Genomic DNA, 124,442 nt, shown 5'->3' on the forward strand with positions numbered 1-124,442 from the left:
CAGCTCCGGGGGTCTCTTCCGACTTGGGGGATCTCTTCCGACTTCTCCGCTCTCTCCGGCCTCTTCTCCTGGTCTCTGGTTCTTTTCCCGCTCTCCGTTGTCTTCTGCCGGGCTCCTCCACTATCTTCTGCTCTTTTGCCCGCTCTTTTGCTAGTGTTGGCCCGGTCTTCTACGTAGTCTTCTTCCCTCTGGTCTTCTTCCGATGTTGACGCGCCGCTCTCTCCCGCTGTAATGCCGCGTGCGCGTTGCGCAACGACTTATATAGGCATGAGGCGTGGTCACTGGGTGATGTCATCCTGTGACCCCGCCCGTTATGATGTCACCGCCCCATCATGCCCCGGGCGGTATACAGTATACAGTAAATATCTCCTAAATGGTGCACGTTGAGGAGATATTTACAGTACCTATAGGTAAGCCTTATTATTGGATTACCTATAGGTACAATAAATATATTAAGGTAAACAACCACTTTAAGAGAATTTTTTCATCTACATATAGATAAGGTGTGAGATACTTGTTCGGCCAAATGCTAGTTTTACCATACTCATCCTATAAGTGGGCTCTTAACAAGAGTCTTCCTGTAGAGAACAGAGTGATAGTGAGAGTGTGACAGGAGACAAAACAACGTGTCAATATGTACATACCATTAACTTTATCAAAATCTCCCTCTGAGCCCTTGATGCCCTGGGAAAGGCAGTATGCCAGTCTTGACTTTGCTCTAAACTGGACCTCAGGATTAGGTTCTGCAACTTATATTGCAATACATCTCAGTGACCTAATGAGCCGTTTATACACTGCATTATTGGCTGGGGAGGCTGATTTGTGACTTGGAGCAAAGTCAAGATCTGCATGGGTGGAACTTCCCCATGTGCAGAGCCACCTATGTAGTGCAGAGGAAGAATAATGAAAAGTAATGCTTTATTATACCTTTATTATACCTTTTACCCACTTATACCAGTTTCATTATTATGTTTAATAAGACAACGCAGAGATCAGTAAAGAAATAAAAATAATCTACGACACCCAGATTTCACCTTTAACTAATTTAGGAAATGGCGAAGGTATTGAATTTATTCTTCTCCTCAGTCTTCACGAGGGAATCGGGGGGCTTCAGTAATCAAAACTGCAATGTTTATCCTCAAGGCATGTCACAGGAAGCACCCTCATGGCTAACAGAGGATAGAATTAGAAATAGTCTTGAAAAACTTAACATTAATAACTCACTGGGACCAGATGGCTTGCACCCGAGGGTCCTTAAGGATCTCAGTCAAGTAATTGCCAGACCATTGTTCATAATTTTTACTGACAGTCTACTGACTGGAATGGTACCAACTGATTGGAGAAAAGCCAATGTAGCACCAATATTTAAAAAAGGACCAAAATACATCCCTGGGAATTACAGACCAGTTAGCCTAACATCAATAGTATGCAAGCTCTTGAAGGGGATGAAAAGGGATTATATACAAGATTTTAGTAATGAAAACAGTATCATTAGCAGTAATCAGCATGGATTCATGAAGAATCGTTCTTGCCAAACCAATCTATTAACCTTCTATGAGGAGGTGAGCTGCCATCTAAATAAAGGAAGGCCCGTAGACATGGTGTATCTGGATTTTGCAAAAGCATTTGATACAGTTCCCCATAAATGTTTAATCTACAAAATAAGATCTGTTGGCATGGACCATAGGGTGAGTACATGGATTGAAAACTGGCTACAAGGGCGAGTTCAGAGGGTGGTGATAAACGGGGAGTACTTGGAATGGTCAGGGATGGAAAGTGGGGCCCCCCCCAGGGTTCTGTCCTGGGCCAATCCTGTTTAATTTATTCATAAACGACCTGGAGGATGGGGTAAACAGCTCAATCTCTGTATTTGCGGATGATACTAAGCTAAGCAGGGCAATAGCTTCTCCGCAGGATGTGGAAACTTTGCAAGAAGATCTGAACAAATTAATGGGTGGGCAACTACATGGAAAATGAGGTTTAATGTAGAAAAATATAAAATAATGCATTGGGGTGGCAAAAATATGAATGCAATCTATACACTGGAGGGAGAACCTCTGGGGGAATCTAGGATGTAAAAGGACCTGGGGGTCCTAGTAGATGATAGGCTCAGCAATGGCATGCAATGCCAAGCTGCTGCAAGCAAAGCAAACAGAATATTGGCATGCATTAAAAAGAGGATTAACTTCAGAGATAAAACAATCATTCTCCCGCTCTACAAGACTCTGGTCCGGCCGCACCTGGAGTATGCTGTCCAGTTCTGGGCACCAGTCCTCAGGAAGGATGTACTGGAACTGGAGAGAGTCCAGAGAAGGGCAACAAAACTAATAAAGGGACTGGGGGACGTTAGTTATGAGGAAAACAAGCACTGAACTTATTCTCTCTGGAGAAGAGACACTTGAGAGGGGATATGATTTCAATGTACAAATACTATACTGGTGACCCCACAATAGGGATAAAGCTTTTCTGCTAAAGGGAATTTAATAAGACACGCGGCCCTTCACTAAAATTAGAAGAAAAGCGGTGTAACCTTAAACTGCGTAGAGGGTTCTTTACTGTAAGAGCGGTTAGAATGTGGAATTCTTTTCCATAGGCGGTGGTCTCAGCGGGGGGCATCGATAATTTAAAAAAACGATTACATAGGCACCTGAACAACCGCAACACAGGGATATACAATGTAATACTGACTTATAATCACACACATAGGTTGGACTTGATGGACTTGGGTCTTTTTTCAACCTCACCTACTATGTAACTATGAAATCTGCACACTGCCAGGTATTGCTGTCCTTGGAACAAAAGCACCGGTGTTCTGCCGAGAAAGTTCCCCTCGGCAGATAAAGACCCCCCTCTACTGCGCAGGCGCATCGCTTGCGCAGTAGGAACAACAAGGGAGCTGCCGAAAAGAGCCGAAACTGAACACCTGAGTCAGCTGTACACGGCGCCTGCGTGCCAAGACTATTTTAATAAAAAAGTATTTGCAACAGGCCCCTCGTGGGCTCGCTACGCTCGCCACGCTTCGGGCACGGCCTCGCTCGCCACGCTTCGGGCACGGCCTCGCTGTGCTCGGCATATTATTATTCTACCTCTATGTCCACTTGGATGGTGGGGCTTTAATGTGGACATAGGGTAGAATGTAGTGTGCAGGTGCCGTGTACGATCAGCTGTTCATCTTCGTCTATTTTCGGCGGCCCTGTAGTCGTTCGTACTGTTCAAGCGCAGTGCATGCGCAGTACAGGGGGGGTCCTTATCCGCCAGGGGAACTTACTCGGCAAGACACCGGCAATACTCAGCTGCACTCTCTCCATACCTTTCTGAAAGCCGAAGAAGCCTTTCAAACTCTCCACAGTGTTCTGTAACAGAAACAAGAGCACGGACTCCTTCCTAGACAAAAACAAAATATTCAAGTGATAAAAGTATCATTATTGTATATTTGACTCCTGACATCAAATCATGGCCCCGCTTACCTTCCTTGATCTTTCTAGCATATCCTTTGTGTCCTTGAAAAGGAAATAGCAACTGTTAGTTTTAGATTTTTTATAAATACACAATAAAGACGCACAGCGGGGCTCTGTTCTTTGTTTTTCGTGTTTATTTGGTCAATTGTTGACTTAGAACAAACATTTGTGGCTAATTTGGAAAACTTCTGAATGACAAGTAGATCAATGGAAAGGAAATATCCCAGATCATGGCACAAGAGAGGAATGTAGATGACCTTGGATGACCTCGTACACCTTTTTTCTCCTCTACATCTTGTACAATCAGAGAACTGCTTGTCAAAACTGCCAAGCAAAGCATTACGGCCACACCATGTGAACACCCTCATCCGCTGCCTTTGCGGCTTAGGAGCAGGGGGGGGGGGGGAGGCAATAAAAACGTGGCTCATCTGCCCAGCGGGGGGACACAGACAGCAATAAATACTTAAAAAATTTTATTTTTTTTTCATTCTTATTTGAACGATCCCCTATCACTGTACAACAACATATAGACAGATTACTGTCGTGTGAATAGGTGAGGTCACTGTTACTGAGGGGGAATTAACCACTTAAAGTGGTGTTCCGGCCGAAATTATACTTTTTAAATAAAAATACCCCTATAATGTACAAGCTTAATGTATTCTAGTAAAGTTAGTCTGTAAACTAAGGTCTGTTTTGTTAGTTTATAGCAGTAGTTTGTTATTTTATAAACTTACAGCAGGCCGTGGCCATCTTAAGTGTGGGCATCTGAAGCCAGACTGTATTTCTTCCTGGATCTCATCCTTGCAGATCTCGCACATGCTCAGTGCAGCACAAGCAGTGTAATAGGTTTCAGGTCAGGTTTCCATAGCAACGGCAGTTTCGGAGGAAGTTGCCGCCCCACATGCTTAGTGCAGCACAAGCAGTGTAATAGGTTTCAGGTCAGGTTTCCATAGCAACGGCAGTTTCGGAGGAAGTTGCCGCCCCACATGCTCAGTGCAGCACAAGCAGTGTAATAGGTTTCAGGTCAGGTTTCCATAGCAATGGCAGTTTCAGAGGAAGTTGCCGCCCCTTCCCAGCAGGCATTGCAAACAGGAAATGATGCGATGGGCCGCGGCCAGGGAGGAGGAAGTGAAAAATGAACACAGCAGATATACAGTAGGTGCTGAGAAAAAAAATTTAAAAATATCCAATTTGTTTACAGTGCACAGTTTAGTGAGTGATGCTGAAGAGTTGTAAAAGTAGGTGGAACTCCACTTTAAGCCCCGGACCATTTGGCTGGCAAAAGACCAGAGACCAGAGCGTTTTTTGCGATTCGGCACTGCGTCGCTTTAACTGACAATTGTGCGGTCGTGCGACGTGGCTCCCAAAAAAAAAAATTGACGTCCTTTTTTTCCCCCACAAATAGAGCTTTCTTTTGGTGGTATTTGATCACCTCTGCGGTTTTTATTTTTTGCGCTATAAACAAAACAATAGCGACAATTTTGAAAAAAAATTCATTATTTTTTACTTTTTTGCTATAATAAATATCCCCAAAAAATATATAAAAAAACATTTTTTTTCCTCAGTTTAGGCCGATACGTATTGTTCTACATATTTTTGGTAAAAAAAAAAAAAAAAATCACAATAAGCATTTATTGATTGGTTTGTGCAAAAGTTATAGCATCCACAAAATAGGGGATAGTTCTATGGCATTTTTATTAATATTTTTTTTTTTTTACTAGTAATGGCGGCGATCAGCGATTTTTATCATAACTGCGACCTTATGGCGGACAGATGGGACCATTCACATTTATACAGCGATCAGTGCGATTAAAAATGGATTGATTACTGTCTAAATGTGACTGGCAGGGAAGGGGTTAACCATTAGGGGCCGGTGAAGGGGTTAAGTGTGTCCTAGGGAGTGATTCTAACTGTGGGGGGGAGGGGCTATGTGTGACACGACACTGATCACCGCTCCCGATTACAGGGTGCTGTGATCAGTGTCCTGCCACTATGCAGAACGGGGAAATGCTTGTTTACATCAGCATTTCCCCGTTCTTCCTCTTCGTGAGATGATAGCGGGTATCCCCGCGGACATCGAGTCCGCAGGACCTGCAATCACACTCACGAAGGTAGCGCCCGGTGTTCTGCCGAGGATAAGGACCCCCCCCGCCTGCGCAGTAGGAGCCGGCGGAAATAGCCGAATAGTTTGAAATCAGCTGTACACGGCGCCTGTAAGAGGGCTCCTCGCGGGCTCGCCACGCTTCGGGCACGGCCTCGCTTCGCTCGGCACTTTTTTATTCTCCCTCTAGGTCCACTTGGATGGTGGGGCTTCAACCTGGACCCAGGCGCCGTGTACAGCTGATTGAAGATTTTCAGCTTCAGCTATCTTCGGCGGCTCCTAGTAGTTCGTACTGCACAAGCGCTGCGCCTGCGCAGTACGGGGGGGGGGTCCTTATCCGCCGGGGGGAACTTTCTTGGCAAGACACCGGCGCGCGCGCCCGCAAACTGCTTCCTAAAGGGCAACGTCCAGGTACAATAATCTGCCTGTACGTGCCCTTCTGCCAACGTAACAACATTCTAATAATTGTCAAATAAGAATTTGCCAATCAGTTACTATGCCCTGTAGTCACAAAGTTATATCACGCTCACTGACAAGAACCTGTCTCCACTAATGGGGACATCTTGGTGGAGTCACCTGCCTAAGTTCCTAGGCATTTTCGTCGTCAGAAAAATGGCCGCCGCTCTGATCTCCGTTTGCTTTATTAGAGACAAGATTATAAACCGTGGTAGCTCAGAGCTGTCAGCGGACTGGTGACTACTTTCCCTTTTCGGATAGTTTATATAGTTACAAAATTGGCATGGTTACCTGCAGAAACTCATCAGCGGTCACATGACAATGACAGTCAATAAAACCCACAGCCATTCCTCTCCACGTCTCTCTCAGACACCGGGGCCGGCCTTGGCAGCGGTAACGCCCATGGGAGGCGTGGTTGGTCGGCAGGCGGGATTTCTATTGTGCCTAGCTAAATCGAGAGGGGCGGAGACATTTTGAGCACGTGTTTACAGCTGCCTAATGATTTGCGGTGGTAGATGGTCTTGCATGTGTCTCTGCTGAGCACACACGGGACGATCTGATTGGTTGTATGGAGGTTGAAGTCTCATGCACGCTGTCAGGGTTGATGCTCCTAATTTAGAGGAACTATCCATCTTTTGGAACCAGAGCCCTCTGTACCACTTTCCTTCTCAGTCATCATTCTTTTGATTCTGACCTTTCCCATAAAAAAAGTTATAATAATAAGCAAAAAGTACTATTTAGGTACTAAAAGTGTTTTTGAAACCTAAAATCTTGTATAAAAAAAAATTAAAAAAGGCCCCATTGACACCTGTGCATCGCATTGCTGCACGGTTTTTATTTTTTTTTGCACAACACAAAAAGTTCCCGCACCTTTATTGGGTGCAGAGATTGGCACTTTTTTTTTTTTTTTTTTTACAGGGTGTTTCAGCTCTTTTGTTTTGCAACAAAACACGTATTTGCTGGCTGCTTTTGTACTTACCACCGTGGGTGATGAGCTATCAGTGCCCAAAAAGCTGGTGTAGGTGTCCACAGGTTTAAAATCCCCCCTCTTCTTACTGCAGTGCTTCTAGGACAGGTCAGAGTTATTCTGATTGGTCAGCGCCAGCAAAGAGCAACGCTCTACTCCATCCTGGAAGTACTGCAAAAAGAAGTGGGAGAAGAGCATGAATATCAATTCATCACTTCCCGGGATCGCCACGCCATGCGTGGGCACTGACAGCTCTGCATCCACAGAGGCAAGTACAATGGGGACGGGGGCGGGGGCATAGGAACAAAGGAATAACCCCCTCAATCGGGACTTTGACAGACCACCCACTCAGAAATAGATAAAATATCATCTTTAACCGCTTGATATCCGCGCTATAGCCGAATGACGGCTACAGCGTGGACCTTAATTCCCGGGAGGCCGTCATATGACGGCCTCCCCTGTGCACGCGCCCTGCAGGGCGAGCACCGAGCGCGATGTGATCACCGAGTCACTGAGACTCGGCTGATCACCGATCCAAGTAAGGGGCCGGTCCCGGCCCCTTACCATGTGATCAACTGTCAGCCAATGACAGCTGATCACATGATCAAAACAAAAGCTCTGTGATCGTTTTTTTTTCCTCCTCGCGCTGACAGTGCGAGGAGAAAAAAAAGCCGATCACCGGCTCGTTAGCAAGAGACATCGGTCCCGAAGAGGAGGAGGCAATAATGCCTCGATTGTGCCACAAGTACCCCCTGCCAGTGCCACCTGACACATTGCCACCTGACAGTGCCCACAGTGCCCACCCATGCCATGTATCAATGCCCATGAGTGCCAACTATCAATGCCTACAAGTGCCACCTATCAATGCCCACAAGTGTCACCTATCAATGCCCACCAGTGGTGCCAATCAGTGACACCTAGCAGCAGTGCCGGGACAAGGTCACCCAGTGCGAACATACCAAATTGCGCCCTCCCCCCCCCCCATTTACAGTGCAAGGGTTCAGTAGCAAGTGATGCAGAGCTCAGGAATGGAAAAAAAAACATATTAAGGATTGTGGAAATAGGGTTCAGAAGACTGGTATAAAACCCAATATGTTATATATTGCAGTTTAACAGTCATTAGATGTGGTGGCTGCATTAGTTTTATTTTAGGCTTTTCCCCTCTGTTTTCACCTGGCGATCTGGCCAGTGGCATATGTCCTGTATTAGAGTGCCCCCAATCTGGATAAAGGAGCACAGAAGGCACAGCTGATAGCAGCATAGTCAGTCTGGGAAGGAGGGTAGTGTTAGATGTACTAGCAGATTTAGCCAAACTCAATAGCCTATGAAAAACAGGATCACACATTCTCCACACTTCAGCACACTGGACTCCTCTACTTTCTGCTCTGCTGTCTAAAGTCAACATGGGAAAGAGAATGAGGAGGACACGCTCTGACACACAGGGGGCTCTGACACACAGGGGGGCTCTGACACACAGGGGGCTCTGACACACAGGGGGGCTCTGACACACAGGGGGGCTCTGACACACAGGGGGCTCTGACACACAGGGGGGCTCTGACACACAGGGGGCTCTGACACACAGGGGGGCTCTGACACACAGGGGGCTCTGACACACAGGGGGGCTCTGACACACAGGGGGCTCTGACACACAGGGGGCTCTGACACACAGAGGGGCTCTGACACACAGGGGGCTCTGACACACAGGGGGGCTCTGACACACAGGGGGGCTCTGACACACAGGGGGCTCTGACACACAGGGGGGCTCTGACACACAGGGGGCTCTGACACACAGGGGGGCTCTGACACACAGGGGGCTCTGACACACAGGGGGGCTCTGACACACAGGGGGCTCTGACACACAGGGGGGCTCTGACACACAGGGGGCTCTGACACACAGGGGGGCTCTGACACACAGAGGGGCTCTGACACACAGGGGGCTCTAACACACAGGGGGGCTCTGACACACAGGGGGGCTCTGACACACAGGGGGCTCTGACACACAGGGGGGCTCTGACACACAGGGGGCTCTGACACACAGGGGGGCTCTGACACACAGGGGGCTCTGACACACAGGGGGCTCTGACACACAGGGGGGCTCACACAGGGGGCTCTGACACACAGGGGGCTCTGACACACAGGGGGGCTCTGATTCCCAACAACATCGATGGCATTTGCAGCTTGCTGAAATAATGTTTCCCCAGCCTTTATCCCCAGTCTGCACATGTACAGAGCTCTATGCTAACACCTCAGCTCTTTTCTGGGAATGTGGGGCTGACAGAGCAGGGGAGGGCTCAATAGACTGACAGGAGACTGAGCTAATAGGGACAGGTATTTATTTTTTCATTGCACCCAGCTTATATCAGGCAAATAATATAGTAAGTACACTGCTGTTAGTGAGACATATCCTGTGTTTAGGATGGGAGACAGCTGGGGGGAGTTAGTTAAGCACTGGATCCCCTCCCTATACACAAGTACTAGATGGATCAGCAGAGAACATTAACAAATGAAAAGTCCCAGTATATTCCCAACATATATAAGAATTGTTCTTCACTTTTTGTAAACCTGCTCTGCAAAGTACAGGGCGAGTTTACAGCACAGCCAGGTAGAGTTTGGAAGGCAGAGCAGTGGGGACTCACATGGAAGAAAACTAACATCCATCCTGTGAGATCTTCATGTTGGGAGAGCTGTATGATGTATGCAGGGGGCGGAAAGCAATGATCGGAACTGCACTGTTGTATCATCTTGCTCCGCCCACCTGTAGAGGAGCTCTCAGTGTCACAGCCCGATCCAGCCAGCCAGACTGATGAGAAATCAAGGCCAGTAGAATGAATTCTTCTCCCTCTGTGCCAGAATGTGGTTGCCGCTGTAGAGAGGAGGCAAGCAATATGTATGGGTGCATCCTCAGCCCACTTTTTGGGCAGACTGTACAATTGAGTGGAGCCATAACCTAAATATTCTCTGCATGCTCATGCTGCTGTCGGCGACCTAGAGCCCCCTCCCACACTCCTCCCACACCCTGCCCAGGGCAGCCGATCCTCCCGCCCACCCCTTGTACCGGCCCTGCTGCCTATAGATGGCAGTGCTGAGCCGATGACGTCACTGAGAATCCAGCTTCAAGATAAAGAGAGCACTGCTATAACCTCGCCGGACGGGGTGAGGAAAGGAAGCAAAACAAAGAGAACAGGAGACTTTCTCATACAAGTACATGGTACAGCAGGCACATATCAGGAATAGGAAATGTTGGGGTAACAAACACCTTCCATTCTGGGCCAATTCTGACATCTCTCTCATACACGGAACAATTCGTTTTTTTTTTTCTTGGAACCCACAAATATTATATATTTTATAATCAGAGACCTTGGAGATTAAAAATGGTGGGTGTTGCAGTTTTTTATGTCACAAGATATTTGCATAGTGGATTATCAATTATCAAACTTTTTAGGAAAAAAATACACTGAGTTTTAGTACATAGAAATGCAGTCTAATACTCAGTTGTTTGGTAAAAAAAAAAAAAAAGTTCCGCCGAGTATATAGACACCTAACACGCCATGCTTTAAAATTGTGTATGCCCGTGGAACAGCGCTAAACTATATTACCTAAAAATTTTCATAGGAGACACTTTAAAAGCCTTGACAGGTTACCAATTCAGAGTTACACAGGAGGTTTAAATTTTTTTTGGATTAACTTTATTGCTATCACAAGGGATGAACAACATCCCTTGTGACCGCATGAGCCTTGACAGGTCCTCTTTATGGTAAGATCTGGGGTCTTTCAGACCCCATATCTCTCCTATGCCCTCCAAAGCATCCGATCTGAGTTTGGTTTGATCGCCTGTAGAATTAAGATGCTGTTGCTCCCAACGTAGAACTCAACATTTTATCTGGCATAATGCAATGTCCGATAAAAGCAGGAATGTGTATTAAGCCAATTTGTCTCCATACACCTTCTTGGACTGGGTGTTTGCTAGGCGCTGACAGTATGGGGGAGATTTACTACAACTGGAAAGTGTAAAATCTGGTGCAGCTCTACATAGAAACCAATCCGCCTCCAGGTTTTATTGTCAAAGCTTCATTGAACGAGCTGAAGTTAGAAGCTGATTGGCTACCATGCACAGCCGCTCCACATTCTGAGTGCTCCAGTTTTAGTAAATCTCCCCCATTGTACATGGCACCTTTTCTGTAACCCGTGTGAATGTAACATTACAGGACTATATATATACAATTATTTTGCCATGTGTCTTTGTATATTTAACTTGCTCTCCAACAATTGTTTTTCTTTGTCGCAGTCCTAATTGGCTGTTTTACTTTTGATTGACAGGCCAGAATCTAAAGCCGTAGTTCTGGTGGAATCCGGGATCAGAATTCACACCACGGAGTTTGAATGGCCCAAGAATATGATGCCATCTGGGTTTGCAATGAAGGTTTGAAGGAAATCAATTACAGTCTCACTCAAAACATTAGTCATGTCATGGTCTTCTGAAGCTAGTCATAGTCATTACATTCTTAGTGCACAAACTCCTTTTGGAATAGTTATGTAGTATATGGTAGGCCCTCAGACTACATGGTAGGCCCTCAGACTACATGGTATTCCCTCCGACTACATGGTATGCCCTCCGACTACATGGTATTCCCTCCGACTACATGGTAGGCCCTCAGACTACATGGTAGGTCCTATGGTAGGCCTCAGACTACATGGTAGGCCCTCAGACTACATGGTAGGCCCTCAGACTACATGGTATTCCCTCCGACTACATGGTATTCCCTACGACTACATGGTAGGCCCTCAGACTACATGGTAGGCCCTCAGACTACATGGAATTCCCTCCGACTACATGGTATTCCCTCCGACTACATGGTATTCCCTCCGACTACATGGTAGGCCCTCAGACTACATGGTAGGCCCTCAGACTACATGGTAGGCCCTCAGACTACATGGTAGGCCCTCAGACTACGTGGTATTTCCTCAGACTACATGGTAGGCCCTCAGACTACATGGTAGGCCCTCAGACAACATGGTAGGCCCTCAGACAACATGGTAGGCCCTCAGACAACATGGTAGGCCCTCAGACTACATGGTAGGCCCTCAGACTACATTGATGGCCTTTTTCTGGCACCATCCTTCTATGTTTCTCACGAGCTTCCCAAGTATTATTTGATTGGTATGGTTGTCTGTTGAGCAGTTGGATCTTTTTTGAGATGGCCTTGGGCCAACCTTGTTTAAGAAAAGCCTTTTGGCATTCCAGCTGTGTAGGGTTTAACCACCTCCTGCCTGGTCTATTGTAAAATTACAGCCGCCCCGGAGCCTCTGTCTTCTGGGTGGACGTTATATGACACCCTCCCGGTTGCGTGCCTTGTGTGTCCCCTAGGGGTGTTTCGTCACATATGGCGACCCATCACATTTGGCTGCCCGCTGGAGTGGGCATGCGCGACGCCGCCATATGCGTTCCAACACTTATAAAACTTTTGTCACTTTTAACACTTTTTTAAAAGTGTTTAAAAAAATAAAAAGTGTTTTTGTCACTTTTAACACTTTTAAAACGTAAAGTTTTAAAAGTGTTGGAACGCATATGGGGCGCTGTCGCGCATGCGCACTCCAGCGGGAAGCCAAATGTGATGGGTCGCCATATGTGACAAAACAGGGGCCATGCAGTGGCACAATCTGTGACCTGCTGTGTCCACCAGACACAGCGGAAGACAGATCGCTATACCGGGCCGGCCCTGGTACCATGTGATGGCTGTGACCAATCACAGTGACATTGTTGCCAACCATCAGTATTTATACTGGCAGCCAGTAAAAAACAGGCACTTTTCTACTGCCAGTAAATGCCAGTGACAGGAAGAAGTTGCCAGTAAAAAAAGTCTGACGGTTGGCTTGATACTGCACATGTACAATTCTGGTCTGGAGCCGGCCGAGACTATTGAAGTGCCTGCTACAGTGTGTTCGGGCAGCACCGGCAGGGGCGGGTCTACCACAGGTGTGCCTGAGCATGTCGTGTGATGGTGCAAGGGAGCTGAGCAGAGCGGCCGGAGCCTCGTGTGCAGGTCTGTGGGACAGGAGTGGGGCTGTCAGTGCTGTTTGGACTGAAGGGACCACCTGGTGTGGAGAGAGACTGTGATTCAGGAGGAGACGCGTCGTGTCGTTGAGGTGTCCTCATCATCTGTGCTGCTGCACACTGCTGTCAATGTCATTGTGAGAGTCAGTTTCATGTGTGTGCGTGCCTCCCCATTCTTATTTCTTGCCCCGTGAGCTACTTACTATATCAAAAATAAGATAGAAATATATTTTTTTTTAAGTTAATATCTACTTTTGGAAAATTCCAGTAAAAACTTGGCTGTGCCAGTAAATTTTGGATGTTGTGTCAGTAAATTTCAATCTGGTAGGTTGGCAGCACTGCACAGTGATCACATGTCAAATGTACACAATGGCTTATAGTCATAGCCAATCATTGTGTACTGTTGTGATCTCTGTGATTGGTCCCTGTGATCACATGGTACAGACAGGGCTAATCACAGCACACCTGTACCATGTGATAGCCAATCACAGCTATTGCAATAATACATAATGACACATGAATTGATGCCATTCTTAAAAAATAAGCGAGTACACCCCTCACATTTTGTAAATATTTTATTATCTTTTCATGTGACAACACTGAAGAAATGACACATTGCTACAATGTAAAGTAGTGAGTGTACAGCTTGTATAACAGTGTAAATTTGCTGTCCCCTCAAAATAACTCAACACACAGCCATTAATGTCTAAACCGCTGGCAACAAAAGTGAGTACACCCCTGAAAATTGTGAAAAAGTGAAAATGTCCAAATTGGTCCCAAAGTGTCAATATTTTGTGTGGCCACCATTATTTTCCAGCACTGCCTTAACCCTCTTGGGCATGGAGTTCACCAGAGCTTCACAGGTTGCCACTGGAGTTCTCTTCCCCTCCTCCATGACGACATCACAGAGCTGGTGGATGTTGGAGACCTTGAGCTCCTCCACCTTCCGTTTGAGGATGCCCCACAGATGCTCAATAGGGTTTAGGTCTGGAGACATGCTTGGCCAGTCCATCACCTTTACCCTCAGCTTCTTTAGCAAGGCAGTGGTCGTCATGGAGGTGTGTTTGGGGTCGTTATCATGTTGGAATACTGCCCTGCGGCTCAGTCTCTGAAGGGAGGGGATCATGCTCGACTTCAGTATGTGACAGTACATTTTGGCATTCATGGTTCCCTCAATGAACTGTAGCTCCCCAGTGCTGGCAGCACTCATGCAGCCCCAGACCATGACACTCCCACCACCATGCTTGACTGTAGGCAAAAAACACTTGTCTTTGTACTCCTCACCTGGTACCGCCACACAGGCTTGACACCATCTGAACCAAGTAAGTTTATTTTGGTCTCATCCCCAAAAATGGGGATATTTATTACAGCAAAAAGTACAAAATATTGTTTTTTTTTCAAAATTGTCGCTCTTTTTTTGTTTATAGCGCAAAAAATAAAAACCGCAGAGGTGATCAAATACCACCAAAAGAAAGCTCTATTTGTGGGGAAAAAAGGACGTCAATTTTGTTTGGGTGCAACGTCGCACGACCGCGCAATTGTCAATTAAAATGACGCAGTGCCGAATCGCAAAAAATGGCCTGGTCATTCAGCAGCCAAATCTTCCAGGGCTGAAGTGGTTAACCACTTGTTTACTGGGCACTTAAACCCCCCTCCAGACCAATTTTCAGCTTTCAGCGCTGTCGCACTTTGAATGACCATTGCGCGGTCATACAACACTGTACCCAAATTAAATTTTTATCATTTTTTCCCACAAATAGAGGTTTCTTTTGGTGGCATTCGATCACCTCTGCGGTTTTTATTTTTTGTTAAAAAAATTTAAAAAGACTGAATTTAAAAAAATATATATATTTTTTTTATATTTTGTTATAAAATGTTGCAAACAGGTAATTTTTCTCCTTCATTGATGTACGCTGATGAGGCTGCACTGATGGTCACCAATAGGCTACACTGATAGGCACCGATGGGCTGCACTGATGGGCACCGATAGGGCAGCACTGGTGGGCACTGAGAGGTGACACTGAGAGGTGGCACTGAAGGGCATTGATAGGTGGCATTGGTGGGCACTGAGAAGTGGCACTGATAGGTGGCACTGATAACTGGCAGTGATGGGCACTGATAGGTTACGCTGAAAGGCAGCACTGCTAGGTGGCACTGATTGGCACCACTGGTGGGCATTGATAGGTGGCACTTGTGGGAATTGACAGGTGGCACTGTGGCACTGGCAGGTGGCACTGGCAAGCACAGAGGAGGAGGCAGATGTGCCTCCTTCCTCTTCGGGACCGATGTCCCTTGAACATAAGCCGGTGATCAGCTTTTTTTTCTCCTCACACTGTCAGCGTGAGGAGAAAAAAAAACAATTACCGAGCTTTTGTTTACACACGTGATCAGATGTCATTGGCTGACAGCTGATTACGTGGTAAGGGGCCGCGATCGGCCCCTTACTCGGATCGGTGATCACCCGAGTCTCGGTTAATCACGCCGCGCGTGCCCTGCAGGGGGAGCGCTGGGAGCGCGCAAAGGGGAGGACGTCCTATGATGGCCTCCCAGAAATTCAGGTCAACGCTGGGGCCATCATTCGGCTACAGCACGGACCTCAAGTGGTTAAAGTATAACTAAAGGCAAAACTTTTGTTTTTTGTTTTTTTTTTTAGATAGAGGGCAGAGAGATTAGAACACCTGTCAATTTTGATTGCTGTCTCTGCCCCCATTATGGAGATTCTCCCTCTGTTTGTCCTGTTTACCATTATCATTGAAAAGGAAAAAAAAAAGGAGATCCCACATTTTTGGATTGTCCCCTGAAAAGTAATAGAGGGGGAAATCTTCCAATGGGGCATGAGTTCTGCTGACCTGGGGGTCCCCAAGGGATTCCCCTCATTTTCTGGTATTTCCTCTCACTTCCTTTTTTGGCTATGGGACAGGAAGTGAAGGGAAGTCTCCCTGCATTGGGACACAAATGGTGAAAAAAAAAAAAAATCTGACAGGGGTTATTATAGTTGCCAAGATTGTAAAAAAAAAAAAGAAAAGTGGAACACTTTTGTGGCTGTAGGCGGAGCCGTACAATAATTAGGGGGAGAGGGGGAAAGGGGAAGAGGGAAATGACGCGACAGCAGCCCCAGATCCTACACAATAAAAATATGTGTATTCTAGAAAGTTTAACAATCAGCAGATAAAGTCACTCCAAAGACATGCTGGTAGGTTAATTGGATCCTGTCTAAAATTGTCCCTAGTATGTATGAATGTGAGTTAGGGACCTTAGATTGTAAGCTCCTTGAGGGTAGGGACTGATGTGAATGTACAATGTATATGTAAAGCGCTGCGTAAATTGACGGCGCTATATAAGTACCTGAAATAAAATAAATAAATAAATAAATAAAGTTACTCCAAACACCTGGTGTTAGCACTTCAATCATCCCGGCACCATGGTTGTTATGGTGTCAGGATGATTAAAGAGCCCCCACCTCACACCAGGAGTCCCCGGCGGAGCCCCCCCTCACACCAGAAGTCCCCGGCGGAGCCCCCCCTCACACCAGGAGTCCCCGGCGGAGCCCCCCCTCACACCAGGAGTCCCCGGCGGAGTCCCCCCTCACACCAGAAGTCCCCGGCGGAGCCCCCCCTCACACCAGGAGTCCACGGTGGAGCTCCCCCTCGCATCAGGAGTCCTCGGCGGAGCCCCCCCTCGCATCAGGAGTCCCCGGCGGAGCTCCCCCTCGCATCAGGAGTCCCCAGGGAAGCCCCCCCTCGCATCAGGAGTCCCCGGCGGAGCTCCCCCTCACATCAGGAGTCCCCGGCGGAGGCCCCCCCTCGCATCAGGAGTCCCCGGCGGAGCCCCCCCTCGCATCAGGAGTCCCCGGCGGAGCTCCACCTCGCATCAGGAGTCCCCGGCGAAGCCCCCCCTCGCATCAGGAGTCCCCGGCGGAGCCCCCCTCGCATCAGGAGTCCCCGGCGGAGCCCCCCCTCGCATCAGAAGTCTCCGGCGGAGCCCCCCCTCGCATCAGGAGTCCCCGGTGGAGCCCCCCCTCGCATCAGGAGTCCCCGGCGGAGCCCCCCTCGCATCGGGAGTCCCCGGCGGAGCTCCCCCTCGCATCAGGAGTCCCCAGGGAAGCCCCCCCTCGCATCAGGAGTCCCCGGCGGAGCTCCCCCTCGCATCAGGAGTCCCCGGCGGAGGCCCCCCCTCGCATCAGGAGTCCCCGGCGGAGCCCCCCCTCGCATCAGGAGTCCCCGGCGGAGCCCCCCTCGCATCAGGAGTCCCCGGCGGAGCCCCCCCTCGCATCAGAAGTCTCCGGCGGAGCCCCCCCTCGCATCAGGAGTCCCCGGCGGAGCCCCCCCTCGCATCAGGAGTCCCCGGCGGAGCCCCCCCTCGCATCAGGAGTCCCCGGCGGAGCCCCCGCTCGCATCAGGTGTCCCCAGTGGAGCCCCCCTTACGATTCCCAGAGCTTTTCTTCCAATAATAATAATCCAAAAAGTGACAAAAAAAAACAAACAAAACTCCATATTAAGTGTAACTAATGAATCCATAGAACCACTGTGCAAATAGAATATAAAAAAGCAATAAATACGGCACTCTAAAATAAGTAATGGTAGTGCAACTATGTGATCTGTGCAATAATAATATAGAATAAATATATATAAATAATGACAGATAAAAATCCACACAAGTGCAATAAATAATAATTAAGTCCAATGGTATCAAAAAGGTGCTTAGATCAGTGAAGAAACGTGCCCTTGGTAAAAAGGTCCCATAGACGATACAATCAAAATTGATAAAACAGCTCCACGATCCTCCTCAAAATGACTCTCCTAGGGATCTCTCCTCCTAACACCGCATAGGATTTTCCCTATAGAACCTCCATTCACGTGGTTGTTTTACATTTCTATTATATTCATTTTTTTGAGCAATATTTATTATACTTTTTTGAGCGTCACTTAATCATCAGTTTTTTACACCATTTATATTTTAATTTGATTGAGCGCTACATTCATTTAATATTTAGTTACCTACATTTACTAGCGCCTGGGTTGCCCACTATTTGCGCCTGAATTATGCCTACTCTACATGAATGGGTGCCCGGATTGCGCCTACTTGACCCCTATTAGCGGCTCAGTTGCTGCTGCTCTGTACCAGCCGATTTAGATAGCTACAGCTTGTGCGCAAGTGTGGTAGAGCAGAGAGCGCCCCTTCAAGCCCAGCAGCGTGCGGGTGTGATTTCCAATGCTGCCTATCAGTGCCGGGACAAGGTCACCCAGTGCCCAGGGCGAACATACCAGATTGCGCCCCCCCCCCCCCCCCCCATTTACAGTGCAAGGGTTCAGTAGCAAGTGATGCAGAGCTCAGGAATGGAAAAAAAAACATATTAAGGATTGTGGAAATAGGGTTCAGAAGACTGGTATAAAACCCAATATGTTATATATTGCAGTTTAACAATCATTAGATGTGGTGGCTGCATTAGTTTTATTTTAGGCTTTTCCCCTCTGTTTTCACCTGGCGATCTGGCCAGTGGCATATGTCCTGTATTAGAGTGCCCCCAATCTGGATAAAGGAGCACAGAAGGCACAGCTGATAGCAGCATAGTCAGTCTGGGAAGGAGGGTAGTGTTAGATGTACTAGCAGATTTAGCCAAACTCAATAGCCTATGAAAAACAGGATCACACATTCTCCACACTTCAGCACACTGGACTCCTCTACTTTCTGCTCTGCTGTCTAAAGTCAACATGGGAAAGAGAATGAGGAGGACACGCTCTGACACACAGGGGGCTCTGACACACAGGGGGGCTCTGACACACAGGGGGCTCTGACACACAGGGGGCTCTGACACACAGGGGGGCTCTGACACACAGGGGGCTCTGACACACAGAGGGGCTCTGACACACAGGGGGCTCTGACACACAGGGGGCTCTGACACACAGGGGGGCTCTGACACACAGGGGGCTCTGACACACAGGGGGCTCTGACACACAGGGGGCTCTGACACACAGGGGGGCTCTGACACACAGGGGGCTCTGACACACAGAGGGGCTCTGACACACAGGGGGCTCTGACACACAGGGGGCTCTGACACACAGGGGGGCTCTGACACACAGGGGGCTCTGACACACAGGGGGCTCTGACACACAGGGGGGCTCTGACACACAGGGGGCTCTGACACACAGGGGGGCTCTGACACACGGGGGGCTCTGACACACAGGGGGGCTCTGACACACGGGGGGCTCTGACACACAGGGGGGCTCTGACACACAGGGGGCTCTGACACACAGGGGGGCTCTGACACACAGGGGGGCTCTGACACACAGGGGGCTCTGACACACAGGGGGGCTCTGACACACAGGGGGCTCTGACACACAGGGGGCTCTGACACACAGGGGGGCTCTGGCACACAGGGGGGCTCTGACACACAGGGGGCTCTGACACACAGGGGGGCTCTGACACACAGGGGGGCTCTGACACACAGGGGGCTCTGACACACAGGGGGGCTCTGACACACAGGGGGCTCTGACACACAGGGGGGCTCTGACACACAGGGGGCTCTGACACACAGGGGGCTCTGACACACAGGGGGGCTCTGACACACAGGGGGGCTCTGACACACAGGGGGCTCTGACACACAGGGGGGCTCTGACACACAGGGGGCTCTGACACACAGGGGGGCTCTGACACACAGGGGGCTCTGACACACAGGGGGGCTCTGACACACAGGGGGCTCTGACACACAGGGGGGCTCTGACACACAGGGGGCTCTGACACACAGGGGGCTCTGACACACAGGGGGCTCTGACTAACACCTCAGCTCTTTTCTGGGAATGTGGGGCTGACAGAGCAGGGGAGGGCTCAATAGACTGACAGGAGACTGAGCTAATAGGGACAGGTATTTATTTTTTCATTGCACCCAGCTTATATCAGGCAAATAATATAGTAAGTACACTGCTGTTAGTGAGACATATCCTGTGTTTAGGATGGGAGACAGCTGGGGGGAGTTAGTTAAGCACTGGATCCCCTCCCTATACACAAGTACTAGATGGATCAGCAGAGAACATTAACAAATGAAAAGTCCCAGTATATTCCCAACATATATAAGAATTGTTCTTCACTTTTTGTAAACCTGCTCTGCAAAGTACAGGGCGAGTTTACAGCACAGCCAGGTAGAGTTTGGAAGGCAGAGCAGTGGGGACTCACATGGAAGAAAACTAACATCCATCCTGTGAGATCTTCATGTTGGGAGAGCTGTATGATGTATGCAGGGGGCGGAAAGCAATGATCGGAACTGCACTGTTGTATCATCTTGCTCCGCCCACCTGTAGAGGAGCTCTCAGTGTCACAGCCCGATCCAGCCAGCCAGACTGATGAGAAATCAAGGCCAGTAGAATGAATTCTTCTCCCTCTGTGCCAGAATGTGGTTGCCGCTGTAGAGAGGAGGCAAGCAATATGTATGGGTGCATCCTCAGCCCACTTTTTGGGCAGACTGTAGCATTGAGTGGAGCCATAACCTAAATATTCTCTGCATGCTGCTGCTGGCGACCTAGAGCCCCCTCCCACACTCCTCCCACACCCTGCCCAGGGCAGCCGATCCTCCCGCCCACCCCTTGTACCGGCACTGCCTAGCAGTGTTGCCTATCAATGTACCAGATCAGTGCCCATCACTGCCACCCATCAGTGCCGCCTCATCAGCGTACATCAATGAAGGAGATAAATTACCCTTTTTAAAATTTTATAACAAAATATAAAAAAAAAAAAAAAAAAATTTTTTTAAATTCGGTCTTTTTACATTTTTTTTAACAAAAAATAAAAACTTCAGAGGTGATCAAATACCACCAAAAGAAAGCTCTATTTGTGGGGAAAAAAATGATAAAAATTTCATTTGAGTACAGTGTTGTATGATCGCGCAATTGTCATACAAAGTGCGTCAGCGCTGAAAGCTGAAAATTGGTCTGGATAGGAGGGGGGTTTAAGTGCCCTGTAAGCAAGTGGTTAATAAAGTAGCGTAAAAAACATATAAAATCCACATGAGACAAAAATGCACGAAATATGTTACATGGAAAATCAAATAAATGTTGTACACATAATCGGGGGCATAAGGTGTACGGTGTGATTTTTTTCTGAAAAGGTGAACTAACACTCAACGGTGACACTAAAGAATATCCTTAAATAGATTCTTCACCGTGAAAACAAAAATGTAAAAGTCAGAATTAGGTGTGGGTGTGTTCGGGATCCCACCTGCCCAATCCCGCCAGGAAGCCGACACTGCACACCGCTAATCACAGGCAGGGAGACATTTCCCGGTCCGCAGCTGCATAGATTGAGAACTGTTTCACTGCCTGTGATTAGCGGTGTGCAGTTTCGGCTTCCTGGCGGGATCGGGCAGGTGGGATCCCGAACACACCCGAGCCCATCTCTAGTCAGCAGCTACAAATACTGTAGCTGCTAAGTTTGAAAGAACACACAGGATCCAGTGATGTGGTCACCCGACCCGGCTCTTTACCGGTGTTTGGGTTTCCAGCAATTTAAAGTGCAGAAAATCTGTAAGGTGACCTTATACTGGACCCCCTTCCCCATCCCACCCGGTCCTGCTGTACCAGATTGCCACAATCCCCTGCTGTCATACACAGACAAGCCAGTTCACCGGTCTGGGGATTGGAAAACCCTACGGCCTAATCTCGTGTCTGTATTAGCCAGTATGGATTACAGGGATTCTAATTGGTCAGCACCGTCACATGGACGGCGCTGACCAATCAGAAGCCCTTTAGCCCGTACTGTCACCAAAGTGAGGAGAGAAAGCCGCCGGAATTTCAAATCCCCGGACCGGTGAAGCGGCTTGTTGGTGTATGACAGCAGGGGATTGTAGCAATCTGGTACAGCAGGACCGGGTGACATGGGGAGGGGGATCCAGTGTAATGTCACCTTACAGATTTTCTGTAAAGGTGAACCTACACTTTAAGATGCCGGAAACCCAAACACCGGTAAAGAGCCGGGTCGGGTGACCACATCACTGGATTCTGTGTGTTCTTTAAAACCTCAGCAGCTACAGATTTTCTGTAAAGGTGAATTTACACTTTAACTGTGGGCAACTGACTGTGACGCCTTGTGGCTTCACATCTGGCTGCCCACCGCGCATGCGTGAGCCGCGCTGCGTCCGAGTGGTCCCGCAGTCTCTTGAGATCTGTGACGTGTCCAAAAAGTCTGCGGGGGGGGGGAAGAAGTTAAAATCGGGTACACGCTACACCCCCCCCCCCCCCCCCATAAAAAAGCCTTTCCAAATATTAGGGGGATGGGGTTGGGTTGGGAGCAGAACTTTCCCTTTTGGGTGAATCTCCACTTTAAAGGAGTTGTAAATTCTCAAGGTTTTTCACCTAATGCATTCTATGCATTAAGGTGAAGAACCTTCTGTTCTGCAGCAGTGCCCCCCCAGAGTCCCCTTTTTTCTTACCTGAACTCGATCGTTCCAGCAACGGCAGTGCCTCAGGTCCCCATTGGACAGATTGATAGCAGCAAGAGCCATTGGCTCCCACTGCTGTAAATCAAATCCAGTGACACGGGAGCCGGGGGCGGAGCCAAGTCCTGCTGTCTGTGTCAATGGACGCAGCAGCAGGACTCGGGAGCGCACCCGCACGGGTGCCCCCCATGGAAAGCAGCTGTCCAAGGGGGCACTCGAGAAGAGGAGGAGGTAAGTATAACATGTTTGTTATTTAAAAACAAAAAACAAAATGAACCTTTAAAATCACTTTAAGCTGGCCCAACGCTAGTAGATCTTTGAATGAACTTTCGTACAAAAACTGTCATCAGAACATTCGATGACAAATATGTCGTCTGAAAGCACTTCAAAAAATGTTTGCCTTGTGTTTTGCATGCTGCATTTTTGGTGGATATTTGGAGTGGTAAAAGAAATGCATGAAAAACGCACCCCCCCCCTTTGAAATGAATGGAAAACTCACCAAAATCGTGGCAAAATGCATCAAAAACTTTCGGTGCAATTTTTGAGTTACATGTCCTTTTTTCAAGGTGCAAAGTGCACAAGAAACATGGCAAAAACGCATATGCATTTTAACCACATATTTTGCAACGGACCAGTGTGAAAGCAGCCCTAACATATAATTTTGCAATGAAAGACCCAAACAAAAACCTCAAACACTGTTTTGTTTGATAAAAGATTCCCTTCCTGCTCCTTCTTTTTTACTAGTGTATATCTAGCTCTATTCTCCAAAAAGAATCCATGCACATTTCACTACTTAAAGCGGAGTTCCACCCGGTTCTGTGTTTATTAAAAGTCAGCAGCTACAAAAAGTGTATGTAGCTGCTGACCTTTAATATACACACACTCACCTGTCCAGCGGTCCATCGATGCGGGCGTCCGAAGCCTCGTTCCTCTCCCTCCGCCTGTCCGAGGTGCCAGCATTACTACCGGGGGTACCCGACTGTGACAGCTTGCAGCTTCACAGCTGGGTTCTCACTGCACGAGTCGCACTGCACGTCGTGAATTGCCATGCAATCTTCTGGGACCTGTGACATGTCCCAGAAGATTGCAGGGAGGGAGGGGCCATCTGGGGGGGGGGGGGAGTCGCCTAGGCCCGGAGCAGAAGTGGGACCTGGGTACCTGTCAAAACCAGGTAACCGCCCACCCCCCCCAAAAAAATGACATGCCAAATGTGGCATGTCACGGGTAGGAAGTACTTAAAGCAGAAGTTCCACTTTTGGGTGGAACTCTGCTTTAATGGCCATCTAATCTGTTTTTCATGAAATTGTTTCTTGAAGTGGTTGTAAACTCACATAAAAAAAAAAAAAAACCTGCAAGACAAAGACATAATGAGCTAGTATGCATACTAGCTCATTATGTAATACTCACCTGAGATTGAAGCCCCCGCAGCGTTGCCCATACACAGCACCGGATGATGTCACTCCCGCGCATGTGCGCGGGAGCCGCCGGTAACGGCACACTTACTGAAGCAAACAGCACGTACGTGCCATTGCTTCAGTGCACGTGCCGATGACGTCGGCACATGCAGGTACAAGGGATATCTCCTAAACAGTGCAGGTTTAGGAGATATCCAGGGTAGCTACAGGTAAGCCTAATTATAGGCTTACCTGTAGCAAAAAGTGGATTGTAAGGGTTTACAACCACTTTAAAGCTTCATGTACACTGCCCCTGAACTCTCCTCTGTTATCTTATCAGTACATGTACACAGGGTTGTTTATAGTCGATTCTAGGCAGTTGAGTTTAGAAGCATTTTTTGGAAAGCAAAAAAAATGCGTTCAGGACAGATGTTCAGAGGCATTTGAAACGCCAAACCCCTGTAACAGCTTGTAAATGCGGCTAAACGAGGTAACTCGCATTTAGCCGTGTTTCGTTTACAGGTGTTTATCGATTTTTTGACTATTTGAAAAAAAAAAAAAAAAAAAGCTTCTAAAAACGCAAAAGCAGCTAAACACGGCATGTAAATGCGGCAAAACAGACGTTTTTAAATGCCAGTTACTATCTGTCACGTTAAATCGTTCAGGAGAGGTTGTAAAATGTCCCGTGTACATTAAGCCTTAGGCCTCTTTCACACGGCCGATCCGTTCAGGTCCGCCTGTCAGTTTTTTAGGCGGACCTGAACGGACCCTCCATAGATCTCTATGGAGCGTCGGATGTCAGCGGTGACACGTCCACTGACATCCGACCCGCTCCGATCCGAAAAAGTGTAGCGGAGGAAAAACCTACTTTTCCATCCGTTTTCGGATTGGATCGGGTGACGACGGACTCTACGGTGCGTCGTCATCCGATCCCCCATAGGGGAGAGCGGCGCTCTGACAGGTCCGTCGTTGCACAGTGTGCAGAGACAGACCTGTCATCTTCCTGCTCAGCGGGGATCGGCGTAGCGATCCCCGCTGAGCAAACGGATGTTCACGGGGCCGATCATCATGGACCCGTCCCATGTGAAAGAGTCCTTACTGTGTTTTTCTGCTTCCTTGTAACATTCACAGTGAGCTCCTGAGCCTCTCCTTTTTCCACTCACCTCCATTTGTTTGGAATGAGCAGTGTACAATAGTTGAGATCATGTGCTCTGCTCTATGCACACTACACATCCCATACTCCATAGTTCATCCCAGGAGTGCGCAAGAAAGGGTGACTACACTCCTATATACAGTGGACCATGGAGAATGAGCGTAGCCACCCTCTAACAGGAAGTCAGATCACAGTAGCATAAAAAAAAAAAAAAAAAAGGGAATGTGAAGATTTGGAGGAGGCTAGGAGCAAAAGAAGGGACATTTTTGGGTTAAAAATACATACTTGCCAGAGTTTGGTGTCACTTTAAATGCTGGTGATGTCTAGGGGGGAGAGGGAAAGTCTGTAATACCTTTTGTCTGCTCCCCTGATCACCATCTCCGTCTTCTCTGACATTCTTTGTTACAAAATTATAGAACAGTCTTCAGGGGACCAGATACAGGGTCCGGGAAGCCACCCAGGGCAAGGTATAAAGCAAGTATTACATCTTATTTCTATATCCCCAAACATAACAGGTATTTAACCCATGCAGTGGGATGGGGGAGGTGGAAGGCACTGCAAGGGAATTTTTTTTTTCTGGTCCAAGCCCAACTCCAGACAAAAACAATTGTTTTGAATAAATTACCTCCAATGATGGGGGGTCCCATGTACTGACAATGCTGTGCTAGGTAAAATTCATATTTTAATTCAACATTCTGTGAGTGGGAGAGGGGCTTGTAACCACTTGCCAACCCTTCATGTACCTGGTATGTCATTGGTCTTCAAGTGGTTGTACCGGTACCGTTTTTGGAGTTGGCAGTCGGATCTCCTGTAATAGCAATCGGAACAGCAAACTAGTCGCTCAATTGCTATTACAGGCAGCGGGAAGGAACATCCCCCCCTCCTCCTGCCGAATTCTGCAGCTTGCTCAGGCTCTCCCATCCCACCGGGAAACCTGAGTGCCAGCTGGTCAGACACCCGAAGCCAAGATTGGCTTTGATCGGCTCTCTATGGTACTATGGTAACCTGGAAGCGATGACCCGGGTTAACCAGATGTCATCTGTGCCATTTAAAAAAAGTCAAAAGCATTAAAAAACACAGATCTTGGTGTTTTGAATACAAGCAAAGCTGCTCCAGGTGGGTAATAAGCAGTCCACCTAGTAGCCACACTGGCGGTATGATTATGTCAGATTTTTGCGTCTCAAAGCGGTACATTGTTTTGCATAGAAATTTGGCGTTTTATATTGTAGGTCTGTAATTCTTAGTAATAACTCACTTAAATCTGTCCAAACAAGAGTCTAGTAGACATCCCGGGTATGATAAAGTTTGAAACACGAAATCATAAATTATAATATAATAAATAACTATAAATAATTATAAAAAATAATATAATATAATAAAATTAATTTCCCCACAATTTACTATCGCTCAATTCTGCAAGTGTTCTAATTTACTATCGCTGTTTTCTAGCTGGTCTAAAACCACTTTTGACGTAGAGGGACACTTTTTGATTGCCATGGACAATCTCCAGTTTCCAGGCAGAAAGAACTGTATATATCATATAAAACTGCATGCAGGGCATTGGACAAACCACTAGGAACAAAAGGGATGTGAAATGATTTGATACAGTAATGTAATCTGTAAGATTACAGTGTACTGTGTTATGTTTTGTGTACTTTTTGAATTGTCCGCCGGGCTCCGCCCCCAAGCATCGTGACGCTCGCAGGGAACGGAGCCCGGCACACAGAGCATTGGGTGGAGGACAGAGCCCGCAGACACAGCGGGGGGACATGGTAGGATCCTGGGGACAAGGTAAGTAACCTGGACCAGGGTTCTGCAATGTAATCCCGAGTGTGGCTCGGGGTTACCGCTAATGGTACTGAAATTTAACCCCGACCTACACTAGGGATTACCGCCAGGTAAAAAAATGTTGCTCTACATAAGATGGCCTAGGCTACAAGAAGATTGCCAAGACCCTAAAACTGAGCTGCAGCACGGTGGCCAAGACCATACAGCAGTTTAACAGGACAAGTTCCACTCAGAACAGGCCTCGCCATGGTCGACCAAAGAAGTTGAGTGCACATGCTCAGCGTCATATCTAGAGGTTGTCTTTGGGAAATAGACGTATGAGTGCTGCCAGCATTGCTGCAGAGGTTGAAGGGGTCAGGGGTCAGCCTGTCAGTGCCCAGACCATACGCCACACACTGCATCAAATTGGTCTGCATGGCTGTCATCCCAGAAGGAAGCCTCTTCTAAAGATGATGCACAAGAAAGCCCGCAAACAGTTTGCTGAAGACAAGCAGACTAAGGACATGGATTACTGCAACCATGTTCTGTGGTCTGATGAGACCAAGATAAATTTATTTGGTTCAGATGGTGTCAAGCGTGTGTGGCGGCAACCAGGTGAGGGGTACAAAGACAAGTGTGTCTTGCCTACAGTCAAGCATTGTGGAAATGCCATGGTCTGAGGCTGCATGAGTGCTGCCGGCACTGGGGAGCTACAGTTCATTGAGGGATCTATGAATGCCAACATGTACTGTGACATACTGAAGCAGAGCATGATCCCCTCCCTTCAGAGACTGGGCCACAGGGCAGTATTCCAACATGATAACGACCCCCAACACACCTCCAATACGACAACTGCCTTGCTAAAGAAGCTGGTGATGGACTGGCCAAGCATGTGTTCAGACCTAAACCCTATTGAGCATCTGTGGGGCATCCTCAAATGGAAGGTGGAGGAGCTCAAGGTCTCTAACATCCACCAGCTCTGTGATGTCATCATGGAGGAGTGGAAGAAGACTCCAGTGGCAACCTGTGAAGCTCTGGTGAACTCCATGCCCAAGAGGGTTAAGGCAGTGCTGGAAAATAATTGTGGCCACACAAAATATTGACACTTTGGGCCCAACTTGGACATTTTCACTTAGGGGTGTACTCACTTTTGTTGCCAGCAGTTTAGACATTAATGGCTGTGTGTTGAGTTATTTTGAGAGGACAGCAAATTTACACTGTTATACAAGCTGTACACTCACTACTTTACATTGTACCAAAATGCCATATCTTCAGTGTTGTCACATGAAAAGATATAATAAAATATTTACAAAAATGTGAGGGGTGTACTCACTTTTGTGAGATACTGTAAGTCTCCATATAGTAAAAGTCAGCAGCTACAGTAGCTGCTGACTTTTATTATTTTTTTCCCAGGCTGGAATGCATCTTTAAATTTTCTTTAAAATCATCAATTGATCTGAAAGTTAAAAGCTGAAAGTTAAACACATTTTGCACTACTGTTAGTGCATAACCTATCAAATGGATAGCTTAGTTGTGCAGATTACATGGGAGAGCACTAGTCTCTGTGTAACCAGCAGCACTCTGCTGTCGGTGTGACAGCCTCCTGCTCTATATCAGTATCCCTGCATGCTCCCAGTAAGCAGAGCACAGAGCCTTGCTGTCACAGAGCTGTGATGATTACACAGGGAGATCCATATTTCTCCTGTGTAATCTGTAGAACTGAGCTATCAGTTTGACAGCTCGGGTCCTGCTCTGCATTTATGAATGAAAATTTTCATTGTAGCTTTCATTCATAAATTACGGTTATGTGAAAATAAAAACTTTTTTTATTTTTTTTAAACATTTTTGCCCCTTGTGATCTTTTAAATTTATTAGCTCCTTGTTTCCCCTTACCATTTTATTGTTTTCATTTTTGCAACGGTGCAGAGATAAATGAGCAAATGAGCACTGGCTCGCCCAATCAAGATGGCTGAAGGCTCTGAACCCTGAATAAGGCTGGACAAAGTTGTGCCACAAAGAGCTCAGTGTTTGGGGGGGTGTCACACTTTGGCATCTTCACCTTGGGTGCAAGAAGACCTTATCCTGCCACCCAGGCCTTGTGTGACCATATACATTGGGGTATACACTCAAGTAAATGTGACAAAGATCTACACTTCCTAGGGATTGACACAATTGGCAAGAACATAACAGGGATGAAAAAAAATATGGAATATGGGCAGCTGACACAATAGGGGTTATTTACTAAAACTGGAGGGTGCAAAATCTGGCTCAGCTCTGCATAGAAACCAATCAGCTTCCAGGTTTTATTGTCAAAGCTTAAAAGTGATATTAAAGCCTTGTTTTTATTTTTTTGTTAATTCCAAACATGTTATACTTACCTGCCCTGTCACAGTGACTTTGCACAGAGCAGCCCAGATCCTCCTCTTCTCGGGTCCCTCGCCGGCGCTGCTGGCCCCTCCCTCCTGCCCCCACAACAAGAAGCTTGCTATGGGGGCACCCGAGCTGTGTCTCGACCCGCCCCCTCTCTCTCCTCATTAGCTCACTGACTTTGATTGACAGCAGCGGGAGACAATGGCACCCACTGTGTCTCAGCCAATCAGAAGAGAGTGTCGCACAGCCTAGTCTCTTGTGCAACATTGCTGGATCGAGATAAGGCTCAGGTAAGTATTAGGGAGCCGCTGCACACAGAAGGTTTTTTATCTTAATGCATAGAATGCATTAAGATAAACAACTTTCTGCCTTTACGACCACTTTAATTGAACAAGCTGAAGTTAGAAGCTGATTGGCTATCATGAAAAGCTGCACCAGATTCTGAGTGCTCCAGTTTTATTAAATCTCCCCCAATACATTTATAAAAGTGGATTACTACATCCTTATCCTACTGGAGGAACAGCTACAAGAGCTGGGACAGAGCTCAGAGATTTATCACCGAATATCCATCAATTTCCTTTTATATATCTTCTGTATAAGTAAGCTGTGGCTGCTTCCTTTATAAAATGACTCCTCGATGTCACACACATCTTTTCCTTGTCTGCAGCCTCTAATCAGAAACCATGAACACAAAACATTGTCCAACATCTATAAAACATTTTTTTTATTTGTGAACAGCTTGTTTCAGTTTGGGGAATAGTTTGATGGCGTTCTTTGTAGTTACTTCAATCACTTCTTCCAGAGATATCCCTTTGATTTTAGCAATGTATTCAGCAGAAAATATGATATTTTTGGGCTCATTTCTGACCTGTAAAAAAAAAAACAATTGTTAGTAAACCTTAAATCTATTTTTAGATGTTTTCAATGTTGAATTTTTCTTTGTGAATACGTTAAAGTAGTTATAAAGCCTAAACATTTTGTACCTTGATGCATTCCTTGCATTAGGGTAAAAAATGTTTATGCATCAGCCCCCCTTTTACTTACCTGAGCCCTCATTCGATCCAGGGCTGTGCATGTCTGCAGCTCTTCTCTCTCCTCACTTCCTGGTCTCTTGGGCTTTGCAGAAGCAGGGGGAGCCATTGGCTCCTGCTGCTGTCAATCAGAGCCAGTGATGCAGGAGCGAGGGGTGGTTTTTAATTTTTTACTGGTTACATGTTTTGAGTTACAGAGGAGGTCTATGGCTAGAATTATTTCTCTCGCTCTAACGTTCGTGGCAATACCTCACATGTGTGGTTTGAACACTGTTTGTGGGTGGGACTTACGTAAGCGTTCGCTTCTGCGTGCGAGCTCACGGGGACAGGGGCACGTTAAATTTTTTTTATTTTTTTTTTTATTGTTAATTTGACTTTTTTTTTTTTTTTAGTTTGACACTTTAAAAAAAAAAAATAATTTTGATCACTTTTATTCCTATTACAAGAAATGTAAACATCCCTTGTAATAGGAATATGGCACGATCTGTTCTTTTTACAGTGAGATATGGGGTCAATAAGACCCCACATCTCACCTCTAAGCTGGGAACCCTGAAATTAAAAAAAAACAAAAAAAGATCACGGCTTCCCAGCTGTGGCGGCGCTATTTTTTTGAATGCAGAGGCTGGGCATGATGACATAACATAACATAACAATTCACAGGCTTATTCCTTCTGATAACAGTTCACAGCACTGCACACAAGGGGTTCCATTTCAAAAGACCCCCTTTATCTGAAAGCAAGGCTAAGTCACAGTATGCTACTAAGGTGTTTCTGACTGGTAGGTTCTTAAGGGAAGGAAGTAGTAGAGGAAGTAGTCTTCCTCTTTAATTGTACCTACAGGTAAGCCTATTATAAGGCTTACCTGTAGATACTGTAAGGCCCCTTTCACACTGAGGCGGTTTTCAGGCGCTTTAGCTCTAGAAACAGCCTCTGCAAAACGCCTGAAAACTGCCTCCCATTCATTCCAGTGTGTCTTTTCACAATAGGGCGGGTTGGGAATGCTGTATTTAGCATAGGCAGCTCTTTCAAAGCGCCTTAAGGGGTCATCTACACTTGCTTCGGCTTCAACACACATTAATGGCTAGTTTACACTTGCTCCAAAACAAGGTTTCGGACGGGCTTTGTTAAAGCTCATTTGCTTTGCTTTGGCTTCGCTTCAAAAATGATACCCCATGTAGCTTTAGTGGTGCTTCAAAGCATCTTCAAAGCCTCCATAGAAGTCTGTGGCAAAGCTCCCTTAAAGCCCCACCGAAGTCTCATCAAAGCCCCTGAAGCCTCACCGAAGCTCCACCAAAGCCTCGTCGAAGCACCAAGCAAAAGCAAGTTGTAAACACGACTGTAAGCTAACCATTTTATTTAGTGACAGGAGCTTTGACTGGCATTCAGAGAGCTTAAACAAAGCGTGTCTGAAGCCATGTTTTGAAGCAAGTGCAAACTAGCGCTAAAAGCGAATTGAGAGCACTGCAAAATGGGACTTTTTATACTTTTTTGGGGGGTAAAAAGTGCCCCACTAGCCGCCGAAAAGAGGTGCAAAAGCACCACTTTAACAGCGCTAAATGGTCACTCGTTTTAGTGTCGTTTTAGTGCTGTTAAAGCGGCGCCTTTGCACATCTTTTTGGCTGCTAGTGGGGTGCTTTTTACCCCAAAAAAAGGATTAAAAAGTCCCATTTTGCGGTCGGCGCTTTCAGTTTGAAAGTAGCCTAAATATCTCCTAAACTTTCACCATTTAGGAGATATTTACTATATACGCTGCCGCCGACGTCATCGGTGCATGTGCACTGAAGGGACGGCCCGCTCGTGACGTTTTTTCGGGGCCTGTGCCGTGACCGGCAGCTCCCGTGCATGCGTGGGAGTGATGTCATGGCGGCTCCGGCCAAATACAGCGCCGGAGCCCGCGAACTTGGAAGTAACTCCGGGAAAGATGTTGGCCCTGTCAGCGGTGTGCCGGCGCCGATTCAGGGCATCGTTCTAAGGTATTTCATAATGAGCTAGTATGCAATTTTTTTTTTGAGGTTTACAACCTCTTTAAAGCTGCACTCTGATCAGCAAATATTGTCTAACTACAAGAGTCATGTGTCTTCCTCCTTGAATCTTTGTGTACTTTTTGTATTTTTTTTCTAATCTGTGCAGGAATCCAATGTGAAGCTTTAGCTCTGTGCAGGAGCTTCCTATAATAAAGACCGCTCACCGTTGCTCTCCTTGTGCAGGGTGACTAGTCTGGTCTCGGCCTCCACCGGAAATTTTCTACCGGGGGCATGTACAGGGTGGGGCCTGCTGGGTCCCTTCCACAGCTCTGCTCTCTGCACAGGCTATGTACAGCACAATGATGATGTCACTGTTATATGTTAATATCTGGGTTTGTAAAGGCATTTGATGCGCACAGAGTGGATTTATATCCTCTGTGACTACTAATTCATTTATTACATAAAACTTTGTGTGCACAGCTTTCAACTTCAAAAAATGAATTCTGACCCACATAATTTTATTTTGTTTGGAGAGAGTAGGAAAGGGTTACAAATAAAAACCTGTTGGAAATGTTCTATGTCATTCCACTGACCAGATTTTCCTTTCTGCTTTACTTACTCTCTGAAGCCAACAAAGTCCTATTCATTCTCATATAAGAAAAGTGTCAGGCAGAGGAGTAGTAACGCTTAAAACAGGTCATGTGACAGGCGGAGGAGTAGTAGGCCTCAGGCTGGGTTCACACTGATGCGGTCTGCCGCATCGCATGTCATTTGTACAGGAATCGCACCGGATTCCTGTACAAATGACATGCAAATTCAGTGCGGTGCAAATTGAGCCATACATTATGTATGGCTCAATTTACACAGTGCAGGACCCTTTTCTTTTGTCCACAATGGAATCAGATCGCATGGGTGTTCAGACCCATGCAATCTGATTCTACAGTTCGCACTGCGTTCTGCGAACCGATTTGGGGGTGTCATTAACTTTATATTGACACCCGCAGCGGTTCACAGAGCACAGTGTGAACTGCCTGAGATTGTGATGTGGTGCAGGAACCACTCAAGAATTGCGACGGTTCCCAAACCGCATCAGTGTGAACTGGGCCTTAAAACAAGTCATGTGAAAAGCACTCTTCTATTTTGAGGACAGGCAAGCCGGAGTAATGTGATAGTTATTTCCATATAATGGCAGGGATTCCCCTGGAGGGGTACACAGGGATCAACCAAGAGGACTAACAAAGATAAAAAAAATAAGAGGTTAATATAAAAATGTACCTGCTTTTCTGGTCCGAGAGCTGGGGAGTCAGTTTCTAGACACATGTTTTCCAGAGGTAATTGTTTCACTAGTTTCTGCTTCTTAAACAAAGAAGGACTGAATTACATACAATATCACACATAAAGCTGTCTTTTCTATTACTATACATTCCAGATTGTAGTTATCACATATGCATGTATTATGAGTTGAATTCCAGGCAGGCATACAAAAGCACCAACTAATACACTTATGTGTATCTGCTATCCCCTGAAGACGTTATTGGATGAAACACGTCAGGCAGAGCCTTTGGCAGTGACATCATCACGTGCGGTCACGGACTCGTGTGGCGCGCAGGTCTTTTTTATTCTCATTGTTTTTTCGTTCTACATCATTGTAAGTGTAATATCTTTTAATAATTTATCTGTATATCGGGTAATGCACTATAGAGAATTGTATTTCATGCATATCCGAACATTGGGAATTGTTGCTGCAACTGATCAAGGGGCGAGCAGCCAACACAGAGTCGTTCATTGGCCGGAACAGAGATCATTAAACCCTGAAATTCAATCTGATCTCGGGAAGCATGTATGGGCTGTTTTTGTGAGGCCTTTGGCTCTGGTAAGCAATTTGTGTGCTCACTAGGCGGGTGAAGGTGCACTGAAGTTAGTGTAAAGAGTCAGCGGTGGATTCACAAAGTCACGAATGACACATAGATGGACGTTTTATCATGAAATTTGAGTGAATTTGATCATTATTTACGGATACTTTACAGTTCTGAAAGTAATATTGCAGTAAGCATATTTGAGAACATATACAGTGGGGCAAAAAAGTATTTAGTCAGCCACCAATTGTGAAAGTTCTCCCACTTAAAAAGATGAGAGAGGCCTGTAATTGTCATCATAGGTATACCTCAACTATGAGAGACAAAATGTGGAAACAAATCCAGACAATCACATTGTCTGATTATTGAAAGAATTTAATTGCAAATTATGGTGGAAAATAAGTATTTGGTCAATATCAAAAGTTCATCTCAATACTTTGTTATATATCCTTTGTTGGCAATGACAGAGGTCAAACGTTTTCTGTAAGTCCTCACAAGGTTGTCACACACTGTTTCTGGTATGTTGGCCCATTCCTCCATGCAGATCTCCTCTAGAGCAGTGATGTTTTGGGGCTGTCGCTGGGCAACACGGACTTTCAACTCCCTCCAAAGGTTTTCTATGGGGTTGAGAACTGGAGACTGGCTAGGCCACTCCAGGACCTTGAAATGCTTCTTACGAAGCCACTCCTTTGTTGCCTGGGCGGTGTGTTTGGGATCATTGTCATGCTGAAAGACCCAGCCACGTTTCATCTTCAATGCCCTTGCTGATGAGAGGAGGTTTGCACTCAAAATCTCACGATACATGGCCCCATTCATTCTTTCATGTACACGGATCAGTCGTCCTGTTCCCTTTGCAGAGAAACAGCCCCAAAGCATGATGTTTCCACCCCCATGCTTCACAGTAGGTATGGTGTTCTTTGGTTGCAACTCAGCATTCTCTCTCCTCCAAACACGACAAGTTGTGTTTCTACTAAACAGTTCTACTTTGGTTTCATCTGACCGTATGACATTCTTCCAATCCTCTTCTGGATCATCCAAATGCTCTCAAGAAAACCTCAGACGGGCCCGGACATGTACTGGCTTAAGCAGGGGGACACGTCTGGCACTGCAGGATTTGAGTCCCTGGCGGCGTAGTGTGTTACTGATGGTAGCCTTTGTTACGTTGGTTCCAGCTCTCTGCAGGTCATTGACTAGGTCCCCCGTGTGGTTCTGGGATTTTTGCTCACTGTTCTTGTGATCATTTTGACCCCACGGGGTGACATCTTGCGTGGAGCCCCAGATTGAGAGAGATTATCAGTGGTCTTGTATGTCTTCTATTTTCTAATTATTGCTCCCACAGTTGATTTCTTCACACCAAGCGGCTTGCCTATTGCAGATTCAGTCTTCCCAGCCTGGTGCAGGTCTACAATTTTGTTTCTGGTGTCCTTCGACAGCTCATAGTGGAGTTTGGAGTGTGACTGTTTGAGGTTGTGGACAGGTGTCTTTTATACTGATAACAAGTTCAAACAGGTGCCATTAATACAGGTAATGAGTGGAGGACAGAGGAGCCTCTTAAAGAAGAAGATACAGGTCTGTGAGAGCCAGAAATCTTGCTTGTTTGTAGGTGACCAAATACTTATTTTCCACCATAATCTGCAAATAAATTCTTTCAAAAATCGGACAATGTGATTGTCTGGATTTGTTTCCACATTTTGTCTCTCATAGTTGAGTTATACCTATGATGACAATTACAGGCCTCTCTCATCTTTTTAAGTGGGAGAACTTGCACAATTGGTGGCTGACTAAATACTTTTTTGCCCCACTGTATGTATGTATATAATTTATGCATGAACGTGGTATATTATTTAACTTCTATTTATTCATATTGATTTGCATGTGTTTGGAGTATTTCATAGTTGAAGTACAGTAATTTAAGGGGATAGCACATCTAATTTAATTTTATGGGGGTTGAATTCACTAAAACTGGAGAATGCAAAATCGAGTGCAGCTGTGCGTAGAGACCAGCTTATAACTTCAGCTTGTTCAATTAAGATTTGACAAATAAAAAACTGGAAGCTGATTGCGAGGGACCCCCTAGCAACAGACCTGAAAAGGTGAGTAAAAAAAAATATTTTTTTCCAAAGGTTGTTATTTATATTTAATGCAGCAGAAAAATGTAAAAAAAAAAAATATGACTGGAACTCCGCTTTAAAGTGCATGCTATCTCTTAGGGGTTCCTAAATCACATGACTAGCCTAATGGAATTCAAAATCTTTTGGTAAGTGAGAAATTGCACACATTTTTATTTCACCTTTGTATTTAAATGCATGTTTGCAGTTTGACTTTATTATTCCTACTATCTGACCTGTCTTAAGCCCCGTACACACCGCCAGGCATTTGCCGGTTCAAAAAAAAGGGCCGACATTCTGCTGTGTGTATGTCGGACATGAATGCTGGAAAACCAGCAGCTAACTGACTCCCGATCAGCGCTCTCAGCCAATGGCAGAAAGCGTTGATCGGAGTGTTCTGGGGGGGGGGGGGGGCTTCCCCCTGTCAGAACACAATAGCTCAGCGGAGGAGATCACTGAACTAACTTCCTATGGTTAGTACAGCGGCTCTCAACCGGAGCTGATGGAGCTCACGGTTGCATGGAAAAAAAAAAAAAACTGTAGTGTGTACCCGGCTTTTATCCCTGCACAGACCTTTGTAAAGGTTTAGTTACTCTGTACAGTCCCTGAATCACTAACTGATTTTTTGCTCAGACTCCATGTGATAAACTTGTTTTACCTGTTCACTTCTGATGATGGATGGAGGGATGGAAAAAAAATACCCAGCTTTCACGCCTTCCATTGCCACTGAGGGCTTTCCATCGAATGCATGAAGCAAAACCTTTTCAGCTCCTACAAAAAAAAAAAAAAGAAAATCCTTTACTAGATGTGTGTTGCTGCACTGTAAGATTAGAGGTGATTTGAAGGCAAGAATTCATATACTTTCTCAGCCATTCCCAACCAGGATTCCTCCAGAGGTTACTAGGGGTTAACTGTAGCCGATTGACACCTAAAGTGATTGTAAAGGCCCATTTAAAAAAAAATAAATAATAATAAACATGTTATACTTACCTCCACTATGCAGTTCGTTTTGCACAGAGCAGCTCAGATCCTCCTCTTCTCGGGTCCCTCTTTGCTGCTCCTGGCCCCTCCCTCCTGTCGAGTGCACCCATAGCCAACAGCTTCCTACAGGGGGCACTGGAACCAAGTTACAGCTCTGTGCGTTCATTCAGACAGGGAGCCCAGACCTGGCCCTGCCCCCTCTCTCCCCTAATTGGCTAACTGACTTTGATTGACAGCTGCGGGAGCCAATGGCGCCTCTGCTGTGTCTCAGCCAATCAAGAGGATTGTCCCGGATGGCTTAGACATTCACGGACATCGCTGGAGAGAAATGAGGCTCAGGTAGGTAATAAGCGGGTGCTGGGGGGGGGGGCTGCTACACACAAAAGTTTTTTTTATCTTAATGCATTACCACTATAAGCCTAGTACACATGTCGTTTTTTTTTTTCATTCAACCCAGCGGGCTGATTGACAGCTGTTAGTACAGCGTTCTCCCCTGCTGCGCTATTGTGTTCTGACAAGGGGAAGGCCATCCTGCCAGAACACACCAGTCATTGGCTGAGAGCACTGATCGGGAGCCGATCGGCAGACCTTTTTTGATCATGCTCCTTCAACAGAAGCTGGACGAACGGCTGGCTTCTATCGGACCTCCGGGCTGAATGTCGGCCGGTTTCTATTGAATCGGCCAATGCCACCCAACATTTGGCCCATGTGTACTAGGCCTAAAGCGGAGTTCCACCTGATTTTTAAAGTTCACCCCCACCCCCCGCGTTGCTGATAAAATTGCAATAAATCACAGATCTTTTTTTTTTTTTTTTTGTAGAGCTTCTTACCTATTTTGGCCAATAAACAGGTACACTTCCTTAGTACCTTGCCACGGCGAGGTATGTCACATCTGGCTGCCCATTTGCTCCTGGTATATAAATGTCATCAATCCCAGGAGTCAATAGGCAGCCTCTGCAAAAGGAGTGCACCATGCAATGCACAGGCGCGAGATCGGGAAACCCAGAAGGAGCTACGAGTGGGCTTCAGATGCCCACACTAAAGATGGGAGCGCACTTACTAAGGTGGTGATAGTGAGTACTTTGCACAACATTCTACAAAAAAAAAGAGTTAATTTACTACAAATGCCAGAATTTATTGTGCAAGATGCGACCATCGCAGGGGTGTTTTTTTTTTTTGTTTTTAAAAAGGCTGGAACTCTGCTTTGAATCCGATAGTGTTTTCATAGTGTTAAGGCCAACATCACTAAGCAAAGCTAGTGACATGCCACTAATGATCCTTTTATTTATCTGTAAGGGTGGCATTCTGAGCACCAATGCAAGGGGCATATCTCTCGCTGACCTCAATTAATTGCTTTTAGTAGGGGGTTCCCCGTGACTTGAAATTTATTTTCATGGTTCCTTTCGGATAAAAAGGTTGATAAAGTCTGTGCTATCTAACAGTGTTAATTTTGACATCAAATTTTGATTTAATTTTAGTCATAGGCAATGCCGTTTTAGTTGCATTTTAGTCATCTGAATCATTTTAGTCGTATTTTAGTAGACTAAAATCTCCAGTTCATTTTAATTGACTATAAATCGAATGGGTTTAGCAAATTATAATGCATTATTTAAGCATTTTTTTAGAATTTCCAAACTCATTATTTACTCCTGGAGTAAAAATCGAATAACATGTTATTATTTATGGTATTTTGGTTTGAACATGCACTACAGATACAGATTTAGCTGTTGTGATATATAACCAGTGTTAATTTTAATGTCAAATTTTGATTTCGTTTTGACTAAAATGCCATTTTAGTTTTAGTCGTATTTTAGTCATCTGAATTGTTTTAGTGTTAGTCGTATTTTAGTTGACTAAAATAGCATGAAATATTAAAACCTGAACACATCCTGATATAATCTACCATCCTGAACACCAGGACCAAGACTGGGGAAGGGAGGAACAGACCTCTGAAATAATCAGGGCTTCACTGCTTTACAATGATAAAATATGGAAAGGCTTTTATTTTTCAGTGTCCTTGTTGAAGGGAAGTCCCCTTACATCCTATTTTTTTTTAAATCAAATAGTTGTTTATTCATTTTATAATCAAACAAAGCAAAACACACATACATCCCAAGTACATATTGAAAATCATGATACAAACAATTTAGTAAACAATTATAATAAAAAAAAAAAAAAATAAAAAAAATAATTTTTAATATAATTTTTTATAAGAACACCAAACCCAACCCTCCTTCTCTATATTATCTCCTGAAATTCATCTATCCCATCTCAGCGTACAATCCAAAATATCCAACCATCTCTTCTATATATTCTCAACCTCTATGTAAAGAAAATATATTTTTCTTGAATTATAATTTCCTTTATTCGTGTTCTCCACTCTTATTGTTGGGGGGTACAGTGACATCCACTTTTGTGCTCTTAACTTACGAGCCTGAAACAGACTCATTACTATTGGTGTACAGGTAAGATCTGGGATCCTAGATTCTTCTATCATATTTAGATGGCAAATATCTGGCTCTATCAGCAACTTCGTCCCAAAGAGGGCATTAATAGTAGAGACATCCTATTCGGATGACAATCGTCTCAGGGGCAGAAACTTTTGGTGGTATTTAAGTCACTTTTTTCAAAAAAATTGCCGACAGGCACGTTTTTTTGGGCAGAAGTGACTATCAGTCTCTTCTGTCATAAATGCTTCCTCCTTTCTCTCACCTGTCATTAACACCGTACCACACATGAGCAGCTCAGTGTACATTTACGGCACCTGATCTTGGCTGTTATGATGCGACTCCCCTGCGCATGTGCGGGAGTGTCGTCATCATGGCCTATCAAGCGGCTGAACAGACAAAACCCAGAAGGAGGCCCGGGCACAGATGGAAACCAGCGCCCAAGACCCATTGGATCGGTGACAGTGCAGGGCTGGAGGGCACATTATGAAAGGTAAGTCTGTCATTTCATAATGTGGTGGATACTGGTACATTATGGTATAAACCACCTGGGGGCCCATCTAATTAAAAAAAAAACAAAAAAAAAAAAAAAACACACAACCCAAGGCCAAAAATGTAATATACAGCAGCTTATCAATACCTTAAATGTGGCGGCTGCATTCTTTTTTTTTTTTTTCTTTCAGTCTTCTCTTTATTTTCACTCGGTGATCCTGAGAGTAACACACTTCCTGCTCTAGAGTGACAACACTCCCGTGGTACACTCATCAACTAAAGATTGACGGCGATCCTTAAGGACAAGTGCGACAATTTCCAACGGATTTGTCAGCCCTGGATGGACCACTTCCCTCCCTCTCAAATGACCTTATCGATTTATAGACCTGTAAAGCTTCAATGTCATCCAGCCTAAAAAAAACCTGGGGTACCCTTCCCCCCTTTTTTTTCCCCCTCCCCCCTGCTGCTTTCTCTCTCTATTATCTTTGCAGATTGCCTTTATGTGCTTCCCTCTCTCATTGCTGAGCTCATGTAGTAGGCTCCAGATGAACAGGGTAGGACAGCCTACATTTTTTTTTTGTTAGGGGCCAGGCCCCTTATTCATAACTTTCATATGTGCTATGGAATGGTGGAGACATTGTTGGTTTTGATATTGCCTCAATAGTCTGGATGCTGTTTCTTCTTTGGCATCTTTTTGCCCCTAAAGCCTCAGATGATCATCCCACTCTTACTGATGTTCTGTAGGTTTTTTATTACCTATATCCCATTACAGTATAATGCCCTGTACACACGGTCGGATTTTCTGACGGAAAATGTGTGATAGGACCTTGTTGTCAGAAATTCCGACCGTGTGTAGGCCCCATCACACATTTTCCATCGGATTTTCCGACACAGAAAGTTTGAGAGCAGGATATAAAATTTTCCGACAACAAAATCCGTTGTCGGAAATTCCGATCGTGTGTACACAAATCCGACGGACAAAGTGCCACGCATGCTCAGAATAAATAAAGAGATGAAAGCTATTGGCCACTGCCCCGTTTATAGTCCCGATGTACGTGTTTTACGTCACCGCGTTTAGAACGATCGGATTTTCCGACAACTTTGTGTGACCGCGTGTATGCAAGACAAGTTTGAGCCAACATCCGTCGGAAAAAATCCTAGGATTTTGTTGTCGGAATGTCCGAACAAAGTCCGACCGTGTGTACGGGGCATTAGACTGTTGTTGCTTTTATTTTGCACTCGGGGAACAACATTTCTATAATGTATGCTGCTATTTTCAGTGTACATTTAGTTTTTGTATTGGTTTATTTCTCATTATACTGGAAAACTTAAAAAAAATCTCAGTAAAAGAGTGACAACACTCACTCACTGCACTGTATCTCTGAAGGAGCATTGTGGTAACCTTGGCTGTTCTCCCGACTATTACATAAAGGGGTGTTACTTTGTAGTTCATTGAAGATAACTGGGAAAGCTGATAACATCTTTGCAGAGATCAGTGAATATTAATTCATAATAACAAGATTAACAGGTATTATTTTGTACCTTCTGAAAATGTTCTTAGTCTAAAAGAAAAAAATTAATGCAGCCACCACATCTAAGGGCTGCAAAGCTGCGATATACAGTAATACCTCGGATTGCAAGTAACGCGGTTTACGAGCGCTTCGCAATACGAGCTAATTTTTTTTTTCTTAAATCCTGACTCGCTTTGTGAGTGTTGTCTCGCAAGATGAGCAGGATTCAAGCCGCTGGGGTGTGCACTACCGCATTTGGCCAGAGGTGCCGGGGCGCCGGTGACGCTCGGAGACACCCCGTTCCCGAGTGTCTCCGGCACCCCCACACCTCTAGTCACATTTGGTACTGCATAGAGAAGCAGTGGCTGTGGAACGGATTATCCGAGTTTCCATTGATTCCTATGGGGAAACTCACTTTGATATACGAGTGCTTTGGATTACAAGCATTCTTCTGGAACCAATTTTGCTCGTAATCCAAGGGAATACTGTTATTGCATTTTTAGTTATCACAGGGCTCTGTGATACTGATATGCACACAGGAGCCATGTTATTTTTTAGTAAATCTCCACGTGTTGAAATAATTAAACAAGACACTGTACCTTGTTCCTTCAAAAGATTTATAGTCGGCCTTCCTGCTGATCGGGAGTGAACATTTCTGGTAGTGAGAAAACAAAGTGTGAAAAGATCAGAACAGACTATGGCACAAGCCAACATATCCTCGTCTTCTAATGACACATTACTGTCTCATATTTATACGTATGTATGTTTATGATCAGTTTGCATATATAATGAACAAAAATCTTCTGTACACCAAATGAAAGAACAAACAGTTCTTATTGCCCAGAACAACCAAAGATGTTCTTTTATGCACCCATATTGCACTGTAAACATTAGTTGCAGCCATGCAATGAGAATGAAACATTACTTGTGCCAAGTAAGTAAAAAAGTTTTTTGTACAGAAACATTTCCTTTGGATGAAATTTTGCATTAACTGCTGTATGTTTCCAGATTTGGCAGTCATGCAATGTAAAGCTGGCCATAGGTTTTCTGTCTTTCAGCCCCGCAGGCTGAAGAAGAAAAATCTATTGAATACTCCATGCACACTACACAGTGTCAATGGGGTAAAGGCTGTGAGAACACCCAAACAGGGGTAGACTCTGATTGAATGCAGCCGATGTTCAGCCAACAGTTTTTTCCTTCAATTTACAGATCGAAGGATGTCAGGCGGGAAGGTGCTAACAGGGCCACCCGCAGCTCAAATTTTGGCTGCTTCCGTGGACATTTTAAGCAGTTGCATTCAGTGTTTTAAACTGCCTATTAAATTGCAGTGATACAACATTACAGTATCAGGGCCTCATTTTGACTAATGTAGTGATGAAAGGAAATATATCAATGGCAAAAGGAAGCACATACATAAGGAACTGTGTATTATTTGTAAAAGGGATTAAAAAAAAATGCCAAATAAGGAATATTCCCGACATATAGACCATGTTTGAATGGATGAGAATACTCAGTAAAGGTCTTACAGTGGTAGTCCTAGGTGTTTGGCCAGTTCAATCTGTCTGATGAACACCTGACGCTGCTCTTCCTTCTGATCATCTGTGCTGGCGATCCGGGGAGTGAAATCCAGGCCAACCTGAGAACAGACACAACAGAGCTAATTTATTGAAAACAAACTGTAACCATCTAGAGGGCAGCACGGTGGTTTAAAGGGTAGTACTTCTGCCTTGTAGCACTGGGGTCCTTAATTTAAATTCCGACCAGGACACTATTTGCATGTCCTACCAGTGCTTGCATGGGATTTTTCATGTGCTCTGGTTTCCTCCCACATTCCAAAGACATGGTGATAGGTTAATCTAACTATTTAAATTTGTCCTAGTATGTGTATGTATGAATGCAAGTTAGGGACCTTACATTGTAAGCTCCTTGAGAGCAGAGACTGATGTAAATTTTCATTATATGACATGCTGTGTAAATTGTCAGTGCTGTATAAATGCCTTTAATAAATGCTGTGATGTTTATGTAAAAATGTCATCCCCATGTTAATTCCCTTCAACTGTTTTCAATTTGTATTCAAGAACTGGCCCCTGCCAATCTGTCTGGCTGTAGAGTTGTAATAGAGGCACTGGACTGAGGGAGGGATTCTGGAAAATATACTCCACCCACTACATGGACCAGGGGAGGGATTCAGGAGACGATGCTCCACCCACTACATTGACCGGGGGAGGAATTCAGGAGAAAATGCTCCACCCACTACATTGACCGGGGGAGGGATTCAGGAGAAAATGCTCCACCCACTACATTGACCGAGGAGAGAATCAGGAGAAAATGCTCCACTCACTACACAGACCAGGGGAGGGATTCAGGAGAGAATGCTCCACCCACTACATTGACCGGGGGAGGGATTCAGGAGAAAATGCTCCACCCACTACACAGACCAGGGGAGGGATTCAGGAGAAAATGCTCCACCCACTACATTGACCGGGGGAGGGATTCAGGAGAAAATGCTCCACTCACTACACAGACTACGGAAGGGATTTAGGAAAATATGCTCCACCCACTACATTGACGTGGGGGAGGGATTCAGGAGAAAATGCTCCACCCACTACATTGACCAGGGGAGAGATTCAGGAGAAAATGCTCCACTCACTACACAGACCATGGGAGGGTTTTAGGAAAATATGTTCCACCCACTACATTGACCGGGGGAGGGATTCAGAAAAAAATGCTCCACCCACTACATTGACCGGGGGAGGGATTCAGGAGAAAATGCTCCACCCACTACACAGACCAGGGGAGGGATTCAGGAGAAAATGCTCCACCCACTACACTGACCGGGGGGAGGGAATTAACCAGGGGAGGGATTCGGGAGAAAATGCTCCACCCACTACATTGACCGGGAGAGGGATTCAAGAGAAAATGCTCCATCCACTACATGGAGCGGGGGAGGGGGGGGGGGAATTCAGGAGAAAATGCTCCACCCACTACACAGACCAGGGGAGGGATTCAGGAGAAAATTCTCCACCCACTACACAGACCAGGGGAGGGATTTAGGAAAATATGCTCCACCCACACAGCAACACAATACTGTAAATGTAATGTTGCAGTGGATTAGGGACGGGGGTGTGAACTCTCACAGGCCTCTACATACAATGGTCACAGACCTTCCCCTGTATTCTACAGGTAATAGATAAATTTGCAACACAATTGGTCACCAGAAATATAACTTTATTAAAATTTTTATTACAAATAAACTTCAATTGGTTTAATCACTATTATAATTTAAAGTTTAACCCCTATTAAAAAGGTATAAAAGTTGCTCTCTGCAACACGGTGATAATGTAACTGCTACACTTACAAGATACTATATGGGTTTGCACAGGCAGTTTGGTGCATAAAAAGTATATATTTATTATAATTTGTGGCTAGTGAGAAATAGATTTGAATGGAAATTTGTGTGCCTGGAGTTCAGCTTTAATTTCCATACCTGCAGCAAATAGTTGTAGTTCAATATTCTGATGAAACATGACAGTGTCTAATCTGGGGGTCATTCAGAGGATCCCATCAAGGAATTCTCACACAGCAAAATCTCTGACAATACACAAAACCTAAAATGGTATATTAGATATTCTGTACCTCACCAATTGCAACCAATTCATCCTTGTAGAGCTCAATTAAAGGCAAAGCATCTTCTAAGTCCTAGAGGATAAAATAACGTTCACTATCACATCTAAAAAATCTTTATTTTCCAAGTATTTAAGTATTTTTATTTATGAAAATAATGGCTGACGAAAGCTGCTTAAAGGATCACCCCATTCACTAAACTGGTATTTGGGTTCTAGGTGGGGTCTGGACTGAGTTGCCCGGTTTACTCCTAAACTTATTGTGGATTCCAGTGGTTGGAGGTCCCTGCCATGGTTTCCAGATGTTCCTTTTGCATCTGTTGCTTCTCCATCATAAGAAATAAAAAAAAAATCAATCAGTCAATGGGAAGAGTTGGACATCTTATTAGAAGGTGAGCAGACCTGGGAAGTCAAGCACAGAGATCTTTTCCCTGGAGTCCCAAGAGGTGTAAGAATTTAAGGACTCCCCAGTCATGAAACACAAGTAAAGCGCTCAAATGAACTCCCTAAGGCCCCTTTCACACAGGCGCTTCCATTGGACGGACTCCGCTTGCTCATCGGTGACATGTCCGCTAACATCCGCCGCTATGCGATCCTGTCCGCCAAATCCAGACGGATGTTGGTCCTATTTTCTGCATAGTAAACGGAGATGGACAAAGTCCCGCTCTCCTCTATGGGGAGATCAGGTGAAAATGGACCGCCTGTCTGTTTTCATCCGATCCGTCAGACGGATGGAAAATAGGACCTCCATATGTCTGGATTTGGCAGACAGGATCAGATCATATAGGATAGCAGCAGATGTCAGCGGACATGTCACTGCTGATATCCGCCACTCCACAGAAGTGAATGCAGGATCCGATCAGGTCCGCCTGAAAAACTGACAGACAGATATGTTCGGACAGCCTGTGCGAAAGGGGCCCCAAAAAGTAACGATAAGTAATGGGCTCTGAATATTCTATGTGTGAGGATAGTTCAGGGAGGGTATATCTGTTATACACACAAGGCAGTAGCTTCCAGGGTAAAACAAGTTTATTAAATGAAATAACACCAAGAAAAACATTCCATAATAATAGTATCTTATATGGTGCTTGGTGTCCAACAATGAAGCACAGGGATATGGCAATGTTCCAATGATGACAAAAGGGATAGCAATATGCCAAAACATCAAATGTGCCGATCTCGATGCAGAAGGTGGGGAAACACACTACCATCCCCGCTCCAGGATGGTCGCTGGCAGCGGCAAGGATGCGCATCACCAGAAGTGATGTCACCAGGAATCGGAAGTCATCGGCCGGGATCGGAGAACATGCTTTAGGGCACCAGGAATTGATACTGTCCCCCCTAATTTGGTATAGTAAATCCTCCCCTTTAAGCAAATGGTTTAGAATTACAATATCAATTCCAATATAAATGCTCTAATATGGAATACAGATTAAGAAGTTGGAGTCCCTCCTTAAGTGAGAAAGTAGACCCCTGCATATAAGCTAATCTATATCTTCTGGCCATCAGAACCCTACCATATAAATATACCTCTAACCCTTTAAATGCTGGAGTTTACTCTTGATAGCTAAATAGGAATTAGCCCCATGGTTCATATATTTTTATTCGCTTTATACATTTTATTTGTCTTTTATATGACTGATTGTACTATTATAAGACGTTTATAAGCAAGAGAGTTTATGTATATTGTGTTGAATGCCAGCTTGCTGAAACCTATGCAAGTGTTAACGAAGCCCAGGGTATATTACGGACGGAGTGCACCATCATGGCGCAGCTCCTGATAAAGTCACAGTGACGAAACGCATTGGGCTGGACTTGCTGGTGTCACTTCCGTCTGTCTGGTTCCGGACTGTGGAACGCAAAACGCTTCTTGGATTACATGAGCATGTAGCTTATGTAATGTGAGCATTTTGACTATGTGAGTAGAAAATTGTATGTTTTTTAATACTTTTAATAAACAGAATCACGCTATGGGATGTTGTTTGGCTTCTATTTCCCTCCACATGTATGCAAATGATGGAGTATTGCTTGTAAAGGAGGTGTCCCATTCAATATAAGGGATACATGGGGGCAGTCAAAGGAAAAGCTGTTTGATTTTGCACAAAACTTACCTTTCTGGTGAGTGGGCAACACAAAGGAGGGGGAGCACGCAGTGTTGCAATTTAAAGCACAGACCCTATGAATTTTGAAGCACTGAGCACTTTTTGAAACACATGAACTTTATTAATCTTATTAAATGTATATGAATTCATTTGAAGCATGTAGCACTTTATTATGTGATTTATAGTTTATTGAGTTTTATAATGAGTTTATCTGAGCATTCTGAGCACTTTATCACACATGTGAAAATAGTGCAGCACATATTTGGTGGCATTGATATTCAGATTAACCCTTCACGGTGTAATCATAGTGCAGGCAGCTATAAGGAAATACACATCATAGCGCGGGGTTTATTGTTTTTTAATGTTCCTACACAGTAGAAGTTGGTAATATCTGGTTAATAATAAATTGTAAAGCATCTTACCTGAAGGGTGGCACTGCGTTGTTGCTCTGAGGTTTCCGTTTGCACTGGGTGCACTCCTAAACATGGAAATACCAGTCCCGCATTCCTGTATATAGTCAGGCACTGGATAAACAACATGACCGCCTTATAATTTTACATCTGTGCTACTAAACAAAGCCACTGCCTAAGGCTACTTTCACACTGGGGTGGGGGCAGGAGGGGGGGCAGGGTGGCATTAATCGGTAACAGGGCTTTTCGTGCCGCTAGCGAGGCGCTTTTAACCCACGCTATCGGCTGAATAAAGGGTTAAAAGTGCCTGCAAATCGCCGCTGCCAAAGCGCTTTCCAGGCGCTTCGGTAGTGCTGCCCATGCATGCACTACTTTTTTTCAGTACAGCCAGAGTCACTGCACAGCTGCCAATTGAACTTTATGAAATGTCTGTGCGACATTTCAATAAAGTTTGTTAAAAAAAAAAAAAAAAAAAAAGGGAACAGAGCAGTACAGTGTGGTGATCCCGCTGAACTGCACTGCACACCAGCTGCTGTTACAATGCAGCAGCTGGTGTGAACGGACCATAAAGGTACATCATATATTCATCTTTTGGTGCTTTCAGTTAAAGTGATTGTAAAGTCTCGTTTTTTTTTTTTTAGTTAAAAATAACAAACATGTTATACTTACCTCCTCTGTTACAGTGGTTTTGCACAGAGCAGCCCAGATCCTCCTCTTCTCGCATCCCTCTTGGGTGCTCCTGGTCCCTCCCTCCTGTTTAGTGCTCCTACAGCAAGCAGCTTGCTATGGGGGCACCCAAGCTGAGCTGCAGCTTCCCGTGTCCATTCAGACACGGAGCCATGGCGCAGCCCCACCCCCTTTCTCTCCTTTTTGGCTAACAGCAGCAAGAGCCAATGGCGGTACACTGCTGTCTCAGCCAATGAGGATTGGAGTCCCAGGCAGCCGAGACACTCCTGCAACATCGCTGGATCTAGTAAGTATTAGGGGGACTGAAGGCGGCTGCTGCACACAGAAGGCTTTTTATCTTAACCACTTGCCGACGCACATATACGGCGGCAGAATGGCACGGGCAGGCAGAATCACGTACCCATACGTGATCTGCCTCCCGCGGGCGGGGGGTCCGATCGGACCCCCCCCCCCGGTGCCAGCGGCGGTCGGCATTTGACTGGGAGCGTCGGGAGGCGAGGGGGAGACCATCCGATCGTGGCCCCCCCCTCGCGATCGCTCCCAGCCAATCGGAATCCTCCCCTGCCTGTGTGTAGTTTCACACAGGCAGAGGATGTGATGTCATCTCTCCTCGGCTTGGCAGTTTCCGTCCCAGCGCCGAGGAGAGAAGACATGTGAGTGCACAACACACACACACACACAGTAGAACATGCCAGGCATACTTTACACCCCCGATCGCCCCCCGATCACCCCCCCCCCTGTCACAAACTGACAGCAAGCAGTATTTTTTTTTTTTCTGATTACTGCATGGTGTCAGTTTGTGACAGTTACAGTGTTAGGGCAGTGAGTATTACCCCCCTGTAGGTCTAGGATACCCCCCTAACCAGCCCTAATAAAGTTTTAACCCCTTGATCACCCCCTGTCACCAGTGTCACTAAGCGATCATTTTTCTGATCGCTGTATTAGTGTCGCTGGTGACGCTAGTTAGGGAGCGTTTTATAGCGTCAGGGACCCCCATATACTATCTAATAAATGTTTTAACCCCTTGATTGCCCCCTAGTTAACCCTTTCACCACTGATCACTGTATAACCGTTACGGGTGACGCTGGTTAGTTCGTTTATTTTTTATAGTGTCAGGGCACCCGCCGTTTATTACCGAATAAAGGTTTAGCCCCCTGATCGCCTGGCGGTGATATGCGTCGCCCCAGGCAGCGTCAGATTAGCGCCAGTACCGTTAACACCCACGCACGCGGCATACGCCTCCCTTAGTGGTATAGTATCTGTACGGATCAATATCTGATCTGATCAGATCTATACTAGCGTCCCCAGCAGTTTAGGGTTCCCAAAAACGCAGTGTTAGCGAGATCAGCCCAGATACCTGCTAGCACCTGTGTTTTTCCCCTCTGCCCGGCCCAGCCCACCCAAGTGCAGTATCGATCGATCACTGTCACTTACAAAACACTAAACGCATAACTGCAGCGTTCACAGAGTCAGGCCTGATCCCTGCGATCGCTAACAGTTTTCTTGGTAGCGTTTTGGTGAACTGGCAAGCACCAGCCCCAGGCAGCGTCAGGTTAGCGCCAGTACCGCTAACACCCACGCACCGTACACCTCCCTTAGTGGTATAGTATCTGATCAAATCAATATCTGATCCGATCAGATCTATACTAGCGTCCCCAGCAGTTTAGGGTTCCCACAAACGCAGTGTTAGCAAGATCAGCCCAGATACCTGCTAGCACCTGCGTTTTGCCCCTCTGCCCGGCCCAGCCCAGCCCACCCAAGTGCAGTATCGATCGATCATTGTCACTTACAAAACACTAAACGCATAACTGCAGCGTTCGCAGAGTCAGGCCTGATCCCTGCGATCGCTAACAGTTTTTTTTGTAGCGTTTTGGTGAACTGGCAAGCACCAGCGGCCTAGTACACCCCGGTCGTAGTCAAACCAGCGCTGCAGTAACACTTTGTGACGTGGCGAGTCCCATAAGTGCAGTTCAAGCTGGTGAGGTGGCAAGCACAAGTAGTGTCCCGCTGCCACCAAAAAGACAAACACAGGCCCGTCGTGCCCATAGTGCCCTTCCTGCTGCATTCGCCAATCCTAATTGGGAACCCACCGCTTCTGCAGCGCCCGTACTTCCCCCATTCACATCCCCAACCAAATGCAGTCGGCTGCATGAGAGGCATTTTCTTTATGTCCTCCCGAGTACCCCTACCCAACGAACCCCCCCAAAAAAGATTTCGTGTCTGCAGCAAGCGCGGATATAGGCGTGACACCCACTATTATTGTCCCTCCTGTCCTGACAATCCTGGTCTTTGCATTGGTGAATGTTTTGAACGCTACCATTCACTAGTTGAGTATTAGCGTAGGGTACAGCATTGCACAGACTAGGCACACTTTCACAGGGTCTCCCAAGATGCCATCGCATTTTGAGAGACCCGAACCTGGAACCGGTTACAGTTATAAAAGTTAGTTACAGAAAAAAGTGTAAAAAAAAAAAAAACACATACAAAAATATAAAATAAAAAAAAAATAGTTGTCGTTTTATTGTTCTCTCTCTCTCTATTCTCTCTCTCTTGTTCTGCTCTTTTTTACTGTATTCTATTCTCCAATGTTTTATTGTTATTATGTTTTATCATGTTTGCTTTTCAGATATGCAATTTTTTATACCTTACCGTTTACTGTGTTTTATTGTTAACCATTTTTTTGTCTTCAGGTACGCCATTCACGACTTTGAGTGGTTATACCAGAATGATGCCTGCAGGTTTAGGTATCATCTTGGTATCATTCTTTTCAGCCAGCGATCGGCTTTCATGTAAAAGCAATCCTAGCAGCTAATTAGCCTCTAGACTGCTTTTACAAGCAGTGGGAGGGAATGCCCCCCCCCCCCAACGTCTTCCGTGTTTTTCTCTGGCTCTCCTGTCTCAACAGGGAACCTGAGAATGCAGCCGGTGATTCAGCCAGCTGACCATAGAGCTGATCAGAGACCAGAGTGGCTCCAAACATCTCTATGGCCTAAGAAAGCTACGAGCATTTTATGACTTAGATTTCGCCGGATGTAAACAGCGCCATTGGGAAATTGGGAAAGCATTTTATCACACCGATCTTGGTGTGGTCAGATGCTTTGAGGGCAGAGGAGAAATCTAGGGTCTAATAGACCCCAATTTTTGCAAAAAAGAGTACCTGTCACTACCTATTGCTATGATAGGGGATATTTACATTCCCTGAGATAACAATAAAAATGATTTAAAAAAAAAAAAAAGAATGAAAGGAACAGTTTAAAAATAAGATAAAAAAATAATAATAATAAAGAAAAAAAAAAAAGCACCCCTGTCCCCCCTACTCTCGCGCTAAGGCGAACGCAAGCGTCGGTCTGGCGTCAAATGTAAACAGCAATTGCACCATGCATGTGAGGTATCACCGCGAACGTCAGATCGAGGGCAGTAATTTTAGCAGTAGACCTCCTCTGTAAATCTAAAGTGGTAACCTGTAAAGGCTTTTAAAGGCTTTTAAAAATGTATTTAGTTTGTCGCCACTGCACGTTTGTGCGCAATTTTAAAGCATGTCATGTTTGGTATCCATGTACTCGGCCTAAGATCATCTTTTTTATTTCATCAAACATTTGGGCAATATAGTGTGTTTTAGTGCATTAAAATTTAAAAAAGTGTGTTTTGTCCCCAAAAAATGCGTTTGAAAAATCGCTGCGCAAATACTGTGTGAAAAAAAAAAATGAAACACCCACCATTTTAATCTGTAGGGCATTTGCTTTAAAAAATATATAATGTTTGGGGGTTCAAAGTAATTTTCTTGCAAAAAAAAATTATTTTTTTATGTAATCAAAAAGTGTCAGAAAGGGCTTTGTCTTCAAGTGGTTAGAAGAGTGGGTGATGTGTGACATAAGCTTCTAAATGTTGTGCATAAAATGCCAGGACAGTTCAAAACCCCCCCAAATGACCCCATTTTGGAAAGTAGACACCCCAAGCTATTTGCTGAGAGGCATGTCGAGTCCATGGAATATTTTATATTGTGACACAAGTTGCGGGAAAGAGACAATTTTTTATTTTTTTTTATTTTTTTTTGTGCAAAGTTGTCACTAAATGATATATTGCTCAAACATGCCATGGGAATATGTGAAATTACACCCCAAAATACATTCTGTTGCTTCTCCCGAGCACGGGGATACCACGTGTGAGACTTTTTGGGAGCCTAGCCGCGTACGGGACCCCGAAAACCAAGCACCGCCTTCAGGCTTTCTAAGGCCGTAAATGTTTGATTTCACTCTTCACTGCCTATCACAGTTTCGGAGGCCATGGAATGCCCAGGTGGCAAAAAACCCCCCCAAATGACCCCATTTTGGAAAGTAGACACCCCAAGCTATTTGATGAGAGGTATAGTGAGTATTTTGCAGACCTCACTTTTTGTCACAAAGTTTTGAAAATTGAAAAAAGAAAAAAAAAAATTTTTTTTTCTCGTCTTTCTTTATTTTCAAAAACAAATGAGAGCTACAAAATACTCACCATGCCTCTCAGCAAATAGCTTGGGGTGTCTACTTTCCAAAATGGGGTCATTTGGGGGGGGGTTTGTGCCACCTGGGCATTCCATGGCCTCCGAAACTGTGATAGGTAGTGAGGAGTAAAATCAAAAATGTACGCCCTTAGAAATCCTGAAGGCAGTGATTGGTTTTCGGGGTCCCGTACGCGGCTAGGCTCCCAAAAAGTCCCACACATGTGGTATTCCCGTACTCAGGAGAAGCAGCTAAATGTATTTTGGGGTGCAATTCCACATATGCCCATGGCCTGTGTGAGCAATATATCATTTAGTGACAACTTTTTGTAATTTTTTTTTTTTTTTTTTTGTCATTATTCAATCACTTGGGACAAAAAAAATGAATATTCAATGGGCTCAACATGCCTCTCAGCAATTTCCTTGGGGTGTCTACTATCCAAAATGGGGTTATTTGTGGGGGTTTTGTACTGCCCTGCCATTTTAGCACCTCAAGAAACGACATAGGCAGTCATAAATTAAAGGCTGTGTAAATTCCAGGAAATGTACCCTAGTTTGTAGGCGCTATAACTTTTGCGCAAACCAATAAATATACACTTATTGACATTTTTTCTACCAAAGACATGTGGCCGAATACATTTTGGCCTAAATGTATGACTAAAATTGAGTTTATTGGATTTTTTTTAGAACAAAAAGTAGAAAATATCATTTTTTTTCAAAATTTTCGGTCTTTTTCCGTGTATAGCGCAAAAAATAAAAACGGCAGAGGTGATCAAATACCATCAAAAGAAAGCTCTATTTGTGGAAAGAAAAGGACGCAAATTTCGTTTGGGTACAGCATTGCATGACCGCGCAATTAGCAGTTAAAGCGACGCAGTGCCAAATTGTAAAAAGTGCTCTGGTCAGGAAGGGGGTAAAACCTTCCGGGGCTGAAGTGGTTAATGCCTATAATGCATGAAGATAAAAACCTTCTGCCTTTACAACCACTTTAAATAAATTAAAAATAAGCACAAGGGACAGTACTTACATTGCATGAGAAGTGTCCTTTATAATGGTAGCTGCTCTCCATCCAAAAAAGCGCTGTATGAAATGAGGAGGTGGACCCTTTATTCATCTGCCTGTCCTCCATTAACAAATCGCTTTTTATTACTGGAGGATAGAATACGGCTTCTATGAATTTAGGGAGAGGAGAATGACAATAAAGAGGAGCTCCAGTCATATCTGTGTTTATTAAAAGTCAGCAGCTACAAAAACCTGTAGCTGCCAACCTAATAAACATACACTCACCTGTCCCAGAATCCATCGATGTGCTCACCTGAGCTGTGCTCTGTGTTCTGTCCCTGGCACCTTATCTCAACTGTGCGCACCTGGCTGTGACAGCTTGCGGCTTCACAGCCGGGTGCCCACTGCGCATGCGCGAGCCACGCATTCTGAATGGTCCTGCAGCCTTCTGGGACCTGTAATGTGTCCCAGAAGATTATGGGGGGTTGGGTCGAAGTTCTGGTCACCTATGCTATCTGAGCGGAAGTGGGAGTGGGCACCTGTCAAAACCAGCCCCCCCCCCCAAAAAAGTGCCAATTCGTAAAGAGTTGGGGGGAGGAGGCCTTAAAGCATAATTCCCCTTTTGGGTGAAGCTCCGCTTTAATCCTGTCGCTTTGCCCTGCATGACTACAAGGCAGGTTTACTATAAATACAGACTTTGGGTGGAGTTGGCCTTTAATAGATACATATGATGTACAGATACTTTAGTCTTACCTTCTAGAAAGCTGAATTAATTTTTCGAATTCTGCAGCATGCTCTGCCACCGCCACTAGAGCCCGGACCCCAGCCTGAAAGCCAGAAAAAGGCCCAAAAATATGAAACATGGTAGTCATTTTTAAACAGGGCATAGTGCTGTCAGAGAAGACCATGATACAGGGTCACTGTGTGCCCGGGAGAACATACCAGCTCTATTCACATTGACCCCAATTTACTAAAGGAGTAGACCATTTTAATTTTTAAACTATTAACTTTGCAAAGAATGCCCAATATATACAGTGGGGATGGAAAGTATTCAGACCCCCTTAAATTTTTCGCTCTTTGTTATATTGCAGCCATTTGCTAAAATCATTTAAGTTCATTTTTTTTCCTCATTAATGTACACACAACACCCCATATTGACAGAAAAACACAGAATTGTTGACATTTTTGCAGATTTATTAAAAAAGAAAAACTGAAATAATCACATGGTCTGAAGTATTCAGACCCTTTGCTCAGTATTTAGTAGAAGCACCCTTTTGATCTAATACAGCCATGAGTCTTTTTGGGAAAGATGCAACAAGTTTTTCACACCTGGATTTGGGGATCCTCTGCCATTCCTCCTTGCAGATCCTCTCCAGTTCTGTCAGGTTGGATGGTAAACGTTGGTGGACAGCCATTTTTAGGTCTCTCCAGAGATGCTCAATTGGGTTTAAGTCAGGGCTCTGGCTGGGCCATTTAAGAACGGTCACGGAGTTGTTGTGAAGTCACTCCTTCGTTATTTTAGCTGTGTGCTTAGGGTCATTGTCTTGTTGGAAGGTAAACCTTTGGCCCAGTCTGAGGTCCTGAGCACTCTGGAGAAGGTTTTCATTCAGGATAACCCTGTACTTGGCCGCATTCATCTTTCCCTCGATTGCAACCAGTCGTCCTGTCCCTGCAACTGAAAAACACCCCCACAGCATGATGCTGCCACCACCATGCTTCACTGTTGGGACTGTATTGGACAGGTTATGAGCAGTGCCTGGTTCTCTCCACACATACCACTTAGAATTAAGGCCAAAAAGTTCTATCTTGGTCTCATCAGACCAAAGAATCTTATTTCTCACCATCTTGGAGTCCTTCAGGTGTTTTTTTAGCAAATTCCATGCGGGCTTTCATGTGTCTTGCACTGAGGAGAGGCTTCCGTTGGGCCACTCTGCCATAAAGCCCCGATTGGTGGAGGGCTGCAGTGATCGTTGACTTTCTACAACTTTCTCCCATCTCCCGACTGCATCTCTGGAGCTCAGCCACAGTGATCTTTGGGTTCTTCTTTACCTCTCTCACCAAGGCTCTACTCCCCCAATAGCTCAGTTTGGCCGGACAGCCAGCTCTAGGAAGGGTTCTGGTCGTCCCAAATGTCTTCCATTTAAGGATTATGGAGGCCACTGTGCTCTTAGGAACCTTAAGTGCAGCAGAAATTTTTGTAACCTTGGCCAGATCTGTGCCTTGCCACAATTCTGTCTCTGAGCTCTTCAGGCAGTTCCTTTGACCTCATGATTCTCATTTGCACTGACATGCACCGTGAGCTGTAAGGTCTTATATAGACAGGTGTGTGGCTTTTCTAATCAAGTCCAATCAATATAATCAAACACAGCTGGACTCAAATGAAAGTGTAGAACCATCTCAAGGATGATCAGAAGAAATGGACAGCACCTGAGTTAAATATATGAGTGTCACAGCAAAGGGTCTGAATACTTAGGACCATGTGATATTTCAGTTTTTCTTTTTTAATAAATCTGCAAAAATGTCAACAATTCTGTATTTTTCTGTCAATATAGGGTGCTGTGTGTACATTAACGAGGAAAAAAAGGAACTTAAATGATTTTAGCAAATGGCTGCAACATAACAGAGTGAAAAATTTAAGGGGGTCTGAATACTTTCCGTCCCCACTGTGTGTGTGTGTATGTATATATATATATATATATATATATATATATATATATATATATATATATATATATATATATATATATATATATATATATATATATATATATTTTCTTATGTTAGCATAATTGGATAATGAAAGTCAGTACAGCTTCACCTCATTCACTAAGCTAAGTGAAAATTCCCTTTGCAAAAAGAAAATGTCCCCAGCTTAGCAAACAAGGTGAAGCTGGGCTGATTTGAATCATCCAATCATGTGTCAGCAAAAATCCTTTTACATTCGTATGACTGGGTATTTTTGCTAAGTGAATTTTTATTTTTTCTCACCTCATTCACTTTTTAAAAGACTAAGATAAATGGAAATGCATTATGGAATTGAACATGCTCTACCCCATAGTGAACTGGAAGTAAATTAGCTCATGTCTCCAGTACACCAAGACAGCTTTACTAGCCACTGTATAATCTTTTCCTTTATGGCTTCTCTATACATGCAGCAGCCCTCAGAGGAACGATCCACAGCGGAGGCATTATCTTGCCTCCTCGCCATCTGTTTTAACCCTTTAAAGCCCACAACACAATCCTATGCACTGCACATGGTTGCAGGGTGGCCCCATTAAATGGGCCATGCTCAACAGGAGGTACTGCTCAACGAACCTGCCAGAGGGTTTAATTCTTGCCATCACAACTGCAGCATGTGTAGATCCCTGGCTACTTCTTTTGTTTTTGTTTAAGGGGGAATGGTTGGGAGGGCTGTAAAAATGTGGCTATAATACGTATTTTTACTGCCCTCCCGAACCACAAGTGTAAATAAGACCTTTCTCTGCTGTGATCATTTCTACCAAACTAACAATTAGTCAAATGGCTAAAAATTAAGGGTGCACCGAATGGAAATTTTGGTGCCGAAACAGAAACCGAAAATGCAGGATGCACTTAGCCAAGTCTGAAACCGAAAATGACAGTTTTTAAAAAATATTTATATTTTTATATATAAATTGTATTATATTCGACTTTTTAATTATCATCAATTTAAATTAATAAGAATTTATTGTTGGCCATTATTGGCACCTTTAGTGCAAGAAAAGCTCAAGAAAAATGCAGTCTGCAGTCTCTAAACATCTCTTGTATCGTGTCCTCAGTCTAACCATCTCTTGCATCACATCTGCAATAACTTACTTAAACTTAAACATACTGCTAATAGTATTAGCAAAATTTCCATTTGGTGCACCTCTAGCATACATGATACAGGAGATGGCCAGAGACTGCAGACATGATACAAAAGATCAATGCAGCCTCACCAGTGCCCGCCAGATGCAGCCTCACCAGTGCCCGCCAGATGCAGCCTCACCAGTGCCCGTCAGATGCAGCCCCACCAGTGCCCGTCAGATGCAGCCCCACCAGTGCCCGTCAGATGCAGCCCCACCAGTGCCCGTCAGATGCAGCCCCACCAGTGCCCGTCAGATGCAGCCCCACCAGTGCCCGCCAGATGCAGCCCCACCAGTGACCGTCAGATGCAGCCCCACCAGTGACCGTCAGATGCAGCCCCACCAGTGACCGTCAGACGCAGCCTCACCAGTGCCCGTCAGATGCAGCCTCACCAGTGCCCGAATCGAAGTGGCGATCTCCCTCTGTGTTACGGAGCTGGATTTGAATTTCCCGGTGATACATCACACTGATTCAATCTCCCGGCATTGGATCAGTGTGCCGATTATCACAGGAGACAGGACATTGTTACTGCAGCTGCCCGGACAATTCAGCTCCGTGACAGAGGGAGATCGTCGCTCTGCACGAGGAGAGGAGGAGGGTGGAGAAGACTGACTGAGCAGCCAGACACCCCTACAATGTGTGGCACCCGAGGCAGACCCCGCCCCCTTTTAGGTGCCATTATCAGCACCTTTTCTTCTTTCAGCCGCATGCCGAAAACAACGTTTTTAGCCGATATGTTTCGGCGGGCCGAAGTTTTTTTGTACCACTACTAAAAATGGATAACAGCGGTCCAAAATCTAAGTAAAGTTGCTAAGCAATAGGTTTTAGCAGTTATATGTGTAAAGAAAATAAAACAATACTTACTGTTCTTGCTTCTTGCAAAATGTTATCGATGTCCTGCAATGTAAAGGAGCAATAAATGAATAGATGCACACACAAATTGTAGAAATTTTAAAGACGTTGGTATGTTATGAATTGGCACCAGGAGCAAAAAGCTGAAAGTTCTTACCTGTCAGAATTGCAGAGGGGAAAAAGAGACAAAAATAATCAGGGTAGGGTGCAATATTTCACAATCCACCGTCATGGATATTCAAAGATTTACGAATCTTGAAAAAGCAGTAAAAGCACCTAAAACTGAACCCTGTAGCTGCAGGCACTGAGAAGTAATTATTTCTCAAAGTTTACAGAGGTAAACACTTTCACTTTTATTTAGGCAACTCAGCTCACTCTGTATCTCCCAGCAGTGACTTTTCAGCATGACAGCCTTCTAATCTATAATGTAAACACAGAGCAGGTGCCCAGGAAGAGGGGTAGAGAGCAGAGTGCTGAGACTTAAACTTTGGGCAAATTTCTTTTCCCCATGCAGTGGGCCTGTGCCCGCATTGCATGGGTCCGCTTGTTTTTTCTAGGGGTCAGCAGAAAATTTATACTCACCTGATCTGCCAATCCTCCAAAAAAACGTGCTCCCCCACAGTGCAGCGGTGGACTATTCTAGGAGCCGCAGAGACTGGTCTTGTGCGGGGAGGATCGGCGGGTCAGGGAAGTACAGTATATCTCCGCTGTCCACTCCCCTAGTACAAAACGAGCGGCTAACCCGTGCAGTGCGGGCACAGTCCTACTGCACAGGTAAAAATAAATTGCCTGGAGTTTTCCTTTGACTTCACTGCTTCTATTGTAAACTCTAAGCCCCAACACCGATGTTACTTGTCATGCAATTTGACAGTTCCAAATTCCTTGACAAGTCGCACCCTATTGTCAACAATGGAACCGTTCAAAGCGGTGCGACTCAGACTTTGTGGTGCTGCATTGATTTTGAAAAAAAAAGATTCCTGCACTATTTTTTGCGATTTAAGACTTGTATAGCCATCTCTGTATGAAGTCGCACAGATGTCAGGCAAGACTGAAATTGCACTGACCTGTGGCATTGAAACCGTACTACTTTAAGTGAAGTAGCATCATTTCAAAGTCACATTCAGTGTGAACCAGGGCTAAAGGATTAGTTCACCTTTACTTTTCCCAAAAATTTCCCAATACATCACAGTGTCTTTAAAGGAGAAGTTCAGCCTGGGCTCGTTTGGCTGGGCTTCTCCACTGGGTCACAAGAGTGCAATTCGTTTTGCACTCCTGTGACCCGTTTTCAGCAGAGAACAGTTTGAAGTCCAACATTCTTCCCACTGACCCCCAACGTAGAGGGACATTCTTCCCACTGATCACCAATGTAGGGGGACATTCTTCCCACTGACCCCCAATGTAGGGGGACATTCTTCCCACTGACCCCCAATGTAGGGGGACATTCTTCCCACTGACCCCCAATGTAGGGGGACATTCTTCCCACTGACCCCCAATGTAGGGGGACATTCTTCCCACTGACCCCCAATGTAGGGGGACATTCTTCCCACTGACCATCAATGTAAGGGGACATTCTTCCCCCTGACCATCAATGTAAGGGGACATTCTTTCCACTGACCCCCAATGTAGGGGGACATTCTTCCCACTGACCCCCAATGTAGGGGGATATTCTTCCCACTGACCATCAATGTAAGGGGACATTCTTCCCACTGACCATCAATGTAAGGGGACATTCTTCCCACTGACCCCCAATGTAGGGGACATTCTTCCCACTGACCCCCAATGTAGGGGGACATTCTTCCCACTGACCCCCAATGTAGAGAGACATTCTTCCCACTGACCCCCAATGTAGAGGGACATTCTTCCCACTGACCACCAATGTAAGGGGACATTCTTCCCACTGACCACCAATATAAGGGGACATTCTTCCCACTGACCCCCAATGTAGGGGGACATTCCTCCCGCTGACCATCAATGTAAGGGGACATTCTTCCCACTGACCATCAATGTAAGGGGACATTCTTCCCACTGACCATCAATGTAAGGGGACATTCTTCCCACTGACCATCAATGTAAGGGGACATTCTTCCCACTGACCATCAATGTAAGGGGACATTCTTCCCACTGACCCCCAATGCAGGGGGACATTCCTCCCACTGACCCCTAATGCAGGGGGACATTCTTCCCACTGACCATGAATGTAGGGGGACATTCTTCCCACTGACCATGAATGTAGGGGGGACATTCTACCCACTGACCCCCAATGTAAGGGTACATTCTTCCCACTGACCCCCAATGTAAGGGTACATTCTTCCCACTGACCCCCAATGTAGGGGGACATTCTTCCCACTGACCATCAATGTAGGGGGACATTCTTCCCACTGACCATGAATGTAGGGGGGACATTCTACCCACTGACCCCCAATGTAAGGGTACATTCTTCCCACTGACCCCCAATGTAAGGGTACATTCTTCCCACTGACCCCCAATGTAGGGGGACATTCTTCCCACTGACCATCAATGTAGGGGGACATTCTTCCCACTGACCATGAATGTAGGGGGACATTCTTCCCACTGCCCCCCAACGTATGGGGACATTCTTCACACTGCCCCCCAACGTATGGGGACATTCTTCCCACTGACCATCAATGTAAGGGGACATTCTTCCCACTGACCCCCCATGTAGGGGGACATTCTTCCCACTGACCCCCCATGTAGGGGGACATTCTTCCCACTGACCCCCAATGTAAGGGGATATTCTTCCCACTGACCCCCCATGTAGGGGGATATTCTTCCCACTGACCCCCCCATGTAGGGGGACATTCTTCCCACTGACCCCCAATGTAAGGGCACATTCTTCCCACTGACCCCCAATGTAAGGGGACATTCTTCCCACTGACCCCCAATATAAGGGGACATTCTTCCCACTGACCTCCAATTTAAAGGGACACTACAATTTTCACTGTCGGCGTCTCTTTTCTGGCCATTACTATTATTCTTTTCATCCCATGATTGCTACTAAAAATAATTTGGTTGGATAGATAAGGGTACTCTTTTCTGGGTGTCAAATACTCAAACAGGTGTGTCACAATCCATATTGTTTCCCTTATTATTATCTGTAAAGATCTGATCACACTCATATGCCTTACACTGTAGATATAATAATGTTTAGCGGGGGGTTCCCTGAGACCTGGAGATTATTTCAGGGGTTCCTCTGCGGTAAGGTGGAGAACGTCTACTCCCAGGTTGTAGATAACAAGGAATTTGCCTCCTCCTATTCCTTCTTTATTGAACTGTATTATAATTGTACTGTCCCCCCATCTACATTGTAAATCGCTGCGTAAACTGTTGGCACTATATAAATCCTGCATAATATAATAATGCTCTCATACATACCTGTAATATTCCTGTCCTGGCTGCAATCCATGGCAGGATACATGGGGCAGATCGCTCTGTATGCTGCCATGTTGGCACCAGAAAAACCGCATATTTAAATATTGTCATTGGAAAATAAAAGTCAGCTGATCACATGATTGGCCGGGCCAGCAATGATTCAATCAATTTGGAATTGTCAGCCCCATACACCCCAGGGGAAGAGCTGTGTTACTGTGATAACTGCACATTACAGAAGCATGGAAGGAGAGAGCAATGAATAGGACTCTCACCTGATTAAATTCTGCAGCAGACAGGTGACAGTGACAGTCCACCATCCCCCCATTCAGCTCCATCGCAGTACAGGGGGGATCCTATCCGCCGAAGGAACTTATTCGGCAAGACACCGGCTCCCCGAGCAAGAACTTCCAGACATCTGTCAGTCTCCAGCTCAGCATGGACTCTCACTGCGCATGCGCCTCCCCAGCCACCAGCACCGCCCTCCATCTTTGTACACCCGTTCTTACAGACCTAGCGATATAAACGCCAAAATTGTAACTTTTATTCCGGTAAAACTAATTTTACTCGAGGTAACTGTATTAAAAAATGTCCTCTAAAAAGTGATTTGTGTTTTATTTCAAGTACTGGCAACTGTCCGGTGTAGTAAGATGGCGATTTTTCCGTTTTAGCAGGCAACTGGTTTTGGGATTGGGAGTAGCAAGATGGCGGCTGTCCGACTTCCGGTGCTCATTTGTACAGGGAAAAATACCGAAATATGTTGTGATGTTCGTTTGTAAAGAATGCTTAATAATATTCTAATACGTACAGAGTAATAACGATAGAAAAATATGAAAGCAAGCCGTCCCTTCAACCTACACGGAACGAATGTGTTAGGGACGGTTCCCGGGGGTGCAGATTTGGAAACGGAACTTCCGGCGCGGGGCTTTCCGGTTTTTGAAAATGGCGGCAAATGTTGACAGTCCGAAGCGAAGGAGTCTCCGCTTACAGGATACGAGAGTGGCCGCTGAGAACGGACCAGCTTCTTCCTCCTTCTCAGGGGCCCGGGGCCCCGCAGAGCTCAGGACTTCCGGTAATGCAAAGAGCCTGTCTGCGGAGAAGAGGAGGGCAGGCACAGAGAGACAGGAGGGGTCCCTAGGCAAGAGGAGAAGCGAAGAGCTACTCAGAAGGAAGCAAGACCCCATTAAAGGGACTCCTCAGGGTAAGAATGAAACAGACCAGGAGCCCAATAACAGAGCGCCCTCCACAGGAAGGAAGGAGAAAAGAGACTCAAAGAGCGCGCACCCCGAGGGGCCCAACGCTGCCGAGAGGGTGCACCCCAAAGGGCCCAACGCTGCCGAGAGGGCGCACCCCGAGGGGCCCAACGCTGCCGAGAGGGCGCACCCCGAGGGGCCCAACGCTGCCGAGAGGGCGCACCCCGAAGGGCCCAACGCTGCCGAGAGGGCGCACCCCGAGGGGCCCAACGCTGCCGAGAGGGCGCACCCCGAGGGGCCCAACGCTGCCGAGAGGGCGCACCCCGAGGGGCCCAACGCTGCCGAGAGGGCGCACCCCGAAGGGCCCAACGCTGCCGAGAGGGCGCACCCCGAAGGGCCCAACGCTGCCGAGAGGGCGCACCCCGAAGGGCCCAACGCTGCCGAGAGGGCGCACCCCGAGGGGCCCAACGCTGCCGAGAGGGCGCACCCCGAGGGGCCCAACGCTGCCGAGAGGGCGCACCCCGAGGGGCCCAACGCTGCCGAGAGGGCGCACCCCGAGGGGCCCAACGCTGCCGAGAGGGCGCACCCCGAGGGGCCCAAAAGTGCCTCTCATTCTCCTAGAGGTGATGACGGTAGAAGCCTACGACCACGGAGAAGCCAGGACAGCTCCAGTGTTAACATAGTGGACAACCCGCAAGGAGCCACCTCTTCCCCCACCACTAATGCCTCCCTCAGCAGAGAGACCAGATCCAGCAAAGCTAAAAGCCAAGAGCAGCCTGGAGCCTCCGCTGCAGTAAGAGGACTGGGTGAAGGTGCAATCTCAAGCAAAGACAAAGCACGCCTTGCTGAGCCCATCTCTGAAAAAACACAAGGCTCTGAGGGCTCTGTTGAGAGCAGCAGCCATGACAGTAGCCGGCGACCAAGGAGAAGCCGCGACGGCTCCAGCATTAACGAAGAGAACCGCTCCAGAGGAGCCGCTGCTGTAACTAATGCATCGCTGAAGAGAGAGACCAGATCCAGTGCAGGAAGAATGCAGGAGGGATCTGAAGCCTCCATGGCCATCAGGGGTAAAGATGCCATTTCAAGCAAAGCGATATTGGAAAATGTAGACCTTGTGGAGCCCAACTCTCAAAAACTAGAGAACTCTGAGGAGAGCAGCAGTCATAAAAGAAGCCATGAGGGCTGCGGCTTTAATGTAGAGGATGACCACAAAGGAGCCACTTCATCCACCGTAACTAGTACATTGTCTACCAGAAAGACCAGAGCCAGCAGAGCAAAGGACATTGATGAACCTGGAGTCTCCATTGCGGTCGGGAGAGGAGGCGATGGTTTAGACTCAAGCCAGCAGAAGAATGAAAACAAAGCCAAGGCCAACTCTCAACAAGGGGAAGGATCTGAGGACCCTGGTGGGAGCAGCGGTCATAATAGAAGCTCACAACCAAAGGGAAACCTTAGTAGCAACAATGTTGATGTAGAGGACAGCCCCAGAGCAGCCGCTTTGTCCACTGGTACCAATGCTTCATTCACCAGAGAGACCAGATCCAGTAAAGCAATAAACTTTCAAGAGGAAAAAGGATCTGGGGACTCTGGGAGTAGCAGCCACAATAGAAGCTTACAAAGACTGAGGAGCCCTAAGGGCTCCAGCAGTAATGTACAGAGCAGCTCCAGAGGACCCAGTTCTTCCACTGAAAGGTGTGATTTAATCAGCGGAGGCACCAGGGGACATAAAGACTACGAGAAAGCTGGACTTTCCACTGCTGCCAATAAAAGGGACAGTGATACACTTTTAAGTAAAGGTGAAAGAGTAATGAGGCCCAGCAACCAAAGTGAGGAGACATTAGACATCTCTGGTGGGGTTAGAAGTCCGGGTAAAAACTTAAGACCAAGGAGAAGCTGTGATGGCTCTGGCATCAGTGGTGGCAATAGTGAGGCAATACGAGAAGGTGATGGTACACCTTCCAAAGAAAGGACTGGGAAAAGTGAACCTGTAACCCCGAGTGGGGATGTTTTGGGGAATCCTAGGGGGAACATCAGTCCCAGGAAAAACGTAACAAAAAATAAAAATCTTGAGGACCCTGTTGATGAAAGGCATCCTTCTAACTTGACCATGGAGAGCAATGCAGGAGAGGCTGCCAGAGACTATAAAGTGCACTGTTGTTCCAAGCAGTTGCTGCAGGAGGTGCTGGGGATGTGTACAGGAATCTGCAAAGAAATTGTGGATAGTCAGCAGTATCTGAATGAGGAACAGAAGCAGCAGCATCACAAGAACTTGGTCTGGGTGAGAAGTGTTTGGCTTTGGAACCTGAATTTAATTTCAGTAGAGATGTTATGAGAGAGGGAAAAAAAAAATTTATATATATTTATTTATTTTCGTTTAAGGGCCAGTTCACACCATAGAAACGCATGCTTTTTCTGCATGTGCGTTTTTGATGCAGTCCAGTGCAATTGTTTCCCCCCTCTTTTTTTTTCTTAAACTTAAATAAGGACATGTGTATTTCAGTGTGTTTTTGATGCTTTTTACAGCGTTCCAGTTTAGTCCAGTGCAGGAAAAATGCAGCATGTTCTACTTTTTTTTTTTTTTTTTTTTCTGGAACTGCAAGCACTGGTGTGATCTATGCCATTAACCCCTTCCCGCCGAGCGTACGCAGATATGCGTACTCGGCTTTCCGGGGTTATACCGGGATGATGCCTGCAGCTGCAGGCATCATCCCGGTACCGTTGTTTACAGCGGGCGATCGGCTACCCGAGTATAACAACCGATGCTGCTAAAAGCCGCTCGGTTGTTATACCGGAGGAGCGGGAGGGGACATCTCCCCCTCCCGCCGCTGTTACCGGGCCTCCCGTGCGATCGGGAGGCCCGGTGTCCAATCGGGTACCTTTAGGGGCGGGCTTGAACGAAGCTGTGAGCGGCTTCGTTCCAGCCTTCTCGTTGTAAACGCGGAAGCAACGTCATGACGTCACTTCCTGTTTACTCGGCTGCCAATGGCGCCGAATTTTAAAAAGTACACAGTGTTCAGAATCGCCGTTTTCGGCGATCTTAATACTTTGAAGTGTAAAGGAGGGATGGGGGGGTCTTTTAGACCCCCCCCATCCCTCCATAAGGAGTACCGGTCACCCACCTATTACTGTCACAAGGGATGTTTACATTCCTTGTGACAGCAATAAAAGTAAAAAAAAAAAATTTTTTTTTAAAACACAATTTTTATAAAGTAAAAAAATAAATAAAATTAAATAAAAAAAAATAATTTTTTTTTTTTAAAGTGCCCCTGTCCCCGCGAGCTCGCGCAGCGAAGAAAACGCATACGGAAGTCGCGCCCGCATATGTAAACGGTGTTCAAATCACACATGTGAGGTATCGCCGCGATCGTCAGAGCAAGAGCAATAATTCTAGCCCTAGACCTCCTCTGTAACTCAAACCTGGTAACCGTAAAAAATTTTTAAAGCATCGCCTATGGAAATTCATAGGTACCGTAGTTTGTCGCCATTCCACGAGTGCTTGCAATTATAAAGGGTGACATGTTTGGTATCTATTTACTCGGCGTAACATCATCTTTCACATTATACAAAAAAATTGGGGTAACTTTACTGTTAGGATTTTTTAAAATTCATGAAAGTGTCCCTTTTCCAAAAATTTGCGTTTAAAACACCGCTGCACAAATACTGTATGATAAAAAAATATTGCAACAATCGCCATATTATTCTCTAGATTCTCTGCTAAAAAATATATATATATGTTTGGGAACTCTAAGTAATTTTCTAGCAAAAAATACGGATTTTAACTTGTAAACACCAAATTTCAAAAATAGGCTTAGTCATGAAAGGGTTAAAGATCATATAACCTACTTTCCATGCAGAAAAAAATGCACTGGACTGCATGTGGTGTGAAATGGCCTTTAAGTGCTTGCTGCCCGCCCACCGTCAAATGACGGCAGGGCGGCTCTCGTTCTGGGACGGCGATCGCGGCCGCGCAGTGTTTCTAGGACATGGCGCGACCCTGATCTCTGTAAAGAGACCATGTGATCGCCTCTGTCCAATCACAGCCGGTCACATGTAAACACGGAGATGCCGGTAATAGACTCTCCTCGCCTCACACTGACAGTGTGTGGCGAGGAGAGACGATCAGCGGCATCTCCACGCAGGACATCTAGGAATGTAATCAGGGCACTGATCATCAGTGCCCTGATTACAATATAGCAATATAGTGTCACCAATCGGTGCCCACCAATGGCAGTAATCAGTGCCCACCACTGCCCACAAGGGCCACCAATCAGTGCCCATTAGCGATGCCAGTCATTGCTGGCAATCAATGCCCATAAGTACCACCCATCTGTGCCGCCTATTAGTGCCCACCAGTGCCACCCATAAGTGCCACCTAATCAGTGCCCATAAGTGCCACCTCATCGATGCCCACCAGTTCAGCCTATCCGAGCGCACATCAGTGAAGGCGAAAAATTAGTTACAAAATTTACTGACAGAAAAAAAGTAAAAAAAAACATTTTTTCAAAAGTTTTGGTCTTTTTTATTTTTATTTTTTTCTTGTAAACAATAAAAAACCCAGCAGTGATTAACCACTTGCCGACCATCCACCGCAGTTGTACTGCGGCAGAATGGCACCGCTGGGCGAAACAACGTTATGTAACGTTGCTTCGCCCTGTGGCCACTAGGGGGCGCGTGCGCACCCTCTGCTCGCCCACGGAGCCTATGCAAGTGCCTTCGGGCTCCCGCAATCGCTCGGGACACGCGGAGAACTGGGATCTGTGTGTGTAAACACAGTTTCCAGTTCTCTGAGGGGAGAAGAGACAGTCTGTTCATACAGAGTATGAACAGCGATCTATCTCTTTCCCTACACAGTCCCATCCCCCCTTCAGTTAGAACACACATTAGGGAACACATTAACCCCTTGATTGCCCCCTAGTGGTTAACCCCTTCACTGCCAGTGACATTTTTACAGTAATCAATGCATTTTTATAGCAGTGATCACTGTAAAAATGCCAGTGGTCCTAAAAATGTGTCAAAATTGTCCGACGTGTCTACCATAATGTCGCAGTCTCGATAAAAATCGCAGATCACCACCATTACTAATATAAAAAAAAAAAAATATAATAAAAATGGCATAAAACTATGCCCTATTTTGTAGACGCTTTAACTTTTGCGCAAACCAATCAATATACACTTATTGCGATTTTTACCAAAAATATGTAGAAGAATACATATTGGCCTAAACTGAGGGAAAAAAAATGTTTATATATTTTTTGGGGATATTTATTATAGCAAAAAGTAAAAAAATAATGCGTGTTTTTTTTCAAAATTGTGGCTTTTTTTTGTTTATAGCACAAAAAAACGGAAAATTGTATACTCACCTTTCCGTAATTTTCCTTTCCTGTCGCATCTCATGGCAGCATACACCTATGGGTTGTGGCTCCGCCCCCGCAACCTGATAGGACCGCGTAGCTATTAAAGTCTGAGAGAGCCCCTGCCCCAGCATTCTCCGTGTATATATACCTCACCTCAGATGGGTGGGCATTTGTATGCTGCCATGAGATGCGACAGGAAAGGAAAATTACGGAAAGGTGAGTATACAATTTTCCGTTTTCCTGTCGCATCATGGCAGCATACACCTATGGGGAATAACTCGCAAACTGGGTGGGTATGAGCAAAAGATAAGTTTTTTTATTTAGAAGGTATTGAGGAGTTAGCCTGAATAATTGCTCTCCCAAATTCTACCGTGGACAATCTAGCGGAGTCCACTTTATAATGAGAGATAAAAGTGGTTTTCGAAGACCAAGTGGCTGCTTTGCAGATGGTTTCGGCTGATACCCTGCAGTAGGCCGCCCAGGAGGTCGCCATTGCCCTTGTGGAGTGTGCCCTTAAGCCCTCAGGTACTCGTGCATTGTTAGATGCGTAAGCTCTCTTAATGATCTTCACCAACCATGCTGCGATGGTGCGAGAGGTTGCTGCTTGTCCTCTTCTAAACCCATGAGGAATGACCAGTAGGTCCTCTGTCTTCCTTAAATTGCTGGTTGCCAGGAGGTAGGCCTGGATATTCGACTTTATGTCAAGCGGATGTGGATCACCCTGTTCTGTGGATAGGGTGGGGAGACATAGTTCTTGGTTAAAGTGGAAAGATGATGACACTTTCGGGATGAAGCGATCCAATGGTTTTAAGACTACTTTGTCTGGATAGAACATCAAGTATGGTTCCTTAGCCTGTAAGGCCTGAATTTCCGATACCCTTTTAGCTGATGTAATTGCTATTAGGAAAGTGACTTTCAGAGTTAGGTCCCACAGGGAAACATTCTCTAACGGAAAGAATGGCTCATGGGATAAGGCTTCCAACACTACTGAAAGATCCCATGTCGGGAAGGAAGGTTTCCTAGGTGGTCTCAGCTTTAGGCAAGCCTTCTGAAATTGGATGATGAGCCCATTTCACTCCTGTCATAGCGGATAGGGCTGATACATGTACCTTCAGGGTACTAGACCTAAGACCTTTATCTAGACCTAACTGGAGAAACTCGAGGATCTGAGGAACTGATGGAGATGCCGGGTTCCAGGATTGCTGTTGTGCGACGAAGAGAAAACTCTCCCAGACCCTTTTATAGGTTTTATTGGTCGTGGATTTTCTGGCCTGGAGGAGAGTGTCTATCACTTTCTGGGAGCAACCTTGGACTAAGAACCTAGTCCTTTCAATCTCCATGCTGTTAGATGCAGCCTCTCCGGAAATGGGTGAAGGAGTTGCCCCTGCGATAGTATATCCGCTGTCATTGGGAGTGTCAGTGGTTCTGCTGTGCTCAATTGGAGGAGCGTCGTAAACCATGGTCGTCTCGGCCAAAATGGGAGGACTGCTAGCACTGTGGCTTTCGACCTCTTGAGTCTGAGTAAGAATCTCGGAATGAGTGGTGTTGGTGGAAACATGTACCCCAAACGGAAGTTCCAGTCGTGTTGTAGGCAATCCGTGCCTTCTGCCGATGGGAAAGGAATTCTGGCTAGATATCTCTGGCATTTCGTGTTGACCGGTGTTGCCGCCAGGTCTGTATCCGGTATCCCCCAGGTCTGGGTTATGAGGGTAAAGGCTTGGTGACTTAAGGCCCACTCGTTGTTTGATACAAAGGTCCGACTTAGAGAGTCGGCTAGTTGATTTTGGACTCCTGGGACATACGCTGCCGTTAATCCCGACAGGTTCAGCTGTGCCCACTCGAAGACTGGACGGACTTCCCGCATCATGGAGCGACTCCTGGTGCCCCCCTGCCTGTTGATATAGGCAACTGCCACTCTGTTGTCCAATTTTAGCAGGACCTCTTTCCCCCTGAGGAGGGGGCTGAAGGCTAACAGAGCTTGGAAAGCTGCTTTCATCTCCAATATATTTGAAACCACGTTCTGTGTTCTGAATGTCCAAAGGCCCTGGACTGCGTGATGGCGGTAGTGTGCCCCCCAGCCCTTCAGGCTGGCGTCTGAAGTGATTATTTCCTGAGGAAGAGGGACTATATGCCTGCATCTCTTCAGATTGTTCAATCTGGTCCACCACCAGAGTGATTGTTTTATTTCTTTCTGGACTATGATCGGCTGAGACAATGATACCCCGTTCCATTGTTTTAACAATGATGCTTGCAGAGGTCTGGTGTTCCATTGGGCCCATTGTACCATTGGGATGGTTGCTGAGAATGACCCCAGTATGCTGAGGTACTCCCGGGCTGGTAGTGTGGTAGAGGCTAATAACTTTCTTGCCTTCTGAATGAGGCTGGGAATTTTTTCCTGCGGAAGTTCCACCGTATTGAGACGGGTGTCTAGTTCCCCCCCCCAGGAATATCATTCTCTGAGTGGGCTGCAGATTGCTTTTCCCCCAGTTTATGATCCAGCCGAAGTTTTGTAGGGTGGTAATCAGAATGGATCGATGCAGTAGAAGGGAATCCTGATTGTCTGCTAGCAAAAGGATGTCGTCCAGGTAATGATGGACCCTCAATCCTTGTTCTCTTAGTAAGGCTATTACTGGCAGTAAGATTTTTGTGAATGTCCTTGGAGCGGTGGAGATCCCGAACGGGAGGCTTCGGAATTGAAAATGATGTAGACCTACCGCAAAGCGGAGAAATTTTTGGAATGAGATGTGAATGGGGACGTGCAGATAGGCGTCTTGTAAATCGACGGAAAGCATCCAATCCCCGATATTCATGGTCCGAAGAATTGACTGGAGGCTCTCCATTTTGAATGTCTCGACTAAGATTGAGCGATTGAGATTCTTTAGATCTAAGACAGGGCGTAGATCCCCCAATTTCTTCTTCACCAGAAACAACGGGGAGTAGAATCCCGTTGACCTTTGGGATATTGGAACTTCCACTATGGCTTCCTTTTGTAACAGGTCTTGGACGTACTTTGTCAGTAGCATCCTTTTTTCCCGAGATGCAGGTAGTCTGGTTACAGAGAATTGGTCTCTTGGAGCCCGTGTCTTGAATTTCCATTTGTGGCCGAACTGGACAGTGTCTATCGTCCATGGGTCCTTTATTGTATCCGCCCAGACCTGCTTGAAACTCATGAGTCTGGCCCCCACTAAAGCTGGTTGGGCGGACGCACCTTCAAAAAGACTTTTGTTCCCCTGACGCAGGGGTCTTAGACTTTTGGAGCTTGAGGAATGATGACTGGGGATTCTTCCAGTTCCTCCTATACTCTTTTCCGGGCCTGTAGGATCTTGCCTCTCTGTATTTATCTGGCAGATTTCTTCTAGAAACCGGTGGTCTCTGCTGCCTGGGCCTCCTATCTGAAGGGATGAGTCCCGATTTTCCCCCCGTGACTTTAGAAATAGCCACGTCCAGTTTTTCTCCAAAAAGGTTTACGCCATCAAAGGGTATTTTGCACCAATTGGATTTTGAGGAGGGATCTGCCGACCAGGGTTTTAACCAGAGCGCCCTTCTGGCCATTACTGAGCTTAACATTGCTCTTGAAGTGGTTTTAATTATATCCACAGAGGCTTCTGCGACAAAGTCGCCTGCAAGACTAAGTTCTTGGAGTGCTGAGATAACTTTCTCCTGCTCTATTCCTTCCGATACCAGCTTCTCGGCCATCGTGGACCAGCTTGAGATAGCCTTACCGACGGCAGCCAATGCTATTGCTGGCCTGCAAGCGCCACCTGCCGAGAGGTAGGTTCTCTTAAGATCCAGATCGATCTTTCTATCCAGGACGTCTTTGAATGTGACTGCATCCTCTATTGGAAGTGTTACGTGCCTGGCGAGGCGCATTAGGGAGCAGTCGACCACTGGAGGAGATATTAGTGGGTTGACGTTAGGCTCTTTAAGTGGATAGAGTTTTGATAATCTGTTGCTGAGGCCAGATTTTTTCTCTGGCTTTTGCCACTCATCCTTAATTAGATCCTCAAGTTCCTCAATGAACGGGAAGTTCTCTGGGTCTTTTTAAGATTTGGAAAGTATTTCCTCACTTTTTGAGGAGTTTCTTTTTCTTCCACCCAGTCGATCGCCTCTTTTACTGACTTCACGAATGGGTCGATCAATGAGAAGTCGAAGCCGGTGGATGCCTCTAGATCATCAGTGTCAGAGAGAGGGTCTGACGTCTTTGATGATGGGGCAGTGGATGAGGTACTTTGTATAGGTCTGCTGGCTTCTGGCTCTGCGACTTGTGGTGATGGATCAATTGGTTCTCTTGCCTCTGTTTCTCTGTCCTTAGTTGCCTCAATGAAGCATGTGCGACAGGCCAGTTTGTCTGGAAGTGCTGTAGCACCGCAAATCCAGCAGGAGTTCCCGGGTGGACGGGAAGGCTGGGTGACAGGAGATTTCCTGCGTGCAGGGGATTTTTTGTGGTGGGAGCGACTATGCCTTGATCTTGATCGGCTTCTCCTGCGACTTGATCTGCTCCTCCTGCGACTTGAGCGGCTTCTGCGACTTGAGCGACTTCTGCCGCGCTCTGAGCGACTCTGCCTGTGGCTTGAGCGGCTCCTTCTTGAAGGCTCCCCTCGTCTTGAATGTGACAATCTGGAAGACCTGGTGGGGCTGTTCAATTTAAACAGCATTAGTGAGGGCTCTCTTTTTCCTTCTCTTCATACTTACCCATCATCCCCTCTTACCTAGTAGGCTGGCGATGGTCTACCTGGGCAACGGTCTCCATGAAAGGTGATGAATCAACCTATAATTATATAGGTGGCTTAGCATGCATGGGATAGCAGATAGTAAACAAGCAAAGAAAAAACCATCATAGATCTTACCTGGGCGTGGAAATAGCAAGAGAGAGACAGGGTAGAACAGCTGGGTAGAGAAGCAAAAGAAATCCGGTCAAAATTCCCCCTTACAGGCTCAGGAGAGAAGAGACAAGAAAATGCTGACATTACAGCATTTTTAAACTTGCCGCCGTCTCGGGGTGATGACGTCACGCTCGAGCATGCTCAGATGCGCTCTGAGGCCTCCGACGCCATTTTGGAAGCTGGAAAGTGGGATGTCCTGACAAGCTGGAGCTATGGAGACAGACAGGAGGGGAGTTACCCACAGGTGCACAGAAAGGAGCTGGAGACCGCTGCGATCCATCAACCTGTTTAAGGTTTGTAATGTATTGTAACATACCCCTGAGACCATCAGAGTGGGGTTCCTTCCATTGAGCTCATTTAGAGGCTGTACAGGATAGGACTTCCACCCAGGAGAGGCTAGAACCTGGCTGGGGCGAATGTTTTAGGTAAGGGATGCATGTTTTCGGTCCTTGACAGGTGAGGAAAAAAAGGAGAATGCTGGGGCAGGGGCTCTCTCAGACTTTAATAGCTACGCGGTCCTATCAGGTTGCGGGGGCGGAGCCACAACCCATAGGTGTATGCTGCCATGATGCGACAGGAAATAAAAATCGAAGGGGTGATCAAATACCACCAAAGGAAAGCTCTGTTTTGTGGGGGGAAAAAAGGACCTCAATTTTGTTTGGGTGCAACGTCGCACGACCATGCAATTGTCAATTAAAGCGATGCAGTGCCAAATCACAAAAAGTGCTCTGGTCAGGAAGGGGGTAAAATCTTCCGGGGCAGAAGCGGTTAAATACCACCAAAAGAAAGCTCTATTTGTGTGAAGAAAATGATAAAAAAAATTTGTTTGGATACAGTGAAGCATGACCGCGCAATTGTGCGACAGCGCTGAAAGCTGAAAAATGGCTTGGGCAGGAAGGGGGTGTAAATGCCCTGTAGGCAAGTGGTTAAAGAAGTAAAATATGAGGTCAATATTTCGGACCACCTTTCATGGAAATACTATTTCCAGGTGGTCAGCAATGGCACCCTAAATATTTAATGCAGCTCTGTAGTCATTAACCACTAACCATTTGGCTGCCCAAAGACCAGAGCACTTTTTGCGATTCAGCACTGCGTTGCTTTAGCTGATAATTGCGCGGTCGTGCGACGTGGCTCCCAAACAAAATTGACGTCCTTTTTTCCCCACAAATAGAGCTTTCTTTTGGTGGTATTTGATCACCTCTGCGGTTTTTATTTTTTGCTCTATAAATAAAAAAATTAGCGACAATTTTGAAAAAAACACATTTTTAGTTTTTGCTATAAAAAATATATAAAAAAACATTTTTTTCCTCAGTTTAGGCCGATATATATTCTACATATTTTTGGTAATAAAAATCGCAATAAGCATTTATTGATTGGTTTGCGCAAAAGTTATAGCGTCTACAAAATAGGGAATAGTTTTATAGCATTTTTATTAATAATTTTTTTTTTTTTTTTTTTACTAGTAATGGCAGCGATCAGCAATTTTTATTGTGACTGCGACATTATGGCCGACAGATCGGACACTTTTGGCACTATTTTGGGACCATTCACATTTTTACAGCGATCAGTGTGATTTAAAATGCGTCTCTGTGAGACGATCGCGATCACACTCACAGAGCTTGCGGCGGGCGCCCACAAGCCGCTTCTTAAAGGGCAACATACAGGTACGTTAGTATGCCTGTACGTGCCCTTCTGCCGACGTATATCAGCGTGAGCCGGTCGGCATGCAGTTAATATATAGGTAAATGTATTTTTATATGCAAGTACCTGAATTTGACCTGGTATCTGCCTCTTAGAGAACTACGGAACCAGCTCTGGTCACTGGCCTGCACTTTGCAATAGAACTGACAGAACCTCTGTGCTCAAATCTAGATAGCTTACATATACACCGTATACAGTATGATGTCAAGGAGAAAGGAAAGACCCGCAGCTCCAGGTGAATATAATGTCCTGATGGACTCAGTGGTCTGGATGCTAGCCCTGGCTCACTTCCGAGACACTGGATTCAAAATAAATTCTGCTGCACACCACCGGCGGTCCAAGAGTGTTTGACCTGGTTTTGAGGAAGCACAATGGTTGTATGAAACGCATCAACCTGATTTATTTGATTGTGTCCTGATGGTAGTACTCATTGTACAATTTACTCAATAAACACTCTTGGGAGGTGGTGTGCAAATTTATTTTGTATACAGTATGATGCGCTAGACCAGCCTGACCACATGTTAACACCCAATTAACAATTCACACCCCTCATACGAAACCAAAGTGCGATGGGTATGCTTGTTGCTATTCATTTTTGGCACCAACTGTGCTTTCCTGGGTTAGACATGGCATGTACCAAGGAATATATAGGTTCCCTTGCAGTGCAGTTGGGAAAGCACAGGTGTGTGTGTTTTTGTTTTTTTTGCTGACGTTGAGGTTCCAATGAAAATGAATGGGCAGCATACTGCAATGTCAGTGTCAAAAATTGCACTATGAGGGTACCACAGTTTGCATATAAAGATTTGCTATTATCTGAGTAACGGTGTATAGAACCCGGTACACTAGTTGACCTAAAGCACCCTTGTCCTGTATTTATTTAAAATCTCCAGGAACAAATACTCTGCAGAAGAAGAGGTGCACATACTTACCTTTTCCACTGAACGCAACTGCATTCCAGAGGACTGGTTCCCCAAATCTACAGGGAAACTGTCTCCATGGTCCCCGTAAGATCTCACTGCTTCCCTTCGCTGACCTCTACTTTAGAACTGTGTTTGTAGTGACATGGAGGTCCATGGAAGTAAACAGTGAGAGCTGCTGTGGGGACATCGGTTTATCTGCAGTCTTTGAGAAACCAATGGCGATTAACACTGCTGAAAGTAGTGACATCAAGTAGTGGAAAACAAGTACTGAGGGGGAAGTATTGCAGCAAAAGCTGTTCTGTTCCTATTTTTAATAACCCCGAGCTCCTTGTTTTTTTTAATCAAAAAAGTATCAGTTTTGGAATAGGGCTAGACTGATGTTTAATATAATAAACCTCAGCATATTCTACAGGTAGAATTGATGTTCTTGGTGTTCTGATTTGACAGATATTTTGTTTAAATTCAGGACTTTGAATCTGCCTTTCAAGAGAATGTCAGCATCAATGGACTGTCATGGCATGAGGCCCCAGATAAAGACTCTGGTAAGAATCGGTTAAAGTGATTGTAAAGTCTCATGTTTAAAAAATAAATAAATAACAATCATCTTATACTTACCTCCTCTGTGAAGTTGGTTTTGCACAGAGCAGCCCAGATCCTCCCCTCCCCTCCCCGGGCCCTCTTTGCTGCTCCTGGCCCCTCCCTCCTCTCGAGTGCCCCCACAGTCAGCAGCTTCCTATGGGGGCACCCATGCCGAGTCAGAGCTGTGTGTGTCAATGTCTCAGCCAATCAGGAGGAGTTAACTGGACGGCTTAGACATTCGTGGACATCGTTAGAGAGATGGGGCTCAGGTAAGTAATTAGGGGGTGCTGGGGAGGCTGCTACACACAAGGTTTTTATCTTAATGCATTAAGATAAATAAAACCTTCTGACTTTACAACTCCTTTAAAGCCCAACTCCAGATGAAACTTTCTTTGCCATTGGATGCAATAGGGAATAATTTAAACTAAAGTTTAATCTGCTTATAATTTGGCTTACCCCCCCCCCCCCCCCCCCCCAAATTAACAAGTTAACTTTTATAGAAAACCTTTTTATTTTCATTACATACCTAATTTAACCACCTCCCGCCATATAGTAAAATGACAAGGTGGCCCTTGTTCTGGGGCGACGACATATGACGTCATCATTGCCCTTCAGAGCCATCTTCTCAGTGCAGCCTCATCAGCGCACTTCAGTGAAGGAGAAAAATGACTTATTTACAACATTTTCTAGCTAAGAAAAACTTTTTTTTTTTTTTTTTCAAAAACTTCAGTCTTTAAATACCACCAAAAGAAAGCTCTATCTGTCTCAAAAATATGATAAAATTTCATTTGGGTACAGCGTTGCATGACCCCGCAATAGTCATTCAAAGTGTGATAGCACTGAAAATTGGCCTGGGCAGGAAGGGGGTGAAAAATCCCGGTATTGAAATTGTTAAACCCATTGATGTCATCACTCTGTCACTGTGCTTCTCATGATCATGGCTGTTTGGGGGGGGATACCAGTTTCCTTGCTCCTGGCTCACCAGGTCTGTGTACCTGAACATCAACTGCATTATGTCTGTAGAAAAAAATTTAGGTTTATGAATATACATGGAGAGGCATAACAATCCTATACAACATGGAGGGAACGTCAATATGGTTTACCCTTCCAGAGAGACACCAGTGAGTTTTAAATATCTCTTCTGGGAATGCTGTTCCTATAGTTAATATGATAGACATGCTAAGTCTGCTGTAATTCACTCTGCTGCACATGCTCCAGCTCGCCCCTCCCCCCCCCCCCCCCAAATAAATAAGTGACTGGAAGACTATAGAACAGACCAGCCCTCTGGGCTTAGGCCTTAGTGTAGCACAGGGATATGCTATTAGCGGACCTCCAGCTGTTGCAGAACTACAACTCCCATGAGGCATAGCAAGACTCTGACAGCCACAAGCATGACACCCAGAGGCAGAGGCATGATGGGACTTGTAGTTTTGCAACAGCTGGAGGTCCGCTAATTGCATATCCCTGGTGTAGCACATCATTCTGAGTATTTATATTTCTAAGATACACAGCTAGACTAGGACAAGGCTTTTTCCAGATGCCCCAAACAATTGGAAAGGGGATTCATCAGAGAAAATGACTTTACTCCAGTCCTCAGCAGTCCAATCCATGTACCTTTTGCAGAATATCAGGCTGTCCCTGATGGTTTTCCTGGAGAGAAGAGGCTTCTTTGCTGCCCTTCTTCATACCAGGTCATCCTCCAAAAGTCTTCTCACTGTTTATGCAGATGTACTCACACCATTCCTGAACAAGTTCTGCACTGGTGGTTCCCCGATCCCACCGCTGAATCAACTGTAGGAGATGGTCCTGGCACTTGCTGGACTTTCTTGGGCGCCCTGAAGCCCTCTTCACAAATGCAATGGAAATGTTTTTTTTTTATTGGGATTAAGTTCATTTTCATGGCAAAGAGGGACTTTGCAATTAATTGTAATTCATCTGATCATTCTTCATAAATTTCTGGAGTGTAAGCAAATTGCCACCATAAAAACTGAGGCAGCAGACTTTGTGAAAATTAATGTTTGTGTCATTCTCAAAACTTTTGGCCATGGCTGTATATTCTTTGGTATAGTTATAGAAACCCAGGCTTATTTTATATTTCCTCACCTGGCAGAACCGGACATTAAAATACTAGAAGACCAATTGGATGAAGCCATGGTGGAGACCTCAATGAAGAGAAAACGATATCCAAGAAAGATCCTGAGTCATTTTGTCAAAGCATTAAAAACGGAGCGTGAAATCCTGGTATGTTGTTCATACAAATAGTAATATTTTTAAGTCAGTGGACCAATACCAATATTTCATTTATGGCTGATTGCTGGAACCCAGTGTGGCACAGCAAGGCTACCAACTACTCAGCCACCATATATGTGGTTGATTTATTAAAACTGGAGAGCATAATTGAACAAGCTGATTGGCTACTATGCAAAGCTGCACCAGATTTTTCACATTCAAGTTTTAGTAAATCAACCCCTATTTGTTTAGTGATGTCTTGTGACCTGTGATTTAATATCCTTTTAATGTTTATGTGCAGAACCAGTACAAGCCAGTTGTGAATCCAGAAAAGGTCAGGCTCGATCCTGCACTTGGTAAGCAAGTTTATAATTTTGTTCAGTGTCTTAGAAATGGTGCACGTTAGTACAACGCACCAGGATGCCAAGGTCTGATCAGGCCCTAACACTTCACTAACATGTAAGCTAGACCCCAGCTGTCATCCTTTACTGACATTTGAAATGCTCCTATTGCCTGGTAATCTTACCTTGCTATCTAGGATATGAAACCCCTTTTTAGGGTGAAGTAACTGATTCACCTAATAGCACACCGCCTTAGCTGCCCATTCTTACCTTCCCCATGCTGCTCTGCCACCCACTTCATCTGCCGGTACCAGTTGTGGTCATGAGCCCTGTCATGTTACATAGTAGGTAAGGTTGAAAAAAGACACAAGTCCATCAAGTCCAACCTGTGTGTGTGTGTGATTATATGTCGGTATTACATTGTATATCCCTGTATGTTGCGGTCGTTCAGGTGCTTATTTAATAGTTTCTTAAAACTATCAGTGCCCCCCGCTGAGACCACCACCTGTGGAAGGGAATTCCACATCCTTGCCGCTCTTACAGTAAAGAACTCTCTATGTAGTTTAAGGTTAGACCTCTTTTCTTATTTTAATGAGTGGCCACGAGTCTTGTTAAACTCCCTTCTGCAAAAAAGTTTTATCCCTATTGTGGGGTCACCAGTCCGGTATTTGTATATTGAAATCATATCCCCTCTCAAGCATCTCTTCTCCAGAGAGAATAAGTTCAGTGCTCGCAACCTTTCCTCATAACCAATATCCTGCAGACCCTTTATTAGCTTTGTTGCCTTTCTTTGTACTCGCTCCATTTCCAGTACACTGAGGATTGGTGCCCAGAACTGGACAGCATACTCTAGGTGCGGCCGGACCAGAGTATTGTAGAGCGGGAGCATTATAATTTTATCTCTGGAATTGATCCCCTTATTAATGCATGCCAATATTCTGTTTGCTTTGTTAGCAGCAGCTTGGCATTGCATGCCATTGCTGAGCCTATCATCTGCTAGGACCCCAGGTCCTTTTTCATCCTAGATTACCCCAAAGGTTCCCCCCCCCCAGTGTATAGATTGCATTCATATTTTTGCCACCCAAATGCATTATTTTACATTTTTCTACATTGAACCTCATTTGCCATGTAGTTGCCCACCCCATTAATTTGTTCAGATCTTTTTGCAAGGTTTCCACATCCTGCAAAGAAGTTATTGCCCTGCTTAGCTTAGTATAGTCCACAAATACAGAGATTGAACTGTTTACCCCATCCTCCAGGTCGTTTATGAGCAAGTTAAATAGGATTGGTCCCAGCACAGAACCCTGGGGGACCCTACTACCCACCCCTGACCATTCCGAGTACTCCTCATTTATCACCACCCTCTGAACTCGCCCTTGTAGCCAGTTTTCAATCCATGTACTCACCCTATGGTCCATGCCAACGGACCTTATTTTGTACAGTAAACGTTTATGGGGAACTGTGTCAAATGCTTTTGCAAAATCCAGATACACCACGTCTACAGGCCTTCCTTTATCTAGATGGCAACTCACCTCCTCATAGAACAGGGGTGTCCAAACTACGGCCCTCCAGCTGTTGCAGAACTACACTTCCCATGAGGCATTGTAAAACTCTGACATTCACAGACATGACTAGGCATGATGGGAGTTGTAGTTCCTTAACAACTGGAGGGCCATAGTTTGGACACCCCTGTCATAGAAGGTTAGTAGATTGGTTTGGCAAGAACGATTCTTCATGAATCCATGCTGATTACTGCTAATGATACTGTTCTCATTACTAAAATTGTGTATATAGTCCCTTATTCCCTCCAAGAGTTTACATACTATTGATGTTGGGCTAACTGGTCTGTAATTCCCAGGAATGCATTTTCAGCCCTTTTTAAATATTGGTGCTGCCTTGGCTTTTCTCCAATCAGCTGGTACCATTCCAGTCAGTAGACTGTCAGTTAAAATTAGGAACAATGGTCTGGCAATTACTTGACTGAGTTCCCTAAGTACCCTCGAATGCAAGCTATCTGGTCCTGGTGATTTATTAATGTTAAGTTTCCCAAGTCTAATTTTAATTCTATCTTCTGTTTATCATGGAGGTGCTTCCTGTGATGTGTCATGAGGATAAACGCTGCAGTTTTGGTTACTGAAGCCCCCCGATTCCCTTGTGAAGACTGAGGAAAAGAATAAATTAAATACCTTCGCCATCTCCCCATCCTTTGTAACCAGATGTCCTTCCTCATTCTTTATGGGGCCAATGTGGTCTGTCTTCACTTTTTTACTGTTTACATACGGTACTTAAAGAATTTCTTGGGATTTTTTTACTCTCCTCCGCTATGTGTCTTTCATGTTCTATCTTAGCCATCCTTATTGCACCCTTACATTTCTTGTTGCATTCTTTATAATGTCTGAATGCTGATGATGATCCCTCAACCTTGTATTTTTTTGAAGGCCTTCTCCTTTGCTTTTATATGCATTTTTATATTGGAGTTAAGCCATCCAGGATTTTTGTTCGCTCTTTTAAATTTATTACCCAATGTGATGCATTGGCTAAGGCCCTTATTTAATATGCTCTTAAAGCAAACCCATCTCTCCTCCGTGTTCTTTGTTCCTAAGATTTTATCCCTATTTATGCCTTCTAGCAAGGTTCTTAGTTTAGTTGGCTCTTTTGAAATTCAGTGTCTTTGCATTCCCCTTATGTTTCCCATTTGTGTGATTTATACTGAAGCCAATTGACCTGTGATCGCTGTTACCTAAATTGCCCCGTATTTGCACATCCGTGATCAGGTCTGTATTGTTGGTAATCAGTAGATACAGTAACACTTTATTTCTAGTTGGTCCGTCTACCATCTGACCCATAAAATTGTCCTGTAATACATTTAGGAACTGGCGAGCCTTAGATGAATGCGTGCTTCCCTCCGCCCAGTCTATGTCTGGATAATTAAAATCGCCCATTATAACACGTCCCATCCTTGCTGCTAATCCAAATTGTGATAGGAGATCAGGCTCTCCTTCCTCCCTCAGGTTAGGGGGCCTATAGCATACTCCCAGTATTATTTTCCCTTTCGCTTCATCCCTTTGGAGCTCTACTCATAAGGATTCCACCTCCTCCCTAGCTCCCTCAGTGATGTCATCTCTCACATTCACTTATTATTCTTGATATACAGTGGGGCAAAAAAGTATTTAGTCAGCCACCAATTGTACAAGTTCTCCCACTTAAAAAGATGAGAGAGGCCTGTAATTGTCATCATAGGTATACCTCAACTATGAGAGATAAAATGTGGAAACAAATCCAGACAATCACATTGTCTGATTTTTGAAAGAATTTATTTGCAAATTATGGTGGAAAATAAGTATTTGCTCAATATCAAAAGTTCATCTCAATACTTTGTTATATATCCTTAGTTGGCAATGACGGAGGTCAAACGTTTTCTGTAAGTCTTCACAAGTTTGTCACACACTGTTGCTGGTATGTTGGCCCATTCCTCCAAGCAGATCTCCTCTAGAGCAGTGATGTTTTGGGGCTGTCGCTGGGCAACACGGACTTTCAACTCCCTCCAAAGGTTTTCTATGGGGTTGAGATCTGGAGACTGGCTAGGCCACTCCAGGACCTTGAAATGCTTCTTACGAAGCCACTCCTTCGTTGCCCGGGCGGTGTGTTTGGGATCATTGTCATGCTGAAAGACCCAGCCATGTTTCATCTTCAATGCCCTTGCTGATGGGAAGAGGTTTGCACTCAAAATCTCACGATACATGGCCCCATTCACTCTTTCATGTACACGGATCAGTCGTCCTGTTCCCTTTGCAGAGAAACAACCCCAAAGCATGGTGTTGCCACCCCCATGCTTCACAGTAGGTATGGTGTTCTTTGGTTGCAACTCAGCATTCTCTCTCCTCCAAACACGACGAGTTGTGTTTCTACCAAACAGTTCTACTTTGGATTCATCTGACCATATGACATTCTCCCAATCCTCTTCTGGATCATCCAAATGCTCTCAAGCAAACCTCAGACGGGCCCCGGACATGTACTGGCTTAAGCAGAGGGACACGTCTGGCACTGCAGGATCTGAGTTCCTGGCGGCGTAGTGGGTTACTGCTGGAAGCCTTTGTTACATTAGTCCCAGCTCTCTGCAGGTCATTCACTAGGTCCCCCCGTGTGGTTCTGGAATTTTTGCTTACCGTCCTTATGATCATTTTGACCCCAGGGGGGAGATCTTGCGTGGAGCCCCAGATCGAGGGAGATTATCAGTAGTCTTGTATGTCTTCCATTTTTTAATTTATTGCTCCCACAGTTGATTTCTTCACACCAAGCTGCTTGCCTATTGCAGATTCAGTCTTCCCAGCCTGGTGCAGATCTACGATTTTGTTTCTGGTGTCCTTCGACAGCTCTTTGGTCTTTACCATAGTGGGGTTTGGAGTGTGACTGTTTGAGGTTGTGGACAGGTGTCTTTTATACTGATAACAAGTTCAAACAGGTGCCATTAATACAGGTAATGAGTGGAGGACAGAGGAGCCTCTTAAAGAAGAAGATACAGGTCTGTGAGAGCCAGAAATCTTGCTTGTTTGTAGGTGACCAAATACTTATTTTCTACCATAATTTGAATTTTTTCAAAAATTAGACAATGTGATTGTCTGGATTTGTTTCCACATTTTGTCTCTCATAGTTGGTATACCTATGATGACAATTACAGGCCTCTCTCATCTTTTTAAGTGGGAGAACTTGCACAATTGGTGGCTGACTAAATACTTTTTTGCCCCACTGTATAGGCATACCCCTCCCCCTTTTTTACCCTCTCTATCCTTGCGATAAAGGGTATACCCTTGAATGTTTGCCAGCCAATCATGAGAGCTGTTGAACCAGGTCCCTGAAATTCCCACAAAATACAAATCCTCCTCGTACAACAGTATCTCTAGTTCACCCATCTTGTCCGCCGGGCTCCTGGCATTGGTGAACATGCCACGTAGTTTAGACCGGTCGCATAATATCCTCTTATTGGGTGTTCCGAGATTGCAACTAGGACTTGCTACTATACTTACCTTGTTGTGGTAGGGGGAGGGTCCTTATCCCTATAAAGGCTGCAGCCAGGCTAACTTGGAGCTTTCACTTGGGCTTGGCAGTACTGGTTTATTTTAAGACGCCGCACTGCTTTGTATGCTGATTTATAGCTTGATAATTGTATTGTTGGTGTTTATGCTGATGGCTGCAGATGTAATCTGTTTTCTCTGTTTCCTGCAACTGTACAGAATTTCGCATGAAGGACCTCAGTGCTACAGCTGCAACCATTTGCCATCACATCCATGAAACCAAAAAGGTAAAACTGACTGTTCAGAGAAGCTGTCCCTACCAATACTTATATTTTGCTCTTCTCCACTTATGGAATCTGCAGGCTGGCGAGTGTCATAAAAAGTCTCTCAACCAAAACTTTTTTTTTTTTTAATATTTCTATTCTACCAGATTTATAGAGCGCAAACTGTTTGTGCAGCACTTGGTGGAAGACAGTACAATTCAATATAAGAGTGTTTAGAGGGCCCTGACTGTTAGAGCTTACACTCTAAACAGAAATAGTATAATTTGTTAGAAACCCCTGTCAGAGGGAATCTCCACTTCACAGGTGTGCCCGTTACAAGATTTTTTCCATCACTTCCTGTTTGAGTGAAAGCTGTAACATGCTGGATTTCTTATGACTTTTTGTCCCAGTGACAATGCTCCCCAGGGAAAATAGAGAGGGTAACTCTCTCCAAGTGGGATAAAGCTAAAAAAAACTGGGTTGCAAATGTTAACTATGCTATCCGAAACCTAATAAAAATGTCTTGGCTAGAGCTACAATTTAATGCAGATCTCTCCTTACAAACATTATCAAGTTGCTAGAATGACTGATTTCTCAGGGAGCCATAATTTCCTATATGTAGCTTCCTGGGAATTCTGGCACACAGGGCACACAATTATGGCAACCTGAGCATCAGAATTTTTATCTTTTTAAATGATTGGATTTAAAAAATTAAACCTTGAGAGCTAAAAGCATAAGGCCCCTTTCACACATACGGACCTTTTTGTCCATTTTTATCCATCCGTTGACATATGAAAAAACAGACATCAATGCATCTCTTTGGAAAAACAGATGTAAATGGGTGATCATCCATTTACATCCGTCAACATCCGTTTTTTGATACTGATGAAGGCCCTATTTTTATTCTGTTAAAAAAAATGGAACAGACGAAAAACGGATGTAAATTGACAAATGGAACGTTTTGGCATTGGTAGTGGATGTAAAAAAAAAACGAATGTGCAACTGATGGGTAAACTGATGTAAACTTTATCCGTGTTTTTTCTTTGAAAAAATGTGACTGAACTGATGAAATGAGTGGTCTGCATGTGTGAAAGGGGCCTTAGAAGTATATGTGGCACTGAAAACAAGTCCAGAGTCCAAGCACAGATCATAAAGAATTGTAAGCATACAGGCTTAACCTATATATCTTTCTATTGATGCACACCAGAGTTATGTTTACACTCCCAACTACCTGGCCCCCCTGTTTGCTCATTTCACAATCATTTTAATATAAGCACCCCCAGATCTTTTTCCTCTGTAGTTATGGTCTGCACACCCAATATTGTACTCCTTTATCGGAGGCCTATTTTTCCTTAAGTGGTTGTAAAGCCTTAAAGTTTTAAAGTCATTGAAGCCTAGATGCCCAGGCTGAACTTGGCAGTGTCGGCATATGTCGGTTAAAAAAACCCTATTCTTTTTATTGTAGGCTGACAATTGAGCAAAATAGATTTTCTACATATTTTTCTTTTTTTAATTTATTTATTTCTTAGTACTGTAGTTGTATCTAGTAATAACAGTATTACACAGATGAACACTTACACCTTCAAACTGCAGTGGCACCGGCAATTACATCTACGAGTCGTTGGTTTTTTTTAATGAAGCCTCTAGCCTGCATGTGATCACTGATTCAAAGATGGAATAGTGATCACATGACTGGGAACCCCTCTGGCTTCCATTCATCAGTAAAGGGCTGGGATTGTCAATGACAGCTGAATTGTTTTACTCAATTGCTTCTTAATTGAGTAAAGATGGAGATGATTGGCACTGATTTGAGCAAGGTGGACAATAATAGTGACAGGTAACTGCTGCTTCAGAGCTGTACAGATGACTTGCCTTTTTGTTTAGAGGGCTGCCAGTACATGGGGAGGGGGGAATTCGACTGGTCCTTTTCACACTTGATGATTTCAGCATAAAAGTCTATAGTGAGAGGGTCCAGAAACCAGCGGCCTTTTATTCAGACTTTAGGCTAAACCAGTTACTAGAAAACTTTTTTAGATTGCTTTTGTATTTACATTTGTATCCATTTTATCCCCCCGCCCCCCCCCCCCCCCCCCAAGGCATTACCTGTTCAGTTGGAAAAGGCTGAAGGATTCTCAGAAGTTCTCAGTCTCCAACCTGTGTTGGAGGAATCGCACATCCGAAAAGACATTTTCTATAGTCGTGTTGTGATAGAGGACATTTCAAAGAGCATTCCGAAAATCCTGGAGACAACTCCCACTGAGAGCGAACCCCAAGACCTTGCCACACCGATGCGCAGCCTCCGAAAACGGAAAATCTCATTACCACAGAGACATTTATACCCCTTACAGTCGAAGAGGAAAATTAGCCTGGAATCCTAATTACACTTTGTGCTGTCTTTTAATTCTTGTTCACATCAAGCCTGGAGCTTCACTTATATCATTAACTTATGCATTCTTCTCAATACTGGATGACGATGAAAGAAAACCTGTCACCATCCATAAAAGATTGATATGTTATCTCAAAAAGTCTATATTTGGATCTGCTTTGTTTCTTTAGAAATGGCCGGCTTGTGGTGTCCATGTTGGGACACGTCGATCCGTACATCTGTGCAGTAAGGGAAAGGTCTGAGTTGGAAAAAAAGGCAGCTTCAAAATAGTACTTTTTTTTTTTTTTTTTTTTATGTATTAATTGCTGCCATACATATTCATGATTAAGATATTTCTAAAGTGACAGGTCCTCTTTTAAGCTGTTTCCTTGTGGGAATGCTAATGGGGAGTTCCACGGGTTTTGCACTTCCTTATTAAGTCCATGTTTTAGTTTTTAAAGCAGTAGCAACAGTACAACTCCCGTTTTTGCATTGAAGGAAAAAATCTGGTTGCTATGGCAAAAAGGTATTTTATGAGAAACAAACGCCCTTGTGTCCAAGTCTACCTGACCCACCTGTGGGTTGTGCCGGTAAAAACTTGTTGGAATGAAGTCAATGGATTACCTGGTGGGTTGGGTAAAGCCTTTTGTGATCACCATATTCCCTGGCTTTACAGTGCATGAGATCAAAATGTTATCCTTTTAAAGAGAACGAATTACTAATGGGTATTTGTAAGAATATGGATTCTCCACTCTTCATTCTTTGGAAATGTCTGTTATACACTTTTTATTCTCTCCCTGTCAAAACACAAATGTCAGGCTGTAAGGCCCCCCCATATAGGCTTGCCTATCTCATGGCAGAGCCCAGATCTAATAACTCAATGGAATGTCTTGAAAAGGGGAGAACTGCTGGTTAAAGGAGAGCTACCGATTTTTAATGGTTTGCCAAAACAATTACATTACAGGCATGTCTTGAGTGATAACTGTTAGTCACCTGTGAGTTTGTTAGTGCTCAGCCAAACTTTAAAGCCATCAAATGGTTGGTGATCACATGTGCAGCACCATGGCAACTGCAGATCAAACAGAAGGTAAAATGGCAGCTTCCTTGGCTGTAAAGGATGGAAGGGTTTAGTTCCGCTTTAATGAAGACTTTTTTTTTTTTTTTTTTTTTTTTTTTTATCTGTCATTAGAACTAAGCTCAGACAGGCAATAGAATAGCCTCTACAGGGCCCCTCCAGCCTGACACTTCTGCTCTGATGGGGAGAGAATAATTAGTAGATTAAAAAAAAAAAACAAATGTCATAAACACAATTTTAGGAATTCAAGAGTTCAGACTCAAATTTACAGATGCCCATTGGTGACTGTATTTATGTCTATATGAGCATTAACATACAATAGTTTGTTTCAGTACATGATTGTAGAACACATGACTAGGATCTATGGTATGACCTGGGTCACTGCAGCCTTCAGGAAACTCCTATGGATGTCAACATTGTTCTCTAGAAGTTTTACAACTCTCTATTGTCCACACCGTTTCTGGACAGGATGCCTTAAAGAATCACTCCAAAAGGGATACAGTGATCTTAAAGGTCTGTTTTTCTTTGTTTTTTATTGTCTGTCTAGTGATCTATCTTAAACATAATCGGGTTCATTTACAAAGGCAATGCACATTTCTGTAAACACATGCATAGCAGCCAATAAGAATTAAATCTCAACGCTGGACAAAACATGAACCCTCTCCCACCCCCTCTAAATGAAAACTGGCATGAAAAGGAAAAAAATAACTGCCTTTATACTTACTTAATGCCTCAGTCACCTGACACTCAAGTCCTGAGTCCTCTCTCTTTTGTTTTCACGAGGCGGGTGTGCACATTACGGCCTGTGTGATATGGACACTTCCTATTGGTGCTCCAGTGGTGGGGGTCATCTTATTATGAAGGAGTGTGAAGGAAGGTGTATAGGGGTTCATGCCTTGCCTGGAGTTGGGCTTTAAGTTTACTTTAGTTCTTGTAGGTGTGAGTAGCAGTAGTCTGCAGAATGTTAATCCTGCAAACATTTAAAGTCAAACTGAGTTTTCAGTTTAAATTGGATAAATAGATTGCAAGTGCAGCAATACAAAGGGTGTGCAGAGTTTTACAGTTTTTCTTTAGGAAGCAACCACTGCTTAAGAGAGAGGCCTGTGTCTTGCCAGCATGCTGCAGAGAAGCACCCTTATGTGGAAGCAGTTATCCCTCTGCAGAGGTCCAACACTCCCCCTGCGGAATCAGAGCCAGAGCTCTCCAATCAGAGGGGAACATGAACGTTGCTGATCTTGGTCTGACTCGGCATTAAGCATGTTGGACCTCTGCAGAGAAACCACTGCTTCCATACAGACTGCAAGGGTCCCAACTATAGCATGCTGGCAGGGGACTAGGCTGTGGCTGATTTCTAAAGAAAATTAACAATATGACATTAACTATCTATTGTTTTGATGCACCTGACAGAATGTATTTAGCTGATTTAAACTAAGTTTAATTGGGCTTTAATTCATTAGCAGCCAATGATAACTGCCTTTTTTTCCCTGCAATGTGGCTGCAAATAGGAACACCTCCAGGAGAACTAAATACAAAAAAGTAATGTATTCTTATGTTGAAATGGAGTCTGTTCTCACTTGCTATTTTGTAAATTATTTTTGTTAAATGTTACTACCGACACTTTATTGTACAGACGCTTGCTATTAACTTTAGACGTTACTTTAAGTATTAAATATATTTTATGTTATATAAAATTTAGTTAATTTAATTATGTCATTGGTCTGTTCTGAGTCTAACGCCTAGATGTATTGTGTGTATTGTATCTTCTGAAGGATGCAACCAAAGGGGGTTATTTACGAAAGGCAAATTCACTTTGCACTACAACTAAACTAAAAGTGCACTTTCAAGTGCAGTCGCTGTAGATCTGACGAGGACATGCAAGGAAAATAAAAAACAGCATTGCTTGCACATGATTGGATGATAAAATCAGCATAGCTTCACCTCAGATATACGGCGATCTACAGCGACTGCACTTACAAGTGCACTTGTAATGCAGAGTGGATTCCCCTTTAGTAAATCAACCCCAATGTGTATCCCTTGTCAATGATAGAACAATGTACCAAAAAAAAAAAAAAGATTTTTTTGTAAAACTCATCTTGGGGCACAGATCTCCTCCAACCCATTCATCAGCTATTTTTTTTGTTATCTTACTCTGTCATCTGTATACTGTGTCGGCGCCTGCTCTGACAAGTCATCTCTTCACAATGTCCTCTGCAGCCGAAGAGAACCCAATTGTTAGATAGCCAATAGGACATGTCCATGCCACCCATACAGTGATGTGGACTCTGGCAGAGGGACCCCTCCTCCTCTGCACTGAAGAAATTAGAAGTCTCTGGACCTAGGGCATTTGTGTCCATCGATTTAGGTAAGTTAAAGCGGTAGTAAAGGTAAGGCTTACCTGTAGGCAAAATGCCTACAAAAAAAAGTCCCTTTTAAAGCAGTTGTAAACCACAGCTGGTTAAAAAAAAACACACCTGTAAGGCAATGGCATAATGTGCTAGTATGCATCGCATACTAGCACGTTATGCCATTGCCTTACAGGTGTGGGTTTTTTTTTTTAACCAGCTGTGGTTTGCAACTGCTTTAAAGAGACTTTTAGATTAGGATAGGGGAGGGGTTAATGCCTGGAGTTAAGCTTTAAGGTAAAAGATTCCTAAAAGAGTTATGCAGGCTCCAATTTACTGGCTTCAATACTTTCTGGAATGTCCTCATCTCCACACTTGTTCTGGGATAATGACATGTCCTATTGAAGTTATAGGAGCATCATGATGATCACTCAACTCATTTTTTTCAGAATAAGAAGTCAGCAATGGCAGTCACCATGTTTCTTACAGGTTTGCTTTTAGGTGACCTGTGGCATTTCTTAAGCTGTTGTAAGATTCTGTTTTGCTCCCTCTCTCCTGTGTTGGTTTTCTAGCAATCCCTAGATAGCAGCTGTGAAAATCCACTTTACCTTATCTGCAATGCCTGTGTACAGAAAGTCTGTGCAGATACAGAGACATCATTTCCTAATTTGCTGGATTTTGTTTCTGTTGACTGACTGATTTCTACACAGAATTTGCATAGAGTTGTGACATGAAAGCGGGAACAATAAAAATCTTACAGCAGCCTCTGTGCAAAGGTATTGATAGATGTAATGCTAAGAGAAGTAGTATAGATCACTTTAAGTAGATTGGCTATCAGGCTGATTTCTCTGTGCCCTGCTTATCCCACTGTTATACTGCTAATGGACCTTACTGTCCTGCACTTCATCCTAGGCTTTGTAACAGACAGTCTGTATTAGTGGGTGTGCTTGTTGCAGGGCAATTGTTATTGGATATAAATGATCACACAACACTTCACTTTTTTGCATGGCCACTGCAATTCTCCTTTATTTTTTATTGAGTTTACACGAAGAAGCTTCAAACATAACTGTACTCCCCTAACGGCAATGGGGGTAAAAGAGCAGACACAGGCACCAACGTACAATAGGACCCATAGTAACTATACAAGTGGTATAGGGTCAATATTGTACAAAATTTCCGTCACGGAAAGGATCCTATTGGGGTACAACTATCTTCAAAGCAAGGGGACCAAAATACACTTAGAGAGGAATTTCACCCACCTCCCATTTATTTTGAATCCCTACTTACCTGAATGCTGGGTTGTTCAGATACCCACCTAGTGGATCCAGAATTGTCCTGCTGGGATCCACTTATCTTCTGCCACAGCACCTCCCACGCTGCCACGTTCTTGTGTGAAGTCATCAGGAGGCTGCTATTTGTTCCAGATTCAGGCTGATGCCTCCTAATGAGGTGCTGTTAGGCCCACCACCCCTCTACTTTTATGACCGAAAGACTGTGCCTCCTTGGGGTATGTGTTGTGCATATCCCAGGAGGCATTGGGAGCGCTGCATTTAGTTTGCCTAGTCAAGAAGGGGACGGGGCTAAAACCTGTACACATAAACAAAAAAAATTGTATGTAGTGAAGTTTTGGAGAGGGGAAAAGTTTTATTTTCAGAAGATCCACTTTCACCTCTTGCTGGCCACATAATGCATATATTCAGCAGCAAAATGGTTGGCTTTAATGCCCACATGCCACACATACAGTATGCCATGGTTTTTGTGATAACAGCAGGCTCATTGTGTGTTCCCAGCACAGTAACCAAGCTGTCATAGCTCTCGGGCTCTAGTCATGATCTGAAGCGGGCTGGATGGACTACTGTCACAGTGGTCGCTTAACTGGGAAGACCTGCCCCTCGATGTTAAGACTAGACATTTGCATTCGTTTTCGTTCGAATGCATTTTCGTCCGAATTTCAGGTATTTTGGTTATCGTTTTAACAAACGATAACGAAAGTGCAGAATCCGAAAAACGAAAGATCCGACAAACAAATGCTTTATTTTCGTTTTCGTTGCTACAACAGTTCGATATAGATAGAAGATTCGACATGATGATGACAATAACAATCTGTGTCCGTCAAACCTGTGGTCAAATGTGCCTAACCTTAACTCTCTTAGTCCAAGTTTATTTGACGTCGAGAGAAAAGATTCGACACGGTGGGAAAAGTAAAATAATAATGATGATGATGAATGTTATTGGCTGATACCCAAAGAGGAAGGGCAGTAAAATAGCTAGAACACACACAGCCAACTTACTTTCATTTATGATTATGGTGTCTGTTGAAAGTTCTAAGAAGGTTCGACGGAGCAGCTAAACTATACGGCATCATACAGTTTAGCTGCTCCGTCGAATCTTCTTGAACATTCGACAGACACCATAAGCCTTCAATGACAGATTCGACCTTAATTAATTTGGATTTTCGGACGAATGCAAGTTTTTAATGAAAAACTAAATAAAGAAAAACAAATTTCGTGAGTAACTAAATAAATTTATTTTTCAGACGAAAACGAAATTCCGAAACAAAATATTTCAGTGTGCACATGTCTAGTTAAGACCCACTTAAAAGAGGAGTGTTGGATTAGTTATTTTTTTTCTGAATCATACTTACCTAGGTGGATGCAGCATAGGTCCTGTGCCAGCTCTAACACTGAGAACCGAGCAATTAAACACTGCTGAGTCAGTCACCAGCTCTCTCTGCTCTGCCCTCCACACTCACTGGAGCTCTGAGCTGTGGAGGGGCGGTGAGCGGCTGGCTCAGGCTCTCAGCGGCTCGCTGAGAGCCTGAGCCAGGTGCCAGTCCAGGCATGTGGGCCGATCCAGACTTCATTGTCATGATCTTGCCTGAGCCTGGACCGGCTCTGTGACATCAGCTAACAGCCCGCTGTCTGCTGAAAACGGGTCACAGCAGTCCAGAACTTCTCCTTTAAAGGGACACTGCGGCTGAGGAAAGAAGGACCACAATCCCCACATTTTATCAAAAAGAGTTGGGTGGCCTCTGTTTGAGTATGTAACTTGTAGAGAGGGAGAAGTTAATCTAAAATATCCACATAGAGATCAGTGGAGGGTGAGGGGCTTTCCAATTAAGTAGGATCAGCTTTTTTAACACAAAAATAGACAATACGTAAAAATCTTTTACAATATGATACCGTAAGGAGATGTCCCCAAAATAGGCCCAGAAGACATGTTTATGATAACCATGCACACAATAAAAAATATTTAGCCCAAGGGACTTTTAAAGTGTCACACCTCAAACAAAATATATGAAAAATGTATTCACATACATTTAAAAACCACATACAATATAACAACTTGTTAATGAACATCAATGCATAAATAGTGTATCACATTAAAAAAACCTTTTTGATAGGACCTACAAATGCCATAAAGATACCATCATCATTCGAGCATCTCTGCAACTAATCTCAACGAGTTTCGTGAGACAACTCTCGCTGCTTCAGGAGTGGCACAGGGGAGTATGGTTAATTGCAAGATGCTTGCCAACTCACACCATGGTGGTCAGACTGCAAAGTATATGAAAAAACTCCTTTATAGCCGTGCATCTGGTACCCCAAAAGGGAAAAAGAAAAATCAATAGAGCCTGCCAAGAGTTCAACTATTCTTCCCCTGGGAATTGTGAAGAGGCTGGGAGATGAAAAAAAAGTGATGTGCTCACAAACGGGAGCCCTGATGATTGATGTTGGATCCAGCAAGGGAAGAAAAACGCCACACACCCTTGGAGGAGAGACAGACAAAAATGGCCAGAGATTAGTTCACATGGCAGCCATAGCCAACATCAATTTTTTGTCATATCCCGCCCCTTCACAGCTCCCGGGGGAAGAATAGTGAAACTCTTGGTAGGCTGTATTGATTTTTCTTTTTCCCTTTTGGGGTACCATATACACGGCTATATATGAGTTTTTTTCATATACTTTGCATCCTGACCACCGTAAGTTGGCAAGCATCTTGCAATTAACCATACTCCCCTGTGCCCCTCCTGAAGAAGCGTGAGTTGTCTCGCGAAATGCGTCGAGATTAGTTATACAGTTGCTCCAGATTGATGGTGGTATCTATGGCATTTGTAGGTCCTATCAAAAAGATTTTTTCATATGATACACTATTTATGCATTGATGTTTATTAACAAGTTGTTATATTGCATGTGGTTTTTAAATGTATATATACATTTTTTATATTTTGTTTGAGGTGTGACTTTTTAAAAGTCCTGTGGGCTAAATATTTTTTATGTGCATACTACTTTGGGACTGAGACACTACCTCTACCCATTTCATATCAGCTCTTTTTGTATGTCTATGTTTATGGTAACAGTTGGCCAAATGAGTTACAAATACATTAGGTAATCTTGATGTCAAAATGCAAAAATAGAGCTGCGTTCCCAGGTGGTGTGAAAAAGATTGGCTTCTTCCCTTGAAGCGGGATTGATGACCCCGTAAACCTAGGGAGTTCAGTTTTACTGATGAAAGAGTTTAACCACTTCACGACCGGCCACTGTATATATACGTCATTTTTTTAAAGATGGATATCTCGGTAACGGCAGCAGCTGCTGCCACAACCGAGGTATCCATCTTTAGGGCCAGCGTTTCTGTACACGATAATGGTGGTCTCTGCGGCAGGTTCGCCGCGAGATCACCGTTATCGGCGGCGGGAGAGGTGCCACCCCCCCTCCTGCCGCTCTCCCGCGCCCTCCGCCGCTTACCGGAGCCGTCGGTAGCGGCGGAGGAGATCGGGACCTGTCACCGCTGAGGTACTGAGACGAGTGAGGCCAAGATGGCCCCCACCCGTCTCTATACCATGTGACGGCCGGAGCGACGTCATTACGTCGGCTCCGCCTACTTCTCTTAAAGGCACAATTTTTTTTGTGTCATTTTTTTAACGACTTTTTTTTTTTTTTTTTTTTTTTGCATTTTAGTCTAAATATGAGATCTAAGGACTTTTTGACCCCAGATCTCATATTTAAGAGGACCTGTCATGCTTTTTTCTATTACAAGGGATGTTTACATTCCTTGTAATAGGAATAAAAGTGATCCAATTTTTTTTTTTTTTTAAAACAGTGAAAAAATAAATAAAATAAAGTAAAATAAATAATAAAAAAAAATTTAAAGCGCCCTGTCCCGACGAGCTCGCGCGCAGAAGCGAACGCATACGCGAGTAGCGCCCACATATGAAAACGGTGGTCAAACCACACATGTGAGGTATCTCCACGACCGGTAGAGCGAGAGCAATAATTCAAGCCCTAGACCTCCTCTGTAACACAAAACATGCAACCTGTAGAATTTTTTTAAACGTCGCCTATGGAGATTTTTAAGGGTAAAAGTTTGACGCTATTCCACGAGCGGGCGCAATTTTGAAGCGTGACATGTTGGGTATCAATTTACTTGGTGTAACATTATCTTTCACAATATAAAAGAAAATTGGGCTAACTTTACTGTTGTCTTATTTTTTTATTCAAAAAAGTGAATTTTTTCCAAAAAAAGTGCGCTTATAAGACCGCTGCGCAAATACGGTGCAAAAAAAAGCAATGACCGCCATTTTATTCTCTAGGGTGTTAGAAAAAAAACAATATATAATGTTTGGGGGTTCTAAGTAATTTTCTAGCAAAAAAAACTGTTTTAAACATGTAAACACCTAAAATCCAAAACGAGGCTGGTCTTTGACCTTGTCCTTAGCTGAGACTCCTCAAACTCTTGCCAACCGTCCTCTGTTAACTTCAGTATAAGGGGTACCCACTGCTCTTTAGAATGGTCAGATTTAGATGTTTATGCCCTGGTTCACATTGCAGCGATTTGGCATGCGATTTGACATGGGCATGCCAAATTGGTGGCTATTGTCGGCAGTGGTGTCGTGCGATAACCAAAAGGAGTTTCTGTACCACTTTTGGTGACTTCGGGGTGCGATTTCAATGGACATCTGTGTAAAAAAACCGACAGATGTCTCTGAAATTCTTCCTGAAGTCAGGATTGACATGCGGTAATGAAATCGTGTGAGTTCAGCTGAATTCACACGATTTCATTCCCGCTGTTAGTGTGAACCTAGGCTTAGTGCCCAATAGGACAAATTAAATGGAGGAGATGAATCTATCCGGCCCAGATGTTATTACTAGTTTTTTTTAGAGTGGCGTAAGCAAGAACAACATTTTACAGACATACCTGCACCTTAGTGGCATGTAGGAGTTGTATATAGTAAAGGATTCTATTGCATTTGGGATATATTGTTTAAACAGCTGAGTCATAGACAAAATAACCATCTTGAAATAGTTGATGCAGGTATCATGTGCATACCAATATTACCAATAGATAATTCGGTAGGGTGGGGTTAGCGCAGATTGGGTTATTTGGGATGATAGAATCATCTTGAGGGGAAAGTTAACAATATGAGAGAAGAGTTTGAAAAAAACTCTAATCCCCCCTCCTTGTGAATCAATAAACTACAAGTACTATCAGCCTTTGCGGCTGATGAGCGCTCTAGATAGTTTATTGAGCTTCCTGTCATTTAGTAACTGCCTGCCCATATCAGAGGTATGGACAAACAGCTACACAGTCTGCAGGAGCATGGCATTGCACCCACAAGCCTCTTTACCTTCAAAAAAATGTGCATTTATTATTTTTTTTTTGTAAAGGTGAACTTATCTAATGCTGGGAGGAGAAGCAAGGAAAGCTGAGCTGCTGAGAGCACACATTTATTAACATCAGTGTTTCTGTTGTGACCTTTGAGGATAAATTGCCCCATAGTGCCTGCAGCTGACTAGGTCAGTGAGAGCTTGTTTAGAAGCAGGGCCAGTGCTACCACTAGGCAGCCGCCTAGGGCGCACGGCCGCTGGTTTCCCTACTCTCCGTCTTCTGCCGGTCTCTGTGCTATGTAGGTTTTTGGTGCGGTGGTGACTGTATGCAGAGGATGCCTCTATCTGCTGTCTGCATCATGTAACTAACTCAGGCGGCAGCCGCCCCATCCATAAGTAAGTAGTGTCAGAGGTGCAGCGCAGCACTGGAGGACTGTGTCCCAACGGAACAGAAGCACACATCCCCTGCGCACCACAGCCTCTATGATCAGTGACCTGTCTGTCTCTCCCTCTCTGAGTCTCTGCCTCTGCCCATACGTGATTCCTATACCGAGTCATGTTACCCCCCTGACCCCGCCCTCCGCCGTGTCAACGCCACTCGTAGAGGCCGCTCTCCCTCCCGGCCTGTACAGCGACAGTGTGTGCTATAGCCTAATTGGATAGGAGTAGTGAGCGCTCCAGGGCTGGTGACAGCTGAAGCCTGGAGGCACCAAGGCAAGGTTTGTTCCTGGCACTGGCAGGGTTGTCGGATGCATGTACGGTCCCGGTGAGTGAAGAATACTGACATTGTATTAGGGGTCAGGTAGCTCAGTGTAATGGTCAGGTAGGTTAGTGTAGGGGTCAGGTAGGTCAGTATAAAGGTCAAGTAGGTCAGTGTAATGGTAAGGTAGGTTAGTGTAGGGGTCAGGTAGGCAAGTGTAATGGTCAGGTAGGTCAGTGTAGGGGTCAGGTAGGTCAGTATAAAGGTCAAGTAGGTCAGTGTAATGGTAAGGTAGGTTAGTGTAGGGGTCAGGTAGGCAAGTGTAATGGTCAGGTTATATGGGCAGAGCAAAGAGGATGGAGTCAGGGGCGGAGCCAAAGGGGCAGCAAAATGAGATTTTGCCTAGGGTGTCAAAAATCCTTGTACCAGCCCTGTGTAGAAGCTTTTACTGCTGCGTAAGAACATGTACAGTAAATAATTGAGTGTTTAATTTGACCCTGTTATGTTTTTAAAAAAATGAACACCCCATATAAAACAGGAAGCTGACAACTGGGTGGTAACTAAAATCTTCACTGTTTTGAAGAGCTCTTTTGAAAGATAATAGTTTGCTTAGTTTTTTTGCAATGTTTATATAGTGTTTTGCTCTAGTTCTGACATTAGATAGCACAAGACCATTCAAAAAGTGTGAGAAAGGAAACCATGTTTTTGTACTATCCTGTGCATCACCCTTTGATGTATGAGGAGTTAATGACACATCAGCCTGTGTGATGGTTACCACAGCTAGTGGTATTAGTGGCGAGAGTAGCGAGTTACTCCACCAGCTTACCCAAAGGATTAAAAATTTTCTTTTTGCTTATCTGTACTTAATATCCATTTACAAATTCAGAAATATATTTGTTTTAGTAATCTTTTATTGTTTGGTTCTGCAAGAGAAACAATGGCAACATGCTCAGAGTTTACTGTATTACATATTTAGAGTGCTGATTTGATACTCATCTATAATGTGAGAATCAACCTTTTTTTTGTTGTTTCTGGCAACTCTGAGAACAATCATACTGTATACAGGGGCTGTCATTGCATAAAGTGGTGTCTGACGTGCCACACCAACCAACTGTTCAAAGGCAAATGGAAGCAAACCAATGCTCAATAAAAAAAAAAATGTCCTTCAAAATTAATGGCAGCCGGACTGCAGACAATAAGAGCAGAAAAGGTCCTGATGTTAGTGTGAATAAACAATACCCCATCTTTGGTGTCAGTGGGAGGAATTGAGTCCCATCATTGGTGTCATTGACCTCCATTGCTGGTTTCATTGGGAGGAATTGTGCCCCATTGCTGGCAATATTGGGAGGAATTCTGCCCCTTCATTTCTGTCATTGGGCCCCATTGTTAGTGTCACTGGGAGGAATTGTGCCCTTCATTGGTGTCAGTGGGGAGGAATAATGCCCCATTGTTGATATCAGTGGATGAAAATAGTGCCCTGAGGGCCGGATAAAACCAAGCAGACTGCAGTATCTGGCCCCCGGGCCGCAGTTTGGAGACCACTGCTCTAGATGATTGAGTTATGTGTGTAAATTTGAGCATTAAGTTTGCCCACCCTCTACACATTGCTGTTGGTCAGCTCGTCATTGTGATGGCCTATAAGAAATGTTTGAAGCAGGGCTAAGTGACAATTGAAATACTAACTGCAATTGTCAGAACATTCATCAGAATGAATGAATGCCAGGAAATGTACCTAGTATGTGATCTGACTCTTCTGGATCTGGGGCGCATGTCCAATCACAGCGAGAGCCGATCAGCAGAACAGCGGTTTGCCAGGGGAAACAAGGCAGATCACCTTTCTTTGAGAAGGGAAGACAGAGATCCTGTGTTTCTGCTAAGCAGGAACAGGGATCTCTGTCTTCCCAGAGTAAACGCACCCCCACACAGTTAGAGAACACTCCTAGGGAACACAGTTAACCCTTTGATCGCCCCTGATGTTAACTACTCCTCTGCCAGTGTAGTGTCAGTGCATTTTTTTTGGCACTGATCACTTTATTAGTGTCACTGGTCCCCAAAAAGTGTCACTTAGTGTCAGATTTGTTCACCGCAATGTTGCAGTCCCGCAAAAAAATTGCGGATCGCCGCCATTACTAGTAAAAAAAAAAAATTCCATAAATCTGACCCATAGTGTAGACGCTATAACTTTTGCACAAACCAATCAATATATGCTTATTGTTTTTTTTTTTTTTTTTTTTTTACCAAAAACATGTAGCAGAATACATATTGGCCTAAATGTATGAAGAAATTAGATTTTTTACATTTTTTATTGGATATGTTTTATAGCAGAAAGTAAACAATATTGTTTTATTTTTTTCACAATTGTCTGTCTTTTTTTGTTTATAGCGCAAAAAATAAAAACCGCAGAGGTGCTTTAAGTGCGATTCAAGATTATTAAGAGAACTCTTCTCCTTCTTTTTACGTTATTCAATACACATGTCAGATTCTCTAAAGTGCCGTTAGTATTTTTTATCTCTTTGTTTTGGTGTTATTATTTTTTTGGTTGTTTGTTTTTTGTTTTTTTTTTGGGGGGGGGGGGGGGTTGGAACTTACGTAATAATATGCTGTCACAATAATCTTTGCATTGTAAACAATAAGAAATTGGAACGTAAAAACCGCAGAGCTGATCAAATACCACCAAAAGAAAGCTCTGTTTGTGGGAAAAAAGGATATCAATTTTATTTGGGTATAATGTCGCACAACTGCACAATTGTCAGTTAAGGTAACGCTGTACCTTATCACTAAAAAATGGCCTGGTCATGATGGGGGGGGGGGGGGGGGTTTAAACCGTTTTTAACCAGTCCTGCCAGTGGTAAATGGATTGTCTCATTCATGTAAAATGATACATTCTGCTGGAGAGTTTGTGCTTTTGAAAAACAACAGACTTGCTGGCTGGATCACCAGATAAAAATAGCAGATAGAAAGGCTAAAAAAAAAAAACTAATGCAGCCATCACATCTAAAAAGACAAGAGTAAAAAAGAGAGAGCGCATCGGCCCTAGTGTGACACTGTTTATTAAAAAAGATATAGACAAATTAATGTAGTACACTCACATTGTGTAGATGAAAGCAAGTGCATTTATAGAGGCTGGCCGGCAATCATCTGGGACCTGTGATGTGTCCCAGATTGCCGAGAGGGAGGGGGGAGAGGTGATCTCACTTCCGGTGCCGCGGTGGGCCGGGAGGAAGTGGAGGGTATCCGCAGGAAAAAAAAAAGACATACCAAATGTGGCATGTCAGGGGGTCACCTTCCCTTAAAGTGGTGTTCCGGCCGAAATTATACTTTTTAAATAAAAATACCCCTATAATACACAAGCTTAATGTATTCTAGTAAAGTTAGTCTGTAAACTAAGGTCTGTTTTGTTAGTTTATAGCAGAAGTTTGTTATTTTATAAACTTACAGCAGGCCGTGGGCATCTTAAGTGTGGGCATCTGAAGCCAGACTGTATTTCTTCTGGACCTCATCCTTGCAGATCTCGCACATGCTCAGTGCAGCACAAGCAGTGTAATAGGCTTCAGGTCAGGTTTCCATAGAAAAGTTGCCGCCCCTTCCCAGAAGGCATTGCAAACAGGAAATAATGCGATGGGCCAGGGAGCAGGAAGTGAAAAATGAATACAGCAGATATACAGTAGGTGCTGAGAAAAAAAAAAAAAAATCCAATTTGTTTACAGTGCACAGTTTAGTGAGGGATGCTGTAGAGTTGTAAAAGTGGGTGGAACTCCACTTTAAGGAATCATATCCTGCACAAGGTCCCTGGTGTCAAGCTAAACCACAGAATGAGGTCCTTAACATAAAATTGTTGTCCATCATTCTGCTAATGGTTATGGGGGGTGGCATTTTTGATAGCTGAATGAATCCAACACATCGGCCATTGGTTTAGTTATGTGATTAGCATTCTTGCTCTGTCTGCAGCCCTTGGGGTCCCAGTTTCTGTTTCCCTTACTGCTTATGGTTTGTGTGGGTTTTGTTATGTTTTTCACTTACAGTCAAAACCATACTAGTAGGTGACCCAGACTGAATGTTCTATATACTGTATGAGTGCGGTAAGGACCAGACAGTAATTGATGGCAGAGGGTCAGTGTTCCTTCTAAGGATGTGGGAAATGTTTCAGTGCTGTATAAATCAGTAAATAGCCAGTTACCCTGAATACAGGATGTCAAAAAAGTCGCAGCTGAGTATTCAGTCGTAGCTTGAACATGTACGGACATCTGATGACCTACTTTGTGGTCATTGCCTACCAAACTGCTGTGAAAACATTTGTACTTTGTTATTAATCTAAAACAAATGGTGTGACACCAAAGGCAGGCTCATGTAGAAGGACAATGTAGAAATGTTTTGTGTAAAGGACACCTTCACTCTTGGTGAAGTTGCCCTTTAAAGTGTCATTAACCACTTCAATACTGGGCACTTTTACCCCCCTCCTGCCCAGGCCAATTTTCAGCTTTCAGCACTGTCATACTTTAATAAACAATTGCGCAGTCATGCAACACTGTACCTAAATTACATTTTTAGCATTTTTTTCACGCAAATAGAGATTTCTTTTGGTGGTATTAAATCACCACTGGGTTTTTCATTATTTGCTAAATAAATTTAAAAAGACTGAAAATTTTCGGGGGAAAAAAGGGAATTTCTTAATTTCGGTTATAAAATTTTGCAAAGAAATAACTGTTCTTCATAAATTTAGCCCAAAATGTATTCTGCTACATTTATTTGGTCAAAAAAACCCAAATCAGTGTATATTATTTAGTCTGTGTGAAAGTGCACAAACTATGGTATAGACCTGAATATCTGAAAATTGATCAGTCCTGACTTCTGACGGACTATCTCATTTCTAAAGGCTCTAAAGTGCCACGACAGTAGATTTATCCTCCAAATGACCCCTTTTTGGAAAGTAGACATTCCAAGGTAATAAGTAAGAGCTATGGCAGGTTTTTTGAAGTTGTAATTCTTTTTGTCTTTTTTTTTTTTTTTTGGAAAATGAAGAAATTAAAAAAAAAAAAAAAGATGTTCACAATTGTTTTTATTTTTTAGGTACTGTCACCAGTGCAGTACAGTGTCATCATATAACTGGTGTGGCGGTGATCAGGGACACTGGCTGATGACAGTACAAAAACACAAAAGTTATACATTTTTTTTTTTTTTAAATTGACATTTTTTATTACTTTTTTTTTCTTCTTTATATCTTTCTTCTTTTTTTTTTTAACACACTGTGACCAGAGCAACATATTGTTACCATAGTAACATTATGTTTGCTCATAGCAGTGTATTACATTGCTATAAGCAAGCATTTTACTGAATGAAACTGAATCATTCAGCCTGTTTTGTTGTGATTAGCTGTGATTGGTCAAAGCTAATCACATGGTACAGATGGGCTGTGATTAGCCCTGTCTGTACCATGTGATCAAATCAACCAATCACAGCTAGCAACACATTTGTACACATTGGTAGGCTTGAAAGGAAGCCATCCATTGTGTACAACTGTCATGTGATCTGCTGTGATTTGTCCTGGCGGTCACATGGTACCAGCAGCGAGCCAATACTCTAATCCAGTGTTTCTCAACTCCAGTCCTCAAGGCGCCCCAACAGGTCATGTTTTCAGGCTGTCCATTGAAACTGATTTGATCAGTTTTACCGCCTTAGTAATTACCACAGCTGTTTCATCTGAGGGAAATCCTGAAAACGTGACCTGCTGGGGCTCCTTGGGGACTGGAGTTGAGAAACACTGCTCTAATCAGTCATTAGGTGTGTCCCATGGACACGGCCAGTGACAGATCGCCCTGCTGCGCAGCCCCGTGATCGGCGCATCCTGACAGGATGTCATATGATGTCCAGTCAGGATGGGAAAGCCACCGCCTGGCTACCATTTGTCTATAGGCTTGGTGTAAAGGGGTTAAACCCATTGTAGCAACTTCTTCGGGAACATCCAAAAATCTAAGATTAGAAGCAAGAATTTTTTTTCCCCAAATACCATTTTTTCACTGCCATATACTGCAGTCATGTGACATAAAGTAGGTATAGTCGCCCACTGGCTCCTTATGTCTCCTGTAGTATCATCGCCTTACAATAATTTCTTGCTCTGTTCCTGCCCTCAATGAGGTGCTCCCACTTACATCCAATGAATTGAAGTGAAGGCCAGTCAATTTCCTCCACCCCAAACTCGCTCATCCATGTCTTTATGGATCAGATGTCTATCCAAGTCGTACCTGCAATTGACAAAAGTATTGCAGGAACTACTTTTTCAAATCGATGCGGCACCACAAAGTCGGCTTTGCACTGATTTGAACAGTGCCATTGCCGACAATAGGATGTGACGCATTACTAGTCGTCCAGTGTGAACGTAGGCTAAAACTGTAACATAAGTGATGGGGTATTTATTTGCCTTGTTGACAAAGACTGACCTGCCAAAGTTAGGCAGATGACAGCTATGAACTAACCAATGGTCTAATGTTATGTGTACAGATTGAGAGCCATCATACGTCTTCCGAAAATCAATATATGCATGAACTAAGTTGACCTGATCTGTGACTTTTGCTGTAGTTTAATATAAATCAAGATCAGATAGTAACAGTCTTCCTGTTCTCCTTTTCATAACCCTGTGCAGAGGTGATACCAAGCTACACGAGAGCGGGAAAGTTTGACAGAATTTCCCACACTGCTCACACAGTTCTCACGATATCAAAGAAAAGTTGGAGGTTGTGACCTTAACACTCCTCCTATGTCATCTTCTCTTCCCACAAACCTAAAGTGTTTGTATAGTCAAAACTTTACCTTTTTTTTTTTTTAAAGATATTTTTTATTAAGTTTTATAAAATAACATACAAAAGAAAAACTTTGGTTATTCAAAGTAATGCATCTGAAAGTAATATACTTAAACATTTAATAAACAGATTTCAACCTACATGTCTCTTGTGATCGTTAACTGCAAGATTACAGGAAATGACCAACATGCAAGTCTCCAGTCATGAGGCAACCAGGGGGTTTAACGTGGTAAGGTGCGCTGCACGATTAGGAACAGTATACAGCAGTGTATCTACCCCGAAGCAAGGGATAGAGGGCTAGCCAACCATCTGCCCCATATTTTTTGGAAGGTTTTGGTTCTTTTTCGAACCTTAAACGTGAGTTTGTATAAAGGTAAAGAGTCAATAATCATTTTTAACCAAAGGTATTTTAGAGGTATCTGATCCTTTCCATGACAATAAAATGGCTTTCTTTGCGTAGAAGTGTAGGATGCGAAGAAGCCTCTTAGCATGGGATGAAATGTGGAGATCACCAAAAATGTCTAGGAGGCAGTTTTTGGGATGGAGAATGTTTGGGAGACCTACTGCCGATGAGATGAAAGACCCTATCTTCACCTAGAAGTCCTGGACTACTGGACAGGTCCAGAAACAGTGTAAAAAATCTGCCACTTGACCACATCCTCTAAAACAGTCTGCTATGGGAGCCAATTCCATTTTGTGTAACATAGCAGGAGTAAGGTGGGATAAGTGAAAGATGTTTATAATTAGGGATGAGCTTTCTGTTCGGGTCGAACGTAAGTTTGACTTGAACATTGGCTATTCGCCCGTTCGTCGAAAACCGAACATTATGGGCCGTTCACGCCAAATTCGAGCGGCGCGTAATGGCACATAATGCACTGTGAGAGTGCAGTGCATTGCTGTGTGATGATTGGCCAAAGCATGCACCATGACCTGCGTGCACCCCTAGTGCAGTTGCTACTACTTTTCTGGTGTGTACACAACACAGTACACCCATAGTTGTTATTACACTTCTGTTGGTGCACTGTACACAGTACTGTGCACCCCTAGTGCACTTGCTACTACTTTTCTGGTGGTGTACACAGTACACAATACAGTGTAGTTTCGTTTTGCTAAACAAAATTTACATCATGTCCGGAAGGCCACCAAGGAGAGGCAGACGCTCACAGGCCACTAAAAGAGGGCAAGCAGGCTCTGTGTCTACAGTCGACAGTGCTGGTTGTGAACACGGTGCATCCTCAGCACGTGGCCGTGGAGCTCGCTTGTCCTTTTTTTCTGCAGCTGGCCGTGTTATTGAGCCACAACATGCAAAAGAGTTGGTGGAATGGATAACAAAGCCCTCCTCATCCTCCTCATCATCTGTCACCCAGGCTCAGAGTAGTTTGCCTGCCAATGCAGCTACCAAAGCGGCCTATTCCATCAGCTCCATGTCAACAGTCACTCCTTCCCTAGCCCCACCATCATGCATGGAGGAGTCCCCCGAACTATTCGACCACAGTGTCGGGTGAGCCTAGAGAGAGGGAGTGCCCAAGAAGGTCAAGAAACTGGCAGTCATGTTCCCTGAGCTGCAGTATACTGCCAAGTTTGCTCCAGTGACGAGGAGGGAGGGGATGATGAGGTCACTGACTCTACTTGGGTGCCTGATAGAAGAGAGGAGGAGGAGGAGGCACATCTCCAACGAGGCAGGATGCCCTCCAGGGGGCAGCTTAAGGACAGCCACCCTATTGCATCACACCGCAGAGCTAAGCAGGTGCAGGGCGCTGCTGGCTCCCCACATATTTTGAAAAGTTCTTTGGTGTGGGCCTTTTTTGACACGTGTGCAGCAGATCGCACCGTTGCTGTTTGCAACATATGTCTGAAGCGTATCAAGCGTGGCCAAAACAGCAGCCGCTTGGGCACCACATGCTTGACCAAACATATGACGACTTCCCATGCAGTCCATTGGCAACAGCACTTAAAAGACCCACATCAAAGAACAAGGCGGACCTCTCCTTGCTCCTCATCATATGGGATCTCCAACCCCACTATACCTCCAGTCCTTTCAGAAACCTGCACCGAGAGGAATGATGGTATAGAAATAGGTGTCCGAAGTACTTACGGCCAATCTGCTAGCGGTACACCAACATCGGATTTTAGCAGGCAAATTTCCCTACCCCAGTTGCTAAACCATCGAAAGAAATTCGGTCCCAGCCATCCACATGCTCAGCATCTGAATGCTAGCTTGGCCAAATTGCTAGCACTGCAACTGCTGCCTTTTCAGCTGGTAGACTCTGCCCTCTTTCGTGAATTTGTGGAATGTGCGGTACCTCAGTGGCAGGTTCCCAAACACCGTTTCTTTTCACGGAAGGCCATTCTGGCTCTCTGCCAGAATGTGGAAGGCAATGTCTTGGCCTCGTTGGACAGGGCGGTCAGCAGTGAGGTGCATATTGGTCCAGCAGGCATTAGCAGGGGCGTTACCTTTCTTTCACGGAGCACTGGGTAACTCTGCTGGCAGCTGGGAAGGATGCAGGACAGGGTTCAGTATTGCTGGAGCTTGTTCCGCCACCACACCTCCAAAATGCTAGTTGTGATTTTGCCACAGCTCTCTCCTCCACCCCCTCTTCTTCTTCCTCTATGGCCTCTTCCGCTGCAGATTTCTCCTCTGAACCAGCGGTGCTCTGTAGGCGTTCAAGGGGCTACGCAAGCACTCAGGCAAAAAGATGCCATGCGGTGCTTGAGTTGGTCTGCTTAGGGACAGGAGCCACACTGGGGCAGAGATTCTGTCAGCTCTACAGGGGCAGGCTCAGAGGTGGTTAACGCCATGCCAGCTTTAGCCAGGAATGGTTGTATGCGACAATGGCACCAACCTCCTCTCCGCCGTCCGACAGGGACACTTGACCCATGTTCCCTGTTTGGCTCACGTCCTGAATTTGGTGGTGCAGCGGTTCTTGAGCAGGTACCCTGGCTTACAGGATCTCCTGAGGCAGGCCAGGAAAGTCTGTGGTCATTTCCACCAGTCATATAATGGCAGTGCTCGGCTGGCTGACATTCAAACATAATGCAACCTGCACATGCTTCGTGGAATAATGGACAGGGCACTTGAATCAGAACAGTGGGAGGAAGAGGAGGACTTCCTTCCCTCTCAAGGCCCCCTTTATCCAGATACTAGTATTCCTGCAGGCCCGCCGATCACACAGGAAGAAGAAGAGTAGGAGGAGGAGGATTGTGTCAGCATGGAGGTGGAGGATAACACTCAGCATCAGCAGCAGTCTTTCAAGGGATCGTTTGCAGTCCCCAGAAACCCATGGAGTTGTACGTGGCTGGGAGGAGGTGGTTGAGGATCATGTGATCCTTAGTGACCCAGAGGACTCAGGATCGAATGCCTCTGCAAACTTACGCTGCATGGCCTCCCTGATCCTGCAAAGCCTGCAAAAGGACCCTAGGATTCGTGGTATCAAGGAGAGGGATCATTAATGGCTGGCAACCCTTCTTGATCCACGTTACAAGGGTAAGGTTGCAGAACTTATCCAGCCTTCGCAGAGGGAGCAGAGGATGAAACATCTTCAGGAGGCCTTGCAGAAAGGTTTGTGCAATGCGTTTCCAGAGCCTGGGAGATTACAATTTCCTGGTGCTAGACAATGTGTTGCTAAGGCTTTGTTCAGTCACAGAAAGAGCGGTGGAGAAGGTGGCCGGCTGACTGATGCCTTCAGACAATTCTTCAGTCCTCAGCGCCCAGGTCTGATCGGTTCAAGCAACCATCGTCAGCGTCTGAATTACATGGTGCCGGAATATCTAGGGGCAAGATCAGACTTGGAGACCTTTCCACCAGATCATCCACTGGGTTACTGGGTCTTGAGGATGGACCACTGGCCAGAGCTTGCTCAATATGCAATTGAGCTACTGGCCTGTCCTGCATCCAGCATTCTTTCTGAATGCAAATTCAGTGCTGCTGGAGGCTTTGTAACTGATCACAGAGTGTGACTGTCCACAGACTCTGTTGATCGGCTCACATTCATAAAAAATGAATCAGTCTTGGATCACCAGCTACCAAGCACCTGATGCTGATGTAACTGATTGATTTTTCTATGGATGTAGGATCCCTTGAAGACTGCATATGCTGAGTGATTATCCTATTATGCTGAGTGACTATCCTATTCCTCCTCAATCTTCATGATGATAGCTTCTAGGAATATTTTCGGTTCAGGGCACCACCACTACTGCCTAAGGCCCAATTTTTCTGCCCCTGTTCAGGGGCGTGTAATTCCAATGTTTGATCTAATATTTCACAGCAGGGCCTGTTCCTGCGCTCAACAAAAGTATCTGTGAGGCTTTACAGTGTTGTGCCACCACCACCACCACCGCCTAAGGCCCAATTTTTATGCCCCTGTTTAACAGGGGCGCGTAATTACAATTGTTAATATAATATTTCACAGCAGGGCCCATTCCAGCGCCCACCAAGAGTAACTGTGAGGGCTTACAGTGTTCTGGTACCACCAACACCTAAGGCCCAATTTTCCACAGAGTGTATAGGGCAGGCCGTATAGTATATACAGGCGATCCCCTATTTTTAAACATCCGACTTACAAACAACTCCTGCTTAGAAACAGAGGGAGACAACAGGAAGTGAGAGGAAATCTACCCCCAGGAAGGGAAATTCTCTCCTGTAAGAGTTAATATGGGAAAAAGGTGTCTCCACTGATGCTTTATCACCAATCATTGTTTCCCTAATAACCCCAAATTTTCTAAATCCAATTGTTATTGGGACAGAAAGTGAGGTGAAATCTTCTGAACAGGGGCACAGACAGCAAAACAAATGTTACAGGGGTGATGATAACCCTTCCCTATGTTATCCAAAAAGCTTAAAAATAGATTTTTTGGCTGGAGCTACACTTACAAAATGTACCTGTTCCAAATTACAAACAGATTCAACTTAAGAACAAACCTACAGTCCCTATCTTGTTTGTAACCCGGGGACCGCCTGTATACTGCTGCTGTTCAGAGTATATAGGGCCTGGGGGCCCCGCGCCTTTTTTTTTTTTTTATTTGGGTGCGGGGTTCCTCCTAATATCCATACCAGACCCAAAGGGCCTGGTAATGGGCTGGGGGGGGGGGGGGGGGGGGAGACAACATTACATTACAGCCGCAAGTAGTTTTAAATGGCTTTTATTCCTTTAGAAATGTCATTTTGTGCAGGGACTGTCCTAAACATGGGAAAAATGTGCCACTTTACAGGCATGCTATAGTCACCCCCCAGGCACGATATTTAAAGGAATATTTCACTTTTATTGTTTCACTTTAAGCATTAATAAAATCACTGCTCCCGAAAAAACAGCCGTTTTTTAAAACTTTTTTTTGCATTGACACATGTCCCCTGGGGCAGGACCCGGGTCCCCAAACACTTTTTATGACAATAACTTGCATATTAGCCTTTAAAATTAGCACTTTAGATTTTTAACATTCGAGTCCCATAGACTTTAATGGTGTTCGCACAAATTTTTTGCCTGTTCGCATGTTCTGCGGCGAACCGAACCGGGGGGTGTTAGGCTCATCCCTATTTATAATACGACCCCTGGAAGATATTACTAAGATCTTGTATGTGTCACTGAATTCTGACCAGTCATCATCTGTAAATGTGATGTCCATAGAGGCCCATTTTGTCTGGGCCACTCAGAATCTAGGGTTATAGTCAGTCGTAAGGGCAGCATAGTATGTGGAAATAAGTTTAGTAGGGTCAGGGTGTCTTAGTATTTTTTCTAACGGCGGTATGTTGACAGGGTTTTCTAAAGAGCCAAACTGAGCACGAATAGCGTGACGGAGTTGGTAATAAAAGAACATATATGAGCATGGTAGGTCAAAATCAATGCGCATCTGTTGAAAGGATTTAAATCCCTGCGTGTCATATAGATGACACAAGTATTTAACTCCCTTGGAGTACCAACGTTGTGGGTCAGGTATAGAGCACAGTTCTTTCAAGTTTGGATTGAATTAAAGAGGGTTGTTTGGGGAGGCTGACCAAGACTCTGTAGAGATTTTTGAGACAATTATTTGAAACAGGGAAAGCAAGGTACTTAGCATAGATGTGCCTGGGCGAGCCGGGACTCGACCTCTATATATAATGTTATGGAGGGTCTCTAGAGAGAAGGCGATAGCTCCTTCAGTGGATGGACAGGCGTTCGCTGCAATCGGATGAAGCCAGTCATGAATGTGGACCAATTGGGAGGCCAAGTAGAAAGTAGTAAAAATAGAAGTTAGGGAATGCCAAGCCCGCCAGATGCATCGGTAACATCAACGTCTCCAGTGCCACCCTAGGGGGGCTACCATTCCATAAGAACGCCATACAGATTGTATCTATCCGCCTGAAGATGGACTTGGGGATTTTACATGGGGAGTTGGCTAAGACATATAGCAGCTTAGGTAAATAGATCATTTGAAGGGTATTAGCCCTTCCCATGAGGTCTAGAGGTAAGTCCATCCATTGCTTAGTTTGTAGTTGTAACTGGGTCAATAGGGAACACGGGTTATTTTCAATATAGGAGGACAGAGGTAACTGCACTATAACCCCCAGGTATCTAAAAGAGGACACTACCTGTAGTCCGGAGTCTGGGTGAACCTGCAGAATTGCATCAGGGTCCAAAGGAAAAAGATTAGATTTGTCCCAGTTCACCCAGAACCCAGAGTAGTCACCAAAAATGTCAATCTCAGATAGTAGTGTTTTTAGTGAGTCCTGGGTGTCAGCCAGGTAAACCAAGGTGTCATCCACATATAGCGAAATTTGTTCCTCTATGGTGGCAATAGTGAGGTCCTTAATCAGCTGGGAGCAGCGAATGCGCACAGCAAGAGGCTTCATAGCCAGGGCAAAAAGAAGGGGTGACAACGGACACCCCTGCCTAGTGCCCCTAGTAATGGGAAAAGTGTCCGTTATATGGGAATTAACTTGTATATGGCCAGTGGGGAGGTGTAGAGGAGTCTTATCCAAGTTATAATGCGGGGGCCAAAGCCATACCGCTGTAATACTTGAAAAAGATAAGGCCATTCCAAGGCCTTGCATGTATCCAAAGATACAATGGCCCGGGTAGGGGGGCAGTCATGGGGATATTGAAGATTGTGGAACAGTCTATGGATATTCATTCTCGTAGATCTGCCAAGTATGAAGCCTTCTTGATAGCTACTGACCAGTTTCACAACCACAGTATTCAGACAGTTGGCCAAGACTTTGACAAGATAATAAGAGAGATAGGGCGGTATGAGTCACATTTATAAGGATCCTTACGTGGCTTCAACAATAATAGGACAATCAGAGCTTCCCGCATAGAGGGAGGAGAATTCCAGTGTCTAAGGCCTTGTTATAAGTATGCAAAAGAAATGGGCATATTATGTGTTGAAACTGGGTATACCATACGGCAGGGAAGCCGTCTAAGCTTGGTGTCTTATGTGCTGGTAGCTGGGAAATGGCCATTGTGATTTCTTCAACAGAGAGAGGTGCCTCCCTTCAACCGAAAGGGAGGGGAGAAATATCTGGGCCAGGTATTCGTTTAGTTGGGAGTCAGTGTAATCTGCTCTGGAGGAGTAGAGGTCTTTGTAAAAGTCCAGATATGTCTCCATGATATCCCTTGGAGCGTCACTAATCTGGCCCTGTGTAGTCAAGTTCCGAGGGATAGAAATAGGGGAGTGTTCAGTTCTAGTCAAGTAAGCTAAGAGGCGTCCAGTCTTGTTACCATGCTCAAATGATTTTTGGGTAATATGTAGCATGCGTTTTTGCGTAAGGTCCAGCAGGCGGAGCTCATACCCCCTACGGCATTGCAACCAGGTATCCCTGTTAGCTGGAGTAGGGTCAGAGGCATAGGCAGATTCAGCAGAGGTCATGGCTTTCAACAATTCCACAGTATGTTGTTGGGTATTTTTACGTAAAATGCCAGTAATGGACATAAAAGTACTCCGCAACGTGGTCTTAAAGGCCTCCCATTCCGTAAGTGGGTCCACTGTACCCGAATTCTTATTCCAGTAATCAACAATACCCTTCCTACACTCCCCCTGTATCTCATCCTCCAACCAGTGCGAATTCAGGCGCCACACACTCGGGCCAGAACCTAGAAGAAGAAGGAGGTCCACAAACAGGGGGGCATGATCCGATACACGGGTAAGTAAGATACATCAGAAACCACTGGGAGAGTGTCTCGTGTACCAAATGCCAGGTCTATGCGAGACATGGTGTGGAAAGAATCCGAATGGCAAGAGTATTGACACATATCCGGATGTTTCCATAGCCAAATCTCAGTGAGCCCATGGACCTGGGCCCAATTATCTTCAGCGGTCGTGCCATAGCAAGTCAAACAGTACATAATTGACATCCCGGGAGCATAGATATAACATTGTATGTCATGCCACACAGTATATATAAGAGCATAGGCATATAATAACAAGTGTAAGGCAATATTCAAGTTGAAGGAAGCACAGATATACATGAAAAACCAAAGTACAATAAAAAAAACAACAAGAACAACCACAAAAAGAAAAAAGGAAAGAGTTTCGTGAAAAACCCTGTGCTTGGCCATCCCAAACATAGCGAGCCTTGGATCCCTGAACCGAAAAAAAAACTCATTCAAATGAGATGGGAACTGTCCTGTGGCCATGCTACCAACTGGTATTGGGGTGGTGTGGATTCCGGCTTGGCTCCCGAACAAACAAAAAAAGGGGAAACAAATATGTTTTCAGCATTAAAGGGTCCAGTTTCAAGATAGTAAACTGTAGCAGTCAGAAGGATGTGTAAAGGATAGTATGCCTTCCGCAATGTAGGGGACATGACCACGAGGATTATGAAGAGGTCCTGTCTGGGAAGGCTGGGTACATTAGGATACCACTTCCGTAAACATCAGGGGGAAAGGCAACAGTCATCCTGAGGAGCATAGACAACATTTAAAGGCAAAGTATGCAAATCCGTCACCTGTCTATAGAGGCAAGGCGTAGTGGAATGCATAAGGGATGCTTGTAGGGAGCACTAGCCATATTCAATCAATCAGCCCTGCGCATCGGTAGAACTCCATAACGATTGTTTAGCCACGCCAAGACTACTTTAGGGTTGTTGTAGAAGTGAGCTTTACCATCATGGATAGCGCGCAGCTTAGCAGGGAAAAGCATAGCATATGAGAGACCCTCGGTGCACAGGTGGGCTTTCACCGCTGCAAAGGATATGGGTTGTCGTTGGACGTCAGCTGAGAAGTCAGGATAGACTGAGATGGTATTGCCGTTGTACTTTAGAGGCCCTTTCTCTCTGGCAAGGCATACAATGGAAACTTTATCCTGGAAATTTAGGAACCGTGCAATCATGGATCGTGGGGGGCTGCTGCAGGAGGGAGATATTAGGGGTATGGTGCGCATGCTCGATAACATAGGAGAAAGAGGGTGCGTCTGTAGCAAAAATGTCCCGTAGCCAGGAGTATATGAATTTTTCTGGGTGAGAGCCCTCTGCATGTTCAGGAAACCCCACAAAACAGAGATTGTTCCTGCGCGATTTTCCAGGTCATCAATTTTAGCGTGGAGAGCCGCCATTTCACCTGTGTGATCCCGCACATTGGCAGAAAAGGTGTGCACAACATCCTCCAGGGAACTTGTACGTTCTTCAGTGGCCCCTGTTCTATCTCTCAAGTTTTGCACATCTTGTTTCAATAGGGAGAAGTCCATGCGGATAGATGCTATCTGGGTAGAAAAGGAGGCCTTGCAGTCCTGGATAGCCAGCATGATAGTAGCCAGTGTAGGCTCAGCAGGGGAGGAATATAGGGCCTGGCAGTCCTCATTATCCAGGGGGGGTGCTGGGGCTGCAGGGAGTCTGGCTGGGTAGCAAACAGAGCAGGGGTAGAGTCACTCACCAGAGCTGAAGGCTGTCTGAGAGAGGAGGAGGACGGCTGCAGTGTGTCAGGTGGCTCTGCCTGTGTCTCGACAGCCGGGTACATTCTTCCATATGTTTTGGGAGTGTCGTAAGATTACAGTTTTTTGGTTTGAGGTATTTGAGTTTATCAATTCGTGACTCCAGGTAGAAATTCCTGTGTCTCCAGAGTTGGCATTGTTGGGCATTCCTGATGATGCTTAGAGATCTCATCACAGCAAACTGTTGATATCCTACCTGCTTTTCTATGTCAAAAAAATGATTCTCTGTAAATGGTCCTCTCCCATACCTCCTACATTGTTGTCGTGGGAAGCCATGATTGATGCTGCGCTACCTCTTTACAAACTTATGTATATTAGTCGTGGCTGTCCTTGGAAATACGATAAGCTATGGCAACCATGGACTTCCGGTCGAATGCACCCTAACGGATAGACTGTAGTGTCCTGCTAGTTTCTCCTGCCTTTAGCTGTTCCTTTCCCTTTTGTTCCCCCTTTTCACCACCCCTCCCCCACCCTCACACTGCCCTTCATTTCCCCTTTGGTTTACATTAATCCAGGGCTTTTTTTCAGCAGGAACGTGGGGGAACGCAGTTCCGGCACCTCCTGCACTGAATGTATGTAATGGCAAAGGGTGCTGGGGTGTGCTGGAGGCTGGGAGATCTATTGTTGATGGGAAGAGTCTATTGTTGTTGGCTACTGGAGGGTCCATTGATGTTGGCTGATGGGAGATCTATCATTGCTGGGGGCCAGTTATTGCTGGGAGGGATCTACTCATGAGAGAGGGGTTTATTGTTGCTGGAGGGTCTATTGATGCTGGCTTCTGGGAGATCTGTTGTTGCTGACAGGGGTCTATTGTTGCTGGGGTGGATATGTTGTTGCTAGGGTGGATCTTTTGTTACTGGAGGGTCATTTTGTTGCGGGGGGGGGGGGGTCTATTGTTGAAAGAAGGGTGTATATCTTAATGCTTATTAATAAAATCTATATAAATTACTTAGCACCACAAAATGATACTTGGTTCTGTATTCTCTAAAAAGGTCCATACTAGAAGGTGGGTAGAGGATGGAACCAAGGGGCGGTGCTCAGAGGTGGATAGGGGGCGAAGACAAGGGGTGACTTGAAAAGGGGAGTTCCTGAACCTATTCTCTGAGAAAAAAACCTCTGCATTAATTTTTTTTCAAGTTGCAGTAATTGCGGTAGGATTTTCCTATAGCTATGCTGCTTACACCTCTCTCTCTGGACTGATTTGACTGTTGTTGTTTTACTATATGACTTAAAGCGGAGGTCAGCCCACCCCACAAAAAAATAAAAGTCAGCAGCTACAAATACTGTAGCTGCTGACTTTTAATATATATATATGACACTTAAGTGTCCAGGGAGCCCACGATGTTCGCATTGCAGCCGATCCTCTGATCGGCTGTCGGGTGCAGTTGCCGCCATTGCCGGTAAGGGAACTGGGCATGAAGCTGAAGGGTCCCCTACTGCGCATGCGCGAAGCGCGGTGCGCATTCCCATTGGTCCGGCGGCGGAGAAAGGAGGAAGTGCCCGGACATCTGACGTACCTCGCCACGGCAGGGTACAGGGTACCTGTACCTCGCCTGTGGGGACAGGGTACCTGTCAAAAATAGGTCCCCCCTCCCCCCTGAAAGGTGCCAAATGTGGCACCTGAGGAGGGGAGGATACGAATAAGCGGAAGTGCCACTTTTGGGTGGAACTCCGCATTAATATATATTTTCTTCATTACTATGATACCATGTCACCTGGTTATTGTTTATTTTGTATTCCGCTGCCTATGATTTCAATAAAGCAATTCTAATTGTTAATTGAGAGATTTACTCTCACCACCTGATGCAGCTCCATGACAGAAAGTGAGATCAAATCTCCCCAACAGGGCACAGACAGAAAAAAATGAATTTACAGGGGTTTTAACTCTTCCCTACAAGTGACTGCTGGTGCTCCATTGGTCAAACCTGAGACATCCCCCCAGGTGCTCCAGCCCACCACCCCACACCAACCCCCCCTCCCCCCGGTCGCTGGCTCGCTCGGCACTTACCCTATCCAGCAGTGGCAGCTGCGGCTTCCCCCCTCCGTCTTCTCCATCCAGGTTGCGGCTGTGGCTTCCCCTCTCCGTCTCTCTCCTCCATCCAGGTCACGCTGTGGCTTCCCCTCTCCATATTTGTCCTCCATCCAGGTCGCGGCTGTGGCTTCCCCTCTCCGTCTCTCTCCTCCATCCAGGTCACGCTGTGGCTTCCCCTCTCCATATTTGTCCTCCATCCAGGTCGCGGCTGTGGCTTCCCCCATCTGTCTCTCTCCTCCATCCAGGTCGCGGCTGTGGCTTCCCCTCTCCGTCTCTCTCCTCCAACCAGGTCGCTTCCCCTCTCTGTCTCTCTCCTCCATCCAGGTCGTGGCTGTGACTTCCCCTCTCCGTCTCTCTCCTCCATCCAGGTTGTGGCCTCCCCCCTTCATCTCTCTCCTCCATCCAGGTCGCAGCTGTGGCTTCTCCCATCCGTCTCTCTCCTCCATCCAGGTCGCGGCTGTGGTTTCCCCTCTCCGTCTCTCTCCTCCATCCAGGTTGCTTCCCCTCTCTGTCTCTCTCCTCCATCCAGGTCGTGGCTGTGGCTTCTCCCATCCATCTCTCTCCTCCATCCAGGTCGTGGCTGTGGCTTCTCCCATCCGTCTCTCTCCTCCATCCAGGTTGTGGCTGTGGCTTCTCCCATCCGTCTCTCTCCTCCATCCAGGTCGCGGCTGTGGTCTTCCCCCATCCGTCTCTCTCCTCCATCCAGGCCACGGCTGCAGCTTCCCTCCTCCGTCTCTCTCCTCCAATCAGGTCACAGCTGTTGCTTCCCCCCTCGGTCTCTCTCCTCCATCCAGGTCGTGGCTGCGGCTTCACCCCTCCGTCTCCTCTGTGTCCCGGTGGTTGCTGCTTCTCCTCCTGGCCAATCGGGTCTTCGGACTCCCGGCCAAAGGGGTCTTAGGACCTGCTTTCTAATTGGCCGGGAGGAGAAACAGGAAGACATTAGCGAATATTATTTTGTTAATGTCACACAAGTGGGTGGGCTCAGGGTGTAGTGCTCTGCGCCCCGAGCCCACCCTTTTTTGAAGCCAATTAGAGCCTCAGGCTCTAATCGCGTGCTTCCTAAAAAAAAAAACAAAAAAAAAAAAAAACCTATAGAAATCCATGTGTCTGGTGCCCCGCATGGAGATTAGGGGCCCAGGCACATGGATTAGGAGGACGGCGCCTCTGCGCCCTGCATTATGGGCTGCCACTGTTTCCTACTGTATGAAAAACTAAAAGAAATAATTTGGGCTGCACGTTCTCTTAACCATTTGCCAACAGCAATACGTATATATATGTTACGATTTGCAAGAGTTTTACCTGGGTTATGTCTGAAGCTATCAGCCATAATGCTGGTATATATTTTTTTCAGTCGGTGGCAGGCTTTTGTCATGAAAGCGATCTGAGCGGCTCATGAGCCACTGGAATGCTTTCAGAAGAGGTCAAAGCCCCCTCCAGCCGCTCGGTGATGTTTCTCGAGCTTACCATTTTTACCGCGGTGCCTGAGAAACGATCCAACAGTGTAGGCTGGCTGGTCACAGAGATGATAAAAGACTAGATTGCCTTTGATTGCCTCTATGGCCTTGGAGGACCAAAGTGACGTCATGATGTCACTTCTGGTCCAGGGTGAAAATAATTTTTTTTTTAAAAGCAGAAGATCAAAAAAAAGTTTTTTTTTTACTCCAGATCTCTCCATAAAGAAGACCTGTCATCCTTATTTCTATTACAAAGGCTGTTTACATTCCTTGTAATAGGAATAAAAGTGATTAAAGAAAAAAAATTAAAGGGACAGTGTAAAAATAGATCATAAAAAAATAAATAAATAAATAATAAAAAAAAAGTAGAAACACCCGCATCCCTCTGTGCTTGCGCGCAGAAGCAAACGCATACATAGGTCACGAACACATATGTAAACAGTGTTCGCACCACACATGTGAGGTATCGCCGCAAACATTAGAGTGAGGGCAAAAATTCTAGCACTAGACTGCTGTAATTCTAAACGGGTAACCTTTAAAAATTAAATACAGTAGTTTGTCGATATCTCACAAGCGTGCGCAATATTAAAGCGTGACATGTTAGGTATCTATTTACTTGGCATAATATCATCTTTTAATTCACTAAAATGTATTTTCTTCAAAAATAATTGCTTTTGAAAAACCGCTGCACAAATACCGTGTGACATAAAAAATTGCAACAATCGCCATTTTATTCCCTAGGGTGTCTGCTAAAAAAAACTTAATGTTTGGGAGTTCTAAGTAATTTTCTAGCAAAAAAAAAAGATTTCAAACAAAAAGTGCCTGAAAAGGCCTGGTCTTCAAATTTAATTATCATGCTGCAGCTCTGGGAGTAATACTTCTTGGTAATAATATCTTGGTGTGTGTTCCATATTTGCCACTAGAGGGCACACCACACAAAGTGAGACAGTCTATTACAGCAATTTTAAATCTTTTTAACATGGGGGAACCCTTGAAATAATTTTCTAGTCTCTGGGAACTCCTGCTAATTATTATTGTATATACAGCTAATGGCACATTAACGCATAGCTCCCAACTGTCCCTGATTTCGAGGGACTGTCCCTGATTTGGAACAAAGTCCCTCTGTCCCTCTTTCCTCCTCATTTGTCCCTCATTTTGGTCTGATTTATATAGTTGTATATAAAATGCACTTTTTATCTTTCAAAAAACTTTTTACCCAAGAGGGCGTGGAAGGGGTGTGTTCTATGCCTATATACTTTCTCTAATAGGTGTCCCTCATTCCAATTTCAAAATGTTGGGAGGTATGTTAACATGATGATCACTAGAAAGGATGCTCCTTACAACTAGAGCGGGAAGAATCCCCCTTTACAGATGGCTAAAAGGGCATTGTTTTTAATGGTTAATTATCTAAGAAGCAGAAATTGTTCTTTGCTCAAGGAACCCCTAGGAACCTCCGGAGAAACCCCAGGGTTCCTGCGGAACCCTGTTGAGAAAGAATGGCTTATTACAAAGAATGTCAGATCTTTCCTGTTGTTGCATCAGAGGACTAAGATGGGGGCAGGTGGGCATTTTTCTCCTGGGCCAGTAATAAGATGGTCTCATCTGGTGCTCCTCAGTGGAGATACCAGTACTTCAATATTCAGAGCAGGATCTGGAGTCAAATGGCACATGCAGGGAATTCCACATTTACCTGATTCCCACTGTGATCACAGCAACTGGCAGAAGGAAGTCTTTCAATACTGAGTTCCTTTGTGACTTTGGGATGGCATGTGACCAAATGCTGAGAACCACAGAGAAATGTACTGCAGGAAGATAATGATAAACCATGGTCTTTAGCAGTGGTCTCCAAACTGCAGCCTTTGGGAACTTTTCCTCCCATGGACACCAACAGTAAGGCACTGTTCCTTCTGCTGACACCAACAGATATTTTATATAATATGTCTCCTATACCCCCCGGATGACGTCCCATTGGATGAAACATGTTGGGAAGAGCTACAGCAGTGACAGAATCGTACCTGCTAGGGTGATGACTGTGCTGATTTATCTACTTGCCTGATTTTATCTGCTAGTGTGAGTAGTATTCTTTTTTTAACCACTTGTCTATTGGGCACATTTACCTCCTTCATGCCCAGGCCAATTTTCAGCTTTCTGCACTGTTACATTTTGAATGACAATTGCGCGGCCATGCAACACTGTAGAGCTTTCTTTTGGTAGTATTTGATCACCACTTGGTTTTTATTTTTTTTGCTAAACAAGCGAAAAAAGACTGAAAAGTTGTAAAAACTTTTTTTTTTCATAGTTTGTTATAAAATTTTCCAAACAGGTAATTTTTCTCCTTTACTGATGGGCACTGATGAGGCTGCACTGATGGGTACTGATTAGGGTGCACTGATGGGCACTGATGAGGCTGCGCTGATGGGCACTGATGAGGCTGCACTGATGGGCACTGATAGGCTGCACTGATAGGCTCTGATAGGTGGCATTGATGGGCTCTGATAGGCGGCACTGAGGGGCACTGATAGGCAGCACTTATAGGTGGCAATGATAGGCGGCACTGATAGGTGACACTAATGAGGAGGTACTGATGGGCAATGATTGGCAGCACTGAAGGGGACTGATTGGCAGCACTGGTGGGAACTAATTGGCAGCACTGGTGAGACACTGGACTGCACTGATAATCAGGACAGTGATACTCGATGCCCTGATTATCAGGGCCGACGTCCCTTTAGCACAAGCTGGTTATTGGCTCTCTTCTTTTCTCCTCACGCTGACAGCTTGTGTTGACATCCGTGATCAGCTGTCATTAGACACTGCTGATCACGTGGTAAAGGGACGCTGTGATTGCCCCTTTACCCCGATCTGTGAACAGCCCTTTGGAATCTGTGATCACAGAGCGCTCTGCAGGGGGCGCGCGTGAAGGGTGACTACAGGAGGATGTCAATAGACACCCTCCTGGCAAAGGAATCTCGTGCTGTAGCTGTCATTCGGCTATAGCGCAGGTGGCAACTGGTTAATAAACTGATGAAGTTTTATACTACTACACTATGAGTTTTTTCCTTATCTCTATATTGCCCTGAGCTTCTTCTGCGGAGTGTTCTGGGAGCCCTTATTCTGTGTCCTGAAGTGTGCCATCCATCCATCCCAGCAGGGATCTCTCCTAAAAAAGTGCAACCAGATCTGAGGTCTTACCTGTCGGTAAGCAGTTTGTGAGTTGGGTGCGCACCCAGGTGTGGAGCGGCATATAGTTACAGAAGAAAATCGGGCGATATACACATTTACTTTGATTTTGCATCGTGCTCTTTATTGAATTATCAGCTTTGGACACTTTTTAATGAATTGATTTTCACATGATGATTTTTATGCAATATCCCTATGCTAATGGCTTGTATTATTAGGCCTCATGTACACTTCTGCTGGTAAACTGACGTTCAGAGGCAGTTGGATGCTTTTTTCAACTGCCCCTGAACTCATCCAATGTTATCTTATGTGTACATGTACACAGGTTCGTTTAATGTCATTTTTATGCAGTTGCGTTTATAGGCTTTTCTTTGAAGGCAATAAAATGAGTTCAGACGCCGAAGTTTCCGGCGTTTCAGACGCCAAACGCGGCTTAACGCGGTATAGCCGTTTAGCCGCGTTTTCGTTTAGAGGCGTTTTTAATTTTTGGCTATTTTGAAAAAAAAAAATATTTTTTTTTTTCAAACGCTGCTAAATGCAAACGCGGCTAAACGTGACAAAATGGACATTTAAAACGTGGGTTACTATCTGTCAAGTTAAATCGTTCAGGAGAGGTTGTAAAAACATCCCGTGTACATTAAGCCTTAATGTATTAGCACTTTGACAACACATATGGGCTAATGTAAAGGCTTGGTACATATAAATAAACAGCACAGATTATATAAAGAATCTGCATTTTTTTTTAATTAGAAAAAAAAAAATCAGCGCATGATAAGAAAAAAGCAACAAAAGCATTTGGAAAATATGTAGTAATATAAATAAAATAAAATTTGCCATAAAATATATTTAACATTACTTAAATAAACATTAAATGAAAAAAAAAATTTATTAGTTACTTAAATATGCCATAACCTCATTATTATACTATATATAAATCTATAGATATACAGTATTTCTATAGATATATATATATCTACACTACCGTTCAAAAGTTTGGGGTCACATTGAAATGTCCTTATTTTTGAAGGAAAAGCACTGTACTTTTAAATGAAGCTAACTTTAAACTAGTCCTAACTTTAAACAAATATACTCTATACATTGCTAATGTGGTAAATGACTATTCTAACTGCAAATGTCTAGTTTTTGGTGCAATATCTACATAGGTGTATAGAGGCCCATTTCCAGCAACTATCACTCCAGTGTTCTAATGGTACAATGTGTTTGCTCATTGGCTCAGAAGGCTAATTGATGATTAGCAAACCCTTGTGCAATCATGTTCACACATCTAAAAACAGTCTAGCTCCTTCCAGAAGCTACAAAACTGACCTTCCTGTGAGCAGATTGAGTTTCTGGAGCATCACATTTGTGGGGTCAATTAAACGCTCAAAATGGCCAGAAAAAGAAAACTTTCATCTGAAACTCGACAGTCTATTCTTGTTCTTAGAAATGAAGGCTATTCCATGCGAGAAATTGCAAAGAAATTGAAGATTTCCTACAACGGTGTGTACTACTCCCTTCAGAGGACAGCACAAACAGGCTCTAACCAGAGTAGAAAAAGAAGTGGGAGGCCGCGTTGCACAACTAAGCAAGAAGATAAGCACATTAGAGTCTCTAGTTTGAGAAACAGACGCCTCACAGGTCCCCAACTGGCATCTTCATTAAATAGTACCCGCAAAACACCAGTGTCAACATCTACAGTGAAGAGGCAGCTGCGGGATTTTGGGCTTCAGGGCAGAGTGGCAAAGAAAAAGCCATATCTGAGACTGGCCAATAAAAGAAAAAGATTAAGATGGGCAAAAGAACACAGACATTGGACAGAGAAAGACTGGAAAAAAGTGTTGTGGACGGATGCCAAAGGTGTGCAATGCTGTAATTGCTGCAAAAGGAGGATTCTTTGATGAAAGCAAAGTTTGATGTAAAAACAATGTTATTTCAAATACAAATCATTATTTCTAACCTTGTCAATGTCTTGACTCTATTTTCTATTCATTTCACAACGTATGGTGGTGAATAAGTGTGACTTTTCATGGAAAACACAAAATTGTTTGGGTGACCCCAAACTTTTGAACGGTAGTGTATATATAATTTTTCAGCCCTGGGAAAGGGGGAAGGCGGGGTTACCATCTTTCGACAGCTTCCTAGATTCCCTGCATTCTTTGCAGCCTCTCCTCTGCTGTTTACGTTCCAGTTCTAAAGACTACATATCCCATGGTACCTTGCTGCTCACAAGCAGTGATTCCTGTACTGACTCTGCCTCCTGAAACTCCTCCTCTTAGCACCTCTGTAGTTCAGAAGGCAGGCTCTGTGAAATGTGTGACACAGCAGTGCCTACTGACAGGGCATAGTGACTACAGGTCACAGAATTCAAGGAAGGAAATGTGTGGGATCTTCACAAAGTAAGTTTACAAACTTCAATAATAATTGAAATACAATGTGTGGAAATGAATATATGATTATATATTTTTGCATTCTTTATTTATAAGCTTTTTTAAAAAAATTAAGTAACAGGAAAAGGGAAACAAATAGAATTGCTTCACATGGGTTAAACTACAATGGCAGTCTGGGCTACAATCCAGACTGGAAGTGGGCAAAATATGATTTTATATTTTGACTATATACAGGTGCATCTCATAAAATTAGAATATCATCAAAAAATTAATTTCAGTAATTCAATTCAAAAAGTGACTCATATACAGTATCTCACAAAAGTGAGTACACCCCTAACATTTTTGTAAATATTTTATTCTATCTTTTCATGTGACAGCACTGAAGAAATTACACTTTGCTACAATGTAAAGTAGTGAGTGTACAGCTTGTATAACAGTGTAAATTTGCTGTCTCATCAAAATAACTCAACACACAGCCATTAATGTCTAAACCACTGGCAACAAAAGTGAGTACACCCCTAAGTGAAAATATCCAAATTGGTCCCAATTAGCCATTTTCCCTCCCCGGTGACATGTGACTCGTTAGTCTTACAAGATCTCTGGTGTTATGCATTGTTTTCCAGCACTGCCTTAACCCTCTTGGGTATGGAGTTCACCAGAGCTTCACAGGTTGCCACTGGTGTCCTCTTCCACTCCTCCATGACAACATCACAGAGCTGGTGGATGTTAGAGACCTTGCGCTCCTCTACCTTCTGTTTAAGGATGCCCCACAGATGCTTGGCCAGTCCATCACCTTTACCCTCAGCTTCTTTAGCAAGGCAGTGGTCATCTTGGAGGTGTGTTTGGGGTTGTTATCATGTTGGAATACTGCCCTGCGGCCCAGTCTCCGAAGGAAGGAGATCGTGCTTTGCTTCAGTATGTCACAGTACATGTTGGCATTCATGGTTCCCTCAATGAACTGTAGCTCTCCAGTGCCGGCAGCACTCATGCAGCCCCAGACCATGAAACTCCCACCACCATGTTTGACTGTAGGCAAGACACACTTGTCTTTGTACTCCTCACCTGATTGCCGCCACACACGCTTGACACCATCTGAACCAAATAAGTTTATCTTGGTCTCATCAGACCACAGAACATGGTTCTAGTAATCCATGTCCTTAGTCTGCTTGTCTTCAGCAAACTGTTTGTGGGCTTTCTTGTG

The 124,442-nt window shown here is 44.8% G+C and overlaps 3 protein-coding genes across 5 annotated transcripts in view; 1 reads left to right on the forward strand and 2 right to left on the reverse strand.

The window, feature by feature from the left end:
- Positions 1 to 3,491, reverse strand: part of LOC141141300 (putative deoxyribonuclease tatdn3-A) — a 29,482-nt gene extending 25,991 nt beyond the window's left edge. The window contains exons 1-2 of the mRNA XM_073628976.1: positions 3,468 to 3,491; positions 3,311 to 3,384 (exon numbers count right to left, since the gene is read on the reverse strand). Of these exons, the coding sequence (XP_073485077.1) occupies positions 3,311 to 3,384; positions 3,468 to 3,488 (95 nt within the window). The 5' untranslated portion in view covers positions 3,489 to 3,491. The remainder of the gene's footprint in view (positions 1 to 3,310; positions 3,385 to 3,467) is intronic.
- A 26,358-nt stretch (positions 3,492 to 29,849) lies between these two features.
- On the reverse strand, positions 29,850 to 62,410 carry LOC141140876 (putative deoxyribonuclease tatdn3-B). 3 transcript variants are annotated; one of them, XM_073628404.1, is made up of 10 exons: positions 62,211 to 62,410; positions 58,561 to 58,593; positions 54,586 to 54,659; positions 47,679 to 47,763; positions 45,168 to 45,230; positions 43,058 to 43,167; positions 42,131 to 42,186; positions 36,759 to 36,871; positions 33,412 to 33,492; positions 29,850 to 30,010 (listed from the first exon to the last, which is right to left on the reverse strand). In XM_073628404.1, exons 1-10 carry the CDS (start codon positions 62,271 to 62,273, stop codon positions 29,867 to 29,869), a joined length of 822 nt encoding a protein of 273 aa, XP_073484505.1. In that variant the 5' UTR covers positions 62,274 to 62,410; the 3' UTR covers positions 29,850 to 29,866. The 3 variants fall into 3 exon arrangements, with proteins under 3 accessions (XP_073484505.1, XP_073484506.1, XP_073484507.1); XM_073628405.1 differs by having other exon boundaries at positions 33,412 to 33,489; positions 62,211 to 62,408; XM_073628406.1 differs by lacking the exon at positions 45,168 to 45,230.
- A 1,163-nt stretch (positions 62,411 to 63,573) lies between these two features.
- On the forward strand, positions 63,574 to 87,947 carry NSL1 (NSL1 component of MIS12 kinetochore complex). The gene is made up of 6 exons (XM_073628400.1): positions 63,574 to 65,406; positions 76,453 to 76,528; positions 78,676 to 78,806; positions 79,096 to 79,150; positions 84,367 to 84,434; positions 86,507 to 87,947. The coding sequence occupies exons 1-6, from the start codon at positions 64,159 to 64,161 to the stop codon at positions 86,786 to 86,788; spliced, it is 1,860 nt and encodes a 619-aa protein (XP_073484501.1). The 5' UTR covers positions 63,574 to 64,158; the 3' UTR covers positions 86,789 to 87,947.
- The last annotated feature ends 36,495 nt before the right edge of the window (positions 87,948 to 124,442 follow it).

The sequence above is a fragment of the Aquarana catesbeiana genome, linkage group LG04 (assembly GCF_042186555.1).
Source record: "Aquarana catesbeiana isolate 2022-GZ linkage group LG04, ASM4218655v1, whole genome shotgun sequence".
Taxonomy (NCBI): Eukaryota; Metazoa; Chordata; class Amphibia; order Anura; family Ranidae; genus Aquarana; species Aquarana catesbeiana.

Coding starts and splice junctions, on each gene's coding strand:
- LOC141140876 (XM_073628404.1), bottom strand. CDS start 62,273: ATGGAGCTGAATGGGGGGATGGTGGACTGTCACTGTCACCTGTCTGCT. Junction 54,660..58,560: donor TTTTGCAAGAAGCAAGAACA/GTAAGTATTGTT, acceptor TCTGGCTTTCAG/GCTGGGGTCCGGGCTCTAGT. Junction 47,764..54,585: donor TTAATTCAGCTTTCTAGAAG/GTAAGACTAAAG, acceptor GACTATATACAG/GAATGCGGGACTGGTATTTC.
- NSL1 (XM_073628400.1), top strand. CDS start 64,159: ATGCAGGAGGGATCTGAAGCCTCCATGGCCATCAGGGGTAAAGATGCC. Junction 76,529..78,675: donor GGCCCCAGATAAAGACTCTG/GTAAGAATCGGT, acceptor CTCACCTGGCAG/AACCGGACATTAAAATACTA. Junction 84,435..86,506: donor ACATCCATGAAACCAAAAAG/GTAAAACTGACT, acceptor CCCCCCCCCAAG/GCATTACCTGTTCAGTTGGA.